Source organism: Gambusia affinis, linkage group LG15 (assembly GCF_019740435.1).
Source record: "Gambusia affinis linkage group LG15, SWU_Gaff_1.0, whole genome shotgun sequence".
NCBI lineage: Eukaryota > Metazoa > Chordata > Actinopteri > Cyprinodontiformes > Poeciliidae > Gambusia > Gambusia affinis.
Genome location: NC_057882.1, coordinates 13,021,234 through 13,143,575, shown reverse-complemented (window position 1 = coordinate 13,143,575; position 122,342 = coordinate 13,021,234). Strand labels below are relative to the sequence as shown.

The 122,342-nt window shown below is 38.9% G+C and overlaps 6 protein-coding genes across 18 annotated transcripts; 4 read left to right on the top strand and 2 right to left on the bottom strand.

The window, feature by feature from the left end:
* Window positions 1-3,707: 3,707 nt before the first annotated feature.
* On the top strand, window positions 3,708-8,638 carry gjb1a (gap junction protein beta 1a). 2 transcript variants are annotated; one of them, XM_044141229.1, is made up of 2 exons: window positions 3,708-3,830; window positions 7,103-8,637. In XM_044141229.1, exon 2 carries the CDS (start codon window positions 7,117-7,119, stop codon window positions 7,837-7,839), a length of 723 nt encoding a protein of 240 aa, XP_043997164.1. In that variant the 5' UTR covers window positions 3,708-3,830; window positions 7,103-7,116; the 3' UTR covers window positions 7,840-8,637. The 2 variants fall into 2 exon arrangements, with proteins under 2 accessions (XP_043997164.1, XP_043997163.1); XM_044141228.1 differs by lacking the exon at window positions 3,708-3,830 and adding an exon at window positions 4,209-4,360 and having other exon boundaries at window positions 7,103-8,638.
* A 1,462-nt stretch (window positions 8,639-10,100) lies between these two features.
* gja2 (gap junction protein, alpha 2) lies at window positions 10,101-14,735 on the top strand. Of its 2 annotated transcripts, XM_044141243.1 has the most exons (3): window positions 10,101-10,582; window positions 10,826-10,991; window positions 11,733-14,735. In XM_044141243.1, the coding sequence occupies exon 3, from the start codon at window positions 11,771-11,773 to the stop codon at window positions 12,839-12,841; it is 1,071 nt and encodes a 356-aa protein (XP_043997178.1). In that variant the 5' UTR covers window positions 10,101-10,582; window positions 10,826-10,991; window positions 11,733-11,770; the 3' UTR covers window positions 12,842-14,735. The 2 variants fall into 2 exon arrangements, with proteins under 2 accessions (XP_043997178.1, XP_043997177.1); XM_044141242.1 differs by lacking the exon at window positions 10,826-10,991 and having other exon boundaries at window positions 10,103-10,582.
* Window positions 14,736-17,413: 2,678 nt separating this feature from the next.
* Window positions 17,414-38,925, bottom strand: tbc1d8b (TBC1 domain family member 8B). Of its 2 annotated transcripts, XM_044140899.1 has the most exons (21): window positions 38,649-38,925; window positions 33,208-33,318; window positions 32,847-32,965; window positions 32,014-32,239; window positions 30,416-30,656; window positions 30,084-30,291; window positions 29,830-29,997; window positions 29,567-29,728; window positions 28,860-29,010; window positions 28,530-28,744; window positions 27,145-27,262; window positions 26,760-27,045; window positions 26,537-26,666; window positions 26,349-26,447; window positions 25,885-25,953; window positions 25,536-25,776; window positions 25,383-25,448; window positions 22,845-22,937; window positions 22,663-22,710; window positions 21,427-21,524; window positions 17,414-21,343 (listed from the first exon to the last, which is right to left on the bottom strand). In XM_044140899.1, the coding sequence occupies exons 1-21, from the start codon at window positions 38,773-38,775 to the stop codon at window positions 20,927-20,929; spliced, it is 3,393 nt and encodes a 1,130-aa protein (XP_043996834.1). In that variant the 5' UTR covers window positions 38,776-38,925; the 3' UTR covers window positions 17,414-20,926. The 2 variants fall into 2 exon arrangements, with proteins under 2 accessions (XP_043996834.1, XP_043996835.1); XM_044140900.1 differs by lacking the exon at window positions 22,845-22,937 and having other exon boundaries at window positions 38,649-38,924.
* A 1,428-nt stretch (window positions 38,926-40,353) lies between these two features.
* On the top strand, window positions 40,354-47,069 carry radx (RPA1 related single stranded DNA binding protein). 4 transcript variants are annotated; one of them, XM_044140944.1, is made up of 15 exons: window positions 40,354-41,345; window positions 42,241-42,383; window positions 42,488-42,680; window positions 42,857-42,965; window positions 43,087-43,187; window positions 43,282-43,401; window positions 44,360-44,455; window positions 44,533-44,700; window positions 44,786-44,913; window positions 45,008-45,126; window positions 45,217-45,264; window positions 45,339-45,439; window positions 45,518-45,754; window positions 46,510-46,692; window positions 46,802-47,069. In XM_044140944.1, the coding sequence occupies exons 1-15, from the start codon at window positions 40,757-40,759 to the stop codon at window positions 46,936-46,938; spliced, it is 2,472 nt and encodes an 823-aa protein (XP_043996879.1). In that variant the 5' UTR covers window positions 40,354-40,756; the 3' UTR covers window positions 46,939-47,069. The 4 variants fall into 4 exon arrangements, with proteins under 4 accessions (XP_043996879.1, XP_043996881.1, XP_043996882.1 ...); XM_044140946.1 differs by having other exon boundaries at window positions 40,374-41,345; window positions 46,510-46,683; XM_044140945.1 differs by having other exon boundaries at window positions 40,375-41,345; window positions 45,342-45,439.
* A 755-nt stretch (window positions 47,070-47,824) lies between these two features.
* Window positions 47,825-100,157, bottom strand: npas2 (neuronal PAS domain protein 2). 5 transcript variants are annotated; one of them, XM_044140831.1, is made up of 23 exons: window positions 100,076-100,157; window positions 95,523-95,763; window positions 69,087-69,275; window positions 67,250-67,306; window positions 66,101-66,255; window positions 65,919-66,010; window positions 65,644-65,733; window positions 64,738-64,858; window positions 63,481-63,597; window positions 63,271-63,389; window positions 61,618-61,700; window positions 61,420-61,526; window positions 61,116-61,263; window positions 60,920-61,004; window positions 59,403-59,529; window positions 57,795-57,892; window positions 57,615-57,701; window positions 56,580-56,786; window positions 55,872-56,105; window positions 53,538-53,722; window positions 53,359-53,451; window positions 53,070-53,274; window positions 47,825-52,257 (listed from the first exon to the last, which is right to left on the bottom strand). In XM_044140831.1, exons 3-23 carry the CDS (start codon window positions 69,140-69,142, stop codon window positions 52,042-52,044), a joined length of 2,682 nt encoding a protein of 893 aa, XP_043996766.1. In that variant the 5' UTR covers window positions 69,143-69,275; window positions 95,523-95,763; window positions 100,076-100,157; the 3' UTR covers window positions 47,825-52,041. The 5 variants fall into 5 exon arrangements, with proteins under 5 accessions (XP_043996766.1, XP_043996768.1, XP_043996769.1 ...); XM_044140833.1 differs by lacking the exon at window positions 95,523-95,763 and having other exon boundaries at window positions 100,076-100,134; XM_044140834.1 differs by lacking the exon at window positions 100,076-100,157 and having other exon boundaries at window positions 57,795-57,889; window positions 95,523-95,815.
* Window positions 100,158-100,285: 128 nt separating this feature from the next.
* On the top strand, window positions 100,286-121,155 carry brwd3 (bromodomain and WD repeat domain containing 3). Of its 3 annotated transcripts, none has more exons than XM_044141306.1 (40): window positions 100,286-100,580; window positions 100,740-100,798; window positions 100,896-100,925; window positions 101,107-101,166; window positions 102,835-102,985; window positions 103,115-103,213; window positions 104,158-104,318; window positions 104,413-104,634; window positions 104,737-104,837; window positions 105,534-105,604; window positions 106,534-106,634; window positions 106,737-106,777; window positions 106,858-106,962; window positions 107,050-107,200; window positions 107,303-107,437; window positions 107,521-107,649; window positions 108,365-108,590; window positions 108,699-108,839; window positions 108,941-109,121; window positions 110,058-110,151; window positions 110,263-110,430; window positions 110,532-110,605; window positions 110,675-110,867; window positions 110,967-111,077; window positions 111,165-111,272; window positions 111,546-111,670; window positions 112,188-112,270; window positions 112,376-112,487; window positions 112,602-112,663; window positions 113,644-113,799; window positions 113,884-114,004; window positions 114,101-114,226; window positions 115,290-115,365; window positions 115,447-115,497; window positions 115,577-115,720; window positions 115,839-115,991; window positions 116,097-116,221; window positions 116,503-116,591; window positions 117,845-117,979; window positions 118,083-121,155. In XM_044141306.1, the coding sequence occupies exons 1-40, from the start codon at window positions 100,547-100,549 to the stop codon at window positions 118,898-118,900; spliced, it is 5,322 nt and encodes a 1,773-aa protein (XP_043997241.1). In that variant the 5' UTR covers window positions 100,286-100,546; the 3' UTR covers window positions 118,901-121,155. The 3 variants fall into 3 exon arrangements, with proteins under 3 accessions (XP_043997241.1, XP_043997240.1, XP_043997239.1); XM_044141305.1 differs by having other exon boundaries at window positions 108,944-109,121; window positions 116,097-116,266; window positions 118,083-121,154; XM_044141304.1 differs by having other exon boundaries at window positions 116,097-116,266; window positions 118,083-121,154.
* The last annotated feature ends 1,187 nt before the right edge of the window (window positions 121,156-122,342 follow it).

Here is a 122,342-nt window from a genome sequence, read left to right as displayed (position 1 = left end):
AGTGGACGTCTCAACAAATCACGGGAACAGTGTACACTAATCCATTAGTAGTGTCAGTTTAATGGGTGTGTTACTGTTTCAAGAAGATGTAAGACTCAGAACATAACTTACCTCACACTTGGTTAACTTTTACAGCACTCCACAAAAGCAACCTAGCAAAGTAGAAACATCCATATGTAACACACTCCATTCCTGTGCACTTAATGGCACATCTGTAAACATGTGTAAAGCATCTTATTTTAAAATATATCCTTTATTACAGTTCCATAATCTGCAACTGCAATGTTATGCAGTTGCATAGTATTGCAACTAAAACTATCCTTTAAAGCTGCCTTAAAATGTGAAAGTTTGATTTAAATGGATTTGTGCAGAGAGGGAAAAATATCCAGCAACAACAAATTATTTTATTTTGCAAAATGAAAGATTCCACGCATATCATTTCTTATCAAATGAATGTTACTGGGGCATATTTTACTTTTACTCAAGCTGCCTTATAAGTGATTACTAAGTGACTTCCTTTAATGCTGGTGCGTGTGAAAACAAAAGAAGGAAGACTATTTTTTTTGTCAGACAAAAGAATCCACCACTCAAGATGATCACAGTAAGTCAGGAAATGACTTCATACTGTGAAAGCAATATTTAGTGGAAACGAAGTCTTATTTTTGTCATCATGCACAATTTGATGGATGGTGAGGGGGTAAAATCTAGTCTTTAAAGCTGATTTTTCTAAAATTATAGTCAAGAATTGCACCAGTTCTCCATAGCAATAATCTATTTTAAGGTGTTTGCTTTTACTTTTTGTCATTGACTGGGCAATGAGATGAGGGATGATGCTAGTATTGATCAGGAATTTAAATTGAGTTGGTCAAGGACACATGCACTAGAAATGTTACAAAGGTATAACAACACGCTACTTTTAAATCCTTGTATTTATTTTGATTTTTTTATTTAAAACACGTGTGTACCGATAAAACATTATATATTTTTAAATACATTAGTTTTACCTTCCCATATATACAAACGAAAAAAGGTTAAACAGAAAATACAGGTCATTAATCCTGACAAATGCTTGACTACATTTGATTTTTTTTTTTTTTTTTTTTTAAGATTTTAGTTAGTTAGGTATGGTATTTTTGATTTACAGTATGCTTTGGTAACTGTAGTAACTGTTTATGAACTCCAGATGTCATTATTCAGGCTGAACTAAATCTAGACAATACTCAAACACGCAGCCCTTAGCTGATTTATTTAAAATCCAGATCTTCATTATATGTATATGGGGAAACATTCTATGAACATGTACAGTACAGACCAAAAGTTTGGACACAACTGTGCGTCCAAACTTTTGGTCTGTACTGTGCAAGTCTTGTAATTTGTGTGAAAAGAAACCTAACATGGTCAGTAAATTAAAAATAGATTTGTTTTTCAACAATTTGAAGAGTTAGGCTTGACACTTCATTAAACCTTATGTTTGAAAACAAGAGCTAAAGAGTGTTATTAGATAAGAATATTTCTGTACAGTTTTTTTTACAGCTAACTGAACTAAATCGGCTTGTTGCATATCCCAATTTGCACCAGTGGACAGCAAACATGGTAAACTGGGCACCGTGTGGAAGTGACCTTATCTTTAGAGTAAGGATGAGCTACTGAAGAGAAATTACACTCTGACTAAAACTGTTCAATTGCCCAGAAAGAGTAATAAAAATGAAACTGAACTTGTTGAAAGGTTATGTGACCATGATATAAGATGAAACGGAAAATCATGATGGCAGTGTCGGCAAACTAGTGGACCCATTTCAGGAATGTGTGGTGCCCCTCAGACCTATAAAACATGCAGTGTCTTGAAGCAGAACTAAGTCATACAGTAGTAGTTGCTGGCAGCTTTTATAATTGGCCCTGGAGATCGAACAGAGCAGAGTTACAGTCAAAGAGAAATTCAGCCACGCTCAGTTAGGGAGAAAAAATGTGGGTTGAGAAGGAGCTCAAAATTCAGCCTCCAGTCTGTAGACTCCTGTCTTATGTGTGATTTAGTGCTGTCTTGGTTGACAGACTTTTCCAGGGTGATGTCTTAGGAAAGGCTATGGCCTTCAACACCGTAATGCCGGGTCTAATGCTGGTGTGTGTCTTGAAAACATCAACTGAATTGCCATCCCAACATGGTCTCTACAGATGCTGAACCAAAGTTTGTGTGCTTAAAAAACATGCCTGAATCAAATTAATCCTACGTACGAGACATTTAGCGGAGACATTGTGTAGTGTTCAGTACCTGTTATCACATGGCAGGTGCAGATGTAATGGGGTGCATTACTTCTTAGTATGAAAAACAATAATCTCCCCCTTCGTGTGGTCATTCTAAGGTAAACACAAACTTCTAAAAGGCTTCTTGAAAATGTGCGTGGTTGTCCACCCAAACCAATTGGTCAAACAGTTGTGCAACATGACATCCTGTCAAGACAGCATTTAGATGCCTTCTCATAATCTCGGATATTTTTGAAAAGGACCAAAAAAGTAAAGATGATTAAAATTAACCCTGAGGTTGCCACAGCCCATAAAGCCTAAGTTGTGCCAGGAATAGCTGGTTTCTCGGTTCAAGAGTATGATGAGATTTGTGTAACCAACTGATCAGGAGAATTAAGGCAAAGATTATGTACAACATCACTGTTTGACAATAACAGACATTGAATGGGTTCCTGTGAAGTACACCAGAGCTTCAGCCAAGGACTGTTCCCTCAGTAGCACCAATACTTGGAAATATGACAAAGCTGAACACCAATGGCTATAACCTTTTCGAACTTTCTTCTGTTCTTCTTAATGGAAGCTCATGTCCGTGGATATGGTCAGCTTGAGTGATTGATTATGAAAGCCAGAGGAAACTTAGGTAGCGTCCAATGTTTATGCAGACTAGACAAACCAGTTCTGAGAAAAAGTCACTTGTCAAGTTTTGAGAATGCTATCAATTACTTTAGTATGTCTGTTACCCTCAGTCACTGTTTTCACTTAGTTTTGTATAACTGCCTGACATCATCCTGCTTTGCTTGTAATACTATCAACTGTGCCTCCTAGTGTCCTATTAGTGTAAGTTCCCTAAATTATTTTATTTACATGCCCATCACTGATGTGTATTTGCACCAGATTGATGGAAATCAGTGCGTTCTGCCCTTAAGCATGTGAATGAAGTTTTTATTGAAGTTGCTTTTAAAGTTTATCTCAATTTGACTCTTTTTTTTTTTGATAATGCCACTGGATCACAACACAGACAAACCAAGTTATTTGACAGTTTAAAGAGAGTTTTGTAGCAATAATATCTCAACAGAACCATTGTTCTACTGGTGGCCACCTTTATCCACTCGTTGAAACAAATTAAACGCTTAGTGGGCTGCAACAATGTGGATGTAAAGACTGCTAAAAAAAAATAACGAGCCACTGTTTTCTTATCTTTTGGTTTCGTGACTCAGTTCTACTTTTGACCTTTCATCTTTTACTCCATATTGCGTCAAAAAACATCCTCCATGTACTCTCTCCAACACAGCACAATGAGGACAAGAGGACAGACGGCTGTCCCCCACACAGATTCTTGTGCAGAAATTAAAACGTTTCATCTGGACTCTGAGGCCATTTGTTTTGTCCTCGTAAATGGGGCCATTGTATTCAAAATCCTTGAATAGAGGCATATGACCTTCTCAGTGCAGGGCAGTGGCTAGTGTGAGCGAAATCATTAGCAATGCAAAGTCATGGTGCTCTGATACTCGTATTCACGGTCACAGATTGAAAAAAGAAATCTGCTTACACAAATGTTTCTGGATGAACTTGATTCAAAACCGCAGCTGACGGTAAGCTCGTCTAATTTTTTTTATGTGTTTCACAGATGGCTGTCAAATTCTTAGAGATATTCAGTGTTTTCAATTGGTTTATTGTATTCTGTCATGTCACATAAAATAGACTGAAATCGAATGAAACTGTGTGAAAACTAGTCTGTTTTGAAATATGTTTCATATCTTATATGTAAAAACATCAACCAAGACTTGAATGACAAATAAGGGTTTTTTTGTTTTTTTTTATCTTTTTGGTTTTTCAGTTTTCAACAAACTTTATAAGTGATCTTAAAGCTTCAGTTGTTGTAACCAAAAGTACCCTGTTAAACGGGGCACAGGTGCCCACCCTGCATCATGACGTCTTGTTAACATGTGTCACATGACACATGATGCCGGGCGTCTGTGTTGCTCTTAAGTGAGCGGCCAACTTCACAGGGGGGACAGAGAGGTTTCCTCCCTCCTCTGGATCCACATCCATGCCAAACCAGCAGGTCAACCTTTGTTCTCCACACTGCCTCCTATGCCTCTGACACCTCCAGTGGAGCCTGGTAACAACTCTGACATTCATACCTGGGCTGGGGTTTGATGCATTTAATGATGGATGACTGATGAGCAGACCTTGTACATTTAAATCCTGAAATTCTTTTAGAGAAAACGTTGCGATTGATTGAAGTTAATTTTGATGTGCAGTACTGATTAACACTTAAGTTGTAACTTTTAACTGAAGGTGCATGTTTGTTTGTGAGCCTGTATTTTTTTAATGGCACATTCCTATTCCATTAATCCATCCGACATCTTAGCACGGTTATCCCTGAAGGGTCAATACGGGGACTGGAGCCTGTCTCTAGCGACTAGCAATCATCAGGTGAGAGGCAGAGTCGCCAGTCCACCGCAGGATATTTATTAAAATAGATTCATAATGTCAAAACACTTTTAAAACATGGATTTTCACTTCTTCTTTTTTTTCATTTGTAACCAACAAAAAAGCTTAAAAAAACCCCAGAACAACTTAAATTAGAAATGCTGGATTGGGGAATGGTTTGAAACGTACCATATTTTAAGATTTTATGCAAACTTACTTATTCAGTCTTCTTTACAGCGCCTGTCAAATGTCTGATTTAAAACACAGCCCTATTGTCATCTAGAAAATCCCTAATTTTTTTCCCTTTTATTTAAAAATGGTCCTAAATTTTCAGCAAATATCAACGTTTTCAGTGATCAATTATAGAAGATAGAAATTGTGATGTAAAACAAGGAAATATTTTCTGCTTTTTCACTGGGATTCAGGATTTAATCCATCTTTGTTTGGGTCATTAAAAGGAAGTGTCGACAGATTCAGCAATAAGGGCGCTATCTAACAGCGAAGGCTCCAAATAAAAATCAAATTCAGTGAGCGTTCATAGGATCTCAAATGTATTTCTTTCACCTTTGTGGGATTATTTTCAGATTTGCTTGTGGAAAAATCTATAATTGTTCATAATTATATTAAAAGAATTGCATCTCCTCAAATTTTCAACTTGAAAATGTCATTAAAGAGAAAAAAAAATCAACAATAATTTTACTGAACTATTTTTTTTTATTTTTTTTATTAGCTGATTAGAGTAACACTGCACACAACAAGAAGCTTTTTGCTATCGGTACTAAATTACACAACCCTGAGGTCAGCATGTATAACGGGTTCTCAAGGGCCGGTGTCCCGCCAGCTTCAGATGAGTCTCTACTCCAACACAGCTCATTCAAATGATCCAAAAACCTCCCTGACATGTCATCATGTTCTGCAGAGGCTTGCTGCTTAACTGTCATTTGTTGTAGATGTGTTGAACCAGGGAATGGACTAAAACGTGAAGGACACTGGACTTTAAAGACTGGCTTTGGACACCAACTCAGGCACTGTTAACCAATACAACAAAAGGTTCAATTGAATTTACCCTACAAAATTACAGACAATGCTAACAATGTATATATATTTATGAGGCTAATTTTAAGCAATGATTCATTGTAAAAAATTCTCTTGTGAAAGTTCTGACAATTGTTTGTTTTTCAGATAGAATTACCAAACCAGTAAAAAAAACAAAAAAAACTTTTTAAATATTTCTAAAAGTTAGACATACAAACATTTTTACCTTAAAATCCACAACAACTACCTCAGTGTTAAAGGTATTAGCAATAGCATAGTCGCTAAACTAGTCACAGCTTATTCCATCCAATCAAAAATTATCCAGCACACAAACCTCGTGTAATACAAGTCCTATTGCAGTTTTTAACTTTTACTAGAAAGGTAGAACTATTTATAGCAAAACTCATTTGAACTCCTCAGTCTTACCTTCATTCATTTTTTTCTGTAAATACTCTGCAAGAAAAAAGAAAATGCTTTTCTCTCTTGGTGCAAAAACAAAATCACATCATTCTCTTTTTGCTGCTTGTTTTTGACGCACATTCTGGGCAGAACCATTTTGCTGTGACGAGACGAAGAAATATGAAGGCAGACTTACAGGGATGTCCGCTCTTGAATTTTTGTGAAGTACGAAATGTCTTTGCTGCATTAATTTTTTATTTTATTTCACAGCGTAGAAGTACAAAGCTGTCTGTTGGTGGGAAGCAAGGATCGGCCTAAAATTTGTTTAAGTAGGAATTACGTGAAAAAAATGTCAGTATAGCTATTTGCTGAGCATCATATCTACAAATGTGAGTAAATTAAATTAATAAAGAGCTACTCTTCAAAATAACTTTTATTTTGAAGAGTGCTGAACAGAAATTAGTTTCAGTACACAGTATGACCTTTAGTTTCACATAATGAAAAAAAAAAGATAATAAAATTCCTATTTTATCTGCACTCAACTCTTCTACAAATGTTTTTTTCTCTGAAATGCTTTGATGTTTATTCCAATGTTGCCTTTTCACTTTTTTTCTTCCTATTTTAAATACATGTCATAAAATTTTACTGAAAACATTTATTTGCCTTTTATTCCATGATTTTATTACTTATGCAGTCAGTCCCCATCACAGACAGTTATGGTTAAAATAATGTTTCTTAGTAGTCATCTCCAACTAGGCTCATTTGAAGTCCTTGTGGTTCTGTGATTGGGTGTGATTTTACGAATGTGGATCATCAGAAGTTGGCGGTTTCAACAAATGTTTACATTTTAATTGCTTGTTTTTGTGTCTATGCTGCTTAAGAGTATTTTTAAAAATGCATTTTATACATATTTTTGAGTTGTTTTTCACAGATGTTTTTCATTTGTTGACCTGTTCCTGAGCTTTTTTTTTTTTTCTTTCTTTTATTGCTGCAGACCCGGAACCAAAAATGAACTGGGCATCTTTTTATGCTGTTGTTAGCGGCGTTAACAGACACTCCACTGGGATCGGCCGCATCTGGCTCTCTGTCTTGTTCATATTCCGCATCCTGGTCCTGGTGGTTGCGGCTGAGACCGTGTGGGGGGACGAGAAGTCCGGCTTCACTTGCAACACCCAGCAGCCTGGCTGCAACAGTGTCTGCTATGACCACTTCTTCCCCATCTCCCACATCCGCCTGTGGGCCCTCCAGCTCATCCTGGTTTCCACCCCGGCCCTGCTGGTGGCCATGCACGTGGCCCACCGCCGACACGTCGACAAAAGGCTCTACAAACTATCTGGGCGAACCAATCCCAAAGACCTGGAGCAGATAAAAACCCAGAAGATGAAAATCACAGGGGCTCTGTGGTGGACTTATGTCATCAGCCTGTTGTTCCGTATTGTCTTTGAGGTCATTTTTATGTTCCTGTTTTACATGATTTATCCCGGTTACAAGATGATCCGGCTGGTGAAGTGTGACTCGTACCCGTGCCCCAACACGGTGGACTGTTTTGTATCGAGGCCCACAGAGAAAACGGTCTTCACCGTCTTCATGCTGGCCGTGTCTGGGGTTTGTATCCTGCTCAACATTGCAGAAGTGGCATTCCTAGTAGGGAAAGCCTGCGGTAAGCATCTGCACAGCGCTGGAGACTCAACGATGGGAGCTTGGATACAACATAAACTTCGTTCATTCTAACCAGTGCACTCTTAGTTTAAAACTGGTGAGATTTAAAGGAATAGTTTAATGAGAAACATCTAGTTTCAGCCTCAAAGAGGGAAATTTAGACAATTTATTGTGCCAGCAATTCAAGAGTTCAAAGATATTCTGTCACAAATAATAATAATAATTAAATGTATCGCAAAGACGTGCCTACATCATGGTCAATATCATTACTAATGTTATTTAATGTTATTTATTAAATTATTTATTGGAATCTGTATTAATTTTAATAGGGAAAATATCTGACTATGACTTGAACATAACATGTTAAGAATTACACCTTTTGTGGTGAAGAAAAATAATGACTTTAACCATTGTTTGCACTAAAGTGACTTTCAATGCTGTTCACATTTCTGAATAAAGGAAGCAGGAGGTAACAATGAGAAGAAATACACTTGAATAGCAAATTTTTTTGCTCTGATGTTTATTGCTGACTGCCAAACCCAGAATCCAAATGTAATGTTGTTTTTTGGGTTTTTTTTGTAGTGGTGTCATCACTGGCCATGCACAACAGAATAAATTCAAAGTGTGTACTTGTGTTATTACACTGGCCAGAAGTTGTTGTTTTTGTTTTGGTTTTTTTTCTTTTTCTCGCAACCTCTAAGAAAAGTATTTTACTGAGATTTTGTAGACCAAGTTGTGCGCAACTGAGATAAATTACAATGTAATGTCAATAAGTCGATTTCCGATTTGTTATGTTTTGTAACAAATTGTAGCATCTGTGAACATCACTGAATCTTTTCAACCACTGACTACATTTGATTGAGTTCTGGACTTTGACTGGGCCATTATAATATCTAAATAGCTTCAGCTGCACGTTTAGGCTCACTGGATGGTGAACCTTTACCTGAGTATCAAGTCTTTAAAAAGTTGTCTAACAGGACCATCCTAAAAATGTCAAGAGTCCCAAACACCTTCATAGAGCAATTAAAGTAGCTATCATCTGGATTTTTTTAAGTGTAAATAAGCAGAGTCAGTGTATTTTCTCCCTAAATAAAGTTGTAATACCAAATTTAACCAGAGGGTAGCAGTCTTCCCAAAGCTAAAACTGATCTGTGCTCCTTTCAGCTACAACCAGATCGATACAAAGAAAAAAAAAAAAAAGAGAAAACCCTGAATGAAACTTTAACACATTTAGCAACTTCTTCACCGAGTTTAGACAGATCCCGTGTTGCCACCTGTGAGCAAGCGTCTCAGTTTGCTGTCGTCCTCATAATTAGCTGAGCACTGGGTCCTGAGGTTATCAATAGCCGCCCCATGTAAGGGGGTCAGTGTGTGTGTCACAATGAGTGACCCCGAGGACAGCTGGGTCTGGAAAGGTGGCGCTTATCTTTTTGTGGAACATGCCAAAACCTCCCCATCTATTCGGTCCGTATTAATGAGAAACACTGAAGCAGGAGGATTCTAGAAGTAGAAGCAAAAATTTCCCCTATAAAGCAAAAGACCTAAATAAACAAGTAAAAAAAAAAGTAAATCATCTTTTGCAGTAATGACATACATCATTGGGAGCTGACTTTCAGTTGAAAGTTGTTAAATTGGCTACAGTTAAAGTTAATCTGACATTTTTGACAGCTAATGACAAGCTGAAGAAAAAATCTAATTATAACTACTACCAAGCAAATGTTTTTATTATCCTGAAACCATTTTTGTATTAAAAGTTATTCAATAGTTCAATCAAATGGAATAGAACAACTATATATCTTAAGTTAAATTATGCAAATGTTCTCATTATTTAATCCAGACAGCATGATGCTGCCACAACCATGTTTTTGTTTTGTGTTAATGGGGGATTTGCAATGTTTTCTTTGCATGTAGCTAAGCCAAAAACTTCAGTTTTGGTGTTTTTCATGTGTTTAAAGTGTGTTCGGTTTTAATCCCAGCTCTGCTGCAAACCTCTCCACAACTTCATCTGTGACATATCCACAGGATATGTTGATCTTCATAATGATGATTACCAAATTATTGAGACCTTAACAGAAAACATGCATTTAATACCGAGAATAAATTCAATGCAGATGGACTCTCTGCTAATAAGGTGGCTTCTAAAGCCTTGTGCTGCTCCCAGATTTTAATGAAAAGAATGAGAATAAAAGGAACTGAACACAAATACAAGCCTTATTATACAGAATATTCCATGCACATTACATTTATGCTCTCCTGATACAATAAAATAAGGCTTGTGGTTGTAGCATGACAAAACTGTGAAAAAATGTAAAACATCATAATACAATACAGTTATATAGTAAGGCAATATAACTGTAAAAGCAACTCCGCTCAATTAAAATATTTGCTATCTAAATTATCAGACTGAATTTCTTGATAAGTTCTTGAGCCTGAAGCTGCTCCACAAAGTCAGGGGGGGTTCATGTCACTAGAAGATTAGCATTGCAGCCACTCCTCACACCGCGAATTATATTTAGAGCTCACCAACACGTCAACTTATCTACACCCTCACTGGACTCTTCAGCTGCCTCTCAGTTCAAAAGAAAAATCTCAGACTTTTCAACAAATTGGAAACGTTTCACCTGGTTTGGCTGTGGCTCCTCTTCTGAACAAACACTTTGGGAAAGTCGCAATAACACCAGGCAGTTCCACACACTGCTCAGTGAAAACTATCTTGGAGAAGATCATCCTCGTGCTCCGGTTTCCTCCAACGTTGTCCCATTGTGAGGTGAAGAGTCCCACTCAGCTGAAGACTGAGGGAAATGAACATTATCAGGTAGGTCTTCCTTCAAGTAGACCGACAGGAACATGTCATACTTTATCAAACACCTGTATGATCTCTGAAAACACAAAATTTACAGTGACTACAGGCTGACAGCAGTCCAGGTTAAACAGCGTGGCTGGGTACTTGTGAATACTGATTCCACAGTTCTGCCACATAGTCTGTATTTTGAACAGATACTCAAATCCCCATGTTTCCTGATATGTTTATATTTAACTGCAACTATTTTTAAAACAGCGTGCGTGGTTTTTGTTGGACACGGTGTCACAAGATCCCCGGCAAGCCCAGAAGTCTCACCGAGACCGCTTCAAGTCTCACAGTTAGCTCGTCCAGGACGTTCCTACTAGCAGACATTAAGTGATACCAGACCGAGAAAAACGAAGGTTAACTTCATGAGAGATCAGTACGTATCTATGATGAAGATACAGATCCTTACAATAGATACAAAAGATACAATACCTCTTCCGAAGTGATATAGTAGAGAATATTAATTATAAAGAATCTGCTAATTACAAAATTTATTTTATCAATATTTCAGATGTGTGTTCTTTATGTTGCTTAGAGGAAAAGCAGGAGTATTCAGAAAAACAGAAGATCATTTGACAATTTATCAGCACAGATAAAATCTAAATTTCCACAGATTGAGAAAAGAAACATTTCTAAGTGTTGTTGGTATGGCAGCTGATGCTATTGCATAAACAGTTGTACCATGTTTTAGGACACAGGTTAGTTTTCTGTGGTCATTCTGAAGCCACCTGACCTCTGTCCTGCCCCCACCTGTTTCTACAAAGTGTGTCAAGGTATAAACAAATTAGCAATGTAGACATTTAAGCAAGACAAGAGGAATCTAATGCTTTGGAAGTAGAGTTTATGTTTATGTTCACTTTAAAGAAAAAAGTAAAATTCCGTCAACCACAGCTGCTGGTATTTTACCATAAATTGGAGACGTTTTTTTTTTCTTTATCTTTTTTTTTTTTTTACAGTGTACAGTTACTAACTGAAATCACGTACAATGGCCCAAATTATTGAAAATTGAGTTGAACTCAGAATATATTTTATTTATTTTTAAGTCAGATGTTTCTTGTCTTTTACTGGATAATATTTTTTTTTACTAATTGTAAATGAATTTTCCTAATTCTTGCAGGTTTTTTCCCAGGCTTTATTGATCATTCGTGAGCCTCCATGGCGGACTGGAACTTCTTGGGGAAGCTACTGGAGAGTGCCCAGTTTCACTCAACCGTGGTGGGCAAGGTCTGGCTCACGGTGCTGTTCATCTTCCGCATCCTGGTGCTTGGAGCCGCTGCTGAGAAAGTGTGGGGAGATGAGCAATCCGGTTTTACATGCGACACCAAGCAGCCCGGTTGCCAAAACGTCTGCTACGACAAGACCTTCCCCATATCTCACACCCGCTTCTGGGTGATGCAGATCATCTTCGTCTCCACGCCTACTCTTATTTATCTGGGTCACATCCTTCACCTGGTCCGCATGGAGGAAAAGGAGAAGGAGAAACTCAAGGACCTCGCCATAAAGAATGAAAAACAACAAGACTTACTTAGCAATAAGCCCGCAAAGGCCTCCATTAAAGACGACCAAGGCCATGTGCGTCTGCATGGTGCTCTTCTGCGGACGTATGTCTTCAACATCATCTTCAAGACTCTCTTTGAAGTGGCATTCATCGTAGCTCAGTACTTCCTGTATGGATTTGAGCTGAAGCCGATGTACACCTGTGACCGCTGGCCCTGCCCTAATGTGGTGAACTGCTACATCTCTCGACCTACAGAGAAGACAGTCTTCATCCTTTTCATGCTGGCAGTAGCTTCGTTGTCCCTGCTGCTAAATTTGGTGGAAATCTACCATTTAGGTTTGAAAAAATGCCACCAGGGTCTTCGCTACAGAAGGTCAAAGATGGAAAGGGAAGCTCCCAAGGCCTTAAGTGAGGGGGTGATACCTTTCGTTCCAAACTACACCTACTTTACAGGTCACTCTACAGTGCCTGAGCCCTTTCCTGCAAACTCAAAGTACAACATAGCAGAGCCAAACTCTGCTTACAGCCCCTACAACAGCAAAGTAGTCTACAAGCAGAACAGAGACAACATGGCTGTAGAGCGAAAAGGCCGATCAGACGGAGATGATGCAGAGAAGACAAAAACATCCGGTCCTGTTACTGATCCTCCTGTGGAAAACCAGCGTAGAAACAGTCAGTCCAGCAAGCACAGCAACAACAAGGGCAGGTTGGATGACCTGAAGATCTGAGAACTTCACGTTTCCACCCCAGACTCAGGGCCTACAGGAAAAATCCATCACATGATGTGATGCACCTTAGACATTTGTTAGCTCCACAGAGGTTGGATTGAACCACTCAGTACGGCAGAATCTAGGAACAGAAATATGGGGATGAATTTTGAACGTTTCAGAGTTTACAGGCAATTTCAAAAATCTTTGACAAAGTAGACAGAAAGAAAAATATATTTTGTAACTGATTACATTTACCACTTTGATCAATGAAATATTGGCAATGATATTAACAATTGTGTGTTGTAATTGTAAACTTCAAGGATCTCTTTATGATGTTTCACTTCTGCATTACCTACCGACTGTATCACTGAGTAATCCTCAGATGCATGGAGAATTTATATATTGTTTTCAACAGGTTAATTTGCACTGTTATGGTATGATGAATGTATGAATAGTTATTTTTGGAGATTTTCCCGATATGTTTACAATACTGACAAGTTTTAATGTAAAAGACTGAGTAACATTTTTTAAGAAGCCATGGTTTGTTTACAATTTTAATAGCTTATAGTGTATCTTTTTTGGCTTAAATAGTTGCTGTCTGGGCTGCACAGTGGTGCAGTTGGTAGAGCTGTTGCCTTGTAGCAAGAAGGTACTGGGTTCGATTCCCGGCCTGGGGTCTTTCTGCATGGAGTTTGCATGTTCTCCCTGTGCATGTGTGGGTTCTCTCCGGATTCTCCGGCTGTTTGTTTACAATGGTACAGCTTTACGTCACAGAGTACTAGATTTGCTTTTTTTAAAATAAATTGCTAGAGAAGATTCAAAAGTCTCCAAATATAGGGACAAAGTGGATATGTTGGTCAACAGTGGTTTTCTCATCCTGACCACAGCCATGTTTACCCCTTACGTTTATCCCACAATTGGCTGGGCACTTTTGTGTCTTTTGCCCACATTTGATTAATTCTTCAAAATACAGTATGTTTGCTTTCAGCAGGGTTAATTACATTTAAGAATATTTTTCAGCAGCACTACTTTGTCTAGCTGCTCTGATTAATAATGTATTTTTGTGCTAAGATACTTTTGGCCAAATATAGCACCACTTATTTTATTTCATTTTTTTTTATTTTTTGGGTGCATCAAATGTTTTTTTTTTTTGTTTGTTGTTGTTGTTTTAATGAAAATCTTGTTAAAATCACACCCTTTTACAAAAACATTGCATGCAGATGTTTTAAATTTCAAAAGCACATACCTCTGAACTAACAGTTCATATTATTTGACGGCCTTTTTTATTGTATTTGTTTTGGACTTATGCCTATGATACTTTGAAAAATAAATGATTGTCAAAGGAGTTTATGGAATTTTGTAAAGTAGTCTTTAAAAACAAAAAAAACTGAAGTCTTTATTGTGATTGTACACTCCTTCAACACTCTGATTCAAATGCCATTTGAAGGACGTGATTACAAATGTGGGGCAGATGTTCTGACTACGTCATAGGCATTGTGTCTCTACTGTGTCATTTGCCCCTAAAAGGTCAGTTTAATGGCATTTGCAAAAAACAAAACAAATTCTCCAATACATGTATGAAAACGTCTGATCAGAGCTGAATATTAATATTAGTTTTTAGGACTTTGTACAATGAGTACATTAAAGAAGTTGTAAGACCTTTATAGAATACATTTGTGAGGATTTGTTGAATTGGGTTTTTGCAATTTACAAATTGCTCAAAGGATCAGTTCAGTTCAGTTCAGTTCTGTTGACAGACACAGATGAGTGTTAATGCACACATTCCCAATCACATGCCTTCATGCACTGGTGAGAGTCGGGGCTGCAAAGGAGTCCAGTCTGTTGGCTATATATAGCGGCCCTGCAGAGTGAGGGAGTATCGTTGCTGAAATGGGGGCAGGGGACCAAGTGTCTTCTCCTGCATAAAAAAAATTATAAAATTTTTAAAGTGCTGCTTATTAGAAAAATCAACCACAACTGACATTAAGAAGTCACGCTGTCTTTAAAAAGCTCAACAGATTGAACAGCGGAGCTATGTGTCTTCTCCCGTAATGTCATTAAATGCTGGAAAATGTTGCCAGCTGAACCTTAAAGTGTTAGGTGATCTCACACAAAACCCTTTTTATGACACCCATATAGCTGTCGCTGACAGGTTGGTTAGACATTTTTTCTTCTTCTTTTTTAGAAATTGAAGCATCTTTACTGTAGTTATCATTAATGTGAATGCAAGATCTCCAGAGCACTCTAATCCAGTTGTCAATTAGTAGCAAATCACTGCATCCCTTTTTTACATACATTTAAGATTTAGCACATTATGTTTACAACCTGACAGGTAAAAATAATGGTTGGGATCGTCAGTAAGCAATTTTTTGCATGGTGAGTTCAAGCTGCAACGTTTCTATAGAGAAACGATTACTTCCTGCTCGGTGAAAACGAGTTACCCAATCCTACCGTTTGTCCGTGACATTTTTAATGCTCTCGTTCGTCACTACGAACTTACGGTGCAGGGAATCTCCCTGCCATAAATAACCATACCCAGCTAAGAGAGAAGTGCCGAGCTGAACGAGGCAGCTGTTAATATGAAGGGTGGGCAACACTGACTGAACAGCTTCATTCATATCCTCTGCTGCCATTCCTAAAACTACAGTCAGACTTCAAGTCTAAAAGAAAATCAATATCATCATTCACTTCTCCTCCTGTTTGCTGATTGGCCCGTTTGAAATTTTACTGGAGAAATCCACTTCTATGGGAGAAACCCCAGACGGGGCACTGAAGGGAGATTGGAATCAAGCGGTCAGGCTATTTTTGATCAGAAATGAAAACATTTTTAAAATCACAATGGTCGTACTATCTCATAGGTTACATTAAGAAGGTCCAGTGTATGAATATTCCCTTAGGTGACAGCTGAACAAAAATGACAAGGAAGGATGTTAAAAATTTCTAATAATGCTAACATATTACAGCTTCTAAACTCCTATGACAGAGGAGTTAGGAGGGAAAACAGAGGAAGAGGCAGAAGAAGATGAGGACAGAGTCGCTTGGCGTTTAAAATAACACAGAACAGCATAAGAAGACTTCCCCACAAGACCTCGTTTACTTGTTTATTTTACAATTTTGTTACTGCTTCTTTTTAAAACAACAGCTACCGATTAAACAGAATGTTACAACCTTGACATGATTATATGAGTTCGTTTTTTTGTTTTTTTTTTTTTTACCGGGAAATAGATCAGAAGCGCAGTGGAAACCCGCCAGATCCGCCTCTCTGGCTGCAATGCCCGCTCCCGACACCTGGGAACAGAATTTCACACCTCTTCATCATTATGGTGGGACAGAGAGAAACTCTCTTCCCCGAGTTCAGGTCCAGAACCTGCTTTCTGATCCGGAGCCCCGCTCACTATCCACCGGCTTCCTGAGCCAACACGTTTGAATCACCGGATTTATACAGCATGGCTAAACATAGCGTACAAGTGAAATTTAAGTGGTACCACTAACGTAACCCAGTGTTGCTAACACGATGTTAGCTAGCCAGTCGTCTCATAGTTATAAAGAAAAGTACCGCTTACCTCTTTGTGCCATTTCAAATGCCGAACAGTTGGAAGTTGCATTTCCGTCTGAGTTCCTGGGCTTGCAGGTTTCACTCCGTTTTAGTTGGATATTTCATGATTGATGTACCCAAAAGAAACTACTCACAGGAGCATATGTAGCCTACTTTAAGCGGTTTTTCGTCTCTTCTCTCCCCCCGTTATTTTTAAATCCCGTTAACTTGATTGGTTGTGCTGCAGCTTACTCACACATACGTACCGAGTGTGAAAAAAAAGAGGGACGGTCTGCGTCTGTTAATGCGGAATGAGTGCAATTAATTAATTGGGCCACTTTATAAATAATATGGGTTTTAAACTTTTGACTTGTGTGGAATATCAAGTCTTTCCAAATAAAGAGTTTCAAGTCAAGTCAAGTCCCAATTGTGAAAGTCAAAGTCAAGTCTGAGTCTATGAGTATTTTTTCAAAGTCAAGTCTCAAGTCTTGATTTTAACGACCCGAGTCCAAGTCATGTGACTCGAGTCCCCACCTCTGTTTGTGTGTCATACAAAGACAACAGAAGAAAGTGTCATTGATGCTGCCGTGAAAAAAAAGTGTTCATTCCACTTTTACTTCCAAAAGTACAAGTGGAATGAACACTTTCACTTGTGTTCACTCCAAGAACACAAATAAAAGTGTTCTTGGAGTGAATCCTGTCATTTAATTGTTTTATACAGTGAAGTTGAGACACTTTCATTATATAGTTGATCTTTCTACCTTTTAACTGTGCATAAGTTAAGATCAATAAGAAGCATGAAATTCAGCCAAATCTCAAAACAAAGCTTTTTTTTCCCCCTCCTTGCAGTTTGAGGTTTTTGGAGGTTCCACATTTAAATCTTCCCATTATAGAAATACCTGCCATACATTTCTTAAATAATAATAATAATTTGGTTTATAATGGGCCAAGAAATCTGAAAATTTGATTCTAGAAAAATGTGTGAACACTTAAGATCTATTCTCAGTGAGTCTATATGTTCTCCAGAGATCTTATTTATTAAGACAAAAGACAACTCATTAAATCACTGCTCTTTATTCTCATACATTTAGGCACCAACCAAACTAATCCATATAAATCAAACAAACATCCAAGCGTCACGTCTCGCAAAATAAGAACTTGAGAGGTTTTCAGAGCCACGCATCGACTTTCCCCTCCTCTGCAAAGAGGATAGACACTTTTATGGGTGTTTGAAAAATATTTTTGCATAAAGGAACGCTTAAATGTGAATACTTTAGATTTGCAAAGACAAACAAATAGATTCTTGAAATCAAAGTACTTGTGATTTAAGAATAAAGAGAAAGCAACGGACCAACGCATGCTCAAGCTCAATTCATGCACATCCTGCTCCAGAATTAGTTGCCGTTTGCATTTCATAATAATTGTGACATTCAAAGACGTTAAAAAGAAAACATGACGGCAGGCAAACAGTAACTAAATGTAAAATCATGCTCAAATTTAGCTTTTCCTTTTCCTCCCCATCTGTCGTAATAAATAGATACTAAACTCTCCTGCTGATACTCAGGACTTGTTCACATGTCCATCATTTATTATTAGACTTTAAAATTAGGAAAGGATAACATATCAATACATCAATAATGTATTTTGCTATTTTCTTACACATTTCACATAGAAACGGTGGCATATTTATTACTTTTTTTTTACTCCAGAGAGTAATGGTGAGTTTAAGATGAGTTTGTAAACTTCCAACAGTAAAAGTAAAATTAATACAACACAAAAAGGGTGGGTCTTTCAGTCCTGGTTAGTCAACGACGACAAAATAATTATTCAGCAAATGATTAAAAACAGCCAGCGCAACATTTCAGCTTCATTTAAGAGGCACATAAAAACAGACAAAAAAAAAACTAGTTACTCCGGAGAAAAGCAGAGACTCTAAAGCGACATATAAATCCGTTGATTTGGCCCCAAGAGACGACAAGCCGCAGCTGACCCCTGCCACCGAGATACGAACACAACTACAGCTTGTAAATCTTTAACAACTGTGCAAATTGTCCACTGAGACAGAAGCAATATGAAGACGAAAAACAGGACACACACACACACACAGACAAAAAAAAATAGTCAGAAACACTGAAAACTCTGGCTTCATGTAGCAAGCAGCGAAAGCAGAGGCCTTGCAAATCCTGTAACTATGCTACAACATGCTCTATATGTAAATGCTGCAGACGACACAGGTTAATATATAATTCTGTTGATATACTGCTTTATGCATCAGGTTGAAAAATATCCCTTTTTAACCCCTTATGTGTCTACGCAAATGTCACCCTGAGATTCGATGAAGCAAAAAAAAAAATATCCTTCAAAAGGTTCAACAGTCCTGGAGCTCATTGGGTCGACGGTTACAGGAAACCAACACGGACGGAGAGAAAGTAACAATGAGTCACAGCTGTCAGCCTTCCAGTCCTCGAGGGCCTGCAGTGTCCTGCAGTTTTTAGAAGTGCTACCGGTACAAAACACTGGAATGAAACGGCTTAATTCCCTCCTCCTTGTGTAGACCAGTTCTCCAGAACCTTAATGACCTAATTATTCTATTCAGGTGATGCAGCAGAGGCACATCTAAAAGTTGCAGGACTGCAGCCCTCCAGGACTGGAGTTTGACACCCCTGCGAGAGAGTCGTCCAGCGAGGTCTGCAGACAGCGCACAGCAGGTTAATCTGGACATCTCCTGGTTTTCAGGCAAGTTTTTGACCTACTAATGAAAAATGTGTTGATCTAGCGAAGCCTGTCGAGCACGAGCCTGAGTTACGTCATTCAGTGTACAATACGTTCACCTTGATTGCTGCTGTAGAAGCAAAACAACTAACTGTGTTGTGTGGCACAACAGCGCCCTCTGCAGCATGTTATTGCCAGGGCCGGTGTTTAGTGAGGGCTTTACCAGGGCAGTAGTCTGGGGGCCCCATGGCTTTGCTGTCTAAATCTGATTTGATATTGTGCATATAATAAATGGAAATCTTTCAATATCACTAAAAAGTCGGGGGGTGTTTCTGTAAAGTTTATCCAAATGATTTTATTCTCATCTATTGTGAATTATGGCTCACAGCTAATACAAAATCCTAAATCCTGTTTCTCAGAAAAAAAATAAAATAATCAGTTTTAGACAATACTTTGGTTTACAAGATGGAGCTTCTTTTGCATGAATTACAGAATCGGAACACCATTCTGATGTTTCTGGTTGAAGAGTGGATTAAATAATCCAACAGTTCAACTCATTTTAATCCGTCTGTTTGTGTTGGCTTTTCTAGCACACAGCTTTTAAATTTCCCCCAAACTGTCTAATGGACTTAGCTCTACAATCCTTGCATCTTCCTTCCACTCAACTTTCCACTATTATGTGTAGATGTAGTACTCTGAACAGGCAGCTTCTTTGGTTGGCTCTATATATCACAACATGACCACATCAATAAATTGATGACCACACCAAGAAATTTGTGCCAAAATTTCTTTCATTACATTTTTTCCAAAGTAGAAGCAAAGTTTGGGGTTTTTATTAGCCGTGTACAACACTCATCTAAATGAACAGAAATTCTGCTTGATTGTTTCGTGTTTAATGAATCTAAATGGGAGTTTTTAGTTTTTGAACTTACAGATAATTTTATTGTTAAATCTCCAAATGTGTCTAAAATGAATATGTTCTTGTTTTCTTTTTTTTTTTTTGGTGTAGTTCAATCTCCACATACAGGCATCTTAATATTTCAGCACATTTTTTTGTGTGGATAAAGACATTTTTTAATATACTTATGAGGAACTTTTTATAGAAGACAGATACAAAGATAATAAAATAAAATACAATAAAAACTGGAGTTGATGTATATCTAGCTATTTATTGTAATCTGCATGTGGAAAGAAAATCTTGCCCCATAATCCTAAATCCAGCCCTGGTTATTGCAAATGTTTTTCACTGAAGTTTATTTATTTTTGCTCTCAAAATGTGTTATTTCCAGTCAGATAAACTGATCAGTTTATGGCTTCCAGGAACAGCAGCACAACGTGTCCTCTACCCACTGCTGCTCTACTCCTCTATTAACTAAGCTGGTGTTTCTTACATTAAGCTGAAGTTCTGAGCAAAACTAACAAGTCAAAGGACAAACTATCAGACACTGTTGTTTCATTCTAAGTAGTGCATACTAATCCGATATACATTTAAACATTCAGAAACAGATTCCTAGTTTATTGACTCTACAGACTTGTCAGGTATTTGTCACGTTTGACTCAGTTTCTTAAATCTGACTTGTGAAAGTGCAGCTACGTGAGAGAATAGGGGTGAAATGCATAATGAGATCGGGATAAAATTAATAACACACCGGGTGTGTTGGTCAGTGAAGCTCCTGTAGTGTCTTTCGGATCCCGTCGTTTTGGATAATCAGCGAAACGTACGCAGAATTTTAAACCCACATTAGCGTCAAAGTCCACGTTCCAATCTGGCCGGAGAAAGGAAATGAAACCTGTAGCGTGAGTCAGAAACACAGTAACGATTCCCTTATGCCTCCTTTTTTTTTTTTTTTTTTTTTTTACTTATTGGCCTTCAGTTTGAGCTGCGCAACCCTGGCTTGTCCCAGTTTCGTCTGAATGTGAACGTGCCGCTCAAAGAAGCCGACGATGGTCGGCTCGTTGAGCAGCGAGGCCAGCACCTGCTCAAAGGAAAACGACCAATCCGGATCCGGCCGCTCCGCCGCCCCCTCCTGGCTGCTGTGAGAGCTGGAGGCGTCCGAGGTCTCCTTAAAGGAGGCCTCTTGGGTCGAAGCGGCGGTGCTGGCAGGCTGCGTGGCCTCGGCGGGCGGGCTGCTTGGCTCCTGCAGCCTCCGGCCAACCTCCTCCATCCTCAGGAGGAGGCTGGTCACGTGGGCTACGGCCCGGTACAAGGACTCCTCCTCCGGGTCGCCGTGGAAGATGTTATAGAGGGTTTTGGAGAACTGGATGAACTGAGCCTGAAGTGGGAAATGAAGACGACATCATTCTATAGGGGTGATTAATTCCTTAAGGGAAATAAACAGACGATTAGATAGATTACCTGATTAATTCTTGGTAGATCCTTGATTGTTTCCTCCTTTTTAAGTATTTCATTTTGCCATTGTTTCAGATAGGCCTGAAGGTCAACCTTTCCCCTGCCTGTTGGTTTGACAGGCGGAAGAGGATCAGATGAAAACACAAACTGTCTTCAGGATATCTTTGACATCTTTCATGTCAAAGATATCCTGTTTTTCCAGACTTGTCATAAAGAGCGCTCAGCCCTATAGAGTCGTTGTAAAAGGCAACAGATCACTAGAAACAAATGGCAGGTATTTCTACTTTGTTGAGGTTTTCAGTGTGGTACCTGCAAAACCAGAAACTCTAAGGCAAAAAGCTGCACCAGGGTAAAAAGGAAGGAAAAATAATAAAGCAAGGAAGGAAGAACACATGGAAGAAAATTAGGATATGTGGAAAGAAGGAAGGAAATTAAGAAATGCAACAAAGGAGGAAGGAAGGACACCAGTAAGGTAAAGAAGACACATCACTTGTGTCACACATATGGAAAAAAATGACAGAAGGAAGAAAGGGAGGGAACAAAGAAAGGGAATATGGAAGAAATTAAAGAAAGGAAAGGCCACCAAGGAGAAAAGAAACAAGGAAAATTCGACACAAGGAAGAAAGTAGACTAAAGAAAAGATACCAGGAAGGACATAAATACAGAGAGGACAGAACAAAGAGGAAGGAGGAGACAAGAAGGAAAGAAGAAAAGTTATAAGTAAACGACAGAAGGAAGGGACAGAGGAGACAAGGAATGAAGGAAGGAAAAAAGAAAATGCATGAAAGGAAGAATGAAGGATGTAAAAAGACATGCAGAAGAAAAGAGAAAAAGGAAACGAGGAAAAACAAGAAGAGACGCAAGGCAGAAAAGAAAAGGAGGAATAAAATAAGGAAAAGATAATGAGGATGAAAGAAGGAAGTCAGAAAGAGAAAGCAAGGAAGGATAGAGGAAAGGAGGAGGAAAGGACACAAGAAAGAAAAAGGGAAGTACATAGAGATGAGAGGTAGGAAAGAAGCCATGAGGAATGATACATGTATCAAAGAAAGACTTTACTTCAGACATAAAGATGAAAGGAAAGAAAATAAAGGAAGGATGGAAGCAGAACTTTTAGACTATGAAACAGGAAACAGAGTTAGGAAGCATTCTTTCTCCACCCGCTGGTTGAAAATAAAAACCCAGACTTTTCCAGTTTGCATGAGAATCCTGAGAATAGAGCTGCAAATATAGATGTAACCCTACCTCTTTCAGGACTTTTTCTTATGACACCATCTTCGGGAAGATCAAAGGCTGAAAAAGAAATGGGTCACATGTTAAAACTGTACAGAGGAAAAACCTTCAGAAAAGACTGAATTATGAGTTAGGGGGAAAAAAAAGGGGAGAAATGCAACTTTTTAGGGAGAAGAAAAAGAGGAGAGGCTAACCAGCGAGTCTGGTCAAGTGAGAGGAGTCTTCAATTGTTGGAAGAAATTGCTGGACTCTTTGTTCCTTTATGTGCAAAGGACTACCTGTGAAAGCTAAAGAGACAGTCTGTGAGAGAACTGAAAGCAGAAAGGACAGAGAGGTGGCAGAGAATCCGCACAGGCAGAAAACAGAAATTAAGACAGAATCCAACATAGTTTTGTAAAAATATAAGAAAAGTTTAAGACCCTTAGAAAATAGGTGAATAGTCTATGATTGAATGATTTAATAGCAAATTTCACCGTACTTGATGTGGTGCAGAAAGAAAAAAAATCTACCATAGCACAAAAAAAAAAAAAAAAGTACTGCATTTTAAATCAACTCATATTTGTCGAAAGAGCCGAGTTTTCTTTTTCTTTCCATTGCATGAAATTAGTCTTTAAAAAATGTAAGTTTGTTAAATGTCCAATCTGCTTTTGTGCATGTATTAGTCCGCTTCTTGAAGCGCTTTGCGAATTTCATCTTGGAAGGCACAAAAATAACGTTTTGTTTACTGTACTTCAGAAATCTTAGCTTGTTAAGGACACCAGGTAGGGGGTAAAAAACTGAAAAGTGTGGCATACCAACTTACTGGGCCTTGTAGGTTTGGATTTTTTTTCTCTGAAACATTTGCATGTGAGCAAAAAAAAAGAAATTACAAAATGTGGGGAAAAAACTTCTTCACATCATTATGTATACAAAAAAAATGACTTTGGGGGCAAAAAAAAAGGTTGAATATTTTTGAAAGAATCCGTATCTCAATACTTCTGAGCTCCAAGCCCCACTCATGACCACATGTGGGTGCAGGCATGCGTGTTGCTTCCATGCATTGATTAAACAATTATCCCGACAAGTCAAGCAAACGTCATTTCATCTGCCTGATGGCTTGGTGCAGCATTAGCAGCACCGCCTGAGGTCCGCACTCTAATCCGACACAAGAGACCTTCTCCTGTGTCAATCTCAATTCAATTTACATAATTTCGTCCGTGTAATCCAAAATGCTCCACTTTTTTCTTTTTCTATCCGACACTTTGTGGATGGGAATGCAGGGAAACAAATAACTCCTGCTGAGCTTCAACGTTTAAAGGAATGAAAGATTTTTATTCCCCCTGCTGCAAACAGAAAACAAAGATGATGTAACTGAGCATTTCGCTGCCCTTTGTGACTGATAAGTGCACCCAGCTGCTGCACCTTTTATTAGGGCTGAAAGATTCTCCACTCAAAGAGCACATGATTCAATTTCCTGGATCAATAAAGTGTCTGGAGCAGCACCCTTTTGCTTGGGAAGAGGAAGCGGATGACAAAGAGAGCTTCCAGTGGCTGATTTAGGCCGAATCCCAACAAAATAAGGTGACTGGCAGCACCCTGCTGTGACCTGTCCTTGGTGCTGCAGCGCTCGGCCCTCTCCAGGAGACACAGGCTGTGCAGCTTGATGTTTATTGGCCTGGCACAGCACCAATGGTGACTCAGGGCTCATCTGCTGCTAAGCTGTCAGTTGCGATCTGAGCAGCTCTTTCGCTGCGCCGCTCCTGTTTTTAGAGGAACCATCCCACGGCAGAAAAGCCCTTGCGGCTCCCGACACCCATCGTTGCCATGGCAAGTTCCTTCATTCAGCATGGGCTATTCTTACCCCCAGCCTCCGAGAAGGCGGTGACACATCACGGAGATAAGAGCCACACATTCAAGGACAAGCGTCTTGCCCGAGGCTGAGCACCGCTCGCCCAACAAATCCTGACTTTTGAAATGACAAGCCGTATGTTTTAAAGCCGCGAAGAAAACCCACAGCTGGATTAGAACTGTCTGACTTCGGCTTTGACTTGTTCTTCAAGACTGGTGTAACGTGAACGTGTTGGAAAATCCTCTGCGGTAATATAGGAAACTAAAAATAAACAATACAACGTTCTGTAAACTGCAGGGACACAACTTTACAGACTCGAGATTAAAACGTCTCAGCTGCTAAAGAATCAGTTGTCACAGTAAATAAAGAAATACAGCTATGAAAAAATTTATGCCGCTTGAATCTTCAACAGATTTTATTTAACTTTTATGTGATATTCCAACAGAAAGTAAAAGCAAATGTGCATGATTTTGTTATTTTCTTATTTTAAAAATTAATTGAATTATTTGTGTCTGTTAATGTATTTCCAATACTGTATAAAATAAAGTGGTAAAAATAAAACATCTGTGCCATTTTAGAAAAAAAAAATAAAATTCAATTAATCATCAGAATAATCAATAGATTAATTGATTGCTAACAATGGGGTTGAACACATTAAACAGATTTTTAATAATAAAAACATTTTGAGAATCATCCATTATTATTTTTACTCTTTACGTCAGTCTATTAGTTAAACATCCAGTAAAATATATTGAAGTTTATGACTGAAACATAAAATGTGTAAAAGTTTGTGGGGTGTGAATACTTCAGCAAATCGCTGCACTGCGTTGTTTGAGGGCTTCAAAGGTTAAAAACATGACAAATTATAATATTGGCCACTCCTGTCCAGTCGTTCATCACTAACCTGGCGGCAGGTGGAGCTTGAAGAGAAACTTCAGCTTATTTGTGAAAGACGCTCCGTATAAGGTATCTGTGGAAATAAAATCCTTTATAGTACAAGCAGCAGCGAGGAGAAACGACGTTCCTCTGGATGACCGGAGGAATCCAGCAAACGTACCGAGGGCGTAGCAGAACTCCTTAAAGTTGACGAGGCCGTCCTGGTTCTCGTCGATGAGGCGGAAGACCCAGAGGGAGAGCGTGCTCTTGGAGGCGCAGAAGGCCCAGGGCTCCAGCAGCGAGAAGAGCTCACTGAACTGCTGGAATCCCAGCTGGTACTGCTCCAGATACGCCAGGCTGGGGTCATGGTGGAGCAGAGCTGGACTCTTCATCGTCCAGTAGCAGCTGAGGAAATGCTGCCTCTGAAAAGAAGCGTGATCTGATCACTATTTTATGTGGGGGGTTTTTGTTGTTGTTGTTGTTTTGTTTTTTTAAGGAAAGAGTGTGCTGTGTTAACGTTATGGACTCACTTTGAACAAGTTGTAAAGCTCGTCAAGCTGCGAGGCTGTAAATCGGACATCTTGGGACACAACTCGGATCTGAAACGAATATTAATTAATCATTAATGCCTGTCATGATCAATTTTACAGGACAATAAATTATCCTAGTAATATTTTAATAATGAAAATGTGCCCCTTAAGAGACCAATAAACTTTAATTTGCACAAAAAACAAAAAACAAACAAACACCGGAAGATCTTTTAAATATCCAAAATAAAACACCAAAAACAATAAATAAAACTGAAAAAAACAAAGCAAAAAGACACACACGTACAACCAAAACCATACCTAAAATGGATTATGATATCTCTGTCAAAATATCAATTATCAGAATGGAACTTGAGCTCATTTCAATTTATGATGCGATTAATTGCTTTTTGCGTCAGGCTTAATAATAACAATCTAATTACATTCACCACCGTGAGCTCACTCACCACGTTTTGCTTGGTTGTGTCCTCCAGCGTCTGGATCACATACAGCTTGTTTTTCTTCCGTGAACTCTCAACTTCCTCTGATCGGAAATGTCCGTATTTCTGCCAAAGGAGAAGTCGGACTTATCGAGCAAAAAAACCAAACATTGCTGATTAAGAGTGAAACGGCGAAATGTTTTTAAATAAAATACCTCATAGGCTTCGCGGATCAGCTCGCTGATATCCACACTGACGTGAGATGCTTTGTCGTTGTTGCCCACTGAAGCCTGCTGCACCGTTGGGGGCAAAGGACTGTCTTTGTTAGTCACGCTATCGAAGAACCTGAAGGAGAACCATCACAAATAGATGGATCACAGTTCAGGGGGTTTACGCTTGAAATGCGCTGATCTTCCTTGCTTTTGGATGCATTCGGACCTGTTGAGGATGGTGACCGCTTCTGCGTCGTCGTTGCAGGCGATGAGGGCCTCCATGTTGTAATCCAGCACGGCGAGGCCGAGCTGCAGGATGGCTTTTATGCCGTCGTAGAAGAAACAGTCGACCACGTTGACGGCGCTCTCGATGGGCAGGACGCTGATGAACAGCGTGAGGAACCACGACAGGGACACGGACGAGAAGAAGCTCAGATCCGTCATGTGCTCCACCAGCTGCGGGAGGTTTTCTCTGATCAGGTCCTCGAACACCGCCTGGTCCACCAGAGCGCCTGAAACGGGGGAAAAAAAACAAACGGTCGCACGTCTTGACTGCGTACCAATAAGAGTCGGCAAATTAATGTTTCAGAATCCACTGCTGGCAGTTTCACCGATGATCCGTCGGTTGAAATAGTCCGGCAGCATCCTCTCACAGACGGCCACCAGCAGCCAGAACGCCTCCTCTTCCTTGGCGTACAGCAGCAGGACGGAGGTGAGAATGTTCATGGCCTACACGGGGCGAGGAGCACACTGATTCAGTGCTGTCAGAGAAAACGACCTCTGACCTGCAGCACCAGCAGAATAAGACTTGGCAGCGACTCAGGAATCTGATCTCGATTTTCCACAGAATCAGCCGCATGTGTGCAATGTTTCCAACGACAACAAGATGTTTGTAGTACTATGATTGTGTGACATAGCTGGAGAGGAGACCTTGGACAACAGGTTTGTTAAATTTCTATAACTTAAAAGAGGGTTTGTCAACTATATCATGTTACAATGTTATTCCCTCATCAAAAACAAACCTGGACTCAAAATATCACACAAAGTATCAAACGTTACCAAAAAACGTTGTTAAAGAAAAACATTATGATGACACGCTGAAAGTAGAAAGAGCAGAAGCTTCTTAAAGAGACAGATGCCCAATTTCAAGGCATTAAGGTGCAAAGTCAAATTTCTTTAAAGTCTTGTTTGAAATATACGGCATTTTTATAAAAACTGAATGCAACATATTTACTTTAGAGTACTATAAAACAGGAATATGTGTCTGGAAAATACAAAATTCTGTCCCTTTCAACATTCAATTTTATATTAAAAGGAGACAAAAAACAAAAGTTTATTTCACAGAGATATCCAGATATTTTGTTATCAATCATTTAAATGTGCTTCAGATGTGCATAGTTATTTATGAACATTCAACTTTTCTGTTTGGTTAATTTGGCTTTAACTTGGTATGTAGTCAAAAGAAAACGTCCACATGATGTTTTAAATATTATATCTTTTTATCTTATAGTTCTCTGAGAGAAAACAGAATTAACTAAAATCTGTATCAGCAGCTCAAACTTAAAGAATAAGTAAACAGATTTGAAACTGAATCCTGGTCAATGTATTGGATGTACTGATCAATTCTGATCAATAGGTCCACAGTGAAAGAAGAGTCCTGACTACCTGTTGTGTTGTCCTCAATCTAAATATACATTAATAGAAATCTTTTTTCTCCCCAGCTATTATTTTATAAAAACTTTGATTTTTTTTTTCTAAAACTGAAGTATGAAGTTTTAGTAAAACGTCATACTTTATAAACTAGCTGTGGGATTTCTATCATTTTTAATGAAAAGAATTACGCCACTGCTTGGTCTCTAAAAACTGGAGACTGAAGTTTGCCCTCCTGGTACCACATGCATGTTTCCGTCTCATCAACTTCATTCCCACCACTAATTAAAAGATCAACTTATCCGTCTCAGATATGAAACTGCATCGTTGGAGACAACCCGAGTACCTGGCAGTATCCGATTTTTGGGTTTCTGTAGGCGTACGCAGTGAGGACTCTGCGCAGAGCCGAGATTCCTGTGTCGCTCTGAAACGCCGGGTGTTCTGGGAGAGAGCGGTGCAGGTCTCTTTCGATCTCGTCTGTGGCCAAAGTGCTGGTGCCCAGAGACTGCTCCACCAGCTCAGTGTAGTAGCCGGGGTGAGTGGCCATGTCGTTTACAGCTCCTGCAAACCCACAGTGAGCCCAAACACCAAGTGTTTTCACACGGTTTAGATGTAAATCTACTCAAGGCGTTTGCCTGCAGGATGCAGGAGTGATATTTGATGCACAGATATAAACCTGAAAACAGCATCCACAGCTCTCCCCTCAGAGACTCGGGAACGCCTCGGACAATCAAGTCTCGCGTCTTCTTGGTGAAAAACATACTGGTCCCACGTCCGTATTCAGAGAAATGGATGTTCCAAGACTGCTCCTTCATCTTCTCTTTCAGCTGAAAAACACAGTAAATCTTCACATAATTTATCAGTCTTCAATTTTCAGACCTCCAGTCTCAAAAACACTCATTATGGGAATGGATGGGTGTGTGTTAAATTCTTTCAGTGAAGAATTTGACGTGCTCTTTCTTTCCCAGCGTAATGCATTATGCAACATACAACTTTGATTAATTTTAGACCTAAAAACTGAATTCACAACTTTTAATTTACTGTGATTTTGTCAAAGTGAGTGAAAATTGGACATACAAGTTCAAATTTAAACAGATACAACCACTAATATTTATCTAAATGTTCCACAGCAGGATTTTGCTTTTAGGCGTATTTCTGTTTATAGTCTGTGTAATTCATGTCAAAGGTTTTCTTATCCGAGCCAAACTGAAACATCCAATGAAAAACATTGGTCAGAAAGTGTAAAAAATGTAAAATTCTGTCAAAATGACAGAAGTTTTGACAGATGGAGAGTTTTTTAAACTCTCCATTGTTTAAAAATAAAATACGGTCAAATACGGAAAATATTCCGTTAATGCTATACTTCTATTTTTTTCTGCTTACCATTTTGGGATCGAGGTTTTCAACGTCTTGAGGGTGGAAAACCGTCATGAGGGCCTCGGTGCTCACAGCCTTGCTGGTGTCTTTCTGTCCCACCATCAGAGTCACGTCCTCCGGATTGTCCTCAAAGTGATTTATGAGGGACTGACACTCGCCTCGTATGGCCTTAGCGGTAAAGACACGGCGTACATCAGTCTGCTGTCAAAAAGCGATACAAACTACAAGATGAAAATAGCCCGAGTAAAACAAAGAGGCAATCTTTTTACCTCTGATGAAGCCGAGTGCTGTGGGCTGGCACTGATCCCACATCTGCTGCGGATTGTGTTAGCAAGCCGCTGGTAGTCCCGCACCTCGGAGAAACGCAACGCTCTCTTGCCGCGCACGCATACCGTCAAAGCCCTGCTGCCGGAATCGGGCTTCTCGACATTAATGACCTGCAAGACGGCAATATGGGCCGACCGGTCAGCCAGGGTACGGGATGTAGTGCTGGGTCACTACTAATTTAGAAATACCGCTTTACCTCTCGCATTGGAATGACGATGTGACACTGGCTTCCGTCCTGACTGGCAAAACAAAGGTAGTTCTCGGACAGGCAGATTTTGCCAAGCGTATTAAAATGACTGAACGGCACCCACAGGAAGCTCTCGTGCACTTCTAATAAGTTTTCCTCTTTGGGAAGCCTGAAAAATGCCCGGAATTGATCACTTTTTGCATGAGCTTCAAGGCCTCTGTGGGAAAACGAGCAACAGAAACCACACCATAAGAAAAACATCACAATTAAAAAAAATTTTTAAAAATGCCTATTCTTTTCCCAGGTTTAATTTTCCAGAGTAACTGTAAACCGACCAGTACCTCTTGGTAATCTGAAGTGGGTCGGAGAGAGCTGGCTCTCCCTGGAAAGCCTCTTTGTCAAACAGACGCTTGATGGAGTAGTTAGCGAGCTGTTCCATGATGACAAACGTCTCATTCAGATGCAGCAGCATGGAGAAATAATGATCCTCCCCATGAGCCAAAACATGGATGCTCTCAGTCAGGATAACATTCGACGTTTTCTCCAGCCTCCAGATCTCGTCCCAGGAGACGATCAGTTTCACTGCAGAGTCAGCACAACAAACCCATTTAAAAGCAATTATCTTGGAGGCAATGCGTCAACATTTTTACAACTTTACTTTTTCAACTGTGTTCAGACTCGTGGTGCAAGTCAGTATTCACACAACTGGAAGATCTACATGTAAAGTAATCTTTTAATTTTCATTAAGCCCACCTTTCTGTATTAAAATGATTTTATTCGTCTGATATATTCTAATGTTAAATATGGTGTTTTTAAAAAGCTGCAAGCAGGATATCATCAAAACTAAGAAATAAAAAAAAAACCCAGATTGTTAAGAATTCATTTATTGAAATAAATGAACTTTTTTGATATTCTAATGGATTCAATAAATAACGACATTCTCAAGGCTGAAACTGAAAACAATAAGAAAACGCTGTGATTTCCACTCAAGTTCTGACCGGCATCGTTTCCCTGCTACACACGACAGCAACACTTCATTCTCTCCAAACACCTGCCACCAATAATCTATGAAAGGGAGGCAAGTCATGAATTTGTGTCCCTTTTCTCCACATATCAGTCTCCGTTTTAGTAATGTAGCGTAATAAAGCTGTCAAAATGTTGCTCCAAGCTCACCTTCTGCCATTTTACTCCAGCTCAAGTGCTGTCTCCTTCATTCGGCTCAGGCACAGATAAAGAATAACTCTGTGAAAGCTAGTTATCCTTAACAGAAAGTATTTTTCATGCTTATAAAAAACACCAACAGTTGCCACTTGGTCAGGGTGTTTACTTCCTGCTTCGTCTTTCCTGGACGCGTCACAAATTGTATTTTCTTCATCACTAAGATTTAGGTTGTTGCTTCCTTTAAATCTGAGATTCCAGTTTTTCAACGATACTGACACAAGAAAGTGATTCCAACAGAGAAACAGTCTTTAATAGGTCAGGTAAAATCCGTGTCTTCCCATCTGTCTTACTTTAGTCAAGTTCTCCCACACTTCCTGTAGAGACAATGCTGTTGCAAAACTGCAGACTTTATTCTGTAACTGTGGCACCAATAAGTGGTCACACGTCAATTTGACCGTTTTACTTTTAAGTCTTTATTAAAAAGCTGCTACCCAACTACTTATAGTTTTTCGTTTTTTTTTTTTTTAAATAACAAAAATGTTTTGAAACTTTCCTCTGTGACCCACAATTCAGTATTTCCCATTACCCTTTTCAATTCTACACTGTGAGCCAGCTGTAATAGTCCTTTCACAATTTTGGAAACAGCCAACGGCTATCTTCCCTTAAAGCCATAAAAGCCCCAGTTGGTGGCTGATAGCAGCTACAGCACTCTTAGTGACATTAAAACAAAATTTTCTCGACAAAATGAAGCACACGCAACAGCACAGGCATCGCTTACCCTCGGATCCCAGAAGGTACGAGTAAAAGCACAGAAAATTTGTGCTGAGGTAGAGCCAGCCCTGGCAGGGGACTTTGCCTCTCCAGTAGCTGCATGAGTAATATGTGACCAGCTTTTCCTGGGCGGGCAGCTCGAACCACTTCTCAAACCTCAAAAGTGCTTCTCTGAATTTCTCTGGATCGTCCTCCAGCACAAGAGAGGTCTTCCCTTCTTCAGCAATAAGGCCCTGAAAAAAAAGCAAAAAATAAAAATAAAAAAAAAGCAATATTGATGACTTACTGAAGCATTAATACCAGTAGAAAATGTAGATGTTGTCTCATGACATCCGTAAAAATCAATGTATCCTACTGGGATTGAATGTGAAAGTCCAAAACCCAGCACATAATTAAATAAAAGAAAAAACGGGCAAAATGTTTTGTTTCTAGATGTGCAAAGCTGGTCTACATTTACGACGTACTGAAAAGAATCCAAACTGGTAGTTGTAACTGAAGTGAAATATGGCTCTATAAGTACTCCTCTGCACACCACACTTTTCAGATTCTTATTCCCATGAATACCAGATATATGTAAACTTTTTGTAGCCATGTATCACTTCCCTTCCACTTCTCAGTTACACACCATAGTGAGAGTGTTTATCACATACAATCCCACAAAAGACATGACAATCTGTGACTGCAATGCAAAATAAAAATAAAAAATAAAATGAATGAATATTTAATTTAGATACTTGACAATAGCCTTTATTTGGCCGAGTTCTTAGGATTACTTCTCTTACCCCGTGGAGTAAAAGTTCATGAAAACATGTAAATCTCTGGTTTTCAACAGCCTCTTACTCTAATCTTCCCCTGTACGAAGCTGGTGATGTCTTCAGTGGAGTCAAACACAGAGAGTGTCCTCATGATGTTCTGCTGCAGCCAATCCCAGTGCTGATCGATTTCTTCTTTGGTGACCCCTGACCCCGAGAACAGTGAAAGAAAGCAAATAAAAACAAAGCGTTGCCCACCCCAACTGATCATCTTTTTAAATCTGTATGAACTTAGCTGATAAATTAACAGTATTTTTTTTTTTTTAAGTTGAATAATATTTTGTGAAATTTGTTGAATAGAACCACAATTTCACAGTCTTTTCTACAACAGAAAAGACTGTGAAAGATCCTAAAAATGCTTGATTCAGGTTAAAAAACCAGCGACATACCACATGCTATGGACCAGTAGACCTGTGAGTCCGGTGTGTGGTGCAGTATGCGATAAGGAGCAACTTTGGATGTCGAGTCCAACACAGTGTCCAGAGTTCCCACAAGCAGGCCTGTAAGACACAGCAGATACAAACCCAGTGTGCCACTTTCAATCTGCTGCCAAAAAAAAAAAAAGCAGAAAAATATCAGAATAATCTACGACAACCATGACAGGAATTTAATAAAAGGTCTCAACTGGATGACCCCCTAAAACTGTGTCAGCTTGTGCAATTACACAAGATGATTGATGATGAATAATTTAAACAGTACAGCACCCATTAATGTTAGGAGGTCTGGTATTTTTTTTTTTAATACTTGGATCACAGTACAGCTTGAAAAACACGGCCAGGCAGCGGATATTAATAATGCCCCCAGCTCTATATTTAGTCAAATCTGTTACCTTTACACCCGCTCTCTGTCGAGCCCTCCATGAATTATTAACAATGTTGCGCTGAAACCCTTTTTCTAATGGGCTGCATCAGTGTTGGACCGGACCTCCCTGCTGTCGGCTCCCCTTATGGGCTCAAAATGAGCTTCCAAGTCGTAAAGCACTTGGCAGCTCCAAATCAAGTGACACCATTCATGTACTTATCTCGAGACTGAAAAATATGTCTCTGGTTTTAAAAAAAAAATGTAATGAAATCAAAGCAAAAAGGACTTTAGCCTCCTGATTCATTTTGTTAAGTATATCACCTCTGCTGTCTCCGTTTAAACCACATATGGTATTTTTAGATCCACTCCTGGAAACCACTTGTGTTAGTAATCATATACCACTTACCTTCAAGCTCTGGTAAGTGTTTAGAAGGTGCATCTAACGATGCCTGTGTCGACCTTGCAGGCGGGATTATTGTGACAACGGGCTTCAAACGTGGGCTTTAAATAAATATACACTGAAAACAATCCATATTTATTATCTCAAAAACCAAAAATCTAAAAGGATTTGGATGTTTATAGTCATAATCCTCCAAAACCTATGTTTTACAGTTTATCTACATATATTTAAACTTAAGAAATATGGATTCCGTATGTATGTATTTAAGCACATGGCAATCTCCAATCACGATGGTCTGTGGGGGTTTTGATCCACAATATATACATGAAAATGCACAATTTAGTCTCCGAACCTCAATATCTAGATAAGCCAAGCTATTCATTTTTTTTTTATATTTACAAAAAAATAAAAACAAGCAACAGCTTTTGACTTGTGTTGTGGTACAGTTGCTTTTCTTGATCACTCACAGTATGCTTACATCTACAGTGGCTCCCCAAAGTGTCTGCACTGCTGGTCAAATGTAAAACAGAACACCATGATGCATAGGTTCACAGCTTTTTCCACAAATAATGTGAGATCCATCCTGTGAAATTCAACTGAAACACAAATATCTGCAGACGAAAAAAAATAAAAATACTCTTTAGTAGGACTCTAAGCTTCACTTAATATTTAAGTGAACTAACTAAAACTCTTCAATCCCCTGTTCAGGAGAGCTCTCAGATTCAGTCTCAACTTTTTATTAGGTCATTTTAAAACATTTTTTGTCCACCTCTGAGGTCCTTCTATGTGTATCAGGATTGCATGCTTGGGCTCACTTTCATCCTAAAAAAACTAAATCTCTCTTTATTTTCAGCTTCAAGCAGACACCCGACATTTTTGGATCTGAACTGAAAAGAACTTGGAAATAATTATCATTTCATCCACCTCTGGAAAAACAAACAAACAAAAATCTACTCCAGATCATCTGACGTAACCCCAGATCATGATGCTGCCACCACCATGTTTAACTGTGATCACAGTGTTCTTTTGTATCAAATATACCTGCTGCTGGAATTGCATCACAAAAGACGGTGTGCAGTTCAAGACAATGGCACATTCTTCAACAAAGTTCTGGGCCTAAATTTTTCCTTTAGAAGAAAATAACTTGCTACGTCTCTACTTCTCAATTTTACTTGGTAATTGTCCCATTACTTGTAAAACAAGTTTGTTTGGTTTTTTTTTTTTTTATTATTACGTGCCTTTTTAACAAGGGTGTGTACGTTTTTAAAAACAACTGTATGTTAACATCTATGGTGGTGAAACACAACTTTATATTCACCATCAGCACAGGACCACAGACCCTTAAAGCCACTGAGTCTGTGTGTCCATAAAACTACAAGAGGATTTGGACCAAAATAGCCCTCAAATCTTATGCAGAAATTAGAAAGAGAAAGACACATTCTAAAAAAATCATTTAGAAATGCTAGAAACCTATGGACTTGGCACTAAATGTTAATTACATAATGTGTTACTTTCCCACATAAAGGGAAACCTGTAAACGCAGAACACAGTGGATGCTTTTAGGTTCTGTCGGCTTGATTATAATAATCACTATTGTCAATTAGAAAAATACAACATCCAGCATGCAGCTGCAGCTGTTAGTCTTTGGCTTGACCAACACCAAGGAATATCACACAAGCCCTTAAAACACAGCTCCGGCCCAATGTTTGTGAAAGGGTGGGTATTAAAAAGCTGCCATTAATCTGGCAGGCTGAACGGACTCAGGCCTAGACGCCCCCCAGAGCTGCATGTCAGGTCTGAACCGCCTCGACCCCTCAGGTCACAGGAGATCAGTTCACTCTGTGTGTTCAGGAGCAGAACCAAACAAGCTTTAGTTTCTGTGATCCTCAGTTCTCCATCAGACTTCCTGAAAGGCCCGAGACGTGCAGAAACCGTTGGCTCCTTCAAACCAGAACTGAAAACATTATTGTTGTGAAGATTCCACACACAAGTCAATGTTTATTTCAATCGTTTCATTTTTACTATGCTTCAGAGATTTGTGCTTTAAATTGATATGTTGTTTGTTTTTATGACACGATTAAATATTTTCCTTTTATCGTATTTTTCAACTGCATTCCTTTTTTTACTGTAAAGCATTCAAAACTCTGTAGTGTGTATGGTGCTGTGCAAATAAGCATGGCTTGAGTTTAATATATTTTGTTACTATAAAAAAATAGAAAAGATTTAGCATGCAGAAACTCCAAAAGTTGTTTATAAAGTTAAAGGAACAATAATTTGGGTTGATGTTTATGGGACAACTTCTTAAATATGACCGATTTATATTGGAAACAACAAAGTTGCGGCAGGTCCAACCTGAGAAAATGTTGATTTCTTTGCCCTGCTATGTATTTTTAGAAAAACAACAAGACCAAATCTAGAGAGTGGCAACTGAAATGAGCATAAAAAAGTTGCTGATTCATTTGCTGTCCAGGGAGCAGAGCTCCACATTGCTGAGAAGTAACAAATTCAGTTGGGTTTTTTTTAATCGTTATTATTTTAGCCGGTTAGAGAAAGTGATCCAAATATTCTAAAACTCTTCAGAGCGATGCAGCCATTTTTCAAATTATTATTTCAAATTGCTAGTCAGTGGCTAAAATCTGTTCAACTTTATCACCTATAGAACATTCTGTCATAGTTTGTTTTTGCTATTTTGCTCTACATTAACAGTTTGACAAGATGAAATTTAAGCTGTGAAGAACAAATTTCCACATCCACATGCCTGTGGTGACGTCGCTAGAGTTCTTGTGACTATGTTGAATTTGGCATGTTTATAATGAAATCAGTCCTACAAATGCATTTCTATTTTGCACATAAGGTCCTTATTATTATTATTATGAGTACATTGTTTATCAGGAAAATTCGGCCTAATGAAACACACTGAAGAACCAAGGTAGACCGAAATGGCCAGATTTTATTATTAAAGCTCTTCAGCTATCATATTGAGTTAAGCTGGAATAACCATATCCAAAAGACACATCTTGTCACCGTTTGCTTAAACTTCGACAGTATTTATAAGGGCTCCACAATGTTAGTAAAACATGTAGTAAGAGCTCATTTTTGTAAATGTGATAATGATGTGGTGCACAAATAACAAAAAAAAAAAAAAGTGTCTTCTTGTTTTGAGCTTAAAGCAAATCTTGATCTTAGATAATGAATTATCTCTTCAGGAACATAAAATTCATCATATCCAACTATGGTGATTTTATAAACAGCTGATTTTATTTTATTTTTTTTAAAAAGGTACAAATTCTTCTGTTAGACATCCAGTGCTATCCTATTTTTGATTGTTAGCATTTTGTTGGTTATTTTGTCTCTTCAGAGTGAAGATTTACTACAACAAATTGTCATTTTTTCCAATATTTTTTCCATTTGCAGTCTGAGGGGTCGGTGTATGGAGCACATACACTGACAAATAACACAACTTAAAAGATAAAGAAATCATTACAAAACACATGGGTGAACAGTGGCCTAGTCGGTAGCACCGTCACCTAGTAGCTAAAAGGTACTGGGTTTGAATCACATCCTGGGGAAGTTTGTATGTTCCCCTAGTGCATGCGTTGGTCCTCCGGCTACCTCCCACAGTCCAGAAACACGGCTGTTTGGCTAAGTGATCTCTCTAAATTGTCCTCATGCATGAGTGCATGCAGGATTGTTTGTCCTGTGCGTCTCTATCTTTCCCTACGATGGACTCATGACCTGTCCAGGGTGCAAACTGACTGTCATTCAGTCAGATGACGAATGAACGGGTGGATGAAATAGCAGCCGTAAAGTTCAGTCTATTTATACAAGTGCAAATGTACAGAGTTCAATAACAACATCCATTTATTAAATATAAAAACAGTGAGACTCATTCAACAGCACAAATCTATTACTGGAGCGTAAAGCCGAAATGTTACAGCATCAGAATTGCGTATTTTTGCATTTCTTCATCCAGCACAAATGCTTCTGAATCTCTGAGAATCTTCCAAATGTTACTCATTCACAAACATTGTTGCCCATGCCAGCTTATCAACTCGATTCTTGTGCCTCTTGTGGCGTCATCAACCCAAATACAACACAATAGCACGTTTTTTGTAAAACAACGTTTTATTTTAACTACTGCAATGAAGAGCCATCCTTTAATACCAAGCTGACTTTTCATTGTCATCGTACATTTGTTCGTGGGGGGGGGAAATACACATGGACGGTGTCTTTAATGACAAGACAGATTTGTTTCTACTTATTCACTCTTTCGTAGAAACAAATCTAAAAATAAAAGTGAGGAAATTATCAAGACATAAAACATGCCGTTTTTGTCGATTAAACTGAGTAACAAACACAAAACAGACTAGAAAGAGATGAATTGGACTATGTGAATTCCAGCTGTTTGGTGCCTCACATCATGGACTCTTGACTCCTACCTGTTGCAAAGACGCTGTTTTCCTGGGAGGTACAAGCTCCCGCCCTAGAAATTGCGCACCGCACATTAGCTAAGCAGCAATATTGGTTAGTTAAACCGTAACTAACTAGTGTTTACATGTGATTAGCTACGCAGTAAAAGCAGCTGCTCTAACCATACGAGAAGATAAAACCGCAAGCCCCTAACGTTACCTGTCAGCCCGCCGCCTCCTTCTCCGTACCCCCGTCGTCTTTGCAGTACGAAATACTCGTTATCCTTCTCGGTGACCCACAGTTTGAAGGCGTTCTTCAGCAGAATTTCTTCAGGTTTGAGCCACATGTTTCCAACGTGACGGAGTTCTCATGTAAATCCACCTGACATGTCACAGTCTCCCGTAAGAAGCCCCAAACAGAGGAACCAGAGACATTTGTTTGTGTCAGAATCCCTCCCTTCCCACGTCGACAAGAAATACAGCTAAGCGCGCAAGGCATCATGGGATTGTAGTTTTTGAAGAGAACATAATCTCTGAAAATGGGAACCAGGTACGGTATGTGTATCCAGCACTGACATAATAACGTTTTTATTATGTCTATGAGATCCACATCCAGAGCAAGGGGTCCTAAACCTATATTTGTTGTTGGGCCCTTAAAGCTATCACTATATTAGCACAGCTCAACAAATATCTTCAAACATATACTTAATGTTTGAAAGTTTACTTGTTCTGCACATAATCATAATTATAGAAGATGGTAAAAAGAGGGAGGATAAAAACAGCAACATATTCTACATCAGCTGTAAAAAGTTTCAAAAACAAAAATATTACAGGTATCAAGTATTGCAATAAGTAACATTTGCAAACCTGACTCGTCGTGTGATATTGTTCTTGGGTGCCCCGTTTGTTTTAGAGCCACAAGCATCTGCTTCCTGCTATATTTTGGCATGCAGAGAGGTTTACATTTCCCTTTCAATAGGAAAAGGATAAACATTTCCAAAATAACAATAACAATAAAAAAAACTTAACTAAATGTTGCTAACATTCACTAAATAGATATACAAAACAATACTGGTTACTTCTTACGCTGCATGCTAATAAAACATTTAAATTAATGCTATACACCACTTAACCTTAGTTACACTGTCAGTTTCAATTATGCTAAACAAGACTGAGGTCAAGGCGCACAGCAGGACAAATTCTGAAATACTGAGGGCCTCTGTCTTTGCTGTCTGCAACGAGAAAATACAATGCAAAATTCACCTTATGTTTCAAGTCATGATTTCCTGATTGCATTACAGCAGACAAATTAATATCTTGAAACACTATCATCACTATGCATATACAGTATGCACTCAATTCCAATGGATTTGTTTGTAAAAAGTCATTTCTGTTCTTACAGTCAAATGGTCCCCCCTCCACCCCCCGAACACTGAGCAGAAAGTTCATATGCATTGAACTTTCTGCTCAGAAGACATATTTCAACTCATGAAAAAAAAAGCTTTCCGATAACAAATTCTCTACTACGAAAACTCCCATTTCAGAAATATTTAAAATCATATAAAACATTTTTTATACATTTTTAGAAGTATTTAAACTGAACTTTAGCAGCAAATAAATATTATTATTTCTATTATTAAATGTATCACTACTGATAATACTAGTAATACATCTGCTCTGTTGGTCCAAAATCATATTTCTCAATGTCATTGCAACATGTGGTCCGCCTTGTTTAATATTTTAATCATTTATCTGATTAATTAGTTTCATTTTGAAAACTAATGTTAAATGTTGTTTAACTATCCTTCCCGCAATGACAACTACCTCTACCATTTCATTTTTATTTGAGCAAGTATCCATAATCTTAGGAGGAAAATTTGCATTTCATAATTTATCAGCGCAGTGATGTCCGATTATGTTACAACTACCTGCCATACCAGGGCGCATTGATGGCGTCACTTCTGTTGACGTGACGCCAGTTCTTGCGCAGTTTAGCGCGGATTTTTCAAAAATAGCAATCTCTTGTTTACACTGTCCAACTTATTGTAAAGTATTTTATTGCCAATATATTTAAGCAAGTTATTTTTTTTATCAGTACTTCGCTTCGGGTATTTTATTAAACCACACGATGACGCCATCAAAGAGCATCAAACAGTTTGTAACGTTAGCCAGCGGTTACTAGAGTAACTGAAGCGTCCCTACCGCCGTCATCTAAAAGGTGTTAAGTATTTTTACGGCACTCCATTAGCTGGTGTGAATCATTTTAGCTGTGTGTACAAGGTAAACAAGCTAACATGAGCTAACGCCTGCTGAGCTAACTGTTAAGTGATGGAGAGTAGTTCGTGTTGTTCTTCGACGGCAGCCGATCCTCCTCAAGAATCTTTCCTCCAGAGGACGCTGGAGCGATTACCCTCCACTCAAAGCCTGAAACTCACGGCCGAGGAGGCGGCTCCTGTCGCCGTTGTTGCCATTCAGAGGTACCTGTCCGAGCCGACCGAGGGTCAGCAGCTTGACAGCTACAGCTACGACGTGACTATCACAGACGGAGTCTGGCGAGCCAAATGCTTCCTTCACCCCAGCTTGAACCACCTGGTGCACAGAAACACCCTGAGGACTGGGACGGACGTCAGCGTCAGGCAGTGCTCCTTTGTTTACAACGAGAGGAGACTGGGGCACGGTTATATCTGCATTGAGAAGGTCGAGAGCAGCGCAGAGACGTCATCTCTCCTGCCCCGCATTAACAACCCCAGCTCACTGCCCATGCTGGTAAAACACGGCATGGAGAGGAGCGTGGTGCTGCAGAGTGACGTTCCGCTGCAGGTGAGCCGCAAACACTACCTGTCTCTGTGGAACAACGACGACCCGGAGGGAGACATGTGGATCTCAGGGTCTGCTTCACCGGACCCAGTCCTGGACGGTGAGATCCTGCTGTCCTCTGCTTCTTGCTGTGTTGTTTTGCACCTTTTCTGTCTCTTGAATTCAGTGTTGGGCAATAATTAGTTACATTTGCTCAATTACATTTACTCAGGGTTTCCCGCAGTACATTATAAGCCTGGCGGGCCAACATGCTTTACTTGTGGCCCCACCATATTAAGCATTGCTTATTTATTTAAGTCTTTTTAAAATGTTTGCATTTTTTAGTTGGTGTTCAGGTATTAATCTTCCAGTCTTTCAATAACACATAATTGTTAAATGACTTTTTCACATTTCCTGTCAACTTTAAACATTTTTCAACTCAAAAACACTACGGGCCGCTGGATGAATGACCAAAGTATCAACCATTCAGTGATTGATAATTTGATCACATACTCAGTACTTCAGTAGACTTTTTTTTTTTTTTTTTTTACCAAAAATATTTGAGTAATTTTTTGGATGGGTACTTTTTACTTTTGCTTGACTAAAAATATTTACAATTTTTGGGTACTCTGTCCACCTCTGCTCAAATTGCAATAGCTCTTGAAAATTCAGGTAAATTATAAAGAGCTAATTATATAGCTATTTATTTTAATTTTTTTTACAAAATATATATATTTTTTTAAAAAGGCTTGAATTCTAAAGAAATGTAAACTTTGTGTTTTCCTAATTTTCCTTAAGGGTAGCTTTACGTATAATAAAATGTAATGATTATTCCTTTTCAAATCATAATTCATTAATGTGTCGTTATTTTCATTGTGCACCAGGAGAACTGGAGTGTCTTAAGGGCTCTTCAGCAGATTAGAGTGAAACATTGCATAGAAGGTTAAAATAAAACATGAAACAAAGTCAATAATGCAAAATGTATAATATGATAATATGTAATATATTTATTTCAGTGTCAAAGGTCACCCTCCTTAGTTCTCTGGAGTCATCCTTTAGAGTCTCATGGAAACCTCTCCCTCTCCTGGTGAAGATAATCCACAAATCCAGGTTGAGGTATTATGGGAAATTTGGGCTGAAGATTGATTACCCCTACCAGGTGAGCTTCACTTACAGGTTAACCCTTAATCTGGTTTTGTAATCTGTATTCGCCTGATATTTTACTGCGATACCAGGTAAAATATGCACTTTGTGACATTTCAGACTTACTTCGAAGTCGCCGACCAGAGCGGCACAATGTCGCTCGTGCTTTGGAACGAGCTCTGTCCTGAGTACTACCTCAGGATGAACGTCGGCGCGGTGTTGTACCTGCAAAACTACACCTTGAAGCAGAGCTACTCAAACAGATCCCGCCCACAAATGGACCACCATCGAATGAAGATCTTCACCTCCGTAGGTATGAACTTAGGAGTGTTACATTTAGCTAACTACTACTGTGATGTGATGTTGAGTTGAGGAACGTAGTTTGATTGCAAAAGCTGCGCAATAGGAATGATAATAATTCATACTTGCCATGCGAATTTTTTTTTTGATTGCACTTTATTTCTTTTCTGTAAATGTTTTTCCTTGTAGAAATCTGCCTGAACCCCCGTAACCCAGCTGCCGACATCACTGTGGTCTCACCCAAGACCGTCCTCCCACAGTGGGGGCTGCCGGAGGTGTCCTACCACTTCACCGCCAGGTGATCAACGCTAGCCGCTGCTTTAATAAAAATGTATTTACGTGTCACTTGTGTATGTTTTCATGCGATATTCCAACAGTTTTGGCTCAAAGGCTGCTCTCTGGTTTCTGGTTTGCTCCAGGTCAGAGCTGGAGAAGATTTCGAACGGTTCCGCTTGTGACGTCATCGGTTTGGTGACGTTTGTTGGCCGTGTTGAAAGAGTCAGGAGTAAAGGGAGTAAAGGTAAAAGGGTTTTTTTTTTATTTACTCACTGGGTGAAAGCCTCTGTAGTTTCACTTTGACTGTCATGCAGTGATTGCCGTGCTTTAACTTTTAGCTCCAGAAAAATACTGGACGTATCGCTGGGTTCATTCGGTGGACGGAACATCTGATCGGCCTTTTATTCTGGAACTTTTTTCCTCGTCGCAACCTGAAATCTTCAATCAAATTTGTCCAAGTAAATCATAACCTCATACTTTGGCTTTCATAAGTATCGTAGATGTTACACGTTGTGTCACATTACACCCCAAAAGTCATTTTTTTGGCAGTGGAATTTCAAGTGATGGAGCAAAACAAAGTAACAGATAAATGTGAACCTGTGACCATGCAGTGGGAATTGTAAGACAGCTTAAAGCTGCAGTAGGTAACTTTTATTAAAAAAAAAAATATATATATATATACATATATATATATGTTTATTTTTATATTCAGTAAAACTGCCACCATGTTGTGACACTATGAAACAAATAATCTAAAAAAAATAAATAAATAAATATCAAGATACCAGACCTCCTCCCTGTGGTTCTGCTGCCATCTGCAGAAATTCACCACTCCCCTTCTGAAACAACCAATCAGAGCCATCTTGTTGCTGTCAATCATCCTCGTGTTCACGCTGCTCAATGTGCTAATAGCGGAGAAACAGCTTACCGCTCCAGGAAAACTGTTTATTTGCCAACATCAGTGGCCATGCTAACTAGCCTGGCATTCACATCAGGGTTTGTTGTGGGGAACTAGCCTAACAGAGCGGGTGTGAGTGTACATGAGGGTGAGTGACACCGCTAAGACCCTCCCCCTGGCCCTGATTGGTTGTTTCTGACTGAGCAGTGCAGGTATTTCTGCAGGTAGCTGTAGGACCACAGGAAGAAGGCAGAGGAGTAACGACAACACAGTTTTAACAAACTTTAAAAAAAAACTATATAAAAAAAAAAAGAAGTTATTGCAGCTTTGTTTGAACGTGTCCTAGATAAACAGCCTTTAATGGACAAGAGCTTGAAAGTTCATGTAGGTACTGGTGTTACAAAGTAGTTTTGGGTATAAATGTGGAAATGTATTTGTCTTCCCAATAATTACAAACCAATACACTAAACAAGGCGCTGTATTTGGCTGCTGTCTCATCTCTGCTTTGTCTTCCACAGTGACCTACCTTGTTTGCACTCAGATGAGGGTGTGTCAGGTGGAAGGGTCCTCGCCCTACCTCACAAGCAGCTGTGAAACCGAGATCTTCATCACTGGTTGGTATAATCATGTGGCAGTGTGACCAGAGGAGGATGGCAGGATTAAAGCGTAGGGCGGTGTGGGTCTGCAACAGGTTACCACAAGGGCCAGCCGTATGTGAGTGACCCCAGAGTGAAGAGCTTCATCCAGTGGACCAAGACTCTGAAAGACAACGTTGTCCTCCAGAAAACTGCCGTCGGCGGCCATTATTGTTACCCTCCTCCCCCACGGAGATTTTCACAGTCAGCGACGGATACGTCAGGTGATTTGAGTGATTTATTTATTGATTTTAAAAGCTTTAGCAGTTAGGGTGTAGATTTGTGCTTTACGCCATTCTTTTATTTAAGGCCAAGTTCCTTTGGTTGCTGCGTCTGACCTGAAGAGGGAGCTAGAGAGCCTTCAATATAGGGAGCATAAAAAACTGGCAATTCAGGGAGAGATCGCAGCAATCCGCTACACAAATTACCCAAAGAAGGTAAAAGATTTTTATTTTAAAGTGTATTGTCAATAATAATAACAAAAGAAATAGTTAAAGACGTTCGCTGCTGTTTTGTTTTGTTTTTTTTCAGGTTTCAAATGAGCCCAAGAATTATTCATCAGACGCACATAAAGATCCTGCAGACTGTCTGATGTCTCCCTCTTCTGACAGGAGCAAAGCTAACACAAGGAAAAGGACAAATCAATTCAGGTTGGATTTGATTCCTAATTTAAATTTTTTTTTATGCTTGTAAGCTGAATAATTAATCGGTAATGTTAAATTTGACGTCGTGTTTTATAGTAAAGCCGTACCTTCTTCCTTAAATTGTGCCAGCACGCCCTCTAAAAGGTAATTAAGCTACAACCACGAGCATTTATCTGTTAGTTAAAAGTTACAAACATTCTTTGCTTCTTTGCGCCCAGAAGGCTGAAATACAAAAACACGAAAGAAAGAGAAGAGCAGGAAGAAGAGGAGTCGGCCTCGGCAAATGAGGAGGTTCAGCATGAGCAGCAGGAATGTCAAGGTGAGTAACTCGCTGCTTCATTTTCGCTGCTGTGTGTGTGTGTGTGTGTGTGCCTCTGTAATGTGTGTGTCCCACTAGACTCCCCTGCTTCGTCCTGGGAGAGCAGCAACTGGTCAAAGCAGCGAGAAGAAATCTCTGAGCATTTGCATCACGGCGGCCTGCATCAGGACAGCGTCGCTCGCAGGTTCACCTTCGACGAGAAGAGTGCACTGCTGCGGTGGAGCAACCTTCAGCCGACGCGCTGGACGCCGCCGGCGGCTGCCGACGCGCCGCCACACACTCCCTGCCCGGGGCATTACCAGCTGACCATACTGGGTAAGAGCAGAGTCGCTCAGTCCTGTTTCCCGTCATTTCACCTGCTACGAATCACTCCGAAAGTGTTTTCGGTTTTTCTAACCGGAACAACGAACTGACTGACCTTTATGTTTGTGTTGTGACGCGTCACGTCATCAGTGAGTCAGACTGAGGGAGGGAAACTACTGTCAGCAAAAAAACACTGTTACAGTCAGAGGTCTGTGCGACCTTAAAAAAAATGACAGAATGCATTAGGGCTGCAACTACCAATTATTTTAGTTCTTCTGTTGATTATTCTGACGATTAATCTTATAAAATAAAAAAAAATGGCACATGCTGCAGATTTGTCATTTAACCACCTTTTTTATACAGTGTTAGAAATACATTAAAAGATTCACATAAACAAAAAAATTCCATTCCTTGAAGTAAGAAAATGAACATTTTTATTGTGTAAAATACAATAAAACATATATACAAATATTTTTAATTTTAAATGCCGAAGGTATATATTTGTCTTACAGTCGTGGGTTGATTGCTGCTCTGAGTGCATTTTGTATTTGCAGCAAATGGCCTTTTTTGAGTGTATACTCCAGTTAACGATTAATCAATTACTAAATTAGTTGACAATTATTTGAACAACCAATTAATCATGATTAGTCATTCCAGCCCTGGAATTAATGTAACTATTGTTAAGGTAGATCTTTTTCTTTCTAGTGTGTGCGTTCTCAACACGTCGCCACTAATTATGGTTATAATTTTTGAACGTTTTCTGTCAGGTATCAACAAGCAGATCGCAGTCGATGCCGCGTTTCTCCCCGTGGTGCGCTCCGACGACCCCCGCGCCGTTGGTCTCTCTCAGGACCCCCACGACAACTCGATGCTGTCCTGCCTCTCATCAGGTTTCCTCTGCCCCCTCGACAGCACAGCCGGAGACGGAGAATTAACTCCCCGTGAGTCAGGTAGCGACAGGAGAAATAAATCCCTCCTCTCATCTTCTCCAGCATCTCCAGTCGAATGTTTAGCTTTGATTTTTTTTTTTTTTTTTTACGTTTGGTTGGCTTCTTGCAGAGGAGATCTTGGCAACCGCCCGGGGGCTGGAGAACACACACGTGGTGTGTGTTCTGGAGTTGTGTCAGCTGGGAGGAGATAAAGTGGAAATCCTCATTGACAAGGTGTACAGAGTGATGGATGTCACACTCGACTAGAAACAAAGGACAGCTTCTTCTAATCATCCTCAATCATGTACATGTATTTTTGACAAAAAAAGACCTTCATGTAAATTGTATTTTTTACGATTAAAATACTGGAATGCATAAAAAAATGTTGCCTTTTATTTCAAGTATTAGTAGAATTTAATGACTTGCTTTCATAATTTCGTTAGTAGAGCAGGTTGCGTTGCTTTTGGGATCTTTGAGCCTACTTCCCGTTGTCATAAGGGTTCTGTTTAAGGGATCTGAGGAGTTTTCACCAAGGTTTGTAGAAATACACCTACACAAGATTGATAAAATTTTTGTAAGGGCTTTTAGTTTTAGAAAACACCCTTTGCAAAATGCTATGGAGGCGCCCTTGCTGGGATGCCTTGTTTGATTCAGAGACGTTACCATAGAGACAGGCAAAACCAAAAACACAACAGTCTTGTTTTAATCTCTCTTTAAGATTTCTTTTATATCTTACAATTTCAGGGCTGATGTGTGTTACTGAATACGCATTCTAAAAATATATGTAGTGTAAAGTACATTTTAATTCTTATTTTTCTGGTAAATATTTAGAGAAAACGACAAAAAACAGAGACATCTCATAATCTGTTATAAAATTACTTTAATTTTAAAATCATAACATACATATATGTAATCTATATGACAAATAAAATAAACAACTATGTAGCCTAAAGTTTTTTTTTCCACATTCTATAATACAATAAATATATATATATTTATAATATATTTGTTTCTGCACTGAAACTGCAGAATTGACTAGACGCCAGGTTTTTCTTTTGTTCATGTCCTGGCAACTCTTACACAGAGAGGATCGGATCTGACTGCCCACGTTCACATCTGAGGCGACAGTCAACATGATACAAATCGGGGGGAAAAAAGTACAAGTTAAATGTGATCAAACTGACGTACGTTTACAAAAAGAAATCCCTGTGATGAACACTATTCAAACCATAATGAAGGGAAGCCAAAGAGAGAGAGGAAAAAAAAGAAGAGGTGCGGCAATCGTCGTCACGGAGAAAACGGACCGACCAGATTTACACCCTTCGTCAAGCTCACGAGATTAACTCGCGTCCGAAACCGAGTGATTCTGGGTCTGGGTGATGAACAGACCTGCTTTTGATCAACACAGCAAGGCAAACAAAACGATACGGGAAACTTTGTCTACTCTGAATGATGTGTTTGAATGAAAAACAACCAGGTTTCCTGCCAGAAAGGCTGATATTCTGCAAGATCGTCCTTTTACTTTGTCACAGATTTACAGGTGAAGGTTAAAATTATTAGTTACTTTGAAAAAAAAAAGGTATTTATTCAGTTATTAAATTTAGAAAGTTAAAACTCATTTACATAGAAGCTAATGCATTTCAAGCAATTATTTCTGCAATTTTTGTTATTTTGGCTTGTTAGCTAATAAACACAAAATTCGCCTTCTCAGAAGATTACAATATTACATAGGATCAATAAAGGTTTTTTCCTTCCACTGAACTTTCTCTTAATATCTTCATATTTCCCTCTTCAACAATGACTCACACATGTCAGGGACAAGCTGCTGGACATCTGGCTAATCAGCAGAGCATTTCTGTGCAAGAAAATCAAATTTTTTTTTGGTTTTTGGTTTTCAATTAACTTTAACCCCAAATCTGAACAATTACCATTAATAAGTGCCTGAAATGTGTTATTTGAGCAATGAATCTATGCAGCTTTTTGAAATGGATTCTTTTTTTTTTTTTATGATATCAGTGTCACACACCTGAATGACGTGACATTTTCACGAAAAACAGAAACACGCTATGGCGCCTGCAAAGCTGGACCTTCATGACCAGACACACGTCGGATCGGAGATGAACGAAACCACTTCTGCCACAAAAACAACAACCTAACTTCATCATGTTTACACAATTGCACTTTTTTTTTCTTTTTCCTTTGCGTACTTTTAATTGTTAGGTGAATCAGCTGCAATCCGCGTGATAAAAAGTCAGATTTTTTTTCTTTTTGTTTCATCTCTTCTTCAAGGTTCAGTTCGGTCTCTTTGGGAGCCTCCGGCCCTGCGCACCGAATTCCCATGCAGATAAAAGTCCTGTGTAATCCTACTCTTCAGAGGACGCGTCTCGAGCCTTTAAAAAATAAAAAATACTGCTAAAGGAATGTTAGGACATTTCCGTTTAAAAAAATACTTCCATATAAATTACATGGTAACAACTGCTTATTATACACCTCTATGTACATCTGTTTGGAAACATTTCCAACAGTATAAATTAACATTCTTTTTCTCTCTGTCCTTTTTTTTTCTTTTTCTTTTTTTTTTTAAATTGACATTGCACGTAAAAAAGTGTAAAAACGGCACTGAACCTACATGCTGAGTTCGCTACGTCTTGTCGTGCAACGTGGGCAGCTCCGGCGCCGGACGGGGCCGCTTTCATATTCATCACCAAACACCTGTCCACCCCACCCCCTCTACCGCCGTGCTGCTTTCTATAAAGTGTAGCAACAACATGTGCAATTAAAATCCAGAAGAGAGGTGGAGGAGGAGGGTGGGGAGTACGCTATAGGATTTATTTATTTATTTTTCTAAATTGTGAAGTCACACTGTGGTACAGGCAGTTTAAATACAGTATATTCTGCTGATTGTCTTTGTACGGTGATGTAATTGTTTTGTTCTAATGGGTTTTAATTTTTTCCCCTTCCTGGACAGACTGCAGCAACACACTCCAACCCTCTTTCTGCTAACTGTCGTCTCTGTATTATCTACAAAACAGAGACAATCAAAAACAATGGTTCCTGCACACGCTCGTCTGTTCCAAGCTGACTGAGACAAAGGCGAGCAGCTGCAACAGCCGATAAGTAAGTAGCTCCACAGAATCCGCAACGTGCTCTTTCCCCATGCTAACGTAACGTAGTGTCTTTCAGATGGAAGTAGTTCTATAAGTTCTCAATGTAGAATGGTAAAATAAACGGAGGCGTCTGTGTTTTTTTCTAGTGTGAATGAAGCCGTTGCAGGCAACAATCTGAAACTCAGCTCACCTGGTTGGTGTTGGAAATTTGTAGTCTTCTGAAATATTCAAACAAGCCGTCACAAAACAGGCTGACGGTTGGACTCGCACCCCTGTTGTAAGATGTGTAAACAGCCCCAAAATAAATTCATCTTATGCCGCAGGAGCATCACCTCGCACTAAATACTTAGAAAAACATTTGCTCGGTTTGCTAAATCAACACCAGAATCAACACGCTTTTATTTTTACATCACATGTCCTGATATTTTAAAGGATTCAAAGTGCCGTGCAGGCTTGGCTACCCAGATTCCCATCCAGGGGCGGGCCCCCAGCATCACTGATCCTCCACTTTACTAAACAGTGGGCAAAACTCTTTCTCCAATCTATGTCTCTTGTTTTATACCTAACCCAAGTGGTTATGGTGGATGAGAAGGGGAAAAGTGAAATAAAAACTGTCTGTATAAATACTCTTCAGATTTCTAGATGTGGTTGAAAGGTAGTTGAAGTTAAAATGGCTAACCAAAACCAACTAAAATGAAAAGTTGTCCATGGACGACCAAAGTTTAAAGAGTAGTCGGATCTGACCCACACGACATCTGCTTCAGTTTAAGTCCCAGCAGCTTTTTGCAAACTCCACACATGTAGAGTTTGTGTGGCAACTTTTACATGACATCTAAAGGTTGCCATGGAGACTTGGCGATCTCAAGATGCCGCTGTTTGTAGCAGAGCTCACTGTATTTTTCACCTTTCTTTTCCAACATGAATCAAAATTAAAGGCGGGGTTTTCTTAATGCTGTGTTACTGAAATAAACAAAGTTATCAGAAGGCTTTTTACGCATCTTTACCCGGAGCGGTGTGCAAGTTCCCATTCGTAAAGCAGCTGATTGGACTGCTGGGAACATGAATTTACGCTTTTCTTGTGTGCATGAGGCTTTTCTGAAATGGGGCGAGCACAAGGTCTGGCATGCACCTCTGAGCATAACGGAGCGATTTCTGTCAGAACATCTGTGTATAAGACCAGCTTGTATTTCCAATCGGTAGTTTTTGTTGTGTAATGATTTCAAAAAGGACTCTTTTTGAAATGGACACTGCTCAGAAAGTAAGGACTTACTGCAAACATAAAGGTCACAAAAATTACTACGTACATATATATGTATATATGCAATTAATTAGAAAATCTGTATGTCTTATGTTTTAATAACAAATTATGCTCTTATGAAAATATACCTTTTGTATTCCAAATGGACCTGAGCTGGATTTTTAAAGCCATAATCAGACGCAACCAAGCGAACCACAACATGAACGTTATCACGTTTGAAGGCACAATTCGTCCTCCCCGCCTCCCAGCGCGCCGACACCCGGTGCTGGCTGGCGGCCGCTTCAGTTTGCAGAGGTCTGCGGTGGGACGGCCACGGCAACCCTCGCTCCTTCAATCCCGGATTGAGGCTTTAAAAATCTAGATAGACCTCCAGCTTCCAGCTGTAGTGTGTGCCACGTCACACCTGCCTTTTGATAGAGTGGTCGTCGCACTTGTTGTTTTGTCGTGTAAAGTTCTGCTGTAGTGACTCGACATGCCTAAATCGTAGTTCAAAGGGTGTGTGTGGGGGGGGGGACAACAGGACGCACCTCAGATTCTCCATTTTCACTGGCAATAAAGTGTCACAAGTAGCTTAGCGTCATGCCACACGAGGGGAGCTGAGCCGGAGATCAGGAACCGAGCAGAACGTTTGATCTTAGGTAAAAAATAAATAAATATTCTACTTCCGGGGAGAAAGGAGTACCAAAGTGCAAACACTTATATGAGAACTTTGCTAGAAGAAAACCTCCACTTGTCGGTCTAAAATAGTTTTTGTTTGTTTTGTCCTTTTTTTTTCAAACATCTTTGATGATCCACTCGTTCCAGCCGTCGCGACGCGGCCTCAAGGTTGTCCTCCTTGGATCCGGCAGCCGCCGTCGGGTCAGCACAGCCTGTACTTGTGGTGTCACTATGACGACGTATAAGCCGGATCCCTCCCCTGCAAATTAGGAGGCTTGACGGCGTGCTGCCCCCTGCAGGGCGGCGTCAGAGAGGCCGATCCTCAGCGTTCAGATGAAGTCCTCGGTGCTACCGCGTTAGCATGCTCCTGAAGTCTGAAACACTGCCTGGCTGGTTTTGGGAATGTTGGTACTGCCTTTGCTGCTGCTGCTGTTGCTGCTGCACAAGTGGCAGTTGCTGCGTTTGTGGCTGCTGCTGAATGTATCCCATGTTGCTTTGCTGTGGGACATTAGTGGTGTGTAGAAAAGCTGGAGCAGATCCACCATGTACAAGTCCTTGGGTCATCTGTGGAAACAAGAAGGTTTGAAAAAGGTCTCTGTTCAGTTTGGTTAGTGAAATTGAACCTTTTATGGAAATGTAGCGCTAACTAGACACAGAATCTTGCAGAAGTACTGCCAAAGGTCAACTTTCTCACATTTTGTAAAGTTACAACCACTAACCTGAGCGAGCTATCAAGTGCGATTCTGTTGTTTTAGAAGTAGTGCAAAGGAAAATGAAACATTGATTTCAAGATATTTACATCTAAAAATAATTTATTCTGATAAAATCATGCATTTTATTACTTATTACTTTATTACTTTTATGCCTTATTTATTTTGTGTGTAAAACAAATAAATCCACTTCTTCAACTTCCAGTGTCATTTAAAAGCACCCAATTAGAATTCATTCTGCTCTGTTGCCAGGGAGACAACAGAACGATATCGCCTCTGTGATTGGCTGTCTGAAATGTCATAGCAAGGATTTTTTTTTTTTTTTTTTTTTTTTTAATGAAGTGTCTTGAGACATATGTTGTGAATATTTGGAGCCATGTTGTGATTCACCAGTCAAAATTCCCGGAGTTGTGTGCCGCCATTTGATCAGCTTATATTTATATAATCTTTGAGAAAACGCGAGAGGATGCTGCTGGGCAGCTGAGAGGTTAGTGTGGCCTTCAGGATAAACCGACGAATGAGGATTTTTTAAAAAATGGACCTAAAAACAATGAGTAATACAAAATATCTACATATTCATACATGACCTATAAAATGTCAGATTTCTTTTCAACTTCAGAGAAGAAGGCTTTGATCGCGTGGTTGTGATTTGCTGCTGTTGTGTACCTGAAAGAACTGCTGGGGCTGCTGGAGCTGCACAGAGTGCTGAGAGGCCTGAGGCTGGCTGTGGTAGGCCGACTGGGCCTGATGCGTGATGAAGGTGTTGTGTGGGATCATTATGGGGGAAGTGAAAACGGGGGAGGGCACCAGCACGGCGTTGCAGTTGACCTGTTGCATGGTGAAAGAGGTGATCGGCTGCTCCAAGCTGTATCTGAAAAGAGACCGGTGAGGAGCTCAGACGGAATATCACCATAAGCCCAATAAATGAACCAAGTGTTGCAGCATGGCTGCTTACAGCGTTTGGGAGATGCCCATGTTGCACTGAGAGGGCTGGGAAGTGACGCTGCTAGTCGGAACCACGGTCTGCATCGGCTGGTTGAGAAGCATTCTGCAGGAGAGACGGTTTGTGATGTAAAAACCATGTCTGCTGCCTAAAACAGCAGACAATTAATTTTTTTTTTTCAGGCTTCTCACCGTAATTGTCCGTCGTGGCTGAGCTGGTTGTCTGTCTGTCTTTGGTTTGAGTCCTGCTGAGGCCTCGTGTTGGTCTGGGAGAACATCATGGGGTTGCTGTAGAAGGGCGTCGTCAGGCTGGTGTTTGTCTGCATCGGCAGACTCACCGACTGGCTCTGTCTGCTCCGAGGAGCCCGCTGCTGAACCTGCAGCACAGCGAGGGAGACGCACGATAAGCTCCAGAGAGATGCTGACATTTCATAACAACAACTTCTGAGCAAATAAAAATAGGTTTGATTTGTTTTTCGTTACCACCCAAAAGAATTGTCTGGAGCAACATTATCAACATCGATCATTTTGACAAATCAGGTGCCCAGATTGCAGACAAAACTTGCAGCATGTCTTCTTCTCTCTCCACTCTATTTCCTGTCAAATCACTGTTCAATCACGGCCCCTAACGGCAAAACAATATTCATAAAAAGTAATCGTTTAACACTTCATTTACCTTGCAAAAAACCACTGCTTTATAAATTTATGGAAAATTATCTAAATAAAAATGTCTTAATCAAAATGAAAAATGCAACAAAAACCTGTTGATTCATTTTCTGAATGAATCAAGCAAAATGCTTTTCTGTGTTTATGATTAAGTCAACATCTGTTTATCCCTCTCTTCATATTCTCCACTCCTTCACCATATGTTGAGCTAAATGCTATTATCGAGTGCATAACATTTTTCAGCCAAAAGCTTGTAATGTCGCAGCTAGCTTAGCAGTGAGTGAATGTCAGAGGTAAGTTGTGTTTACTTTGTTTTGAAATCATCCAAAATCCTTTTATACGCCGTTCATATGGAGACAGAGTCATGTTGGAGCTAGGGGTTGAACCAATTAGTCGACTAGTCGACTAGTCGACTCTAGGACGTCTCGCGAGTTTTTACATTTCATGTCGACTAGTCGCAGTCATGCGATTGCCGGTGGTGACAGCCTGTGCTGATCTGACAGCACAGTATACGTCACAAGACACAAGAAAAATAAGTTAATACATTAGTTTAAATGATATGTAGATGGATGCATATTTGTGGTTTTACAGTGTTTTTAAAAGGAGATGGAGTTGCAGCTGCAGTCGACTACAAAACACGAGCCATCTAAAACTCGCCCCCTTCCCGCTAAGGATGTCACTTAGCCGGCTCGCGAGTGTCGCGAGTGCTCTGTACTGTGCTAATGACAGTGAACTTTATTTACCCCCCCGCCCCCGTGCCACCTCTTTTTATTGTTTTTACATGCCATCTAAAAGATGTGCGTTTCCTTTTGAATGTTGGTTTCCCAGCAACTTATTATTTATCATAAACTATCCCGATGTTTTGTTGTTTCACTTGTTGCTGTTCTGTGTAAATGCCGTATTTTTCCGTGAAAACGGGTAATAGGCTAAAGCCTGTACGTTACTCCAAAGCTTTGCGTCTTGCGTTGCTATGACGTCACAACGGCTAGTCAACTCGACATCGACTCGACTTTTATCATGTTGACGTTGACTAGAAAATATCTTAAATCGTTCAATCTGCTGAGTCAGCAGAGCTTCCTGCCGCGCATCGGGCGGAGGAGAAGCAGGTGGTTTCGTTGAATTCAGCTGTAACCAAACGGGATCCGTTCATAACAAGTTTGGCTTGTGATGTTCCAAAAGCACCATGTAGTCAGTGTGATAATTTGACTCCTATAGTAACTATCCAGAGATCATCAGCATCAGCCGGTGTTTAGAAAAAAAAAGTCAGACCCGACTTTGTGCAACAAACTTTTCCCCGCTGCTCACGAAGAATGATCTGTTTATTGCTCTTTTAATTCTCCATAATAGACTTAGTAAAAGCAGGAGAAGGGGAGTGTGTGTGTGTGTGTGTGTGTGTGTGTGTGTGTGTGGGGGGGGGGGTCAATATTTGCCGTGAAAATAGCTAATAAAGCCTCCAAGTTGTGAAGGTTTTTTGCGCTTACGTCACTATGACGTCACCGCGACTAGTCGACATCGACTCGACTATTATCATAATGTAGTCGACCTTAAAAAATATGTAGTCGTTCAACCCCTAGTTGGCGCTATTATGAAGCTACAGCTAACATGAGCAGGTTAATTTGAGCCGTTGACACATGTTGCTAGCAAAGCTAATAATGCTAAACACTAATGTAACATGAAACAGATAAAAATGTCACCTCTCTAAAGATATGATTATATTTCTGTTTATCATCTGTTTAGCACTGCCTCTCTCTCTTTATATAAATGTTTTATAAATGAAGTCAAGTTGACATCCTTAGCTTCCACATTCTAGATTTTACCATTAAAAATGATCTTATTTCAAATCTGCAATCTGTATTCAACCTGTGCAGACGGTGAAGTGTTTTCTCTCAAAGAGAGTGGAGATGAACTTTGAGCCCCGCAGGCTGCTGGTTTCGGTTGGCCGGAGAGTTGCCTGATGACACTGGACTGGTTCTGGTTCTGGTTCTGTTGTGCTGGCCTTCCTGGGCCCTGCTGCTGCTGCTGCTGCTGCTGCTGCTGCTGCTGCTGTTGTTGGGCCTGATTGAAGTCATTGTGGATAGGCTGCTGTAGCAACATCTGACACACACAAAACAAATAGGAATCTATTGAAACCATTACTTACTGAAAAGAGTTGGTTTATATGCTGCAATCTATTGTAGAAAAAAAAAGATACCTCTAAAAACAAGTTTAATAGGGCCATAAAGTTGCATATGCAGAAATATAGGGGTCTAAGTCATTAAATATATAAATATTTAACAATTACGTATTGCACTTCTGGCTTTTGAAACAACAACAACAAAAAATCCATATGGGTTATGCTATAGCTAGCATTTGCCTCTAGAGGGAGACAAGCTACCTTTACGTCTGAGGATTTGCTCAGAAGTTGTTTCTTTCTTGTATGAAGCTACAAATGTTTTTCTTGACTCAAGGCTTTACGTAGACAAATGTCCATCATTCCTGTCCTCAAACTCTGTGCTTTTTGTATTGTAGATAACATGTTTTTCCGGAAAAGCCTGTGTCATTACTTGGCGTCTGTCGAGAGGCTGCTACCTGTAGATTAGCAAGATGGAGCTTCTCCTTAATGTCGTGCAGCTCCTGCTGCTGCGTCTTGATGTCGGCCTGCAAAATCCGCGTCCTCTCCTCCAGTTGTTCCTTCAGCTGGTTCATTACGCCTAGCTGAGGCTGCAGCTGATAAACAGAGGACTGCTGCTGCTGCTGCTGCTGCTGCTGCTGCTGCTGCTGCTGCGATTGCTGCTGCTGTGGAGAAGAAACACGGGAACAGATGGGAGAAAATTAGTGTTACACTTGATTTATACCTATTTATTTTCTGTAACATCTTTACACTTAACTTGAAATTGCTGATTAACTTGAGAAGCATATTCAGCTAAAGCACCCTCAGAAATCAACAGATAAAGACAACACAGACCAGGGAAAACATGCAAGCTGAGCATAGAAAAGCCTTTCTGCTTCAGTTTCAGTTCATTTGTTTGAAAAAAAAGAAATTCCCTAAGTGTCGCTGTAGTTAATTATCCCGAGGAAAAGCAATCCAGGAATGGTACAGCTCTTCTAGAAACACACAGCTCAGGGTTTCCTCCAGTGTATTATAAGCCTGGAGGGGCACCAGGCTTTAATTGCGCCCCCACCAGGCTAAGAATTGCTTACTTATTAAAATCTTATTAAAAAGGTTTGCATTTTTTAAGATTTTATAGTTGGTGTTCAGGTATTAATCTTCCAATCTTTCAATAACACATAACTATCAAGGGATATTTTCAGATTTCCTGTAAACTTTAAGCATTTCTTAACTCAAAACCACAACGGAGGTTGACTGCCCTGGCACCCAACCACTGGGCTTAGCAAGTTTCCTGGGGGAAAACCTTGCAACCAGTCTGTAGTCCAACTACAAAATGAGGATGTAGTGCTCTTTATTTTTCTTAATCTGCTCCTGATGTCCCTTTTCTAATCACAGTCTACATGAGCAGCGGATGAAATAAACCCAAATGGCAGCGGCAGTCATAACAGCGAGAAACTGTACACAAGCAGGACAGAAGGGGAGCAACAGGCAGGAGAGGAAGTCTAAACACTGACCATTGTGGAGTGCTTGCTGCAGGTCGGAGAAAGGGAGAGGCTCATTTGGGGAACAAGGTCAAAGGAATTTTGTCTTTGAGCCAAATTCTACATTGGGGAAAAACAAAAATAGACACGACTGATTCTATCTCTTCATGTAGCGAGAATTTTTTAATGTGAATATGTTTGGAATAAGCTGACCTTTGACCCACTGGGCTGGAGTCTGGCAGGTGTCTTCTCTGGCCCAATGGAGGCTGACGGCCATGATGGTGTGCAGGCCTCTGTGTAGGAGTTTGCTGCTGCAAAGGAGACGGCTCACTTTTAGAGACACAGACTGAGCATTTACTCTGTGAGAATAGTGTTTCCCTGGCAACCGATAAGTAAAACTAAGGTGAATACAGTAAAGACGTAAAGCAGTATAGGTTTAAGACAATATATGATTAGACTGCATAAATGATATGTTGCCCAACAGCGAAGAGAGAGAAGTCCTAGTAAAAGGAGAAAGGGATCAATGATTGATAATTTGATAATTGTTATAAATATCTGTCCAACACATTTATAAAATGTTTTGTTTAATTTAATGACAGTTCACTTTCTTGCATTGTTTTGATATTTTGATCAAAAGTACTGTTCAGTTCAGAAGTTCATTCACCCACCATGACTAATCAAAATTTGATCAAAATTACACAAAGTAAGAATAAAAGTTTAAAGAAATTTTTGTTTGATTATTTATTTGCTAAAACAAAGATTCTTGGCAAATCTTACACCGATGAAAAGATTGTGTATTTCCCCTTAATTGGGGAAATACACAATACAAATATATTTGTGGATTTGAGTATGTGGGTTTTGCCGATATATCCTGCCAAACCGAACAACTTTATAGACGGCAACAAAAAAACACTTGGCATGCATTGAAATATTTCTTCAAGACGAACACTGGAGTTCCAAACTGTAATCAAATTATTCTGGTTTAAAACATATGAAATGTGATGGCAACATTTCATTATCTAGATTTCGTTATCTGATCGCATTGTTTAAAAAAAAGCAAACCAAAGTAAAACAAAATATTCTCTCCTCTCAAAGGGCAAAGATTGTTTTCTTGAAGTTAAGCTAAAAGAAAGGACACAATTCATCTGCGATTATTGACTTAGAGGCCTTTTCATTCTGACATAAATCCACACACTGTTCTTGATTACAGCCCACACAAACCGAGGCTGAGCAAGTAAAATATCTGCAACTCACAATTCTGACAGAGGCTGTTTTCTAAATAAGTCCACCACTGTGTGAGTGTGTTTTTCAGGGAAGATTCAAGCCTGGTTTACTTTTTGTAAACAGATACGGTTATGAAAAAGCCCCAGCTGCTGCACTGTCTTCATTAATATGCAGGTGGAAGTATTTAGTGTGTTATATAGCTGGTGGGATCGCTGGCTGGCAGACAGAAACCATGGGGTTTGGAAACATTTCATCAGAGATGCATCATCACCCACACATATAAGGAGGTGTTGTGATGACGCCATGTCTGCTTCGTTCCAGGAGTTTTACCGCTGATTACAAAGTCTCCTAAGATTCCATAACAAAACATCCACTGGGGGATTTTCACAAAAAAATTTAAAAAAACAGAAACAAAAAAGAAACGACCTGTGATTTCTACGATGAGAAAATAAAGACGTCTATAAAGCTTTGCTCAAAGTGACAAGCAGCAGTATTTAGGCTAAGTTTGAGCAGCACAAACACAAGCATTGTGGGTTTTTTGACATGGAAACCTGCTTCAAAGTGACTTGGCATTCTGGAGAGAAGAGGATGACTCACACAAAGAGTCCGACAGGGCGGTGTGGGAGGATTTCCGAGAGCTGTGGGAGGACACTGAACGTGCGCCGCTGTTTCTGTCCCTTGTCGCGTCCAGGGTGGAGCAGATGTCCAAGTACAACTCCTGAGCCTGGGAAAAAAAAAACAGTATTCATGCCTCTTGAACCTTTTTTACATCATGTCATGATATATGTACAAACTTTAGAGGATTTTACATTATAAAATTTAACACAGCATAATTTTAAAGCGACATAAATCCTGATCTTGTGGAGTATTGTGTATGAGTCAATATAACACTTAAAATGACCACCTTTAGCTACAAATAGAGCTGTAAGTCTTTAGTTTTTTTTTCTCCCCTCCAGGGGTCTTTTTATGGGCTCTAGTGTCCCTTATATGACAGTAGACTGACAGGAAAGAGGGAGGGAGATGGGGGAAGACATGCAGCAAATGTCACCAGGTCCGGGAATCGAACCCTCGACAGCCACGTCGAGGACTCCAGGCCTCCAAATGAAGGTCGCGCTATCCCCTACGCCACCACAGCACGCCCAAGTCTTTCGATTTTTATCTAATAGCTTTAGGCCTCTAGAGACTGAACGGTTTGACCTTTCACCTTTGTAAAATAGTTAGTGAACAGCGACTTCCAAGATCCACTGTTTGAGTCAGAGCTACATTTTGTCTCATATTTGGGTCTAACGTGTTCTAAATATGAGTGTATGTATTTTTATTAATTTTATATCACTTCTGGTTATGTTTGTATTCACTAATATTTAAAACCTTGGCTGGAGTAGCTTGTCAACAAAGAAGCAATTTCCTCTCAGGGATCAAAAAAGTATATTTTACCCTATTCTGGGCTCAATGTTGCAGGGAAGTGAACCTCTGTACCAGTTTCATTCAGTTTCCCATCAAATCTGACCTAATCCCATGTCTTTGCTGACAAGAAAAAAAAACAACAACAGCATGATGCTGCCTCCACCATGTTTCACAGCGGGGATTTGTGTTGAATTCAAAAGGGCATGACACCACTCCCTCTTAGCAGGGACGCAGGCAAAAGCAAAGTTAACATGACATTCGTGTGAAACAAAGACATGCGACGTGGCCACTGGGAGATGGAGAGAAGCTGCTCTCAGGCTCTGGGAAACAAAATTGGTATTTCCAACAACACACACCACTCTCTGCATAGTGTGAATGTTACTTTTAGAACCTTTTTTGAAATATTACTTTAGGTTTGTTTAGGTAAAACCTAATGTGGTTTGAAATTCTGCCAGGCTGCTCTTCCTGTTTTTATCTTACATGCATAATGTTTTGTACAGTTCATGTATTTTTGAACAAATTACTACTCTCAAGATGTTCTTATTTTTTTCAGTAAATGGCCTTTTTTGAGTCTGAATACTCCAGTTAACGATTAATCGATTACTAACTTAGATGATGACTATTTCAATAATTGATTAATCATGATTAATCCAATTAACCGTTCCAAACCTAGAGACATTTACAAGGTGCTGCTTATGCAGAACTCTTACCTTCACAGAGGATGGCGCTATCTCAGGTAGTGAAAGCTCCTCCAGACCAAAAGCTCTCCTGCGTTCGGCTCGCACTTCCGCGTAACTAAACGAGACACATTCGTGTGACAAGTTTCATTCCCACTCCTATCTATGGATTCTCTACCAATAGATAAATCACACATGATGCTAGACAGAAGAAAACCCTCAGGATTACCTGACAACGGTGTGAGTGCAGACAATGAACTCGGGTTTGGAGTTCCACTGGTGGTAAGTAATGTAGTAATGAGTCTGCAGCCAAATCCACTGCTGTCCCTTGGTCAGGAAGCGATAATAGCAGGATTTACCCTTTCCAAACTGCATTACTGAGAAGATAAAGGGAAAATAAAAGCTGCTGTCAATGCTGTGCTCACAAGTTCCTGGTTTTATTTTATCAGTCAACCTCTAAGAGATGCGCATTTCATCACTGGATGCTGAAGTGATGAAGATTTGTAATGAAAAGGCAACCCTTGGTTTCTTACGTTGCTTGTGACACTGAGCTATGAGCTCCAAGTCATCCACATGGTAGTAATCATACCCCGAAGTCCCAAGGACCTCAAATGGTAAGTAGCCTATGATTGGTGATGCTCTGAAACATGAAGGTGATGATAAACATGTGAGATTACCTTAATCTGGGGGTAAAATAATCTTGAATAAATATGATGATTTCAGTTTCTCACCTGTGATCTAAAAACAGGAACTTCCATTCAAGGCTGTGTCTGGACGTGAATTCATCACAAGGATCGTCCACGTTACACAAATCCTGACCAAGAGTACAGTAGCAGAGTCAGACGTTTTTCCTTAAGGTATTTTTGCTGTTTGTTTTTGGCTCCTTCTGTCCAGAGGTTGCCAGATACTGACTGAAGGTTATCACCAAAAAGGACAGTGCGAGCTACTCTAGCATCACGCGTTTGGCAGCTCTGCCTCACAGTTTTGTTCTCACTAAATCACTGCAGGACCATATCTGTGCGTCACTATCAAACACGTTGAATGTTCTGACTAATCCCAAACAGATGTGGCCTTCAACTTCGATATTTATTCTGCACAAAGAAATTAGCCGAGTTTTAAAATAGGAAATTTAAAGCAAGGACTGGCAAAAGGCTTGCCACAAGCCAAAAACATTTGAAGGTGAAAGCAGGAAGCCGAACGGTTAAGTAGTGACAAACTATTTAAATTTTTTTAATAAAGAGAAAAAGGCAATAACGCTTCAGTTCAGCGGAGAGCGTCATTGATCTGAAGGAAAAGGAAGTAAATAAAAAAGATCCATTTTCCATTTAAACTTTTCTGAATTTCTTGTTTCACAAAGTAAATATTCTCTGAAAAATATCCATTAAAAACATTGTTGTATACATTTTTGTAATGTATAAACGTGACATATATTGAGTTAAAATACTGTATTATTTGTAACATAAATTAAATTTTTGCCAAAAGGAATATAGAACAAACTCATATTTGTTCTACTGTGGTTTATTGCAGCAGAATCGCTAAATTAGCTTCGGCATGATTTCTCTCTGTTTTCATATAACTTGTTGATCATTAGTGCATAGCACCATGTTTGTTGTGGGTCCAATTTATTGTGTATGAACCCAAATTATTCTGCTGCTTCATAAGCCAAGTACTGAGCTTTAAATGTTGAAATATTCACTGATTTAATGATGTGCTTACCTGAGGGAGAGCTATGGAGCTATCATACAACAGCCAAAACAATCTTTTTTTCCACTACGACTAACAGTTTAAAGGCTAAATTAACCTAAAAATTTGATTCCTATTCATCCACAAACAAATCAATATAATATATACATATATTGATTTGTTGAATTCTGTGATTCTGAGTATTTTCTGCAATAAGGAAATCACATTAGCATTAGCATGTTCTAATTCTTCACAATTTAATGTCATTCAACACCATCTAATACAGTTTAATAGATCTAACTGTTTTCAACATGAATATATTGAAGTAAGGAGGCTTGAATGAATAATGAATCATATGCATGCTTCTTAATGGAGACTCGACCGTCACCTGAAACAAAATTGATGGGTGAATTTTAAGACTTTGGAAAACGTCTGATTTTGCGTTTAGCTTTGGCTTACAACGTCAGGGTTTAACTGCTGAAGCATCCTTGGATGATGGTATTTGATGAGCCCAATGTGTCATATTCAGCCCAAACAGAACAACAAATGTGCAGACATGATAGCGTCACTAAGGACCAACAGGTGCCATGACCTTGGCCCTGCCTCATTATTAACACACATGCTGCTTGTTATTTCTCTGGGAGTTTTAACTACAGATAGATAAAACACAATCAGTATTTTAGGCTTCAAACTGCTCTTACCTTCAGAAACTGTGGAGTGACTAATCGTACAGTTGCTATGAGGCAGACCTGCTCCTCCAGCGATGACTGCAGACTCCTCGGTAACGTCAGTTCATGCCCGTTACAAGAAGATGTAGGCACTGTGTGGCAAGGAGTATGTCATTTTATTTTCAAAACGTGTTAAAATAAGGTAGATTATTTGTATATTTTTTTTAAATGAAAATTTCTTACCATGGTTATGAAACTTAAAATCTCCAACAAACTTGACATATTCATACACAGGAGGCTCCTTGGGGTCCATGTTACCCCTGGCTAGATGACAGCAAAATTCAATATGTGTCTCCTCACCTGCAAAAATTGAGACATTTTCCACATTAGAATTTACATGAATTTACATAAAATCGTCCCTTACTCCTTTTAAACTCTGCAGACCACACTTTTCATTTTTTTTTCTTAAAATAAAACCTTTCACTTCATAATTTTCCTCTACTATGTGATGTACCATGTACCATCCTATTAAAACACACATTAAAAAGTTTGTCCTTATAGCATCTCAAAATGGGCCAAAGCTCTATAAGTGCTAGTACTTTTTTAAGAATTTGTTTTGCTTTTTTTACTCTTGTGCTGTAATATTGATAAATAGCTGGGTTTTTTTTTTTTTAAGTTTACACTCATAACTTTTGTTACTGTGTATTATATCATTCAAATGCTTTGTTAACATTTAATAGCCTATAAAGAGAGGTACATGGTTTAAAGCAGAGAAAGCCCACTTTAATGTGTCGGTGATTTCCAACACTACTAGTTCAGGTTCTGTGAGAATTCTGCAGCTGCACTGATCCAACTCAACAATAAGTGGATAAAAATCAGGCTTTCCTGCTGTTACAAAGACAGACTCTTGTTTGTACAGATGGCTCTTCAGCAGAGTTGGCGATTTCTCCAGACAAGGCTTTGAGGCGGCCATTAAGGCCTCTTATGTCAGCCGGAGACACTGACGATTCCCCCTCTCTCTTCGTCAGAAAAAGTCCATCAGAAACACAGGATTAAGGTCAGCGACTTTGGCCTCCCATGCCAGACCGCTTTGGATTACTGTGTTAACATAACAGTGATTTAAAGTCTTAACTATGATACTAAGCTGGCTCCTATTATTAGCTAAAAGTCTAATCATAGATGCATGCGAATTAGAATTCCAATAAAACACAAGACTCCAAAGCCGTCATTTCTTCGATGTCTGAGGAGCTGAATAAAAATTGCAGCTGATGTGAGAAAACCTTTTTGGATATCAACAACCAGGTGTCAAGTTTACGGTTTAAAACTAGGTGAGAATACAATAAAGAGCAACAGGATCAGCGTGCTTCTTTCTCGTGTTACATTTTTTGCTTCCTGTAAATAAAAGACCATCTACGGGTTTAACCTTTGTACTTCCGCCATGCTCCAGCATGATGACCCAGACACAGATCGTGCAGCGAGGCCTCTCAGCAGGATACTCACTGTCAAGGAAATCAGCAGCAACGGGGTCAGTCATCAGCATGTGGGATGATAGCAGCTTATACACCTCCCCGTGTTCGCGCTCCGGGAGGAAATTCAAGATATTTTGGTCCACCATATCTGACTGGTGGAAAAAAGGAGACGTTTGTCAGTCATTACATGCTGGCAAGACCTCCTCTCATGTGTGTGGTCCTGTTCCTCTGTATGTGGGCCTGTCACAATAACAAATCTACTTGGACCATAAATTGTCCCAGCACTTATTGCGAAAAACGATAATGTTGTTTTGAGGCCGTTTTCGACTAATGTCGTGGGGATGGCAAAAGAATGCAAGAACACATTCTCAAAAATCAACAAACTTTAAATTGTAGTGAACATTTAACACTGGAACTGGAAGGCATTTTAAATATCCAAGATAAATAACCAAAACAACAAAAATGTCCTTCAAAAACAGGGGCAGTTGAAACCAAAACACCAGACAGAAGAGTTTATTATCCAGTTTTAGGTAGAAAGAGAGGAAAAGAGAAAAACAACAAATCATGCTAATGCAAATTATTGAGCTTTTTTTTTAAATTACCATGTGATTAATTGATTTATTGATTATTGTGACAGGCCTATTTGTATGTTAAACTTTCTTCATAAATCTGTTGAGGAAATGTGATTAGCATAATGCTAATCTTCATTCAACAAAGAAAAACAGACAAAGCCTGTATTTGTTTAATTATATCCAATTAGTAAGAACAAAAAGATCATAAACTATTACTTTTATTCAAAAAAAAAAAAAATTCAAAACAAGACCAAATATGAATAACAGTTACTGGTGATTAACAGATTTTCTTTTTCCAATTAAGCAGCCATTGATAGTGTGGCAAAAGATGATTAATGGTTAATTTACCGTTTGCTCCAACTTACCGGTAAATGGCCAATAAGTGACGACACACTGTCAGATACGTATATGATGTTGCCATCTGTCGTTAATGCAACAAGGAAGCCATCCAGGGCCTGGAAGAGGTGAATGTGCTTTGTTTATCATATGGTCACAAATGAAAGTCTCAGATTCCAACAACATTTTCCCAATAGGGTCATTCGTTTGTCATTATAAAGATAATTTGCAAGAGTAATGTTTTACTTTAGTCAGAATTCAGACTAAATCATCTGCTTCAAGGACACATCCTGCTCCGCTTTACCTCCAACATGAGCTGAGTGAACTCTTCATTACTGAGGAATGAGGGCTTCCAGTCCTGCTTCACGTCACAAATCTCATTCTGCGCAGTGATGTCTGAAAGGACGACTCAAGGTCAGTGATCCAGATTAAGTGGGTGAAATGATCTACAGACGCTCAAATGAGCAACACGAGATGTGCGGAGACCTTTCTGTTTCTGTAAAAAGTCAATCGTCCTCTGCAATATGGTGGATTTGTCCATCTTGCGCGGATGGCCTTGACCCTGGAGCATGGTGCATAGCTCCTTGATGAGCACATTGAACTGGTCTCTTCTTTTCTTTTCAGATTTGTTGCGAGATGCTCTGCAGAGCAAAGCACACATTTTTTTTTTTTAAACGGCAGCACAAGTGCAATGTAGTAGAAGTGGAAAACCAACAGATTTCAATTTAGTTGAATAGAAATTATTCTAGTTCATTATTTTTATGTAAATAGAACAAATATTTCACAGAACTTATGATGTGACATTTAATATGAGTTTATTCAAGTTTTATTTATAATTTAATATAATACAATATGTAATTAGGGTTGACAGGTAATTAATTTTTTTATCTGATTAATGACAGGGTTGCCGGGAATTAATCATGGTTAATTAATCGTTAAAAAAAATTAACAGAGTTAATGAGTTCTCAGTATTTTTGTTAGTGATGTCAATTGATTAAAATACAGTGCAACATGTAGAACATGGGATCATTTCTCAGGTCTCTGATGCTTTTGTATTTAATAGAAAAGTTTAAGTTGTTAAAAGAATATAATATAAATATAATACTATAATATAAATATAATCTAAAAGAATATATTTACTTAAGCAGAATAAACCTCAAATTAACCACAGTGTATAAATAAGTGTGCATGTTTATCTTGCATTACAAATCAAACAATCAGTTAGTTTTGTGAGTTAATTTTAACAACTTCTGGTAGCTTCAGCTTTGTTGTTTTCTTTTGTAGGTAATGTTTAACTTCTCTTCCCAATGTGCTTGTACAGCTGTGTTGATAATTTGCTTCAAAGGGTTTTGATTATCCCGGTTGGCACGCCATTTGGCTTTTTCAAGTGTCAGAAAGAATGTTTAACTTTTAGTTATCAGAAAAGTCCTCGCTTAAGTAACCGAATGGTAAAATAGCCCCTAATGCAACTTGTTTACCACCTCCGAACACATAGTACCTGTAAACAAAAATTTATGTCGCATGAGAGCAGCTAAATCAAAGACAATGTAGGTTGTACCTGCCTATAAAAATGGCGAACATGACACAATCATATACGCAAACTAACAGATAAAACATTAAGGCAGGATAAAGTACCTTTTTGCCCTGTCCTTCTCATCTTCATCCATTAAGTCCTCCACACAGCTGTTGGTACTGAAAACACAAGGACGGGCCAATAAAATATATTGTTTGAGAATAGAAAATAATAACTTGACTTTTTAACATGCTGCAACAAGAAATAAAGTAATTGCCAAAACCCAACAGTGACTCAGCTCTTTTGACTTTCCAGGAAATATGTGACAGCTGGCCGTGAAGCAGAAGCATAACATTTACCTAAACATTATTTACAGTCTTATAAAGTGACGTGTGTAAATATGCATATGTCATTTTCTATGTGTCAAAGACTGTCTTGATCATTTATTTCTGTCTTAAGAGAAAGCTCTTTCAGACAAAGTCAAACTAGCGTCGGACAGAAATGGTGAAATGTCCAAAGTGTCTGCCATAACTCTGTTAGCATAACCTGGTAACCCAGTTCAAGCTCCTGGGAATCTTCACCTTTAATCAGGTCACTGTAGTAGATTACAAAAAAAAATGCTCTGTGTTTAAGAAGGACATGCAGCAAACCTCTGCATGTTTCCTGTTACTGTTTCTACAAAACAAACGTAAGCATCCATGTCTTTCTCTTTCCAAGAGGAACAAATATGGGCACAAAATTTAAAATCCATAATTTACACATGGCCATTACCCATCATGTTTAATTGCACCACAAAATGTGGGTTGCACTTGACCCACCAGTAGAAAGCCACATCAGGAAGTAGTCAAAAAGCCATAAGCAATATGCACTTTAAGGGGTAATACTGGATTGTGGACTAAGTGTAATGTAATAAAAAGCAAAGGCTGGTGGACGTAGAACTGAGACATTAACTCCAGTCTTGATGCGACATGAGAAACATGCCATATCTGATGCATGTTGTTTACATTTAATCCAGAAAGTATTTACAATGCTTGGCTTTTTCCACATTTTTCTACACTACAGTCTTTTTGCAAATTGTATCCAATCAATCCTTTTCTATGAATACCCCATATTGACTATGTTGATTTTGTTTTTTCGTTGCAAACTTATAAAAACTCAATTTTGAGCTTCATCCACAACGTATTAACCAAAAGCTGTGAATACTTTTTTTTTTTTTATAATTTGCAAAACATTCTCAAAAAAAAAATTTAATAAATTAAGCACATTGTCATAACTGGGTATTTGTGATTTGAATTTTGAGCAAAGACCCATAATTTACACGTGTTGCACAAAAACATTTGTAACACGTGAAGTGCTGTAAATACCTTCGAATGAGGATGATGAATAATAGCTTTGCTTATATTTAAAGAATCAAATGTACTTGGGCAGCACAGATTAGAGAGAGTGTCAGGTTTTCTCAGGGAAAAATCCTGCATGTCCTACACAGATGAATGCATACGACCCCACAATGCATGAGATCAGAAAGAGCACAAGCCGGTGGACTTGTCTCACCCGAAAATGATTAAGATAGATTTTTTTAGCTACAAACAGTCCGTTGTTAAGTACGATGGAGGATCAGTGATGCTGTGGGCCTGTTTTTCTACAAGTGCATACCAGGAGATCATTAAATAGCAAACTGTTGACGTCTGCCTGAAAACTCAAAATGTGATAGTGATCATACATATTGCCAAAATCATATGGAAATTAATTTCCCACCAGTTTCAAAACGGTTACACTTGCTTCTTTTTATGTCTTAAAAACGTCTTATACAGATAAAACACATTGGGGAGATATGTACAGCTGTATTTTGACTCCTTTTAAGGAGGCTAAATTATTTCACTACAGTGAGTTGGCATGCAGTCGTACAAGTGGAGCATAAATCTATGACAACAGATAAATGTTTGCGTGTTTAATACTCACTCCCATTCCCTAAGCGTGGACGGACATGGGCCGCCGAAGTCTGAGAGGTTGTCCATACTCACTCCCTCTGCCAACTAGGCCCTTTCTGAAGTCTTGGAAGTCCCATCCGTGCTGATCTTGTTGGAACACTCTACTGGAAAAAACCTCTTGCCCAAAACCTCCTTGATTCCCCTGAAGGAATACAGAATCCTGTAAAATGACGGAAAAAATCATATAATTGTAAATATTAGCATGTTGTAGACTGATTAGCATAGTTAAACATGAAGAAAACATACAATAAGAACCTGATTTTTATTGTGGTCACTTACAATTTCAGATTATTTGTAGGCCTCTAATAGAACTGACCAGCTAAGCTGAGTGTCTGCACCCTTTACAACCTAAAGAGCTATTTTGGCTTTTTAGAGCCGCAAGAGTCACATGACTGTTACATTACAAGACGACTTATAATTTTAGATACATAGACACTCTAGGAAATTTGGAGTCACTTTTAAATAACCCCCATTTTATTTCTATTTTCAGGATTCAAAGAAAAGATAAAAATATAACTTTCCAAGGAAAGGATGGCTCTTTCTATGGGATGAAAAACAACATTAAAAAGCATGTTGAGAAAAACACAATTACAAACATGTTAGTGTTGCTTTTAGTGTCAGTTTTTGTGAAAATAAATACAAATATTGCAGGAAAACATGGCCAAGACAATACATTTATTATATCTATATTTCAAAATAATAGTTGGTTCTCCATAATTTTTTGTCAACGTTATTAATCGCCATTGTAGAACATCCAAAGATCCGAGATCAACACCATGGCACCGTGTTAAAACATTGTCCATTTATAGTTTTGTCTGCTTTTTTTTTTTCATTTTTTTGTGAAGATCAAAGAACGTAAAGCTTCTTTACTCTTCGTAGTTCATTTTTTAGATTATGTCAGCAGCTGTGTAGCCAGAAAGCAACACTGACCCAGTTCCAGTAGCATCTGAACGGGTCTTTGCCGTAACTCTGCCTTCGCCCTGATAAACAGATGACATGGAAGCCATTTATTCCCAAAACTGTCTCTCCACTCCCCAGACTCCAGTTTTGACTAGGAAGTCTGGCTCCTGCCCGTAATTGAACCCTACTATCACCTAAAACCAGGCAGAACGAGTAACATTCACATGGACAGTTTCCTATCTATCTGTCTCATTTATTCTTATTCAAGCCAAAAACAGGAAGCAAGCTATCAGCACAACAATCTTGCCATAAGGATAAAAAGCATCAACATTTTTAAATGAAGGACTACAGCTAGAAAGTGTAAAGTAGTCAGAGTTTCCACATCCTGCCTGCAAATGCAAATTTCACACTTGGAGTCAGTAGCTTCATTCAATTCAGTTTATTTATACGGTGCCAGTTTGCAACAAAGGTTTCAAGGCTCCTTCCAAAAAAAACTGCAGTTCATGAAAAGGAAATACAATGTCAATTCAAAGCCAATTACATACATTTCAATTTTGACTTTAGTTATCAACCTGTCAAAATCAGTTCAGAATTTTTAAAACTTTTCAATCTAAAGAAACCCGGCAGACTGAGAATGCATGGAGCATCATGGGAAAAGAAAACTCTCCTTATACTTCATCTTTTCATGAAAGTGTGAGTAAATATGACACGCCTAGCCAGGAAATTGGCCATCTGTGAATTTTCATATTACTTTTATACCTTCGCAAATTAAAGTACATCAAAGGCCCACTTATCTGCACCCAAAAGTCTACTTTAAAAAATTATGGCAGTGGTGTTTAAATTAACTATTAAAACTATTCTTATAAAACACTAGACTGTGGTTTTATATAAGATTTGTCTATTATTGCTAGTTCAATTTAATGCCTTCCTGTGGAATCATTAAAAATGCAATGTCAAGTAAATGAAGCATATCCACCAGGGGAAATGTACTTTGAAATAAATGAGGATTTTTGAACAGGAGGAGCTCTCCTGACCTAGAAATCTGCCAGAGGCAGGCACATCTTTTAATAACTCAGCAGAAATCAGAGTGCACCAACCTTTGTTTATGGCAGGCTTGAACAAAAAGCAGGATACACCTCTAATATAAACATAAGAACCGATTTAGTGATTGTGGCCCTGGGTAAAACAACCAGCAAAGAATCTTTCAACATTTTGTTCCTCTTACTGGTTCACAGACAACACTGAGCTACCAGCTCTAACATACTTGATTAATTTGATTTGATTAACATTTCAAACAAAGGGAGGTTCAGAAATAAAGTGGACCAACGAGCAATTACTTTTGGGTCATGAATATATGTGGTGAGTCATCTTAATGCAGGCATTCATCTGCGTTTGCTTTATTCTATGTAGACAAGGAGTTGCCCCGGGTCATAATATGTTAGCTCAATCATTACAATACATGAAGGCCCACTATCACTAAACAGCTTACCAGAAATAAGAGAAGCAAAAAATGAACTAAAAGACTGTGTTCCAATTAGCGATGGCTGATTAAGTTTTACGTCGTTTCCCCAATAAAAACCCAATAAATTCTGACGTGGAGATAAAACGTATATCTAAAAACAGGAGTGATTTTTTTTTTCAGACTTAAGCACTTTCTGTGTAATCTTAGACCTTTTCAACACTCCCACAGCAAACATGGAGATAAGATTATATGTCACCGGTCTTGGAAGACAACTTGAGACAAAAACCGCGGAGCCATATAGCGATTTATTAGTACAACAAAAGTCAGAGTCAACCAACTATCACCCCAATAGTCTCCTTTATATGGATCCACCTCACTCAGAATGAGTTTTAAACAGACAGCAATTTTAAAACTGAAAACATAAAAAAAAACAACAACCCAGCAGTAGAATACATTAAATCGTCAATTCAATATCATTGTATGCAAAATCACAAAGAAAGCCATTTCATTTTAGGTCCTATGCATTCCTCCTCCGCCTGGCAGTAATGTATTTGCTCTACTGGATGGATATTTAGATATAAAGTGAAGCAGAATTGAGAGACTGAAGCCCAGAGAGAGAACGAAGAATGTTATGATGATGGAAGAAGCAAATGGAAATTTTCTTGAAGTGATTGATGCTTAATTAAAACATAAAGGCATATTTGAAATCTCACTTTATTAACATTCTTGAGGAGTCATGTTTTGTTATATTTGAGAAAACTGAAGATGTAGCCATGCTTTTACATGGATTAAAGTAAGTAGCTTAAAACTGATGCACCAAAGCTAAAACAAATAGTGTGAAAGTCGCAGGCGAAATGCTTAAACTGTATTGCCAAGTCATTAACCATCAGCAATTACTAATTCCTGAACAAAAGTGTCAGAAATTTTGGACTTGAGAAACTACTTTAGTTGTTTGAGAATGTAAACGTTAAAATTAAAACCGTACTTCCCCAGCAGACTTCAGGCTCGCTGCCTGAGCAGATCGCCCAACAAATTACCCAACAAACATATGTGTGCTAACCGCTGCTAATGTATAAACAACAGAATTACAGAAATGGATGAGACGCTGAACACAATTACTAAGTTCATTATTCTTTAATGACTGCTCAGTCTGTAAAAAAAGAAAAGGTACAGATCTTCTGTTGTAGCTAACACTGATTTAAAATTATTCTCATAATTCTTGGCTGAAACAGAACTTGGTATTGAATTTTTCAAAATACATGTAATGTAAAGGTATAGACACTCTCTTAATTCATTTTATACTGGAGCATTTATATTTTTATTTTCTGTTCTGTTCTGAAAAAATGGGTACATTATACCACGGAGTTTTAAATTTGTGTGTAAATACATTTGTATTATTGTCAATTTGCCAGATTAATGTAAACATTATACACTATAGATTTGTCAGAAAGTTGACCTAGTTTGTAAATGTATTGTTTTATGTTGGCAGCATTAATTAATGTGACTTTACTCTGTAAACCTGGGTATAAAGTGAAACCACATTATTTTGCTGTGTAAGGTTTGAACTCCAACTTACAAGTAAAACAGCAAAAAACTATTACGGTCTCCGTAAACTCATTCCTTTGGGTTTTTACAGCCTTTTACGAACTTGAACTCACAACACCAGCTGCTAAAGTTCAAGTTCATGATCAAGGCTGAATGTTAACACACTACCAGAGAATAGGAATGGGGGAACTACTTGTAGTTTACACATGGGACTCCCAAAATTCAACTCAGAGCAATAAATGCTGGTTTCTCAGAAAAACGAGAACTCCTTCTAGGAAAAAAGTCCAAGTTGTCATGACAGAGCACAGCAGTTCTCCCTAAAGATAAATATGGAATGTAATACGCATCCGTCCACGGCCTCCGTTACACTTCAACACAGATCTGAAACCATGAGATTGTGTTTGTAGTCAAACATTGTATTTCCCAACACACGAAAATCTCCACTCTATTGCTGCAACAATATAGGCAGAAAACTGTAAATAGCATAAATTGTCACAATCCAAATTCAAACTATATGGAATTGTGGTGTGATAGGTTTTCTTGTGTTCTTGAGATTGAACTACATTTTTGAAGAAATGCAACATTTCACTCTAGCATTTTTCGGTTACGTTTTGTCTTCTCTTATAATCTGCTTTGTTCCAACATTTGCTTCACTGCTCTGTTCTGCACCTGCTTGCTGTCAGTCATTATTCCTCTGCTTCCTCTGTGTTTACTGCGAGTCCTTCCAGCTTGACTTGAGTAACTGTGGAGGGGTTTAACTCAGCTCCAGATTTTAAACTGTTTGCTTTACACCCAGTTTACACGTTTGAAACTCTTATTTTGAAGTACGAAAGGAAGTAATACTTGAGGTACCCTATTGTATCAACAGAGTCGAACCATTGACCACTCCATTACAAACAACTAAATAATGTTTATTTCGGTAAATATAATTAAGAATATTTATTTTAATAGTATTTTTCTGGTTCGTTGTTTTGAAGTTGTGTTTAGGCACAATGTTTTCCAGTAACATAAATACCCAGTAAAACTTTTACATTTCCTGTCAACTTAACATTTTTAATACAAACAACACAGCGGGCCGCTGGTGGGCCGGCGTGGCGCCCCAACCCCTGGGCTTAGCAGGTTTTCTGGAGGAAACCCTGTGTTATTTTACAACTTTTTTGTCTGGAGTGGACACCATTAATACAAATTTAGGATACTTTCACTGATCAAATTCGAGCTGGATGATTCTACACTCAGAGATGTATTAAAACTCTGTCAAGTCTATGATCTATACTTTTGAAAACACAAAAAAATTTGTTTTAATATTGTTAGCTATTTTGGGGGAGTTCAGTGAAATATTAGAAATAGAAAGGTATTATTCAAACCTGGATTCAAATATTGTTGCACTGATTACAGGTTCTATTGTTTGAGTTTTTGATTTTCCCCCTCAAAAATGAAAAGGTCTTACTTCATTTCCTAAAAAGTCAAACGTGCAGCTCTGTATAAAATACCGTAAACAGATATAAGAGTATTTGCAATAGTGTTTTTAAAGCGCGCTCCTGCATGTGCTGGTCATTTAGTCATTTCCTTCTCATTTCTTCTTTGTCACCAAATAAATGAAGCCATATGTCTCTTAGGACATTTTGTACCATCCAAGTGACAATTTGTAAATCCAAGAAGTAATTTTTTACCAGCCCTCTCAACTAGATCTAAAGTAATTTTTTTCATAATGTTTGATAATATAATAGTTTTATGTGAAGAAATGTGGCTATGTGACTCCAAAAAATCTTTTAGTTTGATCAGAGGTATGTCCTATTTTAAAACAGTCAACTGACCCACACTGGAATCAGAACTGAAAGAGGTTTTTGAGAACTATTACACAATTAAATTGTACCAGATTTAAGTGGTTTTAGCACATTAAAACAGAGAGACACTTAAGCATTGAAAGAAAAAAACTGATATGCAATAATTTATGAGAATGAAATAGAAGGAGGAAGGGATGTGTGGTTATAAAACAGAGGAGTAAATAAGCAAAATGGCATCAGTTTGTCATCTGACATCTTTTAAAAGCAAGCTGCTGAACCACTGCAGTGTTTCACATTATAACATTATAGATCATAGCTGTAATACTAACAGGCGGTAATGGAAACCATTTGTAAACCTAACAATACTCTGTAGTTGGCATAATTAAGCCACAGATGAGAGATGTTGGGAGAAGATATTTCCTGTAGCTGCCAAAGTCAAAACAACTGTCTAACATCAATGTTTGGGCTGAATCCAGCAAGTCAAGTCTCCGCCAGCCAATCAGGATCGCAGCTTCAAGGATTTTCTGCCCCATGTAATTATGTACAGATACGATGAACACTTCTCTTACATTTGCATACTGAAAACCAATACATTTCAGATGTTCTACAACAACTTCACACTAAGCTCGATTTCACAAGTAACAAGGTTTGAATCTATGACAGTGTGGGGGAAAAAATGTCAAGTTCTGTAACCTCACAGTGGCTGGAAAAGCTTCAGCACAGATGGTGTTTACACTGTAATTCAGCTCTGTGCAGTTTATCTTTAGTCTGTAAAGAAAGGGAAAAAAACTACTTTGTTCATTTGTATCAGATTAGATGAGAACAAGGGCAGCTTTTATTCTTATAATTTATTCCACAACTAACCAATTAAAATAAAGACTTTGCTACATCTCTCAACAATGCCCATTTAAAGATATTAGAGAAAGAATTTTAGAACTGCAGCTTTGCCTATGAAGAAAGCCATTTGTTAGTATTTTGATCAGTATTAGAAAATGTATGCTGTTTATTATTTTATATTCCTGGGTGAACAGATGAGACTATATTCAATATTTATAGGCAGAGCACAACTTACAGAGTGCATTTAATTTAGTGGCAACAAATCTATCACTGTCAAGTCACTGTTTCCTATTCATCATCACAGAACAGCAATAAGAACCATAATTCACCAATTCTGCTGTTTGTAAATACTATAATGCAATATATGGTGAGTTAGCATTCATAGTAATGAAAATGAGTACATTTGTTTTTAATGTCTTGCAGTGTTCATTATTTTTAGGTTGCACGACCTAGATGACCTAGCTAGAATGGCAATAAATGACACATACTTCCCTTAAAATAATAAAGCTGCAGTGTAGCAGATTGTAAATGGTGGCCCCATCAACTGCTAATAAGTTAATCACTAACAAAGAGATGTACGGCACTGGCGTCACATAATTTAAAGCATATTCCAAGAATGTTTTACGGTATGGAAACTCAACAAAAATCTTGATGCCAACAGCATGCAGATTCGCCATTTAAGTCATTAAGTAGTAGTTAAAGAAAAGGGAAAATATTTGATAAGTAGAAATTATTATAAAATATTTTCATGTTTTTTATGTATATTTTGCCATGTTACTATGTAAATCTAATGCCGAGACACAAGGAATAAATGTTCCATGGGACAGAAAATTATGCTTTCTTTGTTGTGGAACAATAACACAGTGAATCATTCCCAACATGGTGGTGACAGCATCATACTGTGGGGATGCTTTCAATCAAAAGGAGAAGCTGGTCAGAATTGATGAGGGGATGGATTAAGCTAAATGCTGGGCAATCCCGAAAGAAAACCTGTTAGACGTTGCGAAAGACAGAAGTAGGGCAGAGGTTCGCCTTCAAGCAGGATAATGACCCTAAAAATACAGTCAGAGCTACAATTGATTGGTTTAGATCAAAGTGTATTCATATGTTAGAACGACCCAGTCAAAGTCCAGCTCTAAATCCAGACAATAATCTACGACAAGACTTTTAAACTGCTGTTCACAGAATGTTTTCAACAAATCTAAATATATTTTTTGATGAATGGGTATGGAATTTCAGTTTCTAATTTAGAAAATTATGCATTCCTTTTCTTTCATCCCACAACTATGTGCTACTTTGTGTTTGTAACGAGACAAAATGTGCAAAAGTCCCACGGGTAAACAGTGGAGGAGTGTAACTGGCGACTTAAATCGGTTTGAGCTGATCAACACTAAAAACACAAAACATAAAAAAACAATAAATGATTTAAAAAAAATATTGCAAAGCTTTGAAAATCTCTTACTGATTCATCAAACAGTGGAAAAATATCTCACTGTGAACTAATACATAAATAAACTGTGAAATCCTGCAAATCCATCGCACCAAAGCCCCTTGAGAAATTATTAATAAACGCATTAGTTTTCTCCCAATTTTTTGAGCACCATTTGTGTCTGCTATGGATGTCAAGCGGGTTATAACGTGAAAAAAATTGTTATATCAACCTTGAAACCAGGGCACTTGGAGAGCTCACAACACGTACGGAGCGTTCAGGAGCGCAATGAAAATGTCGGGAAAAAACGAACCTCTTTAACACACTTTAAAAACCCTGAACGAGTGCAGTTGAGCTTCCCGGGAAATGATTAACAAGTACTAATCATGCGGTCCCTACCTCTAATCTGGGAAGAGGCCACTCGTGATAATGTAAACAGTGTAAAAGAGAGGCGCAAGAGGTTGGAGAAACTGAAGCCTTAAAGCTTACATACCTGAAGAAAGAGTGTCCGGTAGAAATAAAGAGCTTCTCTTCACTTTAACCGGCGTCGTCATTTTTGTTCTTTAAACTACAACATAGTAGCCGAGCTCAACTAGCAGCGGCTCATTCACCGAAACCCTTCAATTGCATAACAAGTTATTAACGCGTCGTTATTAAGCACCGGCGTCCCTTCCTGCGTTGCTGTCACACTTATCCAAAAAAGAAAAAAACTCTCGGCTTATTTTAACTTTACCCCTCTTTTTAGTGTTTTCCGAGCTAGCAGCTGGATTTATCCGTCGGTTTTCCCAGGTACAGTACTCCTCATCCTCGGCTTGGCTGTGGCTTGTAAACAGGACCGGGCGGCTGAGAGAGAGCGCAGAAAGTAGGTCAGCTGGTAGCTCAATACTCGGCTAACGACGACAGCGGTACATAAGCAGAGGTTGTGCAGGAAAGAAGGAAAGAAACCTACAGGCATCAGCAGGGCAGATTGCAATCTTCAACACGTGCTTAATGCATAAATAACACCAATCTTAATGTCATTACAGCGACAGTACGGATGCACTCTGAATGGTACAGTCTTAAGGGGAGCCATGGGTATAAGAGCATGTTTCATTTAGGGAAAAATCTTCATCAATTCAAATTTTACTTTATGTGTTTAAAAAAAATAAAGTAGCCAAAGTGACTCCTTAAATAGACTTTTGAGGTGGGAAAACAATCTAGAGGCTAAATGTTGCCTCCCTCTTGCAAGACATTATTACTTGATTTTTTTTATGAGGCAATCATTGTGTGCGTATGTATGTGTGTGTTTTGGGTGAGGGCAGACTAAATCAAAACCTGAGAAAGAAAGTAAAACAATATGCTAGAAACTTTTGTTTCCGTGTGTACTTCCTCTGTGTGTGTGTGTGTGTGTGTGCGTGTGTGTGGGTGTGCGTGCGTGTGTGTGCGTGTGTGTGGGTGGGTGTGTGTGTGTGTGTGTGTGTGTGTGTGCTTTAACAACTTCCTGGTTGCCTTTTCCCTCTGATGAAGTCCCAAATGTGGGTCAGCAGGCTGCATGACTTATTGGATTTAAATATTTTGCCTCTGTGAAATGATTACACAAGTGAGCAGTCAAAGGTCCAGAGCCTTTCAGAAAGACTAAAAGGCTCACCTTACAGACAGTCTGCTTACTTTGAGAAGGAGATGAAAACTTATGTCGACTCTCATGTCTGTGATTGTTACAACAGTGGAAGAATATTCTCGTTAATATAAAGTAAATGAGTCTCTTTGGCTAAAGTATTTAAGAGAAAACATCTTCTGTAGAATTGCATTGTCGTGCCTCCTTGAAAAAGTATCCAAACCCCTTAATATCAAAATCTGAAAAGTGTGGCTTGTGTTTATCTTCAGACCTCTTGGATATTGTCTTAAAACTATTACTTAGTTAAGCTTGTTCATTAATAATCTAATAAAACATCTATATTTAATTAGAAATTAAATGTCACATAAACTGTATTTACCAGTAAAATTAATTTTGATGGATGGTGTTTGCACTAGAGTTTTATTTTTGTTACTTCTGTCTAAACTCCAGATAAACTGAAGTGCAGTTTGCGGTTGTACAATGACAAAAGTTCAGAGGGTTATCGATACTCTTTCAAGGAACTGTGCAGAAACATCATTTTATTCCAATTTTTAGATTTCCACTTATGAAACATTCTCAGGTTGACTGTCCAGGCCTTATGAGAGTTTAGTGAAGAAGCAGAGCTAAAAGTATCCATGTCATGCTATTTGTGGGGACTTCTAACTCTGCAGTGTAATTGGGGCTTAACTCGAACTGTCTGCACAGAATAATAATAACTGCATTGCCCGGCCCTAGTGGTGTAGTTTATAAGGCTTCAGATGTTCTTAATATTCCATATCTGCATAATTTGCATCATATAAATAAATAACTTCTATTAATCATGTTTCTTCATGTAATCAGTGGAGAAAGGCTGATATGTATGCTATTGGCGGTGCAATAATGCTAACTATTTTGGTTTTCACTCCACAACAATCTCTGCTCATGTTTTACACAGTTCCTACGTCATTAGGCATGTGCACTCACTGAACAGATGAAATTATTAAATTCAATTCAAAAATACTTTATCGATCCCGAAGGGAAATTAAACATATACTCACAAAAATGTAACACAACTTTTCAGATTTTTGTTGGCAAAAACGTTAAAATGGCTCCCAATCCACAGATACACACAGGTTTGTGTCGGCCATTTACTAAAAATCCTAATAAATGACACTCATGTTTGTGGCTATAACATTTGTACTGCATCAGAATACCAACAATATTTTATCCAACTCAAAATATTGTTTTGCAATGACGAAAATAGCAACATTTTGTAGCAACATGCTTTAGTGCAAAGATTAAAGCATAGAAACATACATGGACTATTCAAGCTGTCGAATAGTATAATTTGACGCCATAGGTCAATATTAGCTATTTATATTAGTTTGACCATTAAATTGTTCAGTAAAGTGGAATATCTTGGTAAAATACAACTAAGTATGAAATGTAACCCATTACAATCAATAAGAAGAACAGGACATAAAGCCCAGCAGCTCTTGGTTTGGTTTAAAAGCTGCTCCCAGCATCCCAGGATAATCTGGCTTTACTATAACTATTGCTTAACTACACAGAAAATTTGGGGGTTTTTTCTTCATAGAAATGGACAATAGCAGCCATGCAAATTTAGTGGCTGCTTCGAGCTCTGCCAGGCCTCATTATTTAATGTTTCATGATTAAAGTCTCTCTCCAGATGTTGAAGGATTTCATCACGCACAGCTGAGGCTTCGCTAAATATGCATGCCTTTACTTTCAATAGCCGTCTTATTGTAATAAGTCACATTTTCCCTTCAGCTGATTCAGACTGCAGATGTCTTATTAGTCTGATGCCGGGTTGGAATTGCACTGCGGTGAAAGTATGCTGCTTTCTTCTCTAATTGTTCCACCTCCATCTGACCAATGATTCTATCTTTGTGGTCTATTGCCTCTTGAATTATTGCCAGCACTGATTGTGTTTAAAATAATTCACTGTAAGTACATCATTCCTTATGTTATTTTTTTTTTTTTTTTGCCTGTCAAATTTTCTTTAATGCATTTATTGTTTTATTGTTCTGGGCCAAACTTTATTCTTGCTAAATGATAAACACATAAAGAAAAGATCCACATGGTAAGACCATCAGTGTCAATAAAACGTAAACAAACAGAGGTATAATGAAACCAGTTGTTCTAGTTTCTCACATATCTGATAGACCTGAAAATCTGGCATGATAAACAATGAGGACACAAAAGCCTTGGGAAACGCCAAATTGGACTCGTATATTTTGTTTGTAGGTAAACAGTAGATTTCAACATAAAACATAATTGTAAGATATCTAATTCTACTCTGTACCCTCCCTAAAGAAGTTGGTGTTTGTGTCACAAAAACAAAAAGAGAATCAAAAAGCATCTGTTGAAAGACTGCGATGACTCAGCTTAGACATAAAAAAAAAATCGATTTCTACCAGAGTAAAAGATAAATTTAAGCGGTTTTATAAATGCACCACAGTCATCAGATGTTCTGATCCAAAGAACTAAGTGAGCGCAGAAATATTCCAGACTTTGCCACCAAACCTTTTAGTTTAACGTGTGGATTGGTCTTTTTGCATACTTACTGAAAAGAAAGGAGTGGCCGGAGTAGCTTTGGAGCTACTGAGCAGCGTGTTTACATACATTTAAATCGAGATGGTTTCCATATCAGCACAAAGCCAGTCATAGAGGAGCCTTATCCACCACTATAAACCTTCTAAAAAAGGTCCTGAAGTGATTACCACTCTGGATTTTTTTTTTTTTTTGCTTCATACTGAAACAAGCTGTTTCCCTACACCCACTCTGTGTAAGAACATCTCTTGTAGAAAATCTCTAAGAGATCATGTACAACTTCTAAAAAATTTTATTATTTCCGATTGCTAAAAAAAAAAATCCAAAATGTTAATTTACTTTTAAGACACTCTTAATGTAATTTAACACATATTTTGGAATATCTCAAAGTGGAATTTACTTAGGTACAAATAAGATAAACAGTAACATTTTCTGTTAAACGTAGTCTACTATCACATCAATGAAGTATGTGTATCATTTCTGATTTCATCTTTATATAATTGTCTGATCTTGGGCTGAAGGTTTGGTGCTCTGAACGTAGCATTTGATGCCCAAAAGTAGCAAAAATATTTACCCAGAGGAAAGAGCTGGATACATTGTCTATATTGACGCCATGTTGCATCACGAATAATGATTGGATCACTGCTTTGACATTTGTATAGCATATTTTTCTTATATCTGGTATTTTTGAAATCTTATGTTGAATTATTTTTATCTTTTTGGATGTTTTCATGCTGGAACTTTGTTCACAGAAATTGTTTTGTCTTAGAAGTTGAGAGCACGCTATTTCCAAATTAGAAAACAGTGATTTTGTGCTTATTTTACAATTGAAATCTGTTTTCTGGCCACAAACGGAACACACCATTAAACCCAAGATGCCCTTTATAAACTAAAGTTAGTTATTTAAAAATGTTAAAATGTTTGACTGAATAGTCTCCCAGGCAGGCTAATTGATATTTAAAATATACTTAACAAACAACATCAGTACTGGTTTAATTCACTGCATTGTAAATAAATATTTGATACAGTATCAGATTAGTACCAACAAATACTTTGTTGATTATTTGGTTGTCAGTATCAGTATGTTGAATCCAGTAAAGGCAGAAATTAATATTAAATCATCAGACAAAAGTGGAAGAGAATCTCACCTCACAGTATTTCACAATGTGTTTCACAACTCTGATCTTTTCCAAACCTAAATATAAAAAGATTTTATAAAGAGCTGTGCATCAGAATAACTTCACCATCTGTGTCCAATCTTAAATGCTCAGATGCTTCCTAATATGACAAACTACAGTGGCGGTCACCATCTGAAAGATAAAGTTACAGGTTTTTAAAAAAAAAAATTCCTTAATCCTTTTACACTTTGAAACAACTTTCTGCAGGCGGCGAAACTTTACCCAATGACATTATGGACGTAAACAAGGCCAGGGTGTTGATATAGATTTATTCCTAATTAAGGTTGGCTGCTGTGCCAGCAACCAACAAGTGTGAGACATCTAAGATTCATAAAGATCTCCCACATTTCACTGCATTATTCACCGTCCGCCTACATAGAGATTAGTTCTGCTCTTTTATGTAGGTCATGCTATTGGATAATGAGATGACATTTTCTGCTCATAAGTAGGCATCGCCGGATAGTAAATGCTCATTGTTGCCTCGTGCGTGCGTCTTTTACAGTCCTTCGTCCAGACTGTTTGCCGCAGTGAAAAGGGGGGATTATTTGTTTAATTACTGGGATATTAAGCCATATTGCCTCCAGCGACATCTGCGGCGCTGGTATTGATGATGTCACGGCGGCCCCGGAGCTGAACCTCTGACTGTCATTAATTAGACTGGCACGGCTGTTCACTCTGTGTTCCCATGGTAACAATGCACTGCGTCTACTTTCTCCTAACCGAAGCAGCCATGTCCATCAAGCTGCTGGTTTTCATTTTCTTCAGGTCGAGGAGATTTTTCATCCATAGCTCAGAAACCCATTTACCTCTCTGTTGAGTGTTAATGAGGTGGCAGGAAAAGAAGCTTTCTGCCTCTGTGATCTGACACTTAACTCACAGAGTTACTCCGAGCTCTTATAAGGTTTTTCCCAAAATAATATTAAGAAGAAACAAACAACGGAGCGCACTGTGCTGAAACTGCCGCAGTTATAAACAGGCTTAGTGTTTCATGTTCTCTCTTTTACAGTCTGTAAAGTTCAATGTTGATGTTTTACTTTCGTCACTGTGGAAAAACTGGGAACACTTCATGCTTCAAACCACTGAGCTATATCTTCTCCCACAAGGTCAAGAACATTACCTCAGAAGCCAATACTCTCCCTGCATTGACCAATAAGAAACCCACTTAAAAACAGCAAAAGGGAACCTTTGCCTTTATGTAACCATTCTTTAGTCCAGTTCAAGCTAGCCGATTTTGAACTACAGTCTGCTCTGTCTTATAAATGGAGCACCGATAAACAAAAGCTGAGACTTTGTATGCTATATTTTCCAACACAAGAAGCACTGATCAGTAGCAGGACTAATTATTATTGCATCGCCGCAGCAGTGCGATCCCTCAAGTATTGTCAGTCTTAACTAAGCAGCAGCTTCAGGGTAATCTTCCACTGATAACAGCTCAACTAACACGCCGTCTGTGCTCCATTCAAAACACAAATCTGCTGTTAACAACAAAAGAACAAAACAGATTTCCATTGCAGACTTTTTGTGAATAAACAATTTCTTATTAGAGGTATCTGTCAAGTAAAAACACCTCCAACAACCTGCAAGCTCTTAAATGTGCAAATATTTGTTAGCAGCTTTGGAAATGATGTAAATTAAATTGACCTTCTACTGCTGAAGCAAAATTAGACACTGAAAATGCCTAACTTAAAAGTCTAACTTTTAATTTGAGCGCATTCATTCCGTTTATCGGGAAATAACTTGTTTATCAAAATAACTTTTGGCACCGAAGCGCTTCAAGGATGTTCATTAATAGAGACCAGCAAGTCTGAGAGTGGAACATCATCATTCACAAAAATGAGTGATTTACCACACATGAGCTTTTAAAAATAATATTAGATGTGGCAACAGAAATCAAAAGGGTGAAAAACAACATTTGGAATACTCCTGAAATGTTAAATACATTAACGTTGTGTGATATCGTTTCAGCGTTCTTCAATTTTTGACTTCTATCTTAAAAAAATTATACTCGCCTAAAGTCCAGCGATTTATTCTTTCTCAGTGCGGACTTTCATAGGAAAAACGCTTGATGAGTTATGTGAAAGCGGTTTAAAAGTGAGCATTTTAGTTAAAAAAACCCCAAAAAACAAAAAAAAAACACTCCAGGTGGAATAAGAGAACATGTAAGCATTAATATCCACTGTTAAGTGATAAAAATGTAATGCCAAAAAACATGTGAGACAACAAATAAGAAAACTTGTCCTTGTGGTTTACAAGATTATTTCTTTAATGTCTCTACAGGACATTTATCCAAAGCATTAAACAATGGTTCATCACCAGACACCCAATCATCTTTAAGTACTCAAATTAAAGGCTGGACTCTTCTAGACTGTTCGGTGTTTGATCCAGCCATGGCAATAAGAGAAGGCTTTACTTTAAGTTTTCTTTTATATCACTTTATACCAGCTGTGCCAATAATTCTGTTCTCTTTGGTTGTGCAGATTTCTTTGGCAGATTCCATGTTTACTCTCCGGTGATGCTCTATTTCCCCCCCCCCCTAAAAAAGCTGTTTAATTACACATTTACCGCACGGCACACAGAGCCACTGTGGGTGGCCACATCCTTTCAAGTAGACCCATAAAACAAACATCCTTTCACCAGGTGGAGGGCACTCTTAAATTTCCTCAAAATTATATTCTTTCAACAATTCTAAATGAATTACCAAAATGATTCCAGCCTGTTTTTGTCTGCTGCTACTGCTTGGTGGGGAGGACAAAAGTAATTACCTGGCTCCTGATTCTTAAAGAGCCACACTCACTAAGAAAGTTAAAGCAAATTTTATGACTATATTGCAGGCAAGATATCGCTGGTTGTTAATGTTGTGATTGACCATTCCAGTAAATGTTGTTACGGATCATTTAAGCATTTGATTTTTGAGGATTTTAGTGTTTAATGTCGCTTTGAATATGTGTTCAGTGGGTTTGTGTCGTTACTCACCAGGACACCTTCATAAAAAAAAAAAAGCACTTCAAATCATAGGAGTTTTCATTTTCCCTGTTAAATAAAGGCACTGTTTGAGCAGAATATGTAGGTCACAATTCTAGGGCATGAGTGGAAAGGGCAATGCAGCGTTTTCTCTCTCTTCTCACTGCAGCCGTTAGAAAAACATCACAGATCATATCTTTGATTAAATTCCTGCCTGTGGAAGAGTACCACGTATCATTTCCAATAAAAGGAAACAGTGGGAGCTAACAGGCAGAATAACGTCAAAGTTGTGGAATCATCTGTGAGTGTTTGTGAAACCATAGCAAGTCACTCAGTTATTCTCAGATTCTCCGGTGAACTCCCAACAGCCCTCTAGCAAGGAGACAATGGAAAAAATTACCTTATGTCTCCATTCCTATCTATTGCTGTTTCATTTTCCTTGTTATGAAACACAGCCGTCCACTTTTCCAAAGCTTTTCCAACCAAACACACAAACTCTCTCTCCCATTAAGATTCAGGTTTCTCCGAACAGAACGAGAAGCAGCATTTAAAAAAAACAACAAATTATTGTATCTTAAAGAAACAAAAATCTGAAGCTTTGAGATTTTTTATTTATTTTTTGCCATATGGCTATTCTTTTCATTATTTGGTTATCTACAAATATTGCTTTTTTTCAGATCCTAAGATTATATGAGAATTTAATATTAGGATTTGCTGGCTAAGGTCATAGCTACACATTAATGTATTTTCTATATTTTGCAGAAATAATCCCTACAGATGCACCAATCAATCACTCAAAAATAAGAATCAACCAATTTTCAATTGTTCAACAGCAATGACATTGAAAAACGCTAAAAAAAAATCTTCTCTCCTTATTCATAAATGCATCAAAACTAGGAACTCCTGCCACTTTCTGGACTATGAACACATCAGCCAACTACTTTTTTGGTCACAACCTATGACCATAATCAAAGGTACGACATGGATGGGCCGGTAAGTAGAGAGCTTATCTTTTTGATTCAGCTCTTACCTCAACACATAAGACTGGATCAGTTCCAAGGCCCCAAGGCCCCAAGGCCCCAAATCCCGTTCGATCCTGGAATCACTCAGGATTCCAGCCAGGAGACATAATCGCTCCATCTTTTCGTGGCTTGGCACCAGAGGAGCCGCCAAGGACCCGTGTTTCCAAAACAGCAATATATTTAAGAGTTTTGTACACATGTTTATGAGGAATAAAAATAGCAAGTAGCTATAGAAAGTGCTGCAGCTTTCACACAATTGTGAAAACTGCAATTGTGCAGCTTCTAAAAAAAAACCAATATATGTGCATATTTGATTAGTGGCAAAAAGAAAGGTGTTGAAAAACTGCAGCTGCTTTTTTTTTCACAGTATTATGAACTTGTACACCACTTTAAACGTGAATTAGTATCTATATATACCATGTCCTGGCATTTGATACTGAACTATATGGATCTCAAATCGGTCTTCAGAAGTGAAACCTGAGTCTCTAAGGTTAAGTATAACAGCAAAATGTAATACAACTCTCTCCTCTGACATTTAATGAGCGCAAAAAGAATCACAGTCATGAGAAGGATTACTACCCATCACTGAGCTTTTGTCTGTTGACATGACAGATTGCAGATGACTTAACTGTGTGGGAGTGATCCTTTCATATGGTCTGACATGGTCATTTTGTCTATTTGACTCCTCAAAAACAAACAGCATTGTAATGCACACACACAGGCAACACCCTGTACCGAAGATCTGATTCAGATCTAGGTCACACACACGCACGCACACACACAGGGCCAGGCCCACATATATTGTTGAGGTATTTTAGCGCATAATGAAGCCACTCCCGATTCAAATGAGTGACTTCCTGTCATAGCAGCCTACGGTCAATAAGAAAAATACAAATCAGAGCAAAGGAAACATTCAAATAGGGGTGGTTACGATAATTCTGCATGCAATTAAAAGCATTCTTTTTTTTTGTAATCTTCTAATTATCTTAACTGTTTAACAGCGGTTGCTGGCTATTACCTCAATGCCATTTGATGCCAAGCTTCAAATTTGCAAAAAAAAAAAAAAGAAAAAGAAAAACGATCTAACGTGACTGCTCTAAGCCCCAGGAATTTTAAACAATTACATTTAAAAAGATAATTATCTGAATCACCCTGCAGTGTGTCTGGGCAAGGAGCTGCTGACGACAATTACTGTGTGTTCTGGCGCAAGAGATCAGCAGCAGCAGAAGAGGATGATGACGTCTGCAGAGGCAGTTATATAACCAGGGCTAAACATTTTGTCTGTCATAGCTGCAAGGTTAAAGAGAGTGATATGAATGCCTGCCATAGTCTCAGGAGTCATGTGCAACATAGTTCCAGTGGCCGAAGGAAACGGAGTGTTCCACAAAGGAGGAGCAGCGCGGCGTGGAGCGAGAGGAAAGGTCCTTATTTGACGCTAACAATCACCATCTCTGTCTCCTTCTCTTTGGAATTTAGTTTGATGCAAAAAAAAAAAAAATCACATTGTTTCCCAGCAGAATTCATAATTTCAGTCAAGATATTTTTGAACGTCAGACAATTTTGATCTACATTAATACAGATTCCTGGGTCTAATAATGATTTCAGTTACTAAATGGAGAAGGGGGCTTCAAACTGTCCTGCACCAATTTCAAAAAAATCCACAGACAAAAAGAAAATGATAATTTCTGAGGCTTTAGGACTTCGCAGTGTGACCATAATCCACACACAGAAAACAGTGCTAGTCACAAAAGAATCGGTTTAAAGCTAAGCTTTTGAACCAGAAAGGCCACAACTGGATGGTACAAAAACAGAAAAAAATCCTGAATTTTTTTGGAGATAAAGTGAAATTAAACAGCTGGCTTTGATAGAAACACTAAAGAGGACATGCAAAATTTAAGAAAATGGAGTAGAAAGCTCACTAGTACATAAAAATATTAGTAGTTGTAAACAATGGTGCTTTCATTGCGTTCTACTAGAGAAAAAGGTCTTAGAAATTAAAAGTATTTGTCTGTTTTTGCAAAAGTATGTACAAAAAAAACCCTCAAACATGAGTTATTGCTATGTAAGTAATTTCAATAAGCTTTTTCATGTTTAGAACTAGATTTCTTTGTCCTTTTTCCATTTTAAAATGATTGCTAGTGCTGTATCTTTAAGGATCTTGCCAAACCAAGCAAAGTCTACAGAGAAAAAAAATAAACCTTCCAGCAACAAACGTTCACAGGCTTTTAGCATTAGTCTAAATGTAGCACATGAAGAAAAGGGAGATTGTTCTCTTAAACATTGCTGTATAAGAAACAGAATGATTCAGGCTGCAAAACAAACAGAATGTGTGTTTTGGAGCAAGAAAAACCACTTTTTTTTTTTTTTTAGTTCTCATCCACATAGAGTAATGGGAGTGTGGGGGAGAAATAAGCCTATACATTCTACCAATAAAAATATTAAAGTATCAAAAGAAACCTGAACACCAGCAGCATTTTATCAGTTAAAATAATAAAATCTTTTAAATCAAATTCTCCATTGATTTATCAGCATTACTGTAGCACCAGCAATTAGTTTGAACCTCACTAAGTCACAGGATTTTCTTTTCTTTTTTTTTCTTTTTTTAAAGTTGATACAAACTAAACAAAACAAATAACTTACGGACACTTCTGTATTTCTTGCCATCCTAATTAGGCAGGAAGTGATGACATCTAATAAAGAGTGGGAGAGCCAGAATAAAGAATTTTTTACTTTGTAAGTTTCTACAAGTTCTGATCAAACGTAGCATCAAATGATTCCTAAGTAAGAGCAACTGGGAAGAGGTATATTACAACTTTAGGCCAGTATCATCTGGAAGCATAATGATAAACTCGTGGAACTCCTGTCAACGAGTCCAAATCTCCTGTTTTCTGCTTCTAGTCTGAGTGTTTATGTAAAATGAGAAAAAAAAAAGGGGGCGAACAGATGGTCTCTGTGTTGTTCCGACTGTGAAGCAACCGAAGAGGAGCCGTTATGTCAGAATTTGAGGCAACACTTGAACAAGGTTGCCACGGCACTCAGCGGCAACATGCTATGCCATCTGGTTTATGGTAGCAACTTCTGTTTTTCAGCATGTCGGTGACACAAAACCTTCCTAAGAGCCTTTTCATTAAGAAGCAAAGAGATGTAGCCCTGCGTTGGAGAACCTAGCTCTCACAGTCAGAGCAGCGAACATGGTTAAAGCTATTAGCAACACTTTTCAGCAAAATAAGTCGTATTCACGTGACGTGATTTATCACGTATGTTATGAATAGTTTTTGCATTTGTTTTGCTGTTCTGTTGTAAACGGTCATTGATTTCTGATCAGATCTACCAAAAACAGGCTTCCGCACACATGACTGGTGTCGTCACGTAAGGCAGAAGGCGACATTTTTTCAGGTCAGCTAAGGTAGCTATGAGTTCAGACGGCAGGAAGAGTCACATTACTATCAAAGTACATAACTACGTATGGTGAAAAAAGTAAAAAGAAGACTGTGCTATATTTACGAGCAGCCACTATGCATGTTTACATTCTTGCTTAAATGTAGCCATTTAAGCAAGAATGTAAATCCAGTAGGTGAAATCCACAAAGCTGTGTTGTTATTGCTAATGAATATCTATTAAAATACCACGAGAAATACATCTGTGGACATCAGAATAGACATTAAAATGTTTTTTTTTTTTTATTATTATTCTGATCACAAAACACTGTGAACCGCTGGTATTCATGAGGGTTAGGCGTCATTTTAGACCCCCTTTAAGAATGCTTACAACAGCCTAATAGATTTGATACCAAATATACCACAATATGGATTAATACCCACAACGTGAACAAACTTAGCATGTCGTTTGTTCCTACAATCTTTCTTAGGGCTGCTCTTTGGGGTAGAGCCACTGAGCACCATGAAAAATGAATGGTGCTCCTGGATTGAGTGCTTTGTAAATTCCAGCCAATAACATGTCAAGTCGAGTTGGACCTACATTTGTTGACTGACGCCAAACAAAGCACATCACAGCCCTTCAAAGAAGACATTAGTGTGGTTTTTGAGTATGGAAAAAAAAACTTTTATTGGTGATTACCCCTACATTTGTGCATACTTTTTTATGCACGGCTTATATGACCGTTATTTCCAAGCGCACAGCAGAAAAATCTGTTTTTAATATCCGTCTACATCAAAGCAACAGTTCCGCTCCCTTACTCTGAGAAACGAGAACACGAAGGCCAAAGCAAAGACTGATATGATTGGGAAGAGAGCAGAAGGAATTCAGCCTATGACTGACTTCAATAAAATTAAGCTTCAGAGGAAATCATTCAACCAGCCAATTCAGGACTAGTCTAAATACAGATTAGGAAAGGCAAATTTGTCTACAGACATTTTAAACCAAGCAATAAGTTAGAAAATATGGCTGTTCACAGTAAGGTAGAAAAAGAGAAAAGTAAACTATCCATTTCAAGGAGGAATCTGCGAATCTTCAGGGTTTCCCGAGTATTATAAGGCTGGCGGGCCACCAGGCTTTATTGGGCCCCCACCATGCTTTTTTTTAAATGTTTGCATTTTTAAGACTTTATAGTCGGTATTCAAGCATTAAACTTCCACAAACACATAATTATCAAGTGATATTTTCAAATTTCCTGTTAACTTTAAACATTTTTAAACTCCAAAACACGGCAGGCTGCTGAATGAATGACAGCACCCAACCGCCAGGCTTAGCAAGTTTTCTGGGAAAAAACCCTGAACCATAAAAAGTGGTTTGAAGACAGCTTCAAAATGCAAAAAAAAAAAAAAAATTCCAAAGTGCAGGATTTATAGTTAAGTTTCCTTTACTAAAACAATTTGTACTCAATGTGAATATATTTTTACATCTTTCTGCTCAGATTTGCAGAGCTAAACGCTTAAAGAAGCCCACAATATTGTTCACGTGAGAGCGCTGATGTTAAAGCAGTTTTGCATAATTCGCAACCTGTGCCGTTTGTCAACCTGTTGTCAGATTTCACTCGGTTTTATGCAGCTTTGAGCTCAATCAGAGAAGGCAGAACATTGAACATTCTATTCTATGTGGAGCGGTGCCCTGTTTTCTTAAAGAGACAGTGCGGGGAGTGGATCCCGTTTGCTGCTGCGTAGGACTGCACCATTTGTGCATGCCTGGTCACACTAAGCAGCTCTAGCAATATTCAGACTAGCATTCAGTTTAAGCTTGCAGGACATGGCCCAGTAACCTACTTTCCTCTCAACATGCTCAGTAACATCAGAGAAGAAGCCGTGTGTCATCAGTTAACTAACCTTCACCACTGCCGAGTTTTAGGGGAGAACGAGCAAAAATCTAGAGTCAGCACTGCAGAAGCAAAAATAAGAAGACGTTGTTTTTCAGCTCAATGAATCTTAAAAAAAAAAAGACATTTTCCATAAACCTTTTTCACTGTTTAGTCTAGTGGCGGAGACAACCACACGGTAATGTTGAACATCAGGAAAGAGGGGAGTTTAAGGAGTTACACTTTATCAAAGCAAAATGTGTGACAAAATAGCTGATCTAGTCAAGTACATAATATGTATTTGTTTTTTTAAAAGAAAAAGGACAAAATGGACAGGCTGTCTTGATGTGAACATGTTTTTAGTACAACCAGAACAGAGCGTATCCGTATGATCCTGTCTCACTGAGTACATCAGGTGATAAACCCCACAGGGACCCTTGTGTTTGTGGGTTTATAGTCCAAACCTCACAAGAAACACAGAGGCTAATATGCTGAATGTTTGCAGCTAACGCACGTCTGCACTTGGGCTGATTACCAGTATGAACGCATTCAAAGGTTGTAAAAGCATACAGCTTTAAACTGGGTTTTAGGTGTACTCTACTTACAAAGAGTGCTGCCCCTCCCATACCTGCTGCTGCACACTGCGAGTCAACTGGCTGAAAGAAGAATTTTCCCCAAACTGTTTAGAAAGATCTTTGTAAACAAAGTGAAAAAAAAAGTACTAACATTCATGGTGTAAAAACTAAAGCAAACCATGGCTCACTTTTCTTACACTAATTCAAATGTTCGATTTATTATTCTGGAAAAGCTATTCTGGCCAATAAGTAAGTTTGTGTAAGAGCTGCTACTGTGGTCAGTAGTTTTTGTCTTTATTCAATATTCTTGCTGTAGTGTAGAGCTCCATGATACACTGAATATTGATCATCAGTAGAATATCAGCGTGTGCAATACAGCAATAGGGGAAAAATGATTTAAATGTCAGTTTTAGTGTGGTAATTTCTTTAAATCCTATTCATTCTCACCTTTCATGTCAAACTCAGATAGACTTTGGCTGCACTTGATGCACACACCTACAATGTTTCTGAATAAAATATTGAAACATATCGCGGGCAGAGACATCATAAAATGGAAAAGGGGAAGAAAAATAAATTGTGGTTTGACCCCAATCAATGTTATTATCACAACACCCAACCAGGGTTTCCCCCAGTGTATTCTAAGCCTGGCAGACCACTAGGCTTTACAAGTGGGACTTACATTTTTAAGTCTTTTTCAAATATTTGCATTTCTTAAGGCTTTACAGTTTATGTTCAGGTATCAATCTTCCAATCTCTCAAATAATATCACATAATTATCAAGTGATATTTTTAAATTTCCTGTCAACTTTAAACATTTTTTAACTCAAAAACACGACGGGCCGCTGGATGAATGACTGCCCCAGCGCCCAACGACCAAGCTTAGCAAGTTTTCTGGGGGAAACCCTGCTCAACAGTAACATCACAATAACATGTTCTCTTAAAGTCTTGTAACCCTAATGGAAATAACAACACAAAAATCCTATAGATAACACAAGTATGTTTTTTTTTAATAATCTATATATTATACTATTTTGTTGCTTTTCTTAGATAAATGAAAGCAATTAGTTGATATTTATGTGTAAAATATTGTACAGGTACTTTCTAAGGTACGGTAAGTACTTTCTTAGGTAAGGAGCACGCTTGATATGCAGGCAGCACTGCATCTGTCTCCTTATAAACAACTCTACGCACCCAAGTACGATTTCACCTAATCTATGTAAATTCAGATCGACCTATTTAGTAACAAGACTAAAAAAAAATGTAAAAAAAAAAAACGGTGAGAAGCGAGAGAGATAGTATGAGTCATGAGGCTGGCCCAAATGTTAAGCAGCATGATGTAAACAGGAGCATATGGTGCCATGAACTCCCAGTTCAGTCAGTCATGGAGCAGCCTGTCCTGCACTACTCAGCTGTCAGCGTACATCCTCATCACTATTCATGTCTGCTGAGGCAATCTGGGTATATTAAGGTAGAAAACCAGTAAAAGAAGACGGCTTCAACATGGAGGCCCATCATAACATTCAAATTGGACTGAATTTAACAACAGTTTCTGAAAACTGATTCACTGTAGCAGCTTTTAATTTCCTCAGGTCAACTAGATGACCTGTTATAAAATATGTATGAGTCAGTCATAGGGAGCTCAGAAGCTGAAAAATATTTCTTTTTAATGATCAGTAAGTCGAAGAGAAAAATTATGCTTTTGTAATTTTTGTTTTAATACATCACATCCAACACAAGTACAAACGTCCAGCATTTTCTGTCAGTGCACAGACCAAGCGGCAGCATGCATTCTGGCGTGCTTTTATTTTCAATTTAAAATAAATCAAATAAAGGTTTTGGATATATCCTTCAAAGCTGATAATCTGGGAATTCCTATATTTTCAAAATTAGTGTATCTATTAAACAACCTGCTGCAAATATGTTTCTCCTTTATCTGATTTAGTCCTTCAGAAAAAATTATCTGAATGGTTAAAATCAGAAATTACATATCAGACTTCAAAGAAATTGAAAAAAAAAAACTTGACTGGTGCAATTCTATCTCTTAGCAGTTAATTAATCAACCAGTTAATTAATTGTTATTTGTTTTGCTCCACTTTAACAGGCATGCAGTTAAAATTCCTTTACAGCAAAAACACAACAATAAAAATAAAGCTGCATAGATTTTCACATGCAAGTGTAGCTACAAATAAAATAGTAATTAACAAAATGAAGGTTGGTCAAAAGGAATAAATAAGTAAATATGTATTTACGCAAAAGGCAAAAAGAAATCATCAATAAAAATTAAATGCAAACTCAAAATGTACAACAGAAGAAATTCACACTAGGCAAAAAGGTTAGAGATAGTATGAAAAAAACGGATTTATTTTCTGAATTAATGCACTGTACAAAAGGAAAAATTGCATCATATTTTAACTAAACAAGAGGAGGGATGAGATGTCAATTTAATTGTTTCTGGTTTGAATACTGCTGTTCACAATCATATCCTGAATATACAGTACTTATTTCGTTTTTACTTAGGTACTACTTCATGGTATTTGTTGCATGTTCTCCATTTCTTGGGACAATGTCGCAAATAAAAAGAGAATTTAATCAAAATTAACCTTTATCATTGTCGAAATAAGTATGTAACACAAAATTATCATAAATAATACCACTAAACTATTAATTATATGTATAACTGTTGTTGTTGTTTTTTTTCATAATTACTATTAGCACATTAGACCCACTTTGAATACGGCAAAACTTAAATGTTATTATTTTCATTGATTTATTTACTTATTTATTTAGATTTAGGTACTGGAGGCAGTAATAAGCCTAAGAGTGGCCAAGAGCAACAGCAGGTTTCCAGGTGGCTGTGACAACCAACAGCCCACTAAGCTTCATTATACAGCCGCCACAACATTTCTGTAACGGGGTCAGCCTTTAAATCAAATCTGCTAACAAGTGAGAGAGAGGGGAAAAAAACCACTCCGTTTTATAAATTAGATTAACAACATCAATGGAATAAGTCAGACGTAACTAATAACTGCGTTTGTATTTTATAAATGCAAGGGGGAAATAGCAATAACCAAACCGTTACGTAGCTAGCAACCTTAACTGTGATTTAATCACCTTGTCTACGACGGCGGGCAGCCGCTCAGTTCAATAAATGTTTGAAATTGTATTTATCCACAACGCCAGAGTCATTTTCCGCCACCGAGAAAGAAATATTCCAGATTCCTTCACTGAGTTTGTACTTTTCGAGCCGTAAGCTAAACTCCAGCCAGACTTATAACAACAGGTACGGTCAAGTGACATTATGAAGATGGAAGACACCTACCTGCCTTTTTCTGCCCGACAAAACGCCGAATCCAGAAGACAGCGAAAAGTGTGCCTCTACGGTCGAAAACAAGAAACCGACTTCCTACAATCCAAATATCCTGCTGCAGAGATAAAACAGCAGCGCCCGCCGGCTTAACGTGCGATATTCCTCTTAAATCTGAGGCAGAGCCCGCTGAGATCCAGTCCGCACACCTGACGTGTTACAGCTGACCGGCGCTGAGGTCCAGTCCACAGCCAGCCTGACAGAGAGGCACACAGAGAGGCTGAATGAGCAGCTGCCAGTGTGCGTCCACACTCAGAGTCCCGCCCACTGGACTACATACTAAATAAAGTTACTGAGTCAGTGTATGAGGGGAGTGTACATGAGGATAACATTTAACACAGATAACTGGCCCTTTAGGTGAGCAGAAAATAAACAATAAATTATGCCTGATGTGACAAAATTCAACAAGTCATAGCATAAAAAGACTGTCGCTTTCTCAATACTGCAAATCGACCATTTTCTAACTATTATTATATTATTTACCCCCCATATGTGTCAGTTGCATTGCTGTCCATTATACTGATCTGAACTTGAGCAGGTCAGATTTTGTGATTACAGTTTAACGCAACAACAGACGCTGCAGCGCCACCCTCAGGTCAATACTAAAATTATACTGCAAAAACATACGGGAGAAAATACATAGTATTAAAACTATGTAATCATCACCATGTTTTATGTAAAACCTAGTGATATTAGAAATAATGTTCTTGTCTTCTGCTTTTTAATATTGTGATTTATATTTAGTGAATTAAACGTATATGAAGTCATTTCAAGACCCTTTGCATTAAAAGAAATAGGTTAAATTAGAGGGGGGTTTTTTAAGTTGTTTTCTTTTTCTGTTTTGCTAACAACGTTCTGTTTCCACAATTAAGCCAGCCTTGGAAATTAAGGTACATTTTCACTGGTCAACAGTCACTTTATGCCTGAAGATGACATTTATTCAAATGGAAAACAGCCCATTGCAACATGTGGACAAGTTAAAAAAAGGTTTGTATTACAAGTAATTTATTTATTTTGTATATAGTTCCAAAAATAGTTAAATACAGCATTTCAGAAATTGTCAGACTGACCGTAATTTCATGCATTCTGTTGTGCTAGGGGGAGATTATATTCTTACAGAATTTTTTTTACTGAAGGATTAGAACAAAGCTAAACTTTAACAACTTAGACTGTAAGACAGTGAAGCGTCTCTCATTTTATTTTGATAGGTATTTCTCCTGTCCCTTTTCGGAAAACAGCACAGAGGTGAACATGGTATGGCTCTGATTGTTGATATGCCACACTAACTCGTGTAAGGTTAAATATAGTGACTAAATAGCACTTTCTATATACTATAATTTAGCAAACAGAGATTTTAGTGGCCAACCACATGTGTTCTGAAATGTTTTGATGTGGGTTAAGGCAGCCAATAAGCCGCTGGACATCTGGCTGTTCTTCTATAACGAGCGATTTTAAAAAAAATTTTATACTGCAAGGACAAAAAGGTTCAAAAGTCTCTGAGCAAATATAAAGTTTAACATATTTTCTTTTAAATCTTGAAACAGTCATTTTTACAGCTTTCAGATTTAGATGAACCTCGAGGGAGTTTATACTTTTTGAAGCTGATGTTTATCCTGAGCTGTTGTGCCTATTTCAACAACAAAAAAACAACAAAATCCCTTTTTTGGAAAAGACAATCGGCTGTTAAATTTATGAGAGAACAAATGGGAATATAACCGATGACATAATTTATGACAGAACTTACTAAAAATGTGTATGTAAAAGGTCAAAATTCTTCTACCAAATCATAAATCTCAAACCAGTGGTGTTCAGGCCCAGCATGGATCTGAATATCCTTTCTCTTGAGAGAAAAGCCTTTCATCTCAGCCATAAATTTAAACTGTCCAGCACCACTTTTCCCCTATTGTGTGAGGAGACCCATATGGTGCAAATATTTTGCCTTTCCAAATAAGAAAGTAACCATTTTTTGTTTCTTCATTTGGTTCATGGTGAGTACAGTGTGTCACATTAATATATTTTGTGATAATATGTGTGCTGCAGTGGAGAAGCAAAAAAAAAATAAAAAAAAAATAAAAAAAAATGGCGCTACAATGAAGTTAAAATAAGACATCAGCATATTTTGAACAATATTTTGGTAATTAATTTGTCAATTCATATGAATACGTGCTAGTCGTTGGTGGACAGCATTGTTTGTCCACCATCTGGCTTTCAGTCGCCACGGTAACCAGCTGTTGCACTGATTTATAGACAGACTCCAGCCTTTCCACCATGGGCAAAACCAAAGAGCTATCTAAGGACAGTAGGGACAAAATAGTAGAACTGCAATATTGTGATAACAATGAGTTTGATATATGGGTAACACTAACTGACTCTCGTTCAACTGACAGGGTCTACTTTTCCCCAGAAGGGGGCATGTCTTGTTGAGGGGGGAGGAAGTGAAGTTGTGTGCTTTGTTGCCAGGACAGAACAATGTTACTACAAATGTTATTGAGATGGCCGAAACAAAAACACATCCGTCTCTTGTTGGCTGATGTGCATCATGTAAACTGTACATAATATTTTCTGATGTTGTGCTCAGCTCAGCTGCTCATCTCTGTGTGCCAGCAAACCTTGATTTGTGTATCCAACCTTCAACAGTTTATCGTAACTCTGCGCTTTTAAATATCCTCCCAAGAAAATCATATGCATCCGAAATATTTAAATGTATATTACAAATTCCATTCTGTATCACAAAAGGGTGGTATTCTGCTACGATCAACGTGATAGCATCTGGGTTTGATGTTGAACAAGGCCTTGTTGACTTACAAACTAAGGATGCTGGTTGTGTTCTAGAGTAAACCAGCGTGAAACCAGTACAGAGCTGGATCTTTAAAAACCCTGCAGTTGTAATAACACTTCAGTCTGCAATGGAAGAAAAAGAGATTGACTGCATACCACTGCCAAAGCTGTTTAAAATTCCCTGGACATATGGAAACCCAAACCTGATGCACAATTTCTGGGAAATTGTTAACCAAATCTGTTGATTTTTTCTTTTTTTTTTTTTTAGGAATCCTCCACAATAGTGCAAAAAGCAGGATTTTTGTGACAAAAAACCCCCCTAAATAAACAGAATAAGCGCTAAACCAAATTCCAGGAAAATTGTCACCTTCATAAAAGGAGGTTGAGAACAATGAACTATTTCTGAGTGAACAAATAATCTTTTGAGAAAAAGAATCGCCATGACAGCATCTTGTGCCCCTCAGACATCGATTTTGCAATTGACACTCACACATGCTGATGTATTTACAACAGCCTGAAAGACATTTTTCATTGACGACACACAAAATCGAATAATAATGTGTATCATCAGAGAACTCAAAAGAACAGAGCATCTTTTGTGTTTCGCTCAAGGTTCAAATGCAACACAGAACCAACTGTGCTTTACTGCCATTTTCTTTTCCAGTATCTACAAACCAATTCCATTTTGCTCAGAAAGTAAAATTTGCTTTTCTGCAATATTTTTACAATGCAAAGGTCTTCTGGGTACTGCGGGGATATTATGTTCCTTAGAAAACAGGGAGATGGGCACATCAGTTCTCAAAGTACAATAAAGATGAAAACATGAGGCTTTTCACAACATAATAAAGAAATTTAACTGAGTCATACCAGAAGGTCTTGCAGTATGTGAATAATGACAGACAGAAGGGGCAAAACATAAAAAAACAGCACTTTCATTTTGCAATTCATTACTCATTAGTAACTGCTGCATCTGACTTACCGATGAATGTTTTATAGATATTTATTACAGTCTCTTAGAGAAATTTCAGGCTTTATTGTAGAGTACAAGGACACACACACACACACATACAAAGCTCTTTCACTTTACATGAGGATGTTCATGTGCAACCTTTTCTTTGGGGTAAAATCCATGAACAGACCACAGCCCATGCTATTCAAGAGAATTTCCTTTTTATGTCTATTGAAGAGGATGAGTGAATGCGTATCTCTCATAGAACATATAACAATTAGACTGCTTTGTGACTGCTATGACTCATTGTTATTCACTTTCTTTATGGTTAAATGTGAAAAATGCTTAAAAAAAGATAGTTGTACTTTCTCTTATACTGTGATGTTGCTGGTTTGTTAGCTGGGATGCAAATATTCTAAAACGTTTCCACAATTCTTCTATTTAACTCAATAAATTTATTTTTAAAATCATTTTGGCTTGAGATTTTCTTAAAATCAGAGATCTCAAGTAGAAATAACACTACCCTCGTACTTCAGTTGCCTTTAATTGTACTTTATGACATTTTAGAAACAAGCTGTATGCTAAAAGAATAAATGAATAAAAGACTGTAAATATACAACCAGAGCCAAAATTAAATGAATTACATCCAAGTATTTTTACACATTAGAATAATCCGGTCCAGTTCAAGATCCAATTTAGAATCTGTGACAAAACTTGAACATTATTTTCACAGAGCTAGCTATACAACCCGAATCTATATATTAAATATATTTGTACTCACTCAAATGTTCAGCTTGAATTCATTTATCTATATAATGTCAATTCACCGCTACTGCTATTTTTAGGAAACCGTCAGGTATAAATGGAATCGATCATTCATTACAATGTCAAACTATTACTCACTTCGATACAGTTGAACTCAGATTCAAATCCAAATACATTAATTTCAAATCAGTATGTTTACGTAAAATTCGCATCTAAATATGTTCTTTTAAATGCTGAAACTTCCAGTATGTGAGTCTGTCTTTTGCAGTCTATTTCCCATATTCATTCACCTCAGACCTCGAAGGAAGCGTCCAGTGTTAAGCTGGCTCACTGGAGGGCGCTAACACAAAGCTGCAGGTAACAGGCAACAACTTGGGAAAGGAGGAGGCCATTCAATAGCCTGTTTTAGCCACTGTTAGCTAGCCCGGCGGCTAACGAGCAAGCTAAAATATCAATTGTGGCTTAATGACGCCTGTCCTGCATAGCGATGGCAAAAGAAAAGTGTTCACAAATCGAAGCAGGTGAGTGTTGGACGCCCCGTTAATTCACCACTAATAGTTTTGAATTTCCAGAGTTTGGAACTGTGTCCATCAGCTGGTGAGCTTGGTAACCAAGCGAAGCCAGACGCTAGGTAGCGTTAGCACGCTAGCAAGAGGCTAACTGCAAATTATTTTTTTCAGAACTGTATTACCTCATTGCCAGATTTCTACAGTCTGGGCCTTGTAAAAAGGCAGCACAGGTAAATTGTTATAGTAGTTTTATTTTAAAGTGGTATTATTGGTTTAAACAAACCGCAGCGCTAGCCTGTCGGGCTAACTGTGTGTGTCTGTTGTTAGATTCTGATCGAGGAGCTGGAGGAGTATGAGGTAAGTTCAGCTGGACCTTTCTGTTCTTCTCCTGTGGGGTCTCCCTAATGTTGCCTATCTAAACCTGTCTGTGAGAAAGTCTGTGTATTTTTGGATCGCTGTTTAAAAAATGAGCGCGTCCTTTTGCCGTGTAGAAACTGTTAGCTCTGTGATATCTCTAACGGGTTGTTTTTAACTTTAGTTGGTTCCACAACGATGGAGTTGGGACGGGAAGATATTCAAACGGAGCTTCCAAGACTGGGTGAGTTGCAATTTTGTAGATATTTTTTAATTAAAAGTGTATTGTTTTTTTGTTTTTATTTAATTGCTTGTTTTCTATTTAGCTTGTATCAGTTCTTTAAATTAAATTCGCAACTCGGCATATGCGAAAAGGGGATTCGTTTATAATAAGGAGAATATATTAAAGATTTATTTTAATATAGGCCTGTTGATAAATAACTAAATGCTGGTTTCGCTATTGTGTGGGCTTGTGGGCTGGCAGTGTCTAAGCAGTAGATTGTGATTGGCTTAACTCGATACAGAGACTTGTCGATCATCTTTAGTAGCCAATTAAATCGCTGTTGCGTCTGCGCTCTATACGGAAGAGTCGAAACGAACCGTTTGATTTGCTGTGAGCTCCCAAGGCCCGCCTCCTGTATTTCCACCCTCTTGGTGGTTTTTTGCTTTTATTTGAATCGTTTTTATGTACGTTCTTTTAGATTTCTGTTGTGTTGAAAAGTAATTTCCTTTCAAAAAGCTTCTTTCACTTTTTGTACTCTCCATTTTTAACACATCACTGACATTGCAATTGCAGCGTCTTTTCCCACAATAACAATTTTCACACGTGCGTAAGCGCTTAGATATGGTGCATTCACTGATCAGAAAAAAAGATGGGCTTCATAGTCCCTGTTTACACGACAACAATTTCCGGTGGAAATGGAAACGTTTTATTGTGTTTGTAGTGTACATTTACATGAAACCACCGAATGTTTTCTCTGACAACGGCACAGATTGAAAACGGGTTCCAGAGTGCAATGTTTATGAAACGTACCGGTGTCCATTGTCTTGTGAACAGAGTAAATGGATCTTTTCTGTCAGGAAATCCCTAGCTTTTGGATAGTATGACGCAAAACATAGCTGCCTCCACAGAAGAAGAAGAAACTACTGACAATGCTGGTGTTACTACAATTCGTGTTTTCCCCATCAGACACGGTTCCCTCAGCGTCCATTCACGGCTCCGCACAGACCAGGTGGCAAAATACACGTGTGCTTGTTCAGCGCTCATAACAAGCATTCCTTCGATAAGCCCTCTTATCTAGAGAACCATGGACAGCGTGAAAGCTCAAACAACGTGTTTCAGCAAAGTTATCCCACTTTCCAACTGTGCCCTAATCAAACGCACATAGTGCGTGTTTTGCATGAACGGTACCTGATGGAGAAACGCGAATCGACGTGCTTTCAAGTAGAACTTTTTTTTTTAAATACATGCGCACTTCGTTCCAAAGAACCTAGCACTAATTAGTGGCATGGCGAGAGCATTACACGTTTTCGATGTGTACCGTTACTGTGTAAACTAAGATTATAATTAGAATCTCTTCATGTAAATGTGTTAACAGAAACAAAACAAAAATTCAGTTTTCGTTGGATCATAAACAGGGCCTTAGTTTTCAACCAGCCAACCATGGTCAGTCAACCATAAAACTGCCCAATTCCGGTCACCTCTAGTTTTAGCTGTTAACAAGTAAAACATTCGTTTTCTGGTCATGTTTACAAATGGAAGAAAGGAAATAAAAATAAGCATTAGTAGGTGTAAAATTTAGAAAATTAGAGAAGCAAGAGCATACTTACTCAAGTCATTCACTAAATTTATGCATTTGCTGACTTGTCATGGAGTGCAGCTGAGACAGGTGTTGCCGTGTCTCTCATCCAGGTGGCTTTGAACCAGCACATTCCTGCAGACTATCTCCTTCAGGTGTGTCGGCGGATAGGTCCTCTGATAGAGAAGGAGATCCCACCTAGTGTTCCTGGAGTCCAAACTCTCCTGGGGCTGGGAAAGCAGTCGTTGCTTCGCACCACCAAAAGTAAGCCTGTGTTATTCTTCTTCTATCGTCTGTGTTTTTTGTGCTTTGCCTCTGCTGTTATTATTGAAAGTTTCTATGATGAAGAGATTTCATTTCTATACATTTGTAATAATTGTTGGTTACATTTAGGTTGTACCCACAAAGTATGCTGCGGCTCAGCTGTGGCGGCGCTGCACAGAGGACGCCCACCTGAACCACCAGTTGTTATTGGGAAGGTTCCTAATGTTGGTATGTAAACTGTTTAGTTAGTGTGTACCTGCACAGTTAAGAGTTAAAAAAAAAAGACTGTGTGAATGCACTTCTTTTGCCATTTCATGGTTTACAAAAAGTTGTTTTGTCCTCCTCACGTCTCAAACTTCAGGCAAACATCACATGATATGTACAGTAGTATTTTATGTCACAGTTAGAAGCAGAATGGGAAAAACTAATTCCACCTCTGCTGCTCACACAGGAATGTATATGGTTATTACAATTTTCCTAAGATCACATGCTGAGATTATTGCAATAAAAGGGTGGAGAGTGGGCGGAAGCAATAAGCAGTTTTTTCTGTATTGTATAATTGATCAAAATCATTGATATAATAATTAATTACTTGTATTTGCTTCTAACTATTTAGCTTCATTTTGAAACTGAGAGCCTGTATCACAGTGAGACTATCTCTATAATAAAAACATTTGATAAACTTCTAGATTTGCAAACATAATTTTCACAATTCTGAGCAGAGATACTTCAAGGAATCTCTGGTTTATGTTAAATGGAGAAATTTGTAGCCTCATACCTTCTGTCTGTTGGGACCTGTTTTAATGCAGCAAGTATTAAAATTAATACGTTTGACGACTGCCCTTTGTTGAACAAATTCAAAGACAAATTACAGTCTGCAGAACAAACACACAAAACAACACAGCAGTTGAAACCAGATATTGAGGCATGGAGGGATGTACACATCTGTATACCCAAGCATTCCTAAGTCAGATATGAGGTCATCCATTTGACACAGTCTGAATTGGGTCATGCAACACAAAACTCACTTTGTGTTGTTATAGTAGCATAACAGACCCAGTAGCTGTAAAATTCAAATCTCCATTTTATTTTTAATTGTTGTAAGTTGAAAATACCTGTGTTTTTATATTTCTGGTGCCTCCTCATGATGAATCTCCTGTGTTTTCACAAAGTGCCCATCATGGGTGCTCGCCAGGCCACGGGCACGGCTCGTTTCGGCCAAGTCCTGCCGTCTTCCTCCTACCAACACATGAAGATCCACAAGCGGATCCTCGGCCACCTTTCTTCAGTTTACTGTGTGGCCTTTGACCGCACCGGTCGGCGGATTTTTACGGTGAGCACTTTTTTTGTTTTCACCCGCGTCGACATTTACGGCGTGTTTCACCTACAACAAGTTGGAAACAGCGTTTTTTTTCGTCTCGGTTTAGGGTTCGGATGACTGCCTGGTAAAAATCTGGGCCACAGACGATGGTCGGCTCCTGTCCACGCTCCGCGGCCACTCGGCGGAGATCTGTGACATGGCTGTGAACTATGAAAATAGTCTCATTGCATCTGCAAGCTGCGACAAAGTCATCAGAGTGTGGTGCCTGCGTACCTGCGCGCCCGTTGCCATTCTTCAGGCTCATGCTGCGTCCATCACATCCATACAGGTGACGCCACTGTTGCATTAATCTTTAGAGGGGGAAAGGATTCAGAATAAGTCGTGAGACGTACACACTTTTCAAGTCTAAAACCATCTTGTATGCTTTTAGTTTTGTCCTGCTGCCAAAGGGACGAAGCGATACCTTGCATCAACAGGTGCAGATGGTATGGTGTGTTTCTGGAAGTGGCACTCTCACAGTATGAAGTTTGAGTAAGTATTTGTGGCTCTATTCCAGTGGTCTGCACATTTGGGTTCCAAAGAGCCGGTTTTGAATTCAGTCCAGCTAAGTAAGGCTCACTTATGTGTCACAAATGTGACACGACCTTTTGACAAAGAGCTTTTGATTTTTAATGAAACGCCTACTAAAATAAAACTCTTGTTTTTGAAGAACCAACCTTTTTATTTCTCTTTTTTTTTTTTTTTTTTATGTTTTCAAATAAAGAAAACGTAAACATTTTCTGGTAATGAGAATAAGTACATTTTCTTCCGTAGGGTGTTGATATTATGTGGACAAAAACTAATCTAATTTTCAAACTGACAAATAAATGGCTGAAATATGTTTTACTGGTACTTTCAGTGTTGTAGAAAGTAAATCCAATTAATCCATGAGAAACGGTTAACTCTTACATTTGCTGTTATTACAGCTGAATTTAAAAATATTATCTGAGCCAACAGATGAGCCATAATTAATGGGTCAATAAATAAAATAAATAATAATAAAAATAATATAAATAAAAAATTAAAAATAACTAAAAATAAATGATAAAATAAAATAATGGCCGAAGGAAATTTCAAAAAGCCACTTGCGGCAGGTTGCAGACCCCTGATCTCTCCCAACATGTTAAACTCCGAAGCTTTATTTATTTAAGCTAAATGATCAACAATGTATTTGTCGTTTTTCCTCAGTGATCAGCCAGTTAAGTTTGTTGAGCGATCACGACCAGGAGTCCAGGTCTCCACTTCCTCTTTCAGTAGCGGTGAGTTTATCTACACGTTTCTTTACGTTTCATTGTTGAGGTGGGCTTTGTCTAATTGTTTTTAAAAAAAAAACAAAAAAAAAACTGATTGAATCCTGAGACTCCACTACTTTTGGGTCCAGGGTACGGCATGAGGGGAGCATGATGGGAGTGGCTGCTTATCTATGACATGTGGCCTGCATGAACCTGCAATGTTTGGTTCACATAGATAATGTGAAAGCAGAGAAGATTACCTTACAGCAAACTGTGGACCAATTAGCTTTATTTACTGGATCAACGTTGGTCCTATGGCTACTACGTCCTGAAATAAACCATCTCTGTTCTCAAACAAGCAACAATAAAAAATTAAGGAAATAAATGTGCCATGTTCAGCTGTTTTACATAGATTAGTACATTAGCTGGGGAGGAGTACACAGCTTGAAACTGGACATAAAGATTGGGCTCTGTGAGAATAATTAAAGTTTCAAGGTTTTTTTAGGCAGAAATTTAAAAGATAAATAAAATGTTCACACTTTCAAGGGCCCATGCCATTATATTTAGCAATACAGAGACAGGTGGATGAAAAGGCACAGCGTATGGAGTCTGTAAAGTACTTTTATAAAAATCACTGCTGAAATAAATGGCTGATTTGTCCTAAAAAAATATTTTTCATTTATCAAACTTGTCACAAAATTGTTTGATGTCACATTATTTCACAACCATGCATATAAACTACCAGCCTCATTAGAGACTGAATAATCTTGCATTCTGCAATTTGTACGCTCTTTATAATTTAGGGTGTATAATTTAATTTAAGGAAATTAAGCTTTAAAAAAAAAGATGAGGCATGTTTTTTAAATTAATGTATATGACTTTTATTTAAATGCTTGATGGTTTTTTTTGTTTTTGTTTTTTTGTCTCTTTAACTTTATTGTGTTTTCTGTTATTAGGCGGCATGTTTATGGCTACTGGCGGCACAGATCACATGATCAGGGTCTACTACCTCGGTGCAGAAACTCCAATGAAGGCGTCTGAGCTGGATGCTCACACCGTAAGAAACAGCCGTAGTTTTCTCATCCTTTTTTCGATTGTTTTTTGTCTCATCAGTCTAATGTGACTCATTTTAATTCTTGCCAACTGCTTGTGTTTCTAGGATAAAGTTGTGGTTGTCCAGTTCAGCAACAACGGTGACAGGTAAGAAGTTAAGTTTCAGAGACAGCTCCTCATTGTATGTATCTGTGGTCTATCTGACGGTTTATTGTGTGTGTTTCCAGCCTCAGGTTTGTGAGTGGCAGTCGTGATGGCACAGCGAAGATCTGGCATTTTCAGCAACAAGAGTGGAAAAGCATTACTTTAGACATGACTGCCAGGCTTCCTGGGTAAGAAAGTCTGAAGTATATTAAATACAACAGATGCTCCGAACAACATTTTTTTTGTTGTTTTAACGTTTCATGTATTTCCGTTAGGACTTCTGCTGCTAACGGGGACGATAAAACCAAACTGGTGGTGACCATGGTTGCCTGGGATCGCATTGACAGCACCGTCATCACAGCAGTTTCCAACTATATGCTCAAAGTGTGGAGCGCCACCTCTGGCCAGCTTCTGCATGTTTTGTCTGTAAGTAGCCAAAATATTTGAATCCTGCAGATCCTTTGGGATGTTGGGAAAACGTCACGTAGCCGGGAGTTTTCATCAAGTTTTCATTATATGCGTCTTTAGGGACATGATGATGAAGTATACGTACTGGAAGCCCACCCCATCGACCCCCGCATTATGCTGTCTGCAGGCCATGATGGCAACATTTACATCTGGGACCTGAGCAAAGGAGTCAAGATAAGAAATTTCTTCAACATGGTAACTGACCAACTTAGAGAGTTGCTACCCCTAGTGATCATGTGTTCAGTAGCATTTGGTTGATGTTGGCGTCTTCTTCCCAGATTGAGGGCCAGGGCCACGGAGCCATTTTTGACTGCAAGTTCTCAGCCGACGGACAACATTTTTCCTGCACGGACTCACATGGGCATTTACTCATTTTTGGCTTCGGCTGCAGCAGACCGTACGAAAAGGTATCAGCCTGTCGACTCGTGATCTGTGACTTCCTCTTTCTTGGAGACACAGGAAAACGGAAAAGTTTGGATGCAGACATTTTTAATAAAAAAATAACTGGGAGGGATATAGCCAAACAAATCCAAAGGTTGCAAAAGGTAGATGGTGGAGGGTAAAGTAAGCCCGTTGCAGTAAGCAATTAATCGCATGGTAAATTAAACTGAGCTCAATAATTTTCATTCTTATGACTAACATCTTTTGAAAGCCAAGTTTGTTTATAGAGACATGACAATCTATTTTATATAGGATTTTGGTTGTGTGTGCTTTTTATTTCCATTTTATTTATTTTTGGTTGTTGTGTTTTATGTTGGATATTTCAAATGTCTTTGAGTTCCAGTGTGCTGTACAAAATTAGAGTATGTTAGTCTTTGATAGGGTGGACTTATGTAATTATACTACTACTAACGCATCACTTGAAAATGGTCTCAAAACAACAATAACAGTAGATGTCAAACAGCGGCAGCCTTTTAAAGAAATGTTATTTGGTATTTTTATCTGAAGTCCACGCTTAATATAAATCCAAAGTGGAAAATGTTTTTTTACTGTTACTGTTTTTTAATATTTTTTTATTTTATTTATTTAATTTTTTTTACCAGAAGTCATGTCATTGTCAGGACATTCATCATAATTCTTGCAAGTTTTCCCGATCTCGTGTTTTCTCTTGATTCCTTGAAGATTCCAGACCAGATGTTCTTCCACACGGACTACCGGCCTCTCATCCGGGATTCCAATAACTACGTCCTGGACGAGCAGACGCAGCAGGCCCCCCATCTCATGCCGCCCCCCTTCCTCGTAGACATCGATGGAAATCCTCATCCTCCTAAATACCAGCGGCTTGTTCCAGGAAGGGAGAACTGCAAGGAGGAACAGCTGATACCTCAGCTCGGATACATGGCTAATGGTGAAAAAAAACACCTCACTAATCACTGAAAATGTTCCTGACGCATAAACAGTGGGTTAATTTAGGAGGTCCGACTGCCAGAGTTTAACCAGCATTCTGCCCCGTTAGGTGAAGGAGAGTTGGTCGAGCAGGTGCTCGGGCAGCAGACGGCAGAAAACGGCGAGAGCCTTTTGGACAATCTCATCAGACAGCTGCAGGACGAGCAGGATGAGCGGCAGAACGCAGAACAACAGGCCGACGGAGAAATGGGTCGGTTCTTCCTCTTTACGCACTCGCAAGCAGTTTGTCGGCTACTTTCACTCTTAACTTGTAAAAAAGTGACTTGAACTCTAAACGAATGAATGCCTCAGCAGCCGTCGAGGCGGAGGTGGTGGCCTCTTCTCCCGGGGCGGAACCCCGTCGAAGCGGCCAGGTGGACCGAGTGTGGCAGATGCAGCACAACTCCCTCCGCAGTCAGGTTGCCACGGAGAGGGACCTGCTGGCGTGGAGCCGCAGAGTGGTGGTCAACGAGGTGCCTCATGGGACATTCAGGTGAGCCGGGTGTATTTCAGGGGAATCGTATGTGATGGACGATCACTAGGTAGCATATAATTGTAAAACTGAAGAAAAATACTCATCTAATTCAAAAGACTACAAGAACATTTGGTCTATTCCACAAATATAACCTTTAAAAATAATGGCAAGAAAGAAGTTGCTGTTAAATGAAGCTATTTTTCTGGCAATATGTAATGTGTGAATCAAAACATGGAGGTGACAGCATCATGCTGTGGGAATGGTTCTCCTTATAATGAAGCTAACTATACTGGCGTACATGAGACTTCTTCCAGCACTAAAATATGCAACCTGGGATGATAGTCAGATTCTTGTTGAAAATGAATTTGCAAATTATTATATATATAAAACATTTTTTTTAAAAAGATCTAGCACAACTGCATTTCTTAAACCGGCCCACAGTTTTAAAAAAAAAATGGGTTGGTTTTCTTATTTGAGAAGTAAGATTTGAGAATATGTAGGTCAATGTTTGTGATTCCACTTTCTCCAAAATTAAGATAATTGCAAAGATGAATGGTTGATAAAATGGGAATCTAATTTTTTGTCTTTTTCGGATATATATTTTTAAGAAGTTATTTATCTGTAAAAAACAAAAACTGTTGCCCCATAAAATGGGAAAGTGTCCATCTACATCAATCACTTGCAGGCCAGATGTGCTCCACTTTAGGATTGAGCTCAAAGTCCTTCAGAGGTCCTCAAATGGCCCCCAGGCCGCACTTTGGACAACTTGGGTGCTTTATCTTCTACTTTATAGTCCGACATTATTCTGTGTTGCGGTATCATTTAAAATCCAAATTGAAGTTGCAATTTGGCAGAAATAGGGTAGGGTGAGGGTTGTGAATATTTTTGCAGGGTATTGTGTTTTAAAGAAATATTTTAATTCTGCGGACAATGTTTTTTTTCTTTTTTTCTTAGAGTCCTGGAGGAATGCAGACAAGCCAAAAGTGACATGGAGTGTTCTCTGTACAATGCAGAGAGGAGAAAGAAACCAGCAACCTGCATCCTCAAGGTACGCAGTACCCCCCCCCCCCCCCCGTCCACTTTGTTCCCGACTCAGAACGGACATCTATTCAAAACTTTTCATTAAAAAAAAATGTTATTCATGTTTTAAATTTACTAGAGCGATACTCTCAGTTCCCGTCTGCGTTCCCTGCGCCCGGCCAAGAAAAAGCAGCAGCGCCACTCCTATCAAACCCGGTCCGCTCAGGTTCGCCGGCCCGGAACCAGAAGTCGAAATCCCAGCAACAGGCGGAACTCGGAAAGTCAGATGGACTCGGACAGCGGAGACGTACGCGCCGCCTTTCTGTTCAGCACGTCTGAACCAGACATAAAGAATTTGCATTCGCAGCAACGTTGAAAATTGAAGCAGAATATATTTCGCGTTTTCAGGAAGCGGAGCAGGCGGAGCATTCGGACGGCTCCTCTGAGGAGGACGCCCGGTGGCAGAGCGAGAGCAGCTCCAGGTAAACATGCAGCAGCGTTTCTCCAGCTTTCCCATCATTCAACTAACATCTCCCATCTGTGGTTTACAGCGACTCTTCCAGTGAATACTCCGATTGGACGGCTGACGCCGGGATCAACCTCCAGCCGCCAAAGAGGCCGACCAGGCGGCCCGTCCGGCCCGCGGGTTACAGCAGCTCAGAGGAGGAAGAGGGCGGCAATGAGACCAAGGAGGCGAAGAAGAGAGAGAATGAGAAGAAGAAAAAACCCAAAGAAACTAAACAGGTGAGCGCTAACGAGACATTCTGTTGTGGCAATTTACTGTAAAATTCTCTTTTTTTGAAAAATAAATAAATAAAAAACGTGTTTCTGTGGTTTACTCAGAAACCCACTTCTTCTCTGGCCGGGCTTAACGCGGAGGAGTGGCTGCCGCCGTCATGGATAATGGACACCATCCCTCGCCGCTCTCCTTTTGTCCCACAAATGGGAGATGAAGTGAGATCCTTTTCCCTGATGTTGAACAAAACCGCACGTTACACTGCCCACACGATTTAATAAAGGCTCTCCTTTCCCCCCGTCCAGCTCATCTACTTCAAGCAGGGCCATCAGGCGTACGTGCGGGCCGTCCGCAGAGCCAAGGCCTACAGCGTCAACATCCAGAAGCAGCCGTGGAACCGGCTCAACCTTAGGGTGAGGATTTTTGGAGACAGCAGATGTTTTTTTTATTGAATTTCTGAGCCTGATAACTTCAGCCACCTTTGAGCTTTTGTGGATTTAAAAAAAAAAATTAAAAGAATTGTTTTCTCTGTTTTACCTCACAAAACGTGTTCATGTTTGAAATTTTTTTAATAAAAGTTCGCCATGCAGAACGTATACGACTCTGTTTACTCCCGATAATTGAACTTAACTTCAAGCGAGCCATTAAGATGTATTGCATATTTTTTTATTCTTTTACTTCCTCAGGACCAGGAATCTGTGAAAGTGGTTGGAATCAAGTACGAGGTGGGACCGCCCACCCTCTGCTGCCTAAAGCTGGCATTTTTGGACCCAGTCTCAGGAAAGATGACCAACGAGTCGTTCTCCTTAAAGTGAGCAATGAAAGGCGCCACATGCAGCTCCTCGCAAAACATATTCACACACCTCAAATTTTACCCACTATCGCCACAAACTTCAATGTATTTTGTTAGATTTTTATGTGACTATCATAAAGTAGGGCGGTAATTGGAAAATGGATATTAAATGGATAAAAAAAAAACTGATAAATACAGTGCAACTAGTTTCCTTGACAGGAAGTTGGACCTTTTGGAATGATGACTAAGAGAAAGCCATGCGTTGTCTGCTTTAGGAGACACAGCAGTGAAGGATTAAAAAAGCAAGCCACACTTATCAGATAATTATTTGCAAATATTTTGAAATCATTGAACATTTTCCGTCACTTAAAATCTCATGAAAACACACTAAGGTGTCTGTTTCCAACATGACATCAAGTCTGAAAAAGGTCAAGAGGTAAAAACGCTTAACACTGAGTAGCATCAACAGCTGATTAAAAGCCTCAATAAACGTCAGGATCTGTATTTCACCACCTTCCCCCTCCATGTTTCCAAGGTATCATGACATGCCAGACGTCATCGATTTTCTGGTGCTGCAGCAGTTCTACAACGAAGCTAAAGAGCGCAACTGGCAGCCAGGTTCGTTTGTCCCCATCGGATTTTTTTATTTCTTTTTCCTCAAATAGGTCTGCAAGTAATTCGTGTGGATCCCAGTATTTAACAAACACTCGATCCCCTCTGCAGGGATGAGGTTTCGCAGTATTATTGACGACGCCTGGTGGTTCGGATCTGTGGAGGACCAGGAGCCGCTGCAGCTGGAGTATCCTGACAGCCTGTTTCAGTGCTACGCAGTGAAGTAGGTCTGATGTGCACAGCTGCTGGCAGAGCGCTCCGCTCCGAAGCCGTGTTTGTCTGTGCTTGGATAATTTCAAACGTTGACACAGAGCTGTGTTTTATCGCACCGACTCAGGTGGGATAATGGTGAGCGGGAAAAAATGAGTCCCTGGGACATGGAGCCTATTCCAGAAGAAGGTTGGTGATTATTTATTTGGTTACTGTGGAAACCAGATGTTTTTGTAGACATTTTAAAAAACACTTATTACATTTATTTTCTCACTCTCTGACTGAATCGGAATAGACTTTTCATTTTAGGCCAGGTAGGACGTTTGCTAAATGCCAAAATAAGTGAAAAACATATACATATTTTTGTAACTTTCTCTAACCACAGAAATTTACATACACAAAGATTAACATTATTATGTATTTCCTAGGAACATAGTGCTATTTTACTGCACAATCAAGTAACTGTTAACCTTCAGTTGTTAAAAGAAGTTTTACGTCACAATTTGACACCTTGAAATTGGGACTCTGTCTCTTTAATAAGCTCCGACCCTCCAGGAATTGTTTTTGATGAGACAATAACATAAGATATGTTTCTTACATAATTCCCTCAGATGATGTCATCATGGCTTTTTAATCTTGTAAGAGGTAAATGAAGAACATTTGAGTTATCGTCCAAAAAGTGAAATTAGAATATTTTTGCAAGTTCCATTTCCAGATGTTAGAAGGTGACGCATTCATTTGTTCTATCGAATAGTCCGAAATATAAAGCACCGTAGGAATGACCAGCTGGTGTAAAACAGTGAAAAAGGTGCGTTCTGTGACCCAGGGATGAATGTGTTTCAGTGGAGATGTTTGTCAACCGCAGAGCAAAAGACCAAAAGATTGTGGCTGATTCTCTTAAGAGAGTGTGATTATCCGAAATGAATCGACTCACATGGGCTGAAAGGCCATTCAGAGGGGAAGAAGCTGCTACTCTAAAAGTAACATAAAAAGTTAGATTGCAGTTTTGTGTCTGTAGATGGTATCGTATAGGGAAGATTATTGAAACATCTCCAGACATCATTCAGGGTCATAATTAGTTAGAGTGGAATGAATATTTATACATCTGATATTTTGTTTTGGCTTTTTAAACGATTTTTTTTTGTGTGTGTGTGTGTGATTTCCAACAGCTGCTTTGCCAGAAGAAGTGGGGGACGGCGTAGAGGTTTTGGAAGAGGAGCTCCAAGCACTACTCTACCGACCCCAGGAAGGAGAATGGGGGGCTCACACTCGAGACGAAGACTGTGAGCGGGTCATCGACGGCATCGATCAGCTTCTTAGGCTTGGTGAGCCTTCAAGCAGTTCTGACATTACAGAAAATGGCCTCTGCTTCCAAGGCTCTATCTGATCTTACACCGGTTTGCTCGCAGATGTAGCGAAGGCTTTTGCCTCGCCTGTGAACCTCCAGGAGTACCCCCTTTACTGCACCGCCGTGGCTTACCCCACTGACCTCAGCACCATCCGCAGACGGCTGGAGAATCGCTTTTACAGGTGAAGGGGGAAAAAAAAAAACATAACAGAAGTTCAGGTTTTACTGTGAACACAAAGTCCCTCGGAGTTCTCGACTGACGTATTTTTCTGCCACAGACGGATCTCTGCGTTGATGTGGGAAGTGCGATATATTGAGCACAACGCTCGCACTTTTAATGAGCCCCAAAGCCCGATTGTAGCAGCTGCCAAGGTGGTTACTGATGTTCTTCTCCACTACATTGGGTAAGATGGCACTTAAAAAAAACAAAAAACATCTTATGCACATTTTATTTTGTTATAGCTTCTTAAAAAGTTTTCAGTTTTGAGCCTTCAAAATAGTAAATACGTCTAGAATTTTCATACTAGCTCTTAAACAACACATCGTTTGGTTTCGCTTTGATTTTTAGTTTTTCTGTCGCCTTTTTTAAAAATTTTTATTCTGCTTTCGATTGTTCCGCGCTTACAGTAACGTGTTCTTTTACACTGAGATCAAACTATAAGGCCCATAATGCAGGACAGCAGAAAGCGCCAATGAAAAAAGTTGTTTGTTGTTGATTGTTAATGATCAGAACCAAAGTAAAGACAGAGTCTGGAAACAGCTGTGAGTTTTTACATAAAAATATTCTGTTCATATTTAACATCTGAGTTACTTATTGCTCAGTTTCCAAAGTGCTGAGAACAAAAATGAAAGTTTTATTTTAAGTAATCCGGTGGAGGCTGAGCTGGATTGAGTTCATTGAACTCCTAAACATTGAGACAACTCGCTGCATGATTTGTTTCATCACTGCCTGCATAAAAGATGCTATGCTGTGGACTTGGGTCTATTTTGTCCTCGGTCATTAAAAAAATCTGCTCTTAGTTCTGATTATTTTATCTGTAGAAACGTTTCTATACTACTTTCCTTGTTAATATATAACCTCTCCCAGTGCTTTCTTTGTGGGAAAGTTTATATTTACTGAAGTTTGAAAACACAGATCTCCAACCTACTGTTTAAAATGAAATAAGCAAAATATGGCAAAAATGCAAGTTTAAGATATTTTTTTGTGAATAATAAATTTGCTTGATCTGTGGCGAGGCATTAAAAACTGGTGTTGAGTGACAGTCAGACCTGACTAAAGTAAATACAAATGTGTTTATATTTGGAAACAAATTCAGCATGTGCACTACATCGTGTTGGTCTTTTTACACAAAATCGCTACAAAATGCAGTGACGTTTATGGTTTTAACGGGACAAAATGTGTAAAAAGATGAAAGAGCATGAATACTGTGTAACACCTCTGCTTTCTTCACCTGCTCTCCTCATCAGAGACCAGAGCTGCGCTGACATCTTGGATCTGTATCACAAGATGAGGTCCGAGGTCAGCAGTGGAGGAGAAGCTGAGGTAACACGTCTCCTTCATGAAACAAGTGCTGTTTTTCTCCTAGGTTTGTCTTTTCTCGCTGACTTTGTTGTTCTTTCACAGATCGACATCGATGTGGACTCTGACACTCCGGGGACATCGGCAGGACACCGGGTAAAAACTGGTTCTCCTAATAAGATGTTGGATTTTTTGATGTTAAGCGTTTCAGCGAAGTTAATTTGGTTTCTTCTAGGGGAATCAGCCGAACTCTAAGAAGCGGGGCGTGGATTTTGACGTGAAAGCCTGGCGAGGTCATTGCCGAGAGCTGCTGCGCCGGATGTTGGCCTCCCCCGACTCTGGGCCGTTCAGGCGACCTGTTGACCTCTTTGAATATCCGGTAAAACTCCCAACGGCCAACATTTGAAATTAAGCTGTAATTTTTTATTTTTTTTTTATTTTTTTTTATGAGAATACAACTTAAAGCACGTCATTACTGCAAAATTACATCTACTCAGGACTACCGAGACATCATTGACACGCCCATGGATCTGGGCACAGTGTCGGAGACGCTGGTGGCTGGAAACTACGAAAATCCCATGGAGTTTGCCAAAGACGTGCGCCTTATTTTCAGCAACTCTAAAGCTTACACACCTAACAAGAAATCACAGGTAAAGCAGGCCAAGCGCAGGGGAAATTGGAACCTCGTAAAAATAAAAACACAGAAGTATCTAAAGTCTAACATAGTACTGACCAGGTATGATGATCGTTTCTAGATCTACGCGATGACTCTCAACTTGTCTGCCTTTTTTGAAAAACACATCATCTCCATCATCTCTGACCACAAGTCTGCCATTCAGAACGAACGGCGCACTCGTCAGAGACTCAGCTATAGAAACAGGTTGCACAATGGAGGAAACTCCCCACGAAACAGTCCATCCCCGAGGTACAGAGCGAGCTTTATTATAAAACTACAGTCCAAACAAATTGTCTTTTTTATTTTGATTTGTTGACTGGAACAAACTGGAATATTTGTACATTATAAGCAAAGGAAAGTAATGAGATCCCAGCTAATCCCCCCCAAAAAGAATGTAGGTTTCTCAAACCTTCAGGCACCGTTGTCTTTTATGTGGCTATTAATGATTTCTAAACGCTGCTGTTTTTTTTTTTTTTTACTTTTAGCCCTAAAGGGAAGCACAAATCAGGGAAAGTGTCAAAGCTCAAAAGATCCTCGGCCTCTACGAAAAGGAGTTCTCAGAGAACACATCAAGGTATGATAGTGCTGCTCTGTGCTTTGCTGGGTTTTCTGACTCCTTTATCCTGTGTTTATATTTGCAGCTTATATGTAGTAAAATAATGAATAAACTGTGAAAAGTTCTTTGCGGTTTGTTGGTTTGCTGCCATGATTCTAACACAAACCTGAGCAGCTCTGCAGAGCAGCAGCAGGACCTCACTCCAGAAAACAGGGACGGTAACAGTCTCAGACCTTATTTGGAAATGTGACCATTGCACTCCGGAATTGAAGGGGGCGCTATTTTCAATATTATCCATGGTCTCCCGTTTTTATTTTCTTTTGAAATCTGTGATACATCTTCACCTTTAGGTAGGATTTTCACTCTCGGCATGTATTTGAACTTCTCTCTTTTATTTACTTCAGCACAGCTCACGGTTTTTAACAAATTCTGTAGCTTTCGGTGTACTTCGAAATCTGCTCTTTAGTCGCATCTTTTCGGGCCTGGTACTGCCTCTAGTGGCGTGGGGGTGGTAACACAACTTATCTAATCACATTACTAAATCAGAATACTGCGAAGTCGTTGTTATTTACTATTAATTTCGGTATTTCTGGCACCGTAAAAGATAAATTATCTTATAAAACACCATATTTTTTCATTTCCTTGGCTGACTCTGGGCGGGCAAAGCCCGCGGCAACCCGGGCCCGAGTAGAACGCAGAAAAATTTTAACATTATATAAAAAGACGTGACGACATAAAGCACGGTTGACAACAGACTGTACTTCTATATGAACATCTGTCTGTACATGGGGAATTAAGTGTTTCATCTTTTAATTTTCTAATCAACAACCTATGAGGTTCTTCTTTTGTTATATTTTACATCCAAGTTCAATAGTGTGAGAAAACAACCACAATTTTCTGTTTAATTAGTGAGTATGTCATACAGCTGACAGAAAATTACTTTAAAGTTTAAATTGTTTTTGTTTTTTAAATTCAGCATATTCTGAAAAATGTAGCACTTTATTTAATAGAAAGACCCTCTTGATACAAGAGAAAACTCCAGTTTTTAATAAAATTAATGCTTATCAATTAATCATTAGGCGATCAGTGAGGTCAATCAACTTCAGATTAACTCATTCATTAATCTATTAATTAAACTTATCTGTCACGTTAAACCTCATAATACAGTAGTTCCTGGTTGTAATTTGGGATTACTATTGTAGGAATATTTTTGTCTTTAATTAAGTGGTTCCATGTGCATTCACTAATAATTGGTAATTGTTATTGTTCAGTTCAGCACAGCAGCAGTGTAGCAGAGGAAGAGGAGTCCTCGCCTTCGTCTTCAAGTTCAGAAGAAAGCGAGGAGAGAATAAATCAGGAGCCTCAACGACTGACCCGCAGCCAAGCAACTCCTGTGAAGAAATCAGGTACGATGAGCATTTGGTTTGAGAGCTGTCATTCTTTTCAGCTTCATGTCCAATAAACGTTGCGGTGCGGGATTGACCTGTCGCCTCCTGGCTGCTGCTTTAGGGTACCGCCGCAAGCTGCATCTGAGCAACGGCTCCAGACAGCAGCTGCAGCGCGGCCAGGAGCCGCTGGAGTCTGACGACGGAGACGATGACGAGGAGCAGGGCTCTGGCTCCAACAGCTCCTCCTCAGAGTCCTCCTCCACTTCCTCGTCCTCCTCGTCCTCCTCTTCGTCCGACAGCGAGAGCAGCTCTGACTCCGAGGTGGAGAAGTACGCGGAGGGTGGGGGCGATCACGACTACAGCAAAGCCCCGTGTCTGTCGGTGCGCCTCTCGGCGAAGGGAAAGCTGGCGGCCTCTGGGAAACGGAAACTGATGGGAGGGCAGGACGTGGCCCAGAGGACTAAACGAGCACGGCTGCAGCTTCCTGCGAAGGAGGAGGAAGAGGAGGATGAAAATGAGGAGGAGGAGGAGGAAGAAAATGAAGAAGAAGAAGAAGAAGAGGAGGAGGAAGAGAACCAGCCACACCAACAGGAGAATGTAAGACATGTTGAGGAAGAAGATGAAGAGGAGCCTGAGGAGGAAGAACCAGAGGAGGAAGAGGAAGAAGAGGAAGGTGAAGTCTCTGAGGTACAGAGAGTAGCATCATCATCAGCAGCATCAGCAGCAGCAGCTAGGGGTTCTAGAGGCGGCCCGGGTAAACCCGGGCGTGTCAGCACACGGAACCAGGGCCGCAGGACGGTCGTCTACAGGGACGAGTCGGACGACGACGGCCAGGGGTCAAAGGACGACCCGCTCAACCTGGGCATGTCCCGCTCAGGACGGGTGCGGCGCATGACCGAGAAGGCCCGGGTCAGCCACCTCATGGGCTGGGGTCACTAACCGCCTCGCGCCTCCTCAGACCTCAGTCAACACAAACTCTTCAACGCCAGGAAAACATCAGGGATTTTTTCTTTTTCGTTTCTTTTTTTGTACAGGTGTGTGTGTGTGTGTGTGTGTATATAATATATAAATATCTATGGTTCTGTGTATCTGGACTCGCTGGTGCTCTTTTACTGTTGCCACGGATTTTTGCTCCCTGGATAACAGAGCTAGTGTTCAACACAGACCCTCCCACAGCTGGACTAACTCACCTTCAGCCTTACTGCTCTCCTGCTCCTCCTCCTCCTCCTCCTCCTCTTCGTCACGTCCGGAGCTAAAACACTAAGCGATCTCTCCGTCGTCCCTCACACCTCTTCACCTGCTGTTCACCAAAGAGCGACGTGAAGATGCCAAATACACGGTGCTCGTACTGTTTGACTTGTCGTGTTCGACGGAGAGCGACCCAGCAGCAGTCACTCGTTCACGCGCCAACATGGTCCAGGGTTCCTACACAGTCTGGAATATTTTTGAAATATTCTCCAGGTATTGGAATAGGATGGAAAAAAGAAAACGGAAAGATGGAATCTTTATTAAAAAATTGCTTTAAAGTTGTTTCCCTTTCCATTGTTTACTTCTCTACTTCATTTCTTGTCTGTCCTTCCTTAATTTTCCTACCTTTCTGCCTTGTGTCCTTCCTTCCCTGTTTGTATCCTTACTTCTTTTCTCCCTTGTATCCTTACATGTCCTTCCTCCCTCATGTCTTTCCTCTTCTTATTTCTCCTATCCCTCTTTTTCCTGTCCTTCCTTCTTTCCATCAAGTCAATGATTTTCAAAGGTAGTTTTTGAGTTTTTTGTTTTTTATCCTACCCTATGTGAAAAGGTCAGTACCACAAATTCAAGTCATTCTTTTTCTTTTCATCTTCTACAACAAGAATTGAAATCTGAATTTGGAAATTGTGGAATTTTTAGATGGGGAAATGTGTAGGAACCCTTATAATGTGTTTCTTCGTCAGATTTTTTTTTTTATTATTATTTTTTTTTTGGACGTGGTTTGCAGCTTTCAAGGGTCAAGCAATACCTGGGAAATAATCAGTAGGAAAATTTCACTTTTACATCCATGATCTGTGAATGTTGAATGTTTTTATTTTCCCCTGCTTCGATTTTTTTTTTTTCTTTTTTTTTTCTTTTTTTTTTGAGCACCACATTTTTATGGTCTGTTATTGCATTGAAATATGTTAAGTTTTTCTTTTAGGAAAATACCTTTTGTTTTTATTACTATTATTTCCTGGTTTGTGTGAAAAAACCCACTCCATCCTTTATTGGTGTGCGCTGCATCTAGTCGTTGCTCCTTCTGCCAGAGCAGATGGGTCCTTCACAACTCTTCCACGTAAATATTTATTTTATTTTTGCCATTTTATTACTCTTGTTTAATTGTGTTTGCTATGTTACTAGTGATAAGGAACAGATATTTGCACATTTACCTACTCCTTGTGGCAGCTGAGTAATAAAGAGAGAAATTCGACATAAAACCTCATATTTGTGTTAAACTTTAAACTGTGCCAGCAGATTTTTATTTTTGATTTAAGTGAACAATTTAACAAGACTTTACTATAATTATTTTTGATTGATTTTTTTTTTTTTGATCTAATTTGGATTATTATTATTTTTTTAATTATTATTATTATTTTTCAGAGTTCCAATTGGTGTGGCTTAGATTTTGTTTATGATCTAAAATCACCTCGACTATTCCTCTTTATTTCTATTTTTTGTTAGTTTCTTTTTGCTTCGATGTTTACACGAACTTGCGCGCTGTCATGCTAGCAGCCTTTAAAGCAGAGTCCAGTCAGGACAGAGCTGGAAAAGATGACTCAGGCTCTCTTTTCAGCACCGGGTGCATAAATCCAAACACACTTCCTCAGCCCTCGACGTGTGGTTGTGAGTGAGAGCGGGGCGCTTTGTTTTCGTCGGGTTTCTTCGAACTCGAACACAAATTCACATCGACACGTCGGGCGTCTCCAGCAGCAGCATTAACTCGTGTTTTTTGAGATTATTTTGGTGGACTGCGAGAAGATTCTGATTTCTGAGTCGCTTCTTTTTCTACATGGAGCTTAGCGTCGCCTCCGGGGATCAGATTAGATGACGACGAATACTACGTTCTGCTGTAGGTGGAAACAAAAAGGCTTACATGACAATGTTTTATATGAATGTTTTGGTTGTATGTGTTTTGTTTTGTTTTTTAAAAAAAATAAAACTGTTGAATTTCCTAAAGAAGATCTTGATTATTGCTTGACATTCCAGGATTTTTATGCTTTCGAGCCGAAATGTGTTTGCGAACCAAGCTGAAGCTCGAAGGAGATGTTCAGCACCGCTAAGGTTGACTCATCTGTTGCTTCTACAATTGAAAATCCACTGAGTGCTGGAGGAAAAGCAACAAAAAAAATAAAATAAATAACACTGGGTCTGTCAGTTTCACTATGAAGCGAACAGATAAACTTGAATGTACTCTTGGTAGCAGCGTTAATGCTCTGAAAGCAGAGGGTGAGTCAGACGAGAAATAAACAAAATTACGCTGTGACGCACTTTGAGCCGTCACTTTTACCAGTAGCAGAGCCGGGAGATGATTTGGAATTAGCGTGGATTCATACACAGAGAAAGGTCAGAGTGAAGATCTGTCTGGAGGAACACGTCGAGTTTTTAGTGTTACAAATGCAGCAGATGTTGAACATCTGGAAAATTATTCATGAAAAGTATATTTTCTTCACAAATTCAGTTGCAGAAACTGGTGATTTGTCAGACTTGACAGTGTGACCAGCATACATTGACTCATTGCTGGTACGAATGTCTAATTAAAATAGGGCTTTCAGTAATTAATTTGAACATTTCATTTTCCATAAATACATCTACAACAAACAAAACTACTTGGGTGAATAAATTTTGATTTATTGTAGATTTTCTCTGGTCGACACAAGGCTAAAAGGATAAACGTCCAATGATACTTTTCTCCCTTCAACCTCATTTTTGAGGGAAATGGCAGAGTGAATTTAAATTTGTCTAGTATTCATTTTACAGGCAGTTTCTGTGTCTGTTTGGGATCGTTGTCCTGCTGCTTTGTTCAAGTTCATTTCACACAAACTGATAATCTCAGACTGAAAAGAAATTAACTGAAAAATACTCAGGAACCACTGAGGTTCAGACGAGTCACGAATGGAAAGATGCTGGAACACTAAAATCTATCTTAATGACAACCCAACAAACAAAAACAACAAAAAAAGATGCTAAATAAAATGCAGCTGTTCGCATAATCAAACCAAAAGCCTCGTGTAGAAAAGGTTTTCAGCGACATTTTGGAGGAGGTGATGGGAGAATTTTAAACCCAACATCACTGCAGCAAATGTGATTGGTGGTGGAAGCATGATGCTGAGGGGTCTGTTTCACCACAGATTGTAATCGGATGCTGGTGGAT

Excerpts from the sequence above, each read along its gene's own strand:
- radx (XM_044140944.1), top strand. The coding sequence starts at position 40,757 with ATGGAGAGTAGTTCGTGTTGTTCTTCGACGGCAGCCGATCCTCCTCAA. Across the intron at positions 42,384-42,487 it reads AGATTGATTACCCCTACCAG|ACTTACTTCGAAGTCGCCGA; the intron begins GTGAGCTTCACT and ends GTGACATTTCAG. Across the intron at positions 45,265-45,338 it reads GCCAGCACGCCCTCTAAAAG|AAGGCTGAAATACAAAAACA; the intron begins GTAATTAAGCTA and ends CTTTGCGCCCAG.
- gjb1a (XM_044141228.1), top strand. The coding sequence starts at position 4,333 with ATGCCTCTGACACCTCCAGTGGAGCCTG. Across the intron at positions 4,361-7,102 it reads GACACCTCCAGTGGAGCCTG|ACCCGGAACCAAAAATGAAC; the intron begins GTAACAACTCTG and ends TTATTGCTGCAG.
- tbc1d8b (XM_044140899.1), bottom strand. The coding sequence starts at position 38,775 with ATGTGGCTCAAACCTGAAGAAATTCTGCTGAAGAACGCCTTCAAACTG. Across the intron at positions 30,292-30,415 it reads CCACTTCAGATTACCAAGAG|AGGCCTTGAAGCTCATGCAA; the intron begins GTACTGGTCGGT and ends GTTTTCCCACAG. Across the intron at positions 21,525-22,662 it reads AAGAAAAAGTCCTGAAAGAG|GCAGGGGAAAGGTTGACCTT; the intron begins GTAGGGTTACAT and ends TCAAACCAACAG.
- npas2 (XM_044140831.1), bottom strand. The coding sequence starts at position 69,142 with ATGGACAACCTCTCAGACTTCGGCGGCCCATGTCCGTCCACGCTTAGG. Across the intron at positions 61,264-61,419 it reads AGCTCAGTGTCACAAGCAAC|TAATGCAGTTTGGAAAGGGT; the intron begins GTAAGAAACCAA and ends TTATCTTCTCAG. Across the intron at positions 52,258-53,069 it reads AGCCCCAGCAGTTCTTTCAG|ATGACCCAAGGACTTGTACA; the intron begins GTACACAACAGC and ends TTGTTTCCACAG.
- brwd3 (XM_044141304.1), top strand. The coding sequence starts at position 100,547 with ATGGCAAAAGAAAAGTGTTCACAAATCGAAGCAG. Across the intron at positions 104,838-105,533 it reads TCTCACAGTATGAAGTTTGA|TGATCAGCCAGTTAAGTTTG; the intron begins GTAAGTATTTGT and ends GTTTTTCCTCAG. Across the intron at positions 112,271-112,375 it reads AGAGCGCAACTGGCAGCCAG|GGATGAGGTTTCGCAGTATT; the intron begins GTTCGTTTGTCC and ends TCCCCTCTGCAG.
- gja2 (XM_044141243.1), top strand. The coding sequence starts at position 11,771 with ATGGCGGACTGGAACTTCTTGGGGAAGCTACTGGAGAGTGCCCAGTTT.